Raw genomic sequence first — 144,179 nt, 5'->3', positions numbered from 1 at the left:
GTATTATTTAATGTTATTGATGCTTGTACGGTCTATTTGTAGGTGAACTGCACATGTACAGATTTACTTTCGTTAATTTTTATTTTCCAAGCTTGTGTCCAGTTATTTATATTGCCAATTTTCGTGTGGCTTTTTCACTATTATCTCCGACAGCTATAATCGCAGTATCATCAGCAAATGTAGCCATTGTAATATTCTCTATTTGTGGCATATCACAAATGTAGAGTAGATAAAACATTGGCCCCAGTACCCTTCCTTGTGGTACACCTGCTTTAGCTTATTTTATTGTAGAGTAAGCTTCTTCTTGTTCAACTCTACATTCTGGCTGTAACGTACGATTTTAGTAGTTTGGTATGTTGTTTTGGTAATATTTTATATAGTTTATGAACAAGGCCTTCACGCCATACATTATCGAAGGTTTGTGCTATATCTAAGAATATAGCTAAGCATACTTTTTTACTTTCGTAGTATTTTTCAATCACATTTGTTATTCTGTAGACCTGATCAATTGTTGAATACTTCTTAATAAACCCAAACTGGTGTGTTGGTATTAAGTTCTTTCTAAGTTAAGTTAGTCTCTTTAATTAAGTTAGTGAGTTTTGTAAGTCCCTTTCTTGGTAGTTTTTGCAGTAATTCTACTGTTATTAAATCATAGCCTGGTGATTTCCTGGGATTCATATCAGTTTCAATAACTTTAGTTAACTCTTTCGACGTGACTAATCCAATAATCGAATTTCCAGCTTCTATGTCCGGCAAATTATTTTCAATATAATATTAGTATATATCAATATACATAATAATAATAGTTTCGTTTAATTTGAAAGTTTTTTCTAGATATTCAGCAAATGCTCCTGCTTTTTATCAACTAACCACATAGGTCTCCTATAATCAGAAAACTGAGTAATCCTTATCATCTGTAAAATTTCTCAGATAGTCATTTATGGATTTGTTTTTAATTTCCAGTATTTCCCTTTTCAGTCTTTGGGTCATATTGTAACTAGTTTTATTTTCATTTGTTCTGTTTTTTTGCCATCTTTGTCGTAATATTCGTATTTCCGCTAGCATTTCCTTCACTTCTTTTGGATAATTAATTCCTTTAACTGTACTCTTAATTTTTGGAGTATAATTCCTAGCAGCTTGTTGAGTATCTACTACAAATATTTCTGCTTCAAAATTTAATTGTTCAGTTGTATTGAGGTGTACATTTAGTTGAATTCGTTTATTCAATTCTTCAGCAAATCCTTCCCAGTCTGTTCTCTTGTTGGTTAGCGTTGGGTTTCTTTCTTTCCTTATTATATTTTCGCTCAACGTCAGAATCACTGGCGTATGATTTGAACTGAGCTCAAAATTTTCTTCGACTTTCATATAGTGTTTCTTAGTATGAAGAAATCTAACAATTCTGAGGTTTTCTCTTGATCAGTCGGCCAATAAGTTGGTTTTCCAGTTGACATGTACATCTTAGTTCAGCAACTGCTTTATGCAGTTCATTACCTTTAAAATTAATAATAAATGCTAAAAATTATTTTTCAGCCACATTCGCTGAAGCCTTTGATAAATTTATAATAGCTTATATTAATTAAAGTTGAAAAAATTAAACTACATATATATTCAGGTGTTCCATAGGGCAGTATCCTTGGCTTATTATTATATTTACATATTTTCTACATACCGCTCACATATCGATGATTCAGCCCTATCATCTCCAACTTGTCATCGAAATTGAGTAAAATTACGGTTAAAGCATATTAAATCGAAAGTGACAAAATCTACTCTAATCTACATTACATTATATACTCCAACAACAAATTTAAACGTACTGTCAGAAACAGAAAATGAAGTGGAAGACATATTTTCACAAAACATGAACAACTTTCGTTTAAAGAAAACGAAATATATATCGAGCGTAATTCGAAGTTCTCATTAAATAACAATATAGTACTGCATGGAGCTATTTTTAGTTCAAAATTATTAAACCAAAATGGTTAAGCCAGTTGCTGCAATAGATTATTATTAATGATATCCGTAAAAAATTATAAAATATTGATAAAATATTAATTTAATTAAACATTAAAACTGATAATATATTATAAAATAATATATTTCAAAATAAAAGTTTAAAATTATTTAATAATTAAATAATGGTAAGCATCAGCATAAAAATAAAACAAAACATAATCTAATGAAGTCGTTATTTTAACATTTAAATATCATTAGTAATAAGAAGAAAATATCATTAGCCCTAACATGCTATACCAATTATAAAATTATTAAATATAATTATATAATGTTTCCTTTAGACTTACATATTTTATTTAAATCATAAGTCTTTTTAGCTGGTTTTGTTAAAGTTAGTATCCCTATCTGAATAGAAATAATTATTATATCAATTGTATTTTATATGATGTTATGCTCATAACTTCTATATAACCACCAGCTACTTTAACTACCTACAGCTACTTTTACTTTAACTAAAGAAAAACCAGACAGTCCAACATTGGTAGCAATCGCAAAAATTTGAAAATGGAAAATTCATTTATATTTGCAATCACTTTTACTCCCATTGAATATACCATCATTGTTATAATAAAAAAATTATTCCTTATTTTTATTATTTAGATATCAGCAAATTTATTGGATATTGAGTATTATATATAAGTAAATAAGTTATATTTTATGCATGCACAGGTTAATTGAAAAGTTCTCGGCCTGACACATAATTTTTTTTTACTCTTTGTGATTCCACAATCTGCCCTATAGGCAATAAATATTTTTTATGTCTATATTACATTTATATAGCATGTAGAAAATCCGTTAATTAAGTGATCTTCTGTATAAAATATTATCATAAGTCTTATTCCAAAGCTTATTCTAAAGTTTATATATGTCCAGTAATCAGATCAGGTGGTGTTAAACGTTTTAGTCTACGCATTTCACTATCACGTCGCATATTTAGCTGATTAGCAAGTACATTGGGATGCACTCACACTTTTGAAGTACTTCACAGAAACAGGTTGAATTGCACTCGTTATAGGTTCTAAAGGAATATCGTGTTGTATCACTTCATTTGAAATATAGTATGGAGCATCAACCAAGGCCCGCAACACTTTATTTTGGAACCGTTGAATGATGACACATAAATGGCGTTACTAAAATTAAATCCAAATGTTTTTAGTTTTATATAACAGATGTATAAATTTGACAGCTGTTGGATCATTAATTTGTGAATTATAGCGTTTTGAGTGAAGCAACTTTTGTTATTTTGAAAAAAATTGATAAAAAAGAATTTTGCGTGTTGATAAAACTTTTTTTTTGAATGGAAAAAATACAGTTGAAGCAAAAATTTGGCTTGATACTGAGTTTCCAGAAACTGTCCTAAGAAAATCAATCATCCAAGGATTGGTATGCTAAGTTTAGACGTGGTGAAATGAGCACCGAAGACGGACGCAGTTGACGCCCAAAAGAGGTTGTTACCGACGAAAAAATTTAAAAAATTAACAAAACGATTTTGAATGACCGTTAATTGGAATTGAGTGGAATACACTCTAAAGATATCAATTCAACGTGTACGTCATATAATTCACGAATATTTGGGTATGAGAAAGCTCTGTGCAAAGTGGGTACCGTACGAAGCTCACTTTTGACCAAAAACAACGACGAGTTGTTGATGATTCGAAGCAGTGTTTGAAGATGATCAAGCATAATAAACCCGAGTTCTTTCGTCGATATGTGACCATGGATAAAACATGGTTCCATCATTTCACTCCGAAGTCCAATCGACTGTCATCTGAGTGGACTGCACACCATGAACCCGTTCCAAAGCATGGGAAATGTAACAGTCGGCTGGCAAGGTTATGGAGTCTGTATTTTGGAATGCGCATGGAATAATTTTCATTGACTAACTTGAAAAAGGAAGGACAATCAACTACGTCTATTACTTAGCGTTATCGAACCGTTTGGAAGACGAAATAGCCGAAAAACGGCAGCATTTGAAGGAAAAGAAAGTGTTGTTTCACCAAGACAATGCACCATGTCACAAGTCAGTGAAAACATGGCAAAAATACATGAATTGGGTTTCTAATTGCTTCCTCATTCCACCGTATTCTCCAGATCTCGCCACCAGAGACTATTTCCTACTCTCAGGTCTCAAAAGTATACTTGCTGGGAAGAAATTTTCGTCGAATGAAGAGGTGATCGCCGAAACTGAGGCCTATTTTGAAGAAAAGGACAAATCGTACTACAAAAATGGTATCGAAAAGTTGGAGGGTCGCCATAATCAGTGTATCGCCGTTGAAGGGAATTATATTGAATAAAACAAACTAATATTGCCAAAAAATTGTGTTTTACTATGGTAGGCTGGGGACTTTTCAATTGACCTGTTATTCTTAAACCTTCCAGATCTGATTCCTTAAATAGTTATACTTGCCGTAAATTGTTTAACATAATGCAATAACAGGTCATAATATAACAATCCATAACAGATATGCAAAATTGATTATACGATATTTAACTGTCTATATATATAAAATATCATTAAATTCTAGGACCATTAGAGAACATCACATTAATTTGTAATCTAAGTATTATACCATAGATTGGGCTCCTACCTTATTATATTTTACTCAAAACTTCCCATTCTTCATTGAGCTACAGCCAGTCCAGGACTATTTTCAAATTGCTACAAAAAAAGGTATATATAAATTGCTACTTTATATTTTGTAGTTTATGTTCTATTGCTTTATATATTTCAAAAATATTATATATATATATATATATATATATATATATATATATATATATATATAATTTTTTATAATTAATTTACTGCTAATAATTGCATACAATGTAATGTGTACAATCCACACATTACAGTTTAGCCAGTGCCAATCTATAGTTTCTTTCTCACACCTTACACGTGTTTACTCACGTAGTATGGCATAAGCTCCCAGGGTTTAGTCTTCTTCAGTTTGTGAACAGACATTTCTCTATATACATATGGTATTATAGCACCATTCAATTTTAGGACTGTTAGGTTGTTTAGCTTCATGTTGGTAAAATTAATAGAAATAGACTTTAGCTCACTTAGTTTTATTTTATAATGTTTGGTCCAGTCTATTAGTTTATTGCTAGCTGCTTGTGGTCTCTTTATGGGCACTTCTTGGCTTTTGTGGTATCGTAATTTCCTAGAATTTTTCTGTGTCACTGATATAGAGCAGATAGAAAATGGGACTAGTGGTTGTATTCATTTTAGTTCAGAATATTCTTCTTATATGATAATATCCCTACATTTTGCTTTGGCAGCATTTTATTTAATTTATATATCAAGTCTTGGTGCCAAACTTTATCGAAAGCGTGTGATATACCTAGGAAAACCGCACAACCTAGTTGTTTTCATCCCAAAGAACGCTCATTAACATCTGTTATGATATGGACCTGGCCGATTGTTATACTCGTCCTAAAGGACATTGGAATTACATAGTTCTTCTCAGAATATTTTATAGCTTTGCGTTTTAAATTGTTTCTATTATTCATTTTTGGTAGATCCTTGTCGATGACAGGTCACCTGTAATATTCTAATAATAATTCAATTATTGATACAAAACGCCCAATTTGAACAAACAAGTCTGTCCTGTACGGAATTCTACACACGTATTTTTATTAGTATTTTTATATATAAATTTAAGAACAATATGGTTAAATCATTTATACATCAAGTTTATATAATCCTTTGAACAAATTTGGGGAACTTATTATATAGTTCTCTATCTCTACCTTATTATATTCTTAAACACATAAACGCTATCTAAACAAGTTTTAGACTATATTCAGGAATATGAGAATTAATACACTTTTCTAACACAATGTTTGTGATATTTTTTGACATAACATCCCTGAAGGTTCCTTGAATTGAGTGAATGAAGCGATTAAATCTATTTTCAAAGTACTTTTTGTAACGTGGGTGTACATCAAATTTCTAACAAATTATTTTGGCTAATTCACCACATCAAATTTTGTTGAAAATATTAATTAAAAAAGGAGCATGCTATTTGTCTATATTACTGGTTTCTCAATCATCTCCATACAGCATACTCCATTCCTCAATTAAAGACCTAAAATTTGGATACTTCTTTTTCCATAAGAATATGATGAAATTAAATTTAATTGTATCCAACAAGCTGTAAACACAATTGACATCCTATTCGTTAATGATGAAACAAGAACTCATACAAGTGCCTCATTCAGCTGTTATAAAAGTACGTTATCTGCTTCAATAGCTCAAAACCATTGCTAAAATTAGCTATTTAAAGTATGATTTATGTCTTTTCTCATCTACCAAGGTTCTAAAATACAAAATACTTTCCAGCTCTTCTAAAAAAAATATTACAGTGCTGAAGATAATTTTATACAACAACCCTTAAACAACCTAAGATATACAGTTGTAATTCTAAAAAAGGTTTTTATTTTGTAGTAATGTATTTTCCAAATTTAATAATAACATAACTGTTTCAGCTTTACATATGAAAAAATCAATGCTTCTATATATAATGCTAATAGACAAATATTTTCGTGAAATACTGTCCAAAGAAAAACTAATAGAAGGAGTATATTTAGTTGATTTATTAAAAATTATAATTGATAGTATACTGTTAATAAATTTCAGTTACAAGAAAATTATAACACTATTACCAACCTTGTGTATGGAATATGGGGTAAGTGTGATTTAAAGATATGACTTAACATAATAAAAAAAACAATTGTTTTTTCCCACTTACTTTATCTAATATATTTTGAATATTATAATGATTACTTTAATTCATGTATTATACCTACTCGAAATTAGCTACTATACAAAATCTATGGTAAGAGCATTGTATTACCACAGTATTACTTTAAACCCAGACATAGCCGCACAGCGCCATGCCTCGATCTCGCTGGTCCCCCTAGTACGATAGCTCATCCGGCTACACCCCATTTACTCCTGAGGGACTATCTCAAGCTCTCCGTCGCCAGTGTCCATATCCTCTTTCCATCTTTAGCCCCATCGTTCCACTCTATTCTCATCCCTATCTGGGAGAAAGGTAAGTATCGCTCTTTCTGTGCCAGTTTTAGATCTATTTCGCTTACTGACCATATGTCGAAAATATTTGAGAGAATCATCCTTGCCGATTCTCCTGGCCTATGGAGAACAATTGTTAAATCTCCCTCCACCACTGTAGCTTTAATCCTGGTCGATCAATCCTCAACTACCTCACAGCTCACAGCCATATCAGTCAACCTATCAACAATATGCTTTCAACCGGATGAGTAGAGGGTTGATTATTGCTAAACTAAAATCCATGGGATATATAGGAACCATTCCATTCTTTTTTTGACAAATCCCTTACTCAGTTGAGTCACTTAGGGTTCCGTTTTGAGCCCTACTCTTTTTATAATAGCTATGGACTCCATCATCGAATATTTAGATCCCCAGCTAATCTACCGGCTATTTTCGGACGATATACTAATTCATGGTGTAGTCGAATCCATTAATTTAGGGGAAAGACTCCTACAAGGATCTTTACAGACACACTCAACATGGTCTTCCTCCACAGGATTCCGCATTTCGATTTCCATTTTTAGGAGTCACGCTGGATTGTTACCTCACTTAGAAATACCATATTGATGACACAAAATCCCAATGTACACGTTACCCCTTCATTCTGCAATGGCTGTCTCAGTGGCACTTTTGAACTAATTAGGAGACTATCTTAAAGATATCCCATTTAATTGTACGGTTACATCCTATACAGCGCTGCCGCTAGAACTTAACAAAAACCCCATAAAGTTATTCCTCCGCACTTCGCATGTCCCTAGAAGCCTTTCCCTCGCAATCATTTTATACAGCCTTACTACCACCATTTCCCTAACTTACCACCGGAAAGCCTCTGTTTCAGATTTGCGTTAGGTCAATCGCTCTAACTCAACCAATCTAACCTCCGCCTGGTCCCAACGGTCCACCACTGACCATCCCCCCTATCTGGGGTCTCCTACATAATTTCGGGCCTACTCTCTGAGACAAATTCCAATTCTCTCCATATCTTCCCGATCTAATTACCCAGATTTCTACCTTGGTATTTTATGACCACCTTAACTGACAAATCCTTACGCTTTTTTTTTTCAAAAAAAAAAGAACACCCTCCCCTCTTTTCTAATGCCAAATACTATGAACTCGTCACTTAGTGTCAGAGCGAGAGACTGATGGGGTTTCTTGGGGATATCGGTGGGTTAGTGGCATTTCATATAAGATGATTATTATTTTTAATATAGCCTTCGCAATAATAATTCGCATTCTAAGTTATCTTTCTTATTTTTAGATTTTATCATTTTTAATCGCCGCAATAATTATCCTACCAAGGTGCATAAAAGCTATAAATATTTCTAATTTTATAAGAACTAATTATAATTATGACCATGAAAAAATTATTATGGGTATTAAGTTTAACAAATTATTATCATTTGTTAGTGTGTTGATGTGGCTTGTGGTAATAATGGCTTGGATCGCAACTGCAATTTACCATGCTAATAGTAAGTTCTTGTACAATCAATAATTTTGAACATGTTATTTCAATCAAATGTTTCGTTATCATCATTATCATCAATACCAGTGCCACATGACTTCAAATATTCAAATTTCACCATAGTTAGCACTCTGTATTAGATCTAGGTTAATCCCCCATTTTTTCAATTATTAAATATGTAACTGACAATAAATAAAATATTATTTGCACGACCCCCTAAACTAACTAGTCTAAATTCTGCTTGTTTCTCTGGTCTTGCACCTTCGCGAGCTCTTTAAACTCACATTTGTGTGATTTTCATAAATAATTTTCTTATCATTCCATGCACGCATACATGCTTACTGCCTCCCTATGTTTCCCCACCAGCTTTTATTACTTCTATCGTCTCTTAATCGACTCCAGCAATCTTACAATACTTTAATGATTTTTATACCGATTATAATTTCTTTTGTACTTCTGTACCGATATAATGTTTCTGGAATGCCAATTACCGGACAAGCTATGGAGAGACCCTGTGGTTTATCATAACTCCGGTACTAAATGTGGAACCCGCTCCATTATGTAAACGGCTCACCGTGTGATTTTACGAAGGTTCCATCCCCTTTTCTACTGCTATCTGAAGCAGTTCAATCTACTAAGTATATGGTATAAACTCCGATATTCATGTTTCTGTTTCATTTCGAGAGTATATTGGCTTCTAAATCGGCCATCACATGAAACGCTAGTAGCTTTTTGGCATTCTAGCTTTAACTTTTGCCTAAAATAACTATTTAGTTTACAGTACTTCTCGAGCTCGTTGAGTTTTGGTCGGATATCCAGGGATGAATTTGATATCAAGTTAGTATATGGGGTTCAATGTCAAACTGTTTTGATTCGCAAGTATCTTCAGTTGAGATTTTTTGCATGCAACTTCTTACTTAGCCCGTTGGAATCATAATTTTTCCATTGCCTGAAAAATATAGTGGTTACATGTTGGCATCGCTTTTACATCGTTGAATGTCCAACAAAATTGGAAGTTAATCAGGACATCAAATCTAAAACTGCTGACTTAGTGCCTCAGTGATTTTTTCATAATAGCTAATGATGCACAGAGTATTCGAATACATTGTTATCCGCCACAAACTTATTTAATAAGGATAAATGATAATTGACTACTGTCATTAATTTTTCTACAGCATTTATCTCTCTTTTTGTAAACACCTCAATGCCGTGTAATTGGTAGCATGCCTAGTTTCTTTCTTATTAGTTTTTGAAAATACATTGACAAAACTTAGCAGATAAACGGTTAAATGCAAAATATATATAAAAGTCTAACGTTAAAAGTATTAAATATAGTATCACAAAAAAAAACAATAGAGGAAACAAATATTCCAGACAAAAGAACAAGGAAAATTGTAATGTGATTCTATATTTTTTTTATACTTAAAATATTAAGTTACTGTGTCCAATATATATTGAATTTAAAAATGCCAATTAAAATGTTTATTTTTTAGATGGAAAAAGAGCAACTAGCACTATAGAGTTTCTCCGCATCCATATTCCATCAACATATCTATATGCATTGATAATACAAATGTTGCAAACTCAAATTACAATCGGTATATTAATGAACTCATTAAGGATTATTATGGAGAGTGCTCTTCAATTTATTATGGTGGTAACTATTACACGACTAAAATTATTAAATTATACAAAAACATTATACTGCAACTGGCTGTAAAATGTAATATCTCACATTTGCCTACAAAGAATGCAATTTTTAAAAGATTTTCACAGAACATTGTTCAAATCGTTTTAGCACTGGGAAGCTTGGCATAAAAAATATTGACGATTCCTTTAAGCGGCTTTTTAAAATTATCAGTTCCCAAACTATTTTGACAGGATATATAATTTTTAGTTCATATAACAAAGTAGCTCTTAGTTTATAACATAATCCATCAACAAATCAACAAAACAAACGCAAAAGTGGTCTGTGGTATCAGGTGCATCTATTTTGGTCAGCGATAGCTATTACTGATGCGAAATATTAACTTGAATTATTAACTAATTTGGTCTCAACGATTTTAAAATGGTTATTTTAATGGTATATTAAAGTGATATTATATAAATTGTTAATTATTTTTGGTGTTTTATTTTATTGATATGAAATGAATGGATTATTGGACAATTAATTGCAAAAATCCAGCCAAACTCCCAAAGAACTCTCACATGGCTAGTAGTTGGTGAATCAAGTATTTACAGGCATTACTATGGGAAAATAGCTATCTCACTTTTAGCAGTTTTAGCATCGCAGTTTCTTTACTCACCAAGCAAAAAAGAAACGTTTGATGTGGCACATTGTGAATGAAAAATATACTGCGACAATTCCAAGCACAAAAAGCAGTCAGGGGGAGTATCTACATCGACACCCAAGTGATATATTCAAAGTCATAAATAATTGCTGTAAATATGGTGAGATCAGCGAATTATTTTACTTTTCTTCAAATCGATGCGGCAGTGCTTGATTAACATACGGTTTCAAAATACTGAAGATCTTTGACGGTAGGTAGTGACGATATATAGAAGACGTGGTAAAACATCATTGGCGAACAGGAATAACGGGTGAAACTCTAAATTATCTCACAAAGACTGATGAAGTTTTAAAAATATTGTAGCTAGACAACACAAAATTACCGGCGGCAAAAGTAACAGCAGAACTCAACAGTCAGCGTTTCGACAAAAACACTACTGCCAAACATCCATAAAGCTAACATTCATTGGGCTCCGATTGTGAAACTAAGCTGAGAAACAATTGGTACAACGCCCATACAACATGAACACTTCATGATTAGAATAATGTGGTATGGTCCGAGGAATCATCGCTCATATTGTTTCCTATAAGCGGCCAGATGTATTTATGGAAGACACAAAAATAAGTCTATGATCAAGACTGCCTGCATCGTCGTGGTATTCAGCTGATCCTCTCAATCACATCATTGGCTGAATGAATATCTCAACATGCTTAATTTTTACGTTCTTATTATAGCATATTAGTGCCATATTCAAGATGATGATGGCCCATTAACACAGGCAATAAATTCGAGTATTGATACTGGGAACATCAGAGTATCATTAAACATATTCCCTGGTCAGCGCAATCGCCGGGCTTCAATATAATTAAACCGTAATAAGGAGTTTTAGACCCAAGAGAGAGGGGTGGATTTCCAAAATATCCAACATTATTGAAGCAATTGGTGGATATTTTGGTAATGAGACAACACTCCGTTGGAAACTATTCAAATACTCGTTCCATTCCGTGAAGAACTGCAGCTATTTTAAAAGCAAATAGTTACTCAATTTGGAATTCATGTTATTTATTCGATCACCTGAATGTAGTAAGGGGCGAATCATACTTTTTTATTGATTTGCCTCCAAATTGCAGCATAAAAGACAGACTTGTTTACAGTAATTTTATTTTACTAAATAGATACACCTAATAAGTACCTGTGACCTACAGACCTACTTTGTTCGTCTTAAAATTGTTCTTACTGGGCAATTTGGTCCCTTTTCATTTTGTGCCATTCCAACTTCTATCTCTCTCTCTCTCAAGCTACATAATATAATACCACAGATGACTTAATAATATGCCACTGATAACAGGTCAATTGAAAAGTCCACACCCACCATGGTAAATCACATTTTTTGTCAAAATTAGCTTTTTTATTCAACATAATTCCCTTCAAGGGTGACACACAGATTATAGTGACTCTCCAACTTTTCGATATCATTTTTGTAGTACGATTTGTCTTTTGCTTCAAAATAGGCTTCAGTTTCGGCGATGACCTCTTCATTCGACGAACATTTCTTTCCAGCGAGTATTCTTATGAGATCTGAGACCAGGAAATAGTCACTAGCGGTCAGATCTGGAGAATACGTTGAACGAGGAAGCAATTAGAAGCCCAATTCATTGATTTTTGCCATCGTTTTCACTGACTTGTGACACAGTGCATTGCTTTGATAAAGCAGCACAACGCTATGTAATAGCACCTTTTGATGGTCCTTCCTTTTCCAAGGTAGTAAATGAGAATTTTCAAAATACAGACGCCACAAACTTGCCAGCCGACTGTTGTGTTTTCCCACGCTTTGTAGCGGGTTTATCGTATGCAATCCACTCGGATGACTGTCGATTGGATTTCGGAGTAAAATGAAGAAGCCATGTTTCATCCATTGTCACCTATCGACGCAAAAACTTGGGTTTGTTACGCTTGATCACCTTTAAACACTGCTCCGAATCATCAACTCGTCGTTGTTTTTGGTCAAAGGTGAGCTAGCGCGGCACCCTCTTTGCACAGAGCTTTCTCATACCCAAATATTCGTTAATGATATGTCCTACATGTTCAGTTGATATCTTTACAGCGTCTGCTATTTCATTCAATTTAAATTTACGGTCATTCAAAATCATTTTGTGAATTTTTTAAATGTTTTTGTCGGTAACAACCTCTTTTGGGCATCCACTGCGTTCACCGTCTTCGGTGCTCATTTCACCTCGTCTACACTTAGAATGCTAATCGTTGCTGGTTGATTTTCCTAGGACAGTGTCCGGAAACTCGGCATCAAACCAAGTTTTTACTTCAACCGTATTTCTTCCCTTCAAAAAGCAATATTTTAAAAACACGCGAAATTCCTTTTTATCCATTTTTCTCTACAATAACAAAAGTCACTTCACTCAAAATGTTATAATTCACAAGCTAATGATCCGACAGCTCTCAAATTTATCCACCCACCTTTTGAGGGTTAGGGCTAACTAAAAAACCTATGGATTTAATTCTAGCAGCGCTATCTATGTGTCAGGCCGGGGACTTTTCAATTGACCTGTTATAAGTCTAACAGTTTTGCATCTGAATTTCGCCATTCCGCCAATTTCTGATATAATTTTCTATTATATTGCATAAATTGTGCTCAATTAATGCATTTTTAAAAATGAAAATGATTAGAACACACGCAAACTACTAACGCATAAATATCCGTTAAATTTCCTGTTTTTGCCTTCTAAAAATACCTGTTTTGTCAATAGTATAAATGTATATCCTAAATGATTCAGCTGTCAAGGAATTGAAAGTTAAAACTTGTATTTGATATTATTATTGAATAAGATTATATTGATATATATATTATATATTGAAAAGATATAAGAAGATTCAGCTGCGAATTCAACTACACCAAATATTTTGTGTTATTTGAATCCAAATAATTCAATGAATTGAAAAGAAAACAGCCATTTATCTCATCGGAATTCTACGGCTTGCATCACATAAAATGTGAAAGGGCTTAAAATAAAAAAAAACTATTTTACTTTATGGAAAGAATAGGACTTATCGAATGGCAACGTCAGAATCTCCTCTTAGATGTTAGAGTTATGTTATTTAAAAATATTTCTTATGCAAACATTTATATAACAAAAATAATTTTAATATTACAGCTGGAAGAATTTAGAAACAACATTGAAAACAACGAAACACTTAATCCAAAAGAAAATTCAAATATTACTAAGAAAAGATATTATCAAAAAGACGTACAGAAACAATTAAGATGGCTATACATGTACCATCTTAAAACGTTAATGTAAATTATATAAAATGGAATAATAAACTAAATAAAAAACACTTATTTTAAATTGTTACAGCATTACTGAATTGTATACCAAAGAAAAATTAACAGAGATAAGTGGATTATTATTACAAATAGCTGGAATTGCATTAGCCCCTTTTGCTTTAACATTTGTATATGATACTAGTCATGTAAGTATATAATGTATTTTCAGTTTATGCAACAGATTTACTTTGGTGACATAATATTTCTCATAGACATGGGGAATTTGTACAGGGATTGTAATTATATGCGTTTATATATATTTTATTTCCACTTATTCTTTTATAGGGCAAGCACTTGAAGACCAGGTATATACAACCCAAATTTGGTATCGCCTTATCTTATTCAAATTTGTTTTAGTATATTTACCAATATTTTACTTTAACAAATCTACCCTGGTATATCTGGAACATGAGAAATCGAAAAGCATATTATTTGATGCTAATCAGATTTCAACATATTGATGGCCTTTACAGTGGTTTTCACATCAGAGTAAATAATAATTTCCTTTTACAAGTAAGGATATATCATGTAATTGGAAAGTTTCATTTTATGTAATTAATGCTTACTATTTTCTTCTTTCAGTACGTAAAATTTACTTACTTACTAATCACATTTCTCTACCAAACAAATGCCATGTCAAATATATAATAATGTGTGTAATTATAAGAAATAATTTAAAATCTCGAATAATGAAACTACGAAGCAATATAATTAAAACCCCTCTAATCATATTTTAAGGAATCATATCATAGGAATTAAAAACAAAAGCGAAATAGATAATGCCCGATAGATATTTAATATCAGATATTTAAAAGCATTTAAGATAATCTATCTATTATCAAATCCTGATTAAAATATATAATGGATTGAACATCGAAGATCATTTCTTGGCACTGTTAAACACTTTACTACATTATATATTTCATAAAAATATTAGATAGGTTATTGTTAGTTATTATTATATTATTAGAAAAATAATAGAGTAGTATATGTAATATTCAAATACATACTATATAATATTATGTGCTAACGGTAACTTCGAATGGTATTTTAATTACCATTGAACAAACATTTTCCAAGAATAGAGTTGATATATGTGGTAACTCCATGGTAAAGTGCCAGACATATATTTCGCAATTGATGTTTAGTCACACATTTAGTGCCTAAGAACTTTCTTTACCTTTATTATCAACAATTCCATGGAAAAGACTATTTAACTTAATCTCATATGCTAACCACACTGATGACCAGCGAATGATAGACCCAGAAATGATGACAGTTATATGCATCACAAATGTGTTCGAGAGGCACTTGAAATAATTAACTAAAACTGGAAACTAGAACTAGCGAGCACTACACAATGAAGCTGAGCGATTCAGCAGGCGCAGTTCTCCTGTGACCCACGAACCAGCAACATTCCACTAACAATTACATTTCATTGATATCAACGGTTTTGAAGCCGATATAACACATTCACTCAACCAAACATGATTTCTATAATTTTGAGCAATATTTGGGAACACTATGTCTATGAGTTCGATTTTAGATTCAGTAAAGCGACAAAAATTGGCAGGAAACGTAATGTATCCCAGCGATATGTTTTTTAGGAACTTTTCCATTGCCAATGTAGAGCAGTTATACGGAAAAAGCATTTCCAGATCGGTCATTATGCAATTCTACTGTATATTGGTTTATGGTTTTGAAGTATATCTAACAAAAAAACCCGACTTCAAACATGTATTAAGTTCGTCAGATAAGACTGATTGTAGAATCACTGACAGTATTTGTCGAAAATCACCTGGCGATGGAATCGCACCACCAAACGGATTACAGCTGTTTCATAAACATTGCGTCGTGCGGCATAACGCCTCCAAACATTTTTTATATTTTTATACACAATATTCATCGCAACCTATCAATTTCCTTTGCTGACCATCCCAGAATTTCTCAAATGGTTGGAGGTTCATTAGTTTGAATGTTCAAAAATCGATATTATATTAAACTTTTAATACGTGATCTGCGATGAACTAACATTTCTCAAACAATTCACTAATTAAACTCATAAATGAATAATATCGCGAATCGAATGGACTGTGCACTAAGAATTTAATAAATTAATTTTCTGATGGATAGATACCGACCGATGTCAAATATGGACGGAATCGGTGAAAATGTAATATACCAATATAAAAAACTGTTAAGTAACCTAACCTAACTATTAAATTCAGTCGTATCGACATTTCTCTATAAAAAAAACAAGTTTTCAATTTATCGAACTGTTGGCTGTATACTGATGTATACTTCGATATTCATTACTTGTAACTAAATGTCCATCAAACACTTTTGGAGACTAATTGTAATGCTACTCCATCATATCTCAATTTTCGACTTCGAAAACAATCAGTGCATATGATTAACTATGTCAATTGAATAAATTGAATGACGTAGGAAGAGTAGAAATAAGTAAAATCGCAAAGGCATCCATAAAAACGCTCGGCCACACTTTGTGAATGTTTTGAGGCTATGCTGCAAAAAAACTACACTCATGTCAGCAACAAACATTATTCTTTCTACACAGCATCACCGTATTTCCAAAAAAACAAAATGGTAATAATTTGTAGTAGTGTTAAATCGCTTCTAATATTGAGAGATTATATTACATATCATCTTGCAAAATGTAACCGAATCACTTTGTGATATAATAAAAAACCGACCAACTTTAGTAGTAAGACAATTTTTAAATTTATACTAAATTCAACGGAAGTTGTTTTTGCTGGTGCTAATTCATAGCATGCTTATAATGTTGCAATTTGTCATACATTAAGTAAAAAGTAAATAATTTTGCTTAAAAAGAAGTTACTGGACGTCACGTATATTAGCTATTTCGCTGACCAACCCTCTTACATCACAATATATCGCATATATATATATATATATATATATATATATATATATATATATATATATATATATATATATATATATATACATATATATATATAATTAGAACATAGCATAGCATAATATTAAGACTAATAAATATATTGTGTTAAAAACAAATCATATCGTTTTTTAAATTTTCCCAACGCTTCTTGTATATCTAACAAATATACTGCATTTGAATTACTATATTTTGCATAAACTATATCATTCTGAGAGCTTACATAAAGACACTAATGCAAAATATTAAGTTCACACTAATTTTTACTTGCATAAAACTGGAATTGCTTCAGTGATTTAACTTGAATGTATTCAAATGTGTTAAACATCACAGTTATTTAATAATCCCTTTTTATGTATATTACATTATATGTCGACAACCTTTGTTGATATACTTATTATTTATTAAATTCTTAATTATATATTTACAAAAAAACATTGCATAGCGTCCTTCGGTATCATAATGGTATTGATTCAATTTTGCTTACTCTGCCGAATAATTATTTTGGATGACAAAACATGCTCTATTTACATAAATTCGTCATTGTTGGCCATTACATGACCAAGAGAAAAAAATTACTATTTTCAAAAATAGATCAAATGATAACGACATACTTAAAAAGACGTCCAAGATGATGCAAGTGCTGTTGAACCTTTAATTTATAAAACAACTGAAACAATACAGTTGGATGTTACACTTTTGAAAGTCATTGTGATAATCAAACCCAAGACCAACCAATCATGTACCATCGTGATCAAAGAGATATTTGAATTATAAAAATATAAGTGAATGTTTATCCACATTGGCGTCCAGCTCTGATGTATAACTTGCAATAAAAAGTTAAATATCACTTTATATAAAGTAAAACTAAATATTGATTGGTTAAGAGGCAGTATAATCTAGAAAATTGAAAAAGAAATCATATTTTCAAAGCTCTTTTTTCACCCTTTAAGAAAAATTAAGAGGAATTTTCAAAATTTAAATTATTTTCAAAGATTGATTATAGATGCAGACTAAACTGGCTCGGCCAGAACAGATGGAACATTAGACGATATGGATACTTCGTTATATATATATATATATATATATATATATATATATATATATATATATATATATATATATATATATATATATATATATATTATAATATATATATTATAATAATATATTATAATTATTATATTATAATAATTATAGTTATAATTATATTATAGTTATTATATATTATAATAATGAATCTCTGAATTCATTGATATGGACTTTTGCACCTAAAGATATACGTGCTGGAACACTCAATTGAAATTGCAACTGCTATAGCAAGCTTTAACGTTCGAAAAAATCGCTTGTTTGAAAAAAATAAGTTCGGAAAATGGTTTTTTTTAGGTCCATTGTATGGAGCCGGAAAAGGTAATTATAAAGTACCACTACTTAGAATGCGCGTAACTTTATCCGAAACTTTAAATGCGTTTTTCTTGAAACTACTTGACATGACATGCCTTCTCTCTACATTTTTCTATCTATAATTTATTATCTATAAAAATATTTTTTACATTTACTTAAATAGTTACTTTAAGAAATTCGGAAATATAGAAAAAAATAAAAATATCTTCTTAATCAGCCGTAATTTGACGACAAAAAATTTTTGACTTTTACAATGCACTTATATAGGTTAAGAATGATCTCTAATTTAGTCACCAGCCATTCAGTAGACTTTGTTACTGTTACTTATTCAGTAAACTTTTAAATCTATAGTTGCTCTTGCATAATATGGTTTATATTATTGTCTATATCTCAAAACTGTTATAACTACATAATCGAGAAAATCCAGAATGAAATCCAAAAATGAAAAGTTGCGCAGAAAATTACTTAACATTTAATGTGATACTTATAATTTGCAATTAATATGTTAATTTTATTTCAATCTTCTTTATATTTTCCATTATAAAAAGGCATATATTGCAAAACAGCTTTCCACTCGCAAAAATAACAAATGGTCAAAAAGGATGTTACCATATAAAGGGCAGCGCTGGCTTTATACTGACTTAAGGCTTCATATTTCCGAGGTCCTAAACTTCTAAACGATCTCGGACGTTCGCCTAAAATATAATTGTAGCTTTACTGGCTATTACTTATTAGACTTTGGCAGTATATTTATACCAAATATATCACTGAATAATCCGCTTTTTTGTGGTTTACATTTCTTTTTGTCACTTGAGTCCTTCATATGTTTAAAACCAATACGATCACGTAAGTTTAACTTTGATTTTGAAGTATGTTGATTCTTCCCAGGCATATTTTATTCTCCCCTGAAGTATATTCAACAAATATATAATTCTAGTAGTTTTCTAAAATTTAATTAGTTTGACATGACTTTTGACGTTTTGTCAACAACTGATAAAATTCTATCATAAACGCAAAATATAGAGGCATAGAATGGACAATTCAATGAAAAACTCGTAAACATGTTCATTACGCGTCTGACTTAATAGAGGACCGGAGTTACAAAAGCATAAACAACGAACTTCTCTGACTAACTTATTGCATCATACTATAGCATATGATTACTAGACACAAAATAGTTAATAGAATAACATAGAATAAAACATAGAACTAAAGGTTTACTCTTTATAATTAAATTAAGTATAACACTAGTTTACAAGTTTGTCCAGGACATCACTTATTGGAGCGATCTTCCACATGTCATTGTATAATATAACATAAATCCCATCATATATTGATTATGGAATACTATGAGAATAATAATAATAAATTATAGCATCCAAATAACTAATAAACTTGTTTAAATATGAAGAATAAATGGGTCGTTCTATTGAAGATTCAGAGTGAATAATTTTCCAAATAATTCTGCTCTAACTCAATTTTCTAAAGTAAAGAGTTAAAAACTTAAGAAATTCCCTTATGAGTTCCTACATCAAGCTTCCGCATAGAAATATTTGTTCATGTCATTTCAGACCAGAGGACTATACAGATAAATATTTAAAAACATTGCTTCAAGACTATTCTAGTCTAGAAAAAAATCATTTTTTTATAGTTCGCTATATATTTATAAAGAGAAGTTTATACAGAGAAGTTTTGCACCAAATATAAAGTAAATTGGTTCGGTACGACTTAAGATATGTCAACCGTTTTGAAAAAGATGTAAGAAAAGGGCGCTTTTAGATGCCGCGGACCTAAAACTGATATAATATCCGAGAATAATTTGAATTTTGAAAAATTTAGGTTACATTCTTAAAGGTTTACGCTTCGAAAATATTAAAAAATCAGATTTATTAAATTTCTATACTAGAAAACCCCCTCAATAGATATTCAGATTTTAATTTAATTCCTGACTAATGAACTCGATACACAAGATTTGCACATTCAACACGTAATTATGACTGAAGTATTATTTAATAACGAATACATATTAGCTGCTTGGAGAAGATATATATTATAAAAAAAACCTTATATTATATAAAAATAAAATAGAATGAAAACTTACTCATGCTTTTACACATATAACATTAGGAAATACCTAAAAGACTCTAAATTTAAGAAGTTATATAAACTCAAAAATGTTCAAATATGTACATACATATTTCAATTAAACATACATTAATCTTCCTCTCATTTATAATTAATGATTAGCATTTCAATAGTGTGATGCCAAATAATGTTAGGGTATATCTAGCACAAAATTCAATAAATAATATATTAGAAACACCTAAAAGGAATATCATATTATAAACAGTAAGTAAATACATCAAATATTAGATTTAAATAATGCTATTTGGCGTTTAAAGGTCAAATACTAATAATACATAATTGTATTTCATGCTATTAACTCAAATTATAATATCATAAAAAATCACAATTAAATTATCAATCAATTCAGATTTTACATTAATAAAAACCATCAAAAATCAAACAAAAAATGTAAGCTCAAGTTAAACTAATCACTGCTTCTGTTTTCCGAAAATATTAGACGATACTAAAATCAATTCAAGTTATTCATTTTCGTGTTAAAAACATTAATATTTATAGAGACGTTCGAAAAGTCCCCGGCCGGACACATAGATGGCGATACTAGAATGAAATCCATATGTTTTTTAGTTAGCGCTAACTAAAAGATGCGTGGCTCCCAGAGACTATTTCCTCTTCTCAGATCTCAAAAGAATGCTCGCTGGGAAGAAATTTTCGTCGAATGAAGAGATGATCCCCGAAGTTAAGGGCTATTTTGAAGCAAAGGACAAATCGTACTATAAAAATGGTATCGAAAAGTTGAAGGGTCGCTATAATCAGTGTATTACCCTTGAAGGGAATTATGTTTACTAAAATCTAATTTTGCCAAAAAAAATTGTTTTGCTATGGTAGGCCAGAGACTTTTCAATTAACGTGTTATCAACATGAGTTCTGCAACTAACATGATTACCGGCATAATATGGATAATTCTCGTTGGATTTTACTTTCTTGCTTTATGAACAACACAATCAAGAACATAAGTATATAACCATTCCCCATCAGAATTCGAACTCCCAACTATCACAATAGTAGGAGGGTCATCCTGTCGACTTGACGACTACCAAGCCGCCAACATTTATGTGGTACTTTATGCAATTACTTAGGAAACCTGAAATAAACCTGAAATTATTCACAACATAATTTACAAAAATTCTTAAAAATCTTTACTAGTACATCAAATAAAATTGCCTACTGTGGCTCGACAATCATTTCAATTATCATTAATACAACAACATTACTCTCAGAACACGTTCTCTGCCAATCAGAATTGGCCTCATGGCACCAGTAGCATGTTTTTTAAATTGGAAGCAGTGAATGTGTTAAACAAGAAAAATTTATTATCTATATTTATTTCTGGGTTTGTCAAATTTCAAATTCATCAGAAATATTAATCAAAAAAAAAGAAATATTAAATTTTTTTGCTCAAACTTCAATAGTTGAGAAGTGTTCCTTTTGTGGGTAGAGGGAGGTGATAACTCTCCTTGGTTTCAAATTTCGTTAATATATTTCAGGAAAAAAATCGCTTATGCCATTATTAACTTATTTAAAAGTGTTTTAACTGTCACAATACATTTTAATTTATTGAGTTACTAAGGGTAATAATAATTAAAATGCATTATATGTTAATGATGAGGCAATTAGTGATTAAATGATAACACATTAAAGAAGAAATCGAGTAATTAAATTGTTCTATTATGTCTGTAGTACATCAGATATAGTTTAGCATAGACCATATAAGTCAAGAATAATACAACTAGTCAAATATAACAGGTCAAATTAAAAGTCCCCAGCCTACCATAGTAAAACAATTGTTTCTGGCAAAATTAGTTTTTTTTATTCAACATAATTCCCTTCAAGGGTGATACACTGATTATTGGGACCCTCCAACTTTTCGATACCTTTTTTGTAGTACGATTTTTCCTTTCCTTCAAAATAGGTCTCGAAACTTTCTTCGCAGCAAGCATACTTTTGAGATCTGAGAATAGGATATAGTCGCTGTGGGCCAGATCTGGAGAATACGGTGGATGAGGAAGCATTTCCAAGCCCAATTCATGGACTTTTGCAATCTTTTTCACTGACTTGAGACACGCTGCATCGTCTTGGTGAAGCAGCACTTTCTTTTTCTTCAAATGCGGCCGTTTTTCGGCGATTTCGTTCTTCAAACGGTCCAATAACGCTATGTAATATTCGCTGTTGATGGTCCTTTTGCAAGATAGTCGATGATAATTATTCCATACGCATCCAAAAATACAGACGCCATAACCTTGCCAGCCAACAAAAACTCGGGTTTATTACGCCTGATCATCTTCAGACACTGCTCCGAATCAACAACTCATTGTTGTTTTTGGCCAAAAGTGAGCTCGCGCGGCATCCATTTTGCACAGAACTTTCTCATACCAGAATATTCGTGAATGATTCAATTCAATTCAATTCATTCAATTTCAATTTACGGTCATTCAAAATCATTTTGTGGTTTTTTTAAATGTTTTTATCGGTAAGAACCTCTTTTGGACGTCCACTACGTTCCCCATCTTCGGTACTCATTTCACCATGTCTAAACTTAGCATACCAATCCTTAATGGTTGATTTTCCTGGGGCAGTGTCCGGAAACTCGGCACCAACCCAAGTTTTTACTTCACTGTATATTTTCCCTTCAAATAACTATATTTTATCAACACACGAAATTCCTTTTTATCCGTTCTTTTTTCACAATAACAAAAATTGCTTCACTCAAAATACTATAATTCACAAACTAATGGTCCGACAGCTCCGACAAATTTATACACGCACATTTTGGGGGTTATGACTAACTAAAAAACATATGGATTTAATTCTAATAGCGTCATCTATGTGTCAGGCTTTTCACTTGGCCTGTTTTATTTCCCAATAGTAATAAATCAGGTAAACATAATTTTCCAAATATATTTTAATGTATAAGCCCCACCTGTGTACTACTTCAAATAAATAAAATTGCATAATATATATATATATATATATATATATATATATATATATATATATATATATATATATATATGCAACATGCAAGGCTTTCATGGTAGAAAACATACAATATTGATATTTTTATTTATGATCCTTAGGAATATATATTGGGGGAAAGGTTAAAGGGTGAACGAAAGGAAATCAATTTTCTATAATTGAATCTCGTTTATCGATGGATATAGGTGAATTTCATATTTGGACCAAATTTCTGGGATCTGTTGTAAAAGTTTGTTTAACATAAGGGATTCTAACACAATCAGAAATCTTTTTTTTTTTAACAATATTTTTTTATATTTCTTAAGTATCATTTATATGTAACTATCGAAGCTTAAATATATATAAGTTTTAAATATTCTAGTAGTTTTGTGGAATTTTACCAGGAACATCCTCTATCTAAAACTACTTGTAGACATTTTCTTTGACGCCTCAAAGAAAGCAATGTAGTACTCCGTATCTGATGTTATCAGAAAGATGTGCTATTAAATGTTGGAACTTAACGAACTGTATTTAACTTGAAAGAATAATAAATTAGTCTTATATGTTTCCAAGCCGAAAATATGAGGCAAAACTCTAAAAAATAAATTAAAGGATCAGAAAAAGTTAGAGCTACAGTTATGCTCATTTAAAAATATAAATATATTCAGAGCCAAAGAAACAAATACAATATTTTTAAGAAAATCTATCTGCGTCACCATTTATAATTTGTCATATAGTTTGAATAAAGTAATACAATAATATATACGCTATAATTCACCTAGTTTATATATAGTTTCGAAATATTTCTTAATATTTTACTGAACTCACCAACTACATTTTTACTGTAAAATTTAGTTTCAATGTTCAATTTTTTTACCCAAAATACTAAACCAGGGAGAAATAAACCTGCAACTGCATTAATTTCAAAACCGTATGTTGATAGGCATTGCAGGAGGTGGCAATAAAAATCTTAAACACTGTCTTTAATCGCATAAACAAATATCATGTATTGATTAATATGAATTGATTGATAGTCAAATATTTGCTTAATACTACTTTAGTAAAAATATGGCCAAGCAGAACTTTCTTTTCCTTCAATATTCATAGTCGATGTTGATGATCCTTCCTTTTCAAGGTAGTGAATGAAAATTATCCCATGCACATCCCATTGTTTTCACAATAACAAAAGTTTCTTCACTCAAAATGCTATAATTTACAAACTAATGATCCGACAGCTGTCAAATTTATACACATCTTTTGAGGGTTAGGTCTAACTAAAAAATATATGGATTTAATTCTAGTAGCGCCATCTATGCATCAAACCGGGAACTTTTCAATTCACCTGTTACCTTTATATCTAGAATGTTCTATGGGCCATAATTTTTGAATAAGCTTTAGCCTCTTGATATAAGCATCACTAGGTATACGCAACTTTTTAAAACATCTATTAGGAAAAACCCAAATTTATTTCAATATTTTTTAATAACGTTATATATTATAAAATCCAAAACTAAATTTATGAATTTAGTTTAAGAATTAGAAGGGCCGAGGGCCTGACAGGGCGTTCTAAAACTTGCACATATTAACATGTATAGAAATTCATATAGAAAAACATAATTATTTAATAGCCAAAGATCTAAATTAAATAAACATTATGAATTTTATTAAATATAAATGTATTTTTTGTTCTATTAAGAAGTATTTTAATTATTCGACCCGTTCTAATTATTTTCAGTTGGTCCATAAATAAGTACGTCTATATTATTACCGACGTAAATTGTGGACGTAAATCGGTCGGGATAATTACAGAAAAGGGACAAGACATTTATCAATCCCGACTACGGTATCGCTACACATGAATACGGCTAGTTGCAAGGTTATTAGATGGGTGGTTTGTGGCTGGATTCGGACATTTGATCTATGCTTAACCATCAGGACTAAAATCCCCATACGAGACAGGCGATTAATTCTAATGAAGCTTATATGGCACAATTGTGTTGATAATTAAAGGAATCTCATTGACCTTTTTAATGCTTAAAATTACAATGTTTAACATTTAAAAATAGAAAATTATTGCAACATTTCTATAAAACAATTTTTGTATAATTTATTTAACAGATTATTTACAGGCACAGGTCTGAAAACCTGTATGATATTGAATTCTTAAATTATATTATTTAATTTACAATACAAGAAAATTGTATGAATTATATGATAATCACTGTATAATTTCAATTTGAGCAATATTTTTACTGAACTTATTGTTTCTTGCAGTTTAAACTAACAAATTTACTTTTACAAACCATATTATTATTAAACTATAACAAGATAAATTCGTAATAAAAGATTTGGTTTATATTATTATAAAATTATTTCTAAAAGACAAGATTTATAACAATTTGGAGACAACGTACGATCTTAAACAACTCAAAAAATCACCGTCAAAATCAAATTAAAATACAAGTAGTTTCCTCACTTTTAGAGAACCCCTGAAATCCGTAAATTAAAAAATTATTAGTACACACAACTGTATATGTAATGGTTTAATATTCCATATGTTTTGTGGTTTACAATTACTCCTTAGAAATGAAATTTGTCTGGAAAAAAAAGGTGGTCTTTTAAATACCTGATACGCAGGTAGTTTGCAGCTAATATTTCAGATACTTATGACCTAAAATATATTTGAACATAGATACATTTGACGATCTTATTAATGGTATTGTGCTGGAAATAGCGCTCGATAACTTCGTAAGCAAAATGCCGACCGCTAAGTATGTCAATCTTTAAAGTTGGCAACACTGTACCTGTACTGTACACAGCAAATTAGAGGCAAATAATTCAAAATCTTACAATTCAGGTTTTAGAGGCAAATTACAAGAAAATATAAAAACATGACTGGAAGTAACAGGAGTAGGAGTACTAGTAAGGACGATGAATTATTTCATTATTTTTAGTTTAGTTTAAACGTAAAGGAAGCGTTCAACTTCCTAAACGATAGAAGCAAAAAGCTTATTATACCTGAACGCTATCCAAATATAAAAAATATGTTCATACAATATAATACATTTTTGTGCTCGGCAGAAAATGTAGAAATATTGTTTTCTTTAGCAAGTTTTATCAAGTCAGTCCCTAACAACAGGCTGTTTATCTGATAGTACATATAAAAACCTAGTGTTCATGAAAGGACATAGGCTAGCACTGAATTAGTTCTATTTCATGTACATATTCCAATATCTGATATTCTAATTAAAGCAAGGGATCTATGGTGCTCTGTAAAATCAGAAAAAATACTAAAAAATCTACAATAAAACATAATTGTTATTAAATTTCACTACTCAAGAAAAAGTAACTCAAGTGTATATTATTCTTAAATAAACTTAAAAGCAGTGTATTAAAACAACATTTGTATTATTAGTTGCCTGACTGACTAATAATGTAATTTAGGACAACATTAAATTATTAGAAAATTTGATTGTAGTCCTTTAATTTTACTGTATAGATCATTAATTTATAGTTATTTTCAAATAATTATTTTATGCCGTGTAAATTCTCCCATAAAAATTCCTTTTTCTTTATGATCCATTTGAACATGGTAGTTCAAACTAAACTCAAAATACAAGAGCTAGTTTTAACAGTCTAACAAGTCAACCTTCTCAATTAAGATAACCTGAAAAAAACCATTAGAGTTAGAGTTAAAGCAGTTTCCAGAACTATAAGTTCAAATAACTTAAATATTAAATAAATTTATGGTAAGAGGTTCTGTATATGATTAATTAAAAATTATAGTTATAATGTTTACTACTGTAATAAATATGTTTGGCATTTTTACGACACTATTACAATCTTGTGTTAATATATTTTCTAAAAAATATTTTAGTGTATTGAGAGTTGCATAAGGAATCCTGAAATATTACAAAAAAATTAAATAAATATATTCAATAATTTTATTTTTATTCAATATTTAATCTTCTTAATAATGAGATTGATTTACAATGTTTTAATACTGTTTACACCATTGATAAGTTGATATAATAATTATTATATAAGATAGAGTAATTGTTGATATAAATTAGTTATAGCAATATGAATGTCAAAAGTATATGTGTAAGATGTATAAATAAGATTTAAGAATTTCTGGCGATCTTCTAATTATATTCGTATTAAAGCGCCATAATTTCTGTAAAATCAGTACGTGTCATTTCGTTAAAATGTAAACATAATTTTATTGCACGCCTAAAATATCAACATCAAAACATCACCTAACAAGGCAACAAAAGACTATGTGCTGAAAACCCTTTCTTGCTTTGCTTTCTTGTTTTAATAAGAAGAAAACTAGTGCTAATTATGTGAAACTTTTTAACAGTTTTGCGACCCTCATTTTTCTACCTGAAGACCTAAATATATCTATTAATAGGCCATTATACCGATGTAATATGGTATACGGGCGCGCATAGCAGACGCACAACATATCAGCAGCAAAATCATCATCTGTGAGCAAGCAAATTGAAGGTAGCTTCAGCCTGTGAATCGGTGGTGCTAACAATACAAACATAAAAAAGCTCCAAGTCAGTTTACTACGGGAGCTATCGCAAAATTCTCCAATACCGACAAAAGAACAATTTTATTAACACTAATGCACATCAAGCATGAAGCACATTAAGAATGAAATCATATGAGTTGTTCCAAAGCACAGAATTTAAAATCGATGACTTTGGCATCACTATATCTGGCGAAATAATCTTAGATTAATCTACTGTGAGCAACACTAGCCTAACAACGTCACACTATGATATGTTTACAATAAAAACTGATACAATTGAACCAATCAAAACAATCAACACGATGACATTTGGCTCCAAATTTCAAAAAAAAAACATCAAGGAAACGCTGAGAGCGTTTCAAAGGGATGGCCTACCCTGCTTGTCGTTTCAGCATTCTCACTACCTTTCTTTCTAACCACCACCTTTGTTCCATGGCCCGACCGAGTAACACTTTAGTTCTTAGAACGGATAGTTAGACTGTATTAAAAAAATCAGGGATTTTTAATATATACACGGCCACACAGCTTATTCGAAATTTATTTGTATATGCGTCATCAAGATGTTTAATGTATTGTCTGCCGTAATTTGTACATTCGTTTTTAAATCAGAAAATATATTCCTTCTCAATTTATTCGAGTTAAAAAGAGACACAATGCTGTCTGTTTAGTTCGAACAAATAAATTAATGAGCCTGTCAAAATCGTCCAGTTGTCAGACGTATGCAAAAATTTTGAAAACAACAGTGATAAGAGGTTATAACTCTAACCTGTAAACTATTGTGGCTGTATAATTAACTATAGTTTTTAGATGTACTATAATATTATAATAAATTATATTCGATAACATATTTGTTCTATTATTTTATTTATATTAGAATGTTGTCGTACGTTTTGACGTCACAAATTTCGACAACGCATATACAAATTAACTTTGAATAGACTATACACAGACACACAATATTATATTTTCTGAATAAAGCTCTAAAGTTAGAAAAAAGCTCGAAACTATCTTCTGTACGTTGTAGCAAATGTATATCTGTAATATATGCACAAACTGAATATTTAAATTTATTCAAAGTACTAATATTTTGTTGATTTTATAAGTTTCCTTTATTGTATTTCTGGTTGCATATGGACTTTTTGTATATTTGAGATATGATCTTCATATAGTATTAATATATTTGCCATGTCTTTTATATGGTTCGTAATAAACCATTTACTTTAACATGAAATATTCAATAAATTTTATAAATGGTGAACGTTATATTAATGTAGATATCGAATAAATGGCATTAAAAAAAACCCTAGTAAAAATAATAAAAAAATACGCGGATTATGTAGATCGCGTGACCGATTAAAGATCACTTATGTTAATAATCTTTATGTTTATGCAAATATGAATAAAAAATACATCGTGTTTATGTTCTCCGAGAGCGCCCTTGCGTTAAACGACCCACCTACAGAATCTCGCGATCTCCTTTCTATCGGTCCGTTTGCTATCCCGCAATTCGTCGCTTACTTCGATTGCTGCCCACAAAATTGCGGTGCACATCGACTCGTGTATGCAATTTGTTAAAATCAAAGTGATAAAACTGTCATTCCACACGAACGGTTCGCGATGGGAACGGGGAATCTGCCAGATTGGATGATGTCGACGAGACCGCCTTGACATTTCTTCCTCGAAATTAATAAACTAGATTCTTAGGAATGTCATGCGGTATGATATAATTTTTTTTTCGTATCGTTCACCATTTCGATAGGATGGGCCGAATTACACTGTGTTCTTGTTATTTAACCAAAGTTTTACCTTGGATTGCGATTCATCTAATTAATTCCACCCATAAAAAAACTGTTTTCATGAGGAAATATACGAGGTTTATTCTAAACCATGAAATCTGAAATAAACTTCCATATACAGGTAATAATATTATGTACCAAATATAATAATATATTAATAAAAATACATAAAAAAGATAATAAAATATTTACTATTTGTTGCAAGAACTATCTCTACTACTATAATTATTATGTTATTCCCCCAAGTATTTCAGACATTGTAAGTATTTTTTACACTGATAAATTAGGAATTTGCATGTATTTTGATTAGCAATAGTTTTCCGTCATTATTTACTTTTTTTACAGTAAGTATGTATTATTTACTTATTGGGCTAACCAATATATACATCGCTAATTATGGAAAGCTCTAAATTATATTTTCGACATACATTACTTTTAACGTTTAATTTAAGAAAATATGTTTGCAAAAGCCATAACACTTTTAGAAATTTATAGTGATCCTATACCGTTATATCCCAAAGTATGGCCTGAAGGACTAAAAGTATCCGAAGACGATGAATTTCATAACTTACTGGACGAAAAGCAGTTCTAATTCTCAAATAAATTTCAAATAGCCTAGCATATGATGAATCAACTGTTTTCAGACATTTACATGTAATGAGAAAGGTCCAAAATGAGAGAAAATGCAATTTTTAACCATTTCAATATCGCCGCATCATTGCTTGCTAGGCAAAAAAAGTGCAGTTTCTGTGACATTTTGTGAATGAAAATGGCCTAATGGCCATTACTACATTTATTTTGTTATTTATTTTGTTGACTTTTGTTAAAATTACAATTTTAATTAACAATCACCACTATATATATATTAAACTTTTAATATTGTTTTAATGAAATTAGTGTTTAATATTAATTCCATATTAAATAATTGTTTTCGTAATGCTAGTGACTGAGGAAACGGTGTCAAAATGTTTCCTGAAATATGAAAAAGTTTCATATGAAAAGGGCAGTCTTCTTATATCTTTATTTGATTTCTCATATAATTCGGGTACAGAACATTGGTAGTTCTACTTTGAATATCATATATTTAAAGTTTCTCTATATGGAAAGCTATAAGAACTATAAGGATTCAAATGCCCTTGTATCAAAATATTCTCCATAAAATGATTTGGAACTATTTGGCTAAAATATTATTTCTGTTAAATCATTTAAAACTGTATTAGTTAACAACTATTTTGATTGAAGTAAACTCAATATTTTGCTAAATTAATTTTACTGTTTGATATAGCAAAGATAAATGTTTCGAATTATTCGTAACTATTATTTGTAAATAATATAACATAAAAGAATAATTTTTATAATAGGTAAGACATATATTAGTACATGTAAAAGGGTGTAAAATATTTTTCTAGGTAAAAACCCCTTTTAACTTATATTTACCTTTATTATTTTATTAAGTAAAGAAAGATGTTAAATGTTCATTAAAGAGCTCTTGTTTGTCCAATTTCTACATTTTAACTCGAATTTGGCATTAACTATCCTATTTAAACTTAAGTGTATTCAGCTTGTTTAAATAATCTTTCTATCATACCTAAAAACTGCTTAAATGCGATAAAGCATTTAAAAGACACGTGTCAAAATTTCATGATAATCTGGCGATTAGTTTAAAAAGTACATTTGTTTTAGTGATGCAACTTTTGTTATCTTAAATGACATTGACCATACAGAACGCTCCAAACTGTTTTAGCGAAATTAATTGTTTTTTTTTTACTACATATTTGAATAGACAAGATCGTCAGCTGAGAGGACAGTAGCCATGAAATCATCCAAAGCAACCAAAAACTCAAACTTCAACTAGCAAGGTAGTCTATATAGAAAAAAGCAAAGTTATAAATAGCGAATGTTAAGTATAACGCTTTTAATTAACTGAATGAAAATTTAAAATCTTAATTAATTAAAGAATAAAAATAATTTTAAAACGCAAAAAAGCAAAAAAATGGTATTTCACAAAGAGTAAGCGCCGTGTCACAAGTCGATTAAAACAACGGTTAAATTGAAAAAATTGCCTTGAAGTCTAGATTCTCCAAAGTAAAAAAGAAAACATGTTCTGCAAGCAAAGATTAATAGTTCTTCAAAAAATGTGTCAAATAATATTAAGGGAGCGCTGGAATACATGGAATAAACTTACACTGATTCACACAAAGTTGAATTTTACCAAGAACGTGTTCTGTGTTGTTCAATCATCAATCATCCAGTTTCGGAGTTAAATTCCATATATTAGTTCAGTTATAATTATAACTATAATTATTACTATAATTAGGTATAATCATGCTAGTTCATGATTCTATCATCATATTTTACATAATATATTTATAATATATAATATATAATATATACATAATATAAATATAACATAATTCTGAGTCCGGGAACTACAGAAATATATTTTATATTACATGTTGAATTCGTGTATGGTACTTCAGAGAGTGCATCTGGATGAGAAACTTAATATCATCATAATATACTCGTATACAACAGAAATATATAATAGACGATAAATCAAATAAGCCCACAAGTGTACATGTAACAATATACAAGTGGAGAACTTAACATATAAAAAATCTAAGAAACAATTCATCATAATTAACTTTTTCAAATATGTGTATCAAATTATACCATATATATCATATATATCAAATATATTTATCATTAAATGCTTAAGAAATTAAATAATTAAGGAAAGGATAACTAATGCAAAATTGTTTGATCTCATTTAAATCAGACAGGTCAATTAATATAACATGCAAATGCTATCGATTTTTTATAACTATGGCATTTTTTTTCTAATAGAGCTGTCACCGTATATCTATTTCCTTAATTTGTAAAAAACCTGCAAATAGAACATATCGAGTATTTTTAAAAGAACATGGAGAGTAAATTAAAAAAAATATAGAGGACAAAAATATATGAATACTAAATAATATATACCAAACTAAATCAACATGGCATAGTTTATCAAATAGAGTTTATGGACTACCGCATAACGTGGTCTCCAAACCATGAACCTTGACATTAAGCCTACCGATTGGCGAGTGCCCAACATAGAAATCATCCCAGAAGACACTCAGTCTTATCCAGCCTGGCTACTGAAACAACAAATAAACAAATAAATACAAACCACATTAGAATTCGAAAACGCGACTATCGCTACAGCAGACGAACCGTCCTGTCGCCTTGGCCACTGCGCCCACCAAACCGAGTTATAATAGAAGGAAAATACAGATTGAAGTGATTTTACTGCATGATGACGTTTGGTCATATCTCTCAACATCGGTGAAAATCTATTGGTGGACTGTCTTCAAATAAAGCTTTAAAACTACACACACAAAAACATAAAAAGCTATTTGTATACCTTATATCTTTGAATAGATTACTAATTATGTCATATTCGTTTAGATGCAATATTAAACAAGCACATCTTACAAATAGTATTTACTAAACATATGCTATTTTATATATCGTCAATTTTATTAAATAAACTAGAAAGTCTTATGCAGTATTTTTATTTCGTCTTTATATAATCAATAAATCTTTAGATAATAACATAACTTGCAACTGCATATAGTACCAACAGCAAACACAAAACTAAAAACTGAGTCTGTAGAATAACCAGAAATAATTTGTTATATCATCTTTTATTTTAACTTTATGAGTTACTATACTGAATAAAATTTAATAAACACACAAACTATTCGATGACATAATGAATCATTTATTAATAAATATCTAGTTAAATCATGCGATAAAGATTATATTAGCAATAATTAGGATATTCTCGTACCACAAAATATCTATTTTGAAATAGTATTTTAACTAATTTATTAAAATTGATCACATGAAGATTTTATTCTAGGTAAAATAAAATTTTAAGAAATTTCACTGAAAATAAGTCATCAGAGACGGATGTTGATGTGGATGATACATAGGTTTTCGGTTATGATCATTTCTCTGGCATTTCCTGATTCTGTCAAATAAAATAATATATTATTCAATAAGTAAATTCAATAATTATCGGGATCGTTTGAATTCATCTATATCAATCTAAAATTGAAGCTAGGTGGTTACAACGAGGTACATATAGTATTATTTGCAGCCTTTAATACAGTATATGATAAAAAATTATATAATTAATAAAATAACACAAATATAGAAGTAAGTTTGATAATTAACAATTTGTGTATTAATTATCCAAATATAAAACATAATATATGCAAAACTTTATATTTTGAGTAGAAATATATTTCTTTGGAGAAACTTCATAAAAATTGACAAATAAAAAAATACCAGGCCATCCCATTTCTTGGAACTTCCGTTTTAAGCAATTTTATTTAGGTTTACGTGGATTCTGTAAGATGTTGCAGGATGTTGTCATATTGCACCATGTGGAATTTATAATCTTATTTCATATGTCTTACATATTTTTTTTTAATGTTCGATGCAGGCGCATTAACTGTAGAATTACCTACCGTAGATAAATTTAGGTATATATTTTTAGACAAATAGAATAAAACTTCAGACAAATAGTGTTATCTTGATTCGTAAATTTGATATTCATATTTCAATAAAGTGCACATACTTCTAAGCTATTTAATAATTTTGCAGAAATGAAACAATTTCTTGAACCAAAAATGAAAAAAAAAAATATTTTCACTAAAATTTCCCTCAATCTGTGTAGACGTATTTCAGAGTTAAGTGTGCCGTGTGAGGTACATTATTTTTCCACCATTACTTTTTCAGTGAATAAAATTACTGCCCTGGATATGCTTTCTTAATGAGCAGAGCTAGATATCAGAAGGAGTTATATATACCACATAAGCCGTTGAAACGATTCATGTATTAATTTTTTGAACTATCGTGCCTTATCATTATGGAAAATCATCCTTTTTTCAGTAAACCATATTTTTTTAACCAGTTCTTGAATCCTAAAAGTTATAATAATTATATGAGTTTATTGCTTTTCCAGATTGGAAGAGTATACATTTTACATTGAAAATAACTCATGTAACACCTACTTGGCTTATTTCTAAACATTAACCCACTTCAATGCAAGAAATAACGGTTATAGAAAATTTCATACACAGCTCTTAAAAACTTACAACGCAACTTATAATATTCGTTGCTGTGTCTAATAAAATACACAAAACTATTAAATACCCTTTATAATTTATTAGACTCTATTTTTGTGACGATTTGTGGTGTTGATGTAGTTTTTAAACCTTTCTTGTGATTCCAAAGCTGGTACGATAATTTTTGAATAAATATAATTTCTGTATGAATTACCAAAGCCCTTACATTTTTTTGTAAACAGCGACGTCAATGAAAAATTCCCCGATAAGTCAACTGTAACTAACTTGTGGGGAAAGAATATGATTTGACAAGTCAGAATGTAATTTTCATTATTTTCTTATGAATAATGTACGATGTGCTTAGCAATCTGATTATTAGCAAATCCTAGTGACAGAAATTTGAAATGAAAGTAGTAAAGGGATCGTTGAACATGATACAAAATAAGTTATACTGCATTTTTATTAATTATCAAAATTAATTAATAATAATTAATAAATAAATTAATTCACTAAACTGAACTGAATTCATTTTAGTCAAAGAATAGCTAGCCAGTCCTATGTCTATTCATCATTTATATCATCAACCAGAAAATATTTAGAAATATTTATGTACTCGCTTAATCTCAAGAGAATTTTAAATGATCCTTAACTTATCCAGAATGTAAAAATGTACTATAATATCGACTTTTTCTTATTCAAAGTTATTCTTCGGTTATTAAACTTAGAAACCATTCATCTTCATATCGCAATTATAAAATATTACTCGTCTCAATGAGTTAATCAAGTATCATTGATGTACCAATAGCATACATAACCAAAAACTGGACTCTATTTTAATATATTATTTGAAATAAAAATATAACAAAAATTTACACAATGGGAGCAACAGAAATATATTTTTAGTTTCATTACAGTTATCTTAAAAAACAGCCCGGTAAAGAGGAATGTGTAAAATTTTTATAAACATTTACTTTCAAATAAATAACTTATATAAAAAATTTATGCTCCCATAAAAATGTGAATAAAAACTGTATAAAGCCAAATGAAAACAACAATTTTATTAGTAGCGATATGGTCTTAATTCCATAGCGAGGATGATGTCAGTTTATTGCAGTCATATGATGACCTTCCATATCAAATGTCATCGTCGTTCTTTATTACTCTTCTCGTCCTTGATATACACACATCCATTCACACAATGCAAGTTCAAACAGGTGAATGTCATATGAGTCAAAGCAAGAATTGGAGCAAGTACGCAAACTTATAAAGCCCATAGAAAACCGAACTTTTCAGCCTTGGACAATCATCGGTATTGATTCAGTTTTATTCCCTAAATATTTTTGAAGGCAATCATTAGCCTAATATTGGAGTATAAATTGGCTCTTGCAAACATTTCTTGTTAATATTGTGATTGTTAAGTTTAGTCACACTGCTTTTAAACATATTTAAATAATTTTAATATAAAGGAAAAATGATATTTTTTTATGATATTAAACAAATTTACCTCAAATTATAAGCAAAATGAACAATCATTAACTGGTATGAAGAACTTAAAAAAATATGGAACACTAAAAGCACAGGTAAAATGTAAACAAAACACAAGGAAAAGTCCATATTTATGTAGTGACCGGCCAAAATAAGCTTTTTGGGTTTTCATCCACGTGGCATTGTCAGAAAAACTGTTAATTACTCATTTCCATATTATTAGTTTTATTATCCAGACATCAATCACAAATCACTAAATAATGAGCAACAGATTAAACGAACGCTGCCAAACCAACATGGCTGTCGCAGGTTATCAACATCAACCCACCCTTATCAAAAACCTTATATTATCGACTAAAAGTCTTCATATAAAGCTCAAATGGCTTGAAACAGCAAAAATGATATTAATTAGTATAAATTAATATAATAAAGTAATAAAAAGGACTAAATTAATATAAAATATTGATAATTCTCATTTAGATAATGATTTTCCGTTAAATATTTCGAAAATATGTAAAACAAGAGAACTAATTACAATAAATAATATTTATTAAATAATTATAACAGATATTTTATTATTATGGAGTAACCTTGTTTTTTATATATTAAAAAATATTTAAATTATATTATGCAAATTTTCATATTGCGTTAGGTAAGCAATCTGAACAGTTTCAACCTCATTTGGAAGGCTATATTTTAGAATACATTAGAACAAATTTTATTGAAAATATATAAGCATCTCAAAAAATCAATATTCAGCCTCGCACTCTAGGGAGCAATATCATAAACTGCCAAATAAGACTAGAGTACTAGCAACCGAAATATTTATCACTGAAAAATCTGTAATTTATCATGGAAAATCCACATATGTTATAATTGTTTCAGATATCATAAATCCCCTCAATTTTCTGAATCATTTCTGTTTGTTACCCTTTGAGATTTTAGATTTATTTGCTCAACATTCCTGGAACTATTTAACCTTTATGTAAGTCTGCTCATATGTTGATGTTAGCAGACTGACAACTGATGGAGAAACCTATGATTGCATCAATTAAAAATCAACAAATTATTTTTTGAATAGAGAGTAAAAATGCTAAAATGTATTAAAGAAATTTTTTATCAACATCTAAATCAGTGTAGCAGAACTTAAATTAAAAAAAAAATATATTTCATAATAGTTTATTTATTCAAAGACCTAGGTATATGCACCTGATATAGCTCCAACAAACTGGTTTCTCTTTTCAAAATTCAAATTATCACTTATCCTTTTCAGTTAATAGAAGATCTGAAAAAGAACTGCTGTCTGCTATGCAACATGAACTGCTGTCAATTCAGAAAAATGCCTTTAAAAATGGTTATAAAATTGAATTATTTATTGGCATTAGTGTACTATTTGGGAACGGCCCATTTTCAAGCGGTACAATAAATCTTAATAAATAATAAATATTGTCTATTCAAAGTTTTTTTGGTAATGCGTCATGGATATTTGTGACATCCAAACATTGCAATGTTGCCGCATCAATTCTGAGTTTCAGTTCAGTTTGGCTTTGACATACAAGAAAATTCTAATCTAAATAAAATAATTGAACAAAAATGTTATCAAATATAATTTATTTTAACATTATAGAATATATGAAAACTACAGTAAATTATACAGCCACAATAATTTATAGGTAAGAGTTAAAACCTCTTAACACTATTGAATTAAAGAGTTTTGCATACGCCTGACAAACGGACGGTTGCCGGTTGTCAGACGTACGCAAAATTATTCAAAATATTAGTTATTATTACTACAGATTAAAAACCGACAAACGTTAATTTAGCACTTTGATTATTTTGATAAATTTTAAATCGCTCCGTAATAAATGATATTATTTCGTTTGAAAATACCGAAAACAATAGATAGTCAGAGTTACAAATTGATTGCGGCTTTAGTAAAATATTTCCAAAAGGAACGAGATAATGGAGGTTTTCCCTTTAATTTCCGTTAGAGAGGTAATTATTGATGATAGCAAGTTATATAAGTCCCACACAAAAGTGGGTGACGAATCTTGATCATCTTGATATTGGCTCTATTCGAGACCAAATATGTATAAGAACAGAAGTACACAAACTATTTTATCGATATAAACATAATTTAATAAAATTATTTTAGAAAAAATTGGCTGTCCGGAAATTATACATAAAAGAATTATACATGCAGCTTTTGAGGGATGCAAAACATCTTTTCATATACTTTACAGGGTATAGGGTTTAAATGATGTAAAGAGAGGAGGAAACCTCGGAGAGGTTTAATGGAACTTTCAGACATTGTCTTAAAAAGAGTTCAATTTTTAAAGGCATAAAATAAGACCAAGGAAGATAAACTATTTGAATTTGTGTATCTTGATGAAACTTGAATATTTTAAAATGGTTCATTGTGGCACTCTTGACAAGATAGTAACAAAAACTGTGTAAAGACAATAAATATTGATGAAAAAGGGTAAAAGTTGCAATGGCACTCGATTAGGTTTTGTTGGTCATTAAATTTATTAATAATTAATTGCAGATATACCGCTGGTCGGGAAGGATATTCCATCAAAAACTGTTTGGATATCTGAAAGAAGCATTGGATCTGAAGATTTTGGATCTGAAAGAAGCATTGTCAACCATAACACTTTCGGTTCGGATAAACTGTATAAGACATACAGAGAAAGTAATTGATAAATGGTGGAATCGTGAATATGTTTAGACAGATTAGAAATTAACAGTTTAGTGATTGAATTGGACGGTAAGCCAGAAAATGAAAGTGACTGAAGGAAACTTTAAGGATATGTGATAATGCTGTGCAATGCTTGAAATTCCTGAGACAGTGTGATGAGAGTGGAAACAACTAAAGGTATGCACATAATTGATTGAATATAACTGTAGAAAATGGTATTGTAGAATGTGAAAGATTTATGTGAACAGATATGTCTGTAATTGTTCAAAATTAAACATGAGCATTACGTTAGAACGTATGAAGAGAGAATGAATACTAACTGTTTTGTAGATACGGTAAATGCACTAGACAATTCAACGACTAATTTTATGAAGAATGGTGTAAGTAAATACACCATCGAAGGAAACAAGAACTAAACTTAAAAAGGTAAATATGCTCTCGAATGAAAGTAAAATATATTTCTCAGATATACAATTGTTAATTAGGTGGATTCGGCCTCCAGGAGGATACTACTACATAAAAAAAAACGCACCCAGAAACTCTACCTCATGGGTGGTGTGGAAAAGAGTTCAATGTTAACAAAACAAATCTAACCTACAAGCTATTATAGGTGTGTTCTTAATTATACTTTTAAGTCCTTCGATAATATATGTATTGGATGTACTACAATGTTAAAATAAAGCATATTTGATAAGATTTTTATTCAATTAGTTTAGTTAGATTAGAATGTTCTTGTATGTCAAAGCCAAACTGAACAATTCAGAGTTGATGCGGCAACATTGCAATGTTTCGATGTCACAAATATCCATGACGCATTACTAAAAAAACTTTGAATAGACTATATATTTTGTTTCTTTAACCAACTCCTGCAATTATTTTGACAAAAATATTAACCAGATACATATTATAGATATACATCATATATACAACGTCTATTCAAAATAACAGTGAACTCATTTCATCACGATATCGAATATATTGTCTATCGCAATTTGTAAATTCGTTTGAAAATCAGACAATATTTTTCATTTTCCTTCCCATTTTATTCAAGTTAAAAAGATATACAATGTTTTCTGACAACGTTCAAACATGTAACCGAATCAGCCTACAAAATTCACCTGGTTGCCAAACGACTGCAAAATTCTTCAAAACCTTAATAATAATAAGTACAGGTTAACAACCGGCAAACGTTGTTTTGGCGCTTTGCCTGTTTGATAAATTGTATATCGCTAGTTATTATTATTCTAATTGAAAATGTCGGAGTCATTGGACAATCAGAGTTAGAAACAGATCTACATGTACATGAAATGTATAGTACATTGTTAAAATAAACTATATTTCAAAAATATTGTTTTTGTTCCAATATTTTACTTAGATTTAGATCTTTTGCTATGGAAAAGTCATACTGAACTAAAACTGAAAGATGATGCGGCCACATTTATGACGTTTTGACGTCCGTTTAAATTTGAAAAATTAAAACCTATTGTGTCGTTTGTCGTTTTACACAAAGCACAAAGAGTCAAAAAACTACAATATATTGAACTAAGCAGGGATTCATTAATTGTAACATCAAATAATTTTTTCTCCTCTGAATTCTATAGGCAACCTGAGATATTATATGAAAATACTTAAAACAATACCGTGTATAAACATCTACATTTAAATTCTTGTTAATAATTATTAAATTTACCATTTATAGGACAGTCCGGATGGCCTATATCATATATATCAAATTATTATATAAACTATCTGAATAGTACCTGTATTACCCTTGAAGAAGAATTCGTGTTTTGAAACAATTGTTTGGACCAGGAAATCATGATCTAACATTTTTTAGTCGCGATTGTATAAGAATTCGTCTTAATTTTTTGTTCTTAATCTCTCGCTTTCTGAGGAGCGTGTCCAGAATATCGAAAGGTCACTTTCTCATACTCGACATTTTTTAGAAGTCTCCACATTAGAAAATTACATAAAACTGGCGGTATTCCGGATTAAAATCGAACACATTGTGTATTCTTGATTCGGGATTTTCGTCATCGTTAACCTTTTGACACTGTCTTGTTGAATATGTAGCCCAATGAGCTGTAAACAGGAACACAAACACAGAAACGCATTCATTATATTTATTATTGCTTAATTATATAAGAAATTCTTAAATAAAAAGTTGTGTATACAGCCCTGTAACAAACAGCTATATAGTTATTTATTTTAATAAGAAAGAACAACTCGCAATTACTTAAGAAAAAATAATAATTGCACAGAAAAAATACAATTATTATTACATTAAAAATAATACTCATTCAGGATCTGCGTTAGTTAAAAAAATTCAAGTCAGAAAGCAATTTAAAGAATTTTGTGTTATGTAATATTGCCAAAAAATGAATTTAGAATAAATTAGTAATGATTCATTATAACATCATTAATATATGAGGAATATATTATCAAAATATGCACGGCATTCAAGTGGTTAGATTTGTTCACTCTTCCGCTAATAGAGATTATTTTGTTGCCATTGAGCTCAATAGTTTATTCATTGTGAGATATGTAATTGATATATCTGGATGTTGTTCTTTCACTTTCAGAACTTTCATTGTGAAGAATACCATGCTCTGTAATTATTTGCTGAACTCATTTAATCGCTAATGTTCAAGTGGAACGAAATAAACTGTGAATTTTTATTTCAATTACCCATGTAGTCAAGAAGTTACCTAAGACCTAAAACCGTTACCTCCAGAATTTATATTGCGCCATATATTGTCATCCCGTTGGAACTATGTCAAAACCAACAGATGTATTCTGTGTCTATGGTGATTCTCTTATGACAGTGAAAGTATGATGATGGAAACTTTTTGTGAACATTTTGCACCCTGGGGAGATTTACATAGGCTGGCCTCGTTCCATATGAAGTATTGTTGCTTAGCCATTCATCCAAAAATGGATCTAGTTGTTAAATATGTTATTTTGGTTAAAATAGCTCTAACAAACATCTGTTTTGATAATAGAATTCAATCAATTGACCTGCCTTTAATCATCGACTGAATTATAGATACAGGTTAAACAGGTACGACTACAACAACATACCCGCCACCAAATTGTCATCACCATCACTATTGATTTCTTAGCTAGTCTTCGTTCATAGTATAGAGTTTCATTGATTATGACATAATAAAAGAAAGAAAATTTTTACAATATGCTAAAATTGTCTAATAAAGATTTTAATCTTTCAATGTCCTATCATTATTGGTTATTGACTATGATGTCGGTTGTCTTGAGGAATATTGATCCTGAAAAACGTAATATATTAGTAATACGTTGTTGCTATACCAATCGAATATTATTAATTTTCTGTAATATTAATTTAACCATTTCCCAAATCAGGCCCAAATCAAGGCAACATTGTGCTGTTATTGTTAAATATGTTTTAATAAATAAATCAAACGATATTGTAGTATTTTAACTATTATATACTGTATAATTATTTTTTACCATGTCTTTAGTTTTTTGAAGCCTGTACAAATATAGTTAAGATCAAATCAGGTTATACTATGCCTAAATTTTTAATATATAACATAACATAATGAGATTAACTCCATTGACACCTACATTCTCCCGTCTGAGCAGCTTATAGTTGTAGTAAAATTATTAGTGAGTATCGCCCGTACCTTCGTTCTCCAGTTAGCTTTTAATGGCCTTTGGAATAGCACTGATTTTACTCTAAATTTCATACTTATTTCATGCAGGTATCTCCTGTATGGAAAGGTTTCCTACGTTTTGGTAACTCTAAGTTCCAACAATCTACCGGTTTAGTGACCGTACGTCGTGAACTGTAAGCTTTTGTCCAAATTTAAGTGATCATGTTAGTTCACAGCAACTTCAACTGATGAGTTCTACTGTTCTACTATGTTACACCTTCAACCGTAGGGGTAACTGCGAAAGGATTGAAAATTCAACTTTAACCTGCCTTCTTTTCTTGATACGCAAATTGATGTCGTTTGCAAAAGTTTATTTTATTATTCTTCCCAATAGAGTTTGCACTGCAGAGCCACTTGGCTTGATAACTAATGAACTAAACTGAACTGAATTGACTGAACTAAAAAAAAAACGAAAGTATTGGCAACTGACCAATCACTTACGATTGTAAATCTCAAAGTGCAAGAGTTTAGGTACTTAGAATCAATACTACAGGGTAAGAGGCATCTACTACTGAAGGAATAAGCCGAATCGGCTAAGCGGCAGGAGTTTTTTCCTGTCAAATAATATCTAAGGGAAGAGCATCCATAAAGGAAGAAGCCCAATTCATGGAGGTTTGCCATCGTTTTCACTGACTTGTGACACGGTGCATTGTGTTGGTGAAGCAGCACTTTCTTTTTCTTCAATTGGCGGCCGCCTCAAATAGCCCAATAACGCTATGTAGTAATCGCTGTTGAAGGTAATTCCTTTTTCAAGGTAGTCAATGGAAATTACTCTATGCGCATCCCAAAATACAGACGCCATAACATTGTGTGCAGTCCACTCGGATAACTGTCCATTGGACTTCGGAGTGAAATGATGGAGCCATGTTTCGTTCATTGTCATATATCAACGCAAAAACTCGTGTTTATTATGCTTAATCATCTCCAAACACTGCTCCGAATAATCAACTCGTCGTTGTTTTGGTCAAAAGTGAGCTCGCGCGGCACCCAATTTGCACAGAGCTTTCTCATACCCAAATATTCGTGAATAATATGATGCACAGGTTCAGTCGACATCTTTAGAGTGTCTGCTATTTCATTCAATTTCAATTTACGGTCATTCAAAATCATTTTGGAAATTTTAAATGTTTTCGTCGGTAACAACCTCTTTTGAGCGTTCACTGCGTTCACCGTCTTCGGTGCTAATTTCGCCACGTCTAAACTTAGCATACCAATCCTTGACAGTTGATTTTCTTGGGGCAGTGTCCGGAAACTCGGTATCATGCCAATTTTTTGCTTCAACTGTATTTTTTCCCTTCAAAAAGCAATATTTTATCAACACGCGAAATTCCTTTTTATCCATTTTTTCACAATAACAAAGGTTGCTTCACTCAAAATGCTATAATTTACAAACTAATGATCCGACAGCTGTCAAATTTATATACGCATCTTTTGAGGGCTAACTAAAAAAATGAAGATTATTAAAAATATGTTGAAAAGTTATTATCGCCCAAATTACCCATCACAAAGTTATGAAATATTACATAATATTTCTACAAATATTTCACTTATATTAATTTAATATAATTCAATTAAAAAACTAATAGTAAACAGGTCATGTTTGAATAAAACTCAGACTGAAGAAAAAATCTGATATTTCTTCAATTATACGTCAAAGCAAACAACTGATAAATCATTGAGTGGCTTGTCAAATCCTACGCGAATTATACCAAAGGCCAGTTTAAGAAAAGTCAAAGGATTAAAATGACATTATTTTTAAAACAAAATAGCCCGACTAACATTTTATCTAATAGCTGATATTTCTTCAATGGCATCGATTATAGCATATTTGCATATAAGATAATAAGCCATTTGTCATAATAATATTTCTATGATGTTTGTGCCAAATAATTTATTTTTCACAAATACTATATTATAAAAAAATTAACTAGACGATAAGCGTTTTAATTTTTTTTTTCACATTAATTAAATAAAAATTAACACATCCTTTCTAGTTTTTGTTTTCTATATGTTTTGAAATTTAGTTATAAAATTATTAGTGATCATATGACGAATATACCGGATATAGTAAATTCGAAAAAATAAATGCAGAAAATAAAGATTGAAGAATAATGTTCAATATGTCAATCATTCATTAATATATCTCCTTTCACTGCCTCGATGTTAACTATATAATATTAACTATATTGATAAAGTTCAGCGCATAACTCGTCATGTTTTAAATGATATATTATTAATACTGCATTCAAATCATTGCATCACTAACTATTAGTATATCGGTCAGTATATTCTGAAGATTACATGACGGTCATTTAAGAAATTAGCAAATATTATATCTTATTTATGATTCAAATTTATCACTTTTTATAAATGTTCTATTTAAACATTTTAAAAATGAATAACCATCTTTTAATTATAAATTAGGATCATATTGAAAAATTGTTATTTTCATTAAAATTTAGTATAAGCCTACTTAGTTGGAGCAGTGGATTCGAATCCTGCTGTGGCATGGTCGTAAATTTATGTTTGTTATTATTTAACATTTGTGATTGTCCCTAGGCAAGAGTGTAAAATCCGACAAGGAAAATGATCCCAGACACGCCAGGAACCAAGACTAAGACCGGATGCCTTCTGCGATTATTTCTAAGTTGGTCACTCGCCAGTCGGTAGGTTTAATGCTGAGGACCGTTCAGAGCCCAGATAAACCCTCGTTGGTAAAAAGGATAGTTTAAAAAATATGAAAATAATTAGTTTATACTAATTAAACTACTAATATAACTAACTACTAAATTAAAGTATCGATTACATTAGAATACATTAAAAAAAATTATATAGTTCATAATAACAAATTATTTATTGACTGATTAATTTGTTCCTTTCACCAACTGGAGGTTAATTAAGTCAATTATGTTGATTAAGATTATTATAAAAAAACTTTAATACGTCATTAAAATTATTTTTTGTGAGCAGATTAAATTTTATTGATGTATTTTTTTCAACAGTGAATAGCCTGCAAGTTCTAAAACAATCTCTTTTGTTTTTAAATTTTTTGAACAGATATTAAAGTGGTTGCAATCACATTTATATAAAGTCCCGTTAGTTCATATCAAACAAAGCCTAAAGGGGACCCTTTTTATATAGTTACTGTCCACTCTAACATACATTCCGAAAATATTTGATAATGTTACTGAAATTAAAACACTCCATCAATAAGAACAACATATCTCGTTAGTATTAATAACCCTATTTTTTCAACATAGTTTATAACATTTGACGTGACTAGCCATGCTATATTCTTATTAATTTCATTTATTATATATTTTCCTAGGAATAAACTAATGTTTATCGATTTGTTTGACATTTTCATTGATACTTTTAGGTCCAATTTGCACTCCATGAGAATATGTAGATATATTTAATTCACTCTCAATTTCTGTTTTTACAGCCAGTCCCTGTACAACAATTCCTTTTATTTTTATTTTCGTCCCTGATTTTATCCTTATATATGTCTTATTTTCCCGAATCCCTATTTTCTCTTTTTGTCTCAACACTTACTGTAAAAAATCATCTTTAAATGATTCAATACTGACAATGTGTATATCCAATTATTTTTCTATAGTTTCGGAATAATATATATGTTATATATTGTTAAGCGCAATATATAATTATAATTAATATCGTTAATCAATAATATATGCGTCTTCATTACATATTAACATAAAATAAGATCATTACAATACGGCATGAACATTCTTTTCTCATGTTTATTACAGCCATTTTTATCATTATTAGATAACACTTTCATTTCTTTTATAAATTCCAATGCATATTTGTACGCTTTTGTCTGTTGATGTTTATACTACAAAAAAAATATTGAAAGTAGACGCCATCGTGAGTATAAATCCGAATATGTCAGAGTACAATAAATGAGCAATCCATCTAAACAGTCTTCTTCCTATGTATTTTATAATTGGATTACATCCGATGAAAGGGAAAAAATGAAAGCAAAAACATTTAGTATCGTCAAATATTTAGCAATTATGCAACACAAACATTTACAGAAAAAGTAGAACGTATACATATCCGCTTACTATATGCCTATTCAGATCGTCCTTATATAAATTTCGATTAGGATCTGTTTCATTTTTATATCTCGCGAGGCTTTCCCATATTTAATAGAACATAATAAAAGGAGAACATAATTCCTATTCGGATTATATAAGAGCAATTTTACGTCCTTTATTGTAACTGCAATTTATTTTAGTGTTGTTGCAATTACGTTGAACTCATCTTTAATTAAATACTAATTTTATACAAGGTCTTCTTGTAATTAGTAGCAGTAGTTATGGCAATTAGTGACTTAAAACTAATGTTTGTATTGTTAGCATAAGAAATATTTGACATTAAAGTAGAAAATGAGACAAAAAACAAAATATATTATTACAGACCTTTAAATCGGGAAATGTTTGTTTATGTAGAAATAATTACTAGAAAATTTTTGACAAATTAGGAATTTTGTTTGAATCTGTTGCTGCTTACTATGTTGCTCAATAATTTTATGGAGAGGTTTATTCGTCAAGAGTGGAACAAAAAAATTCGACACCATTTAATGTTTGAATTTCATCTTAAATCTTAAGAAAATAATCATAATTTCTTGACTATATCTATTTAAATTTTAATTGGCGCTACTAGGTCTACCGCTATGATCCTGAATTAAAATAAAAGCTAATATAGTGGTGTCCCCAGGCTTGAAATAACCTTGTAGAATTTTCACTCACTTCAAACTAATCCTGGTCCAGCCTTTGTAAAATTGCGGAATAATAACTTTGGGCCAGGCCTGGTTTGCCACAACTGGCCCAGGCTTAGCAGCAAAGTCTAGCCAAAGCTAATGAGTCTAAGAGGAACTGGTTGCTGAGATTGAAATAAAATAAAAATGAATAAACTAGCAGGCCCAATAGTTCGGAAATTTCATTGGCGAAAAAAAAACTTTTCATTTTTATTGCTAATCAACTTTTAACAGAGTTAATGTTCAAAGAGCTAAAACGTACGTTAATATGGTGGTAATGCTGTAATCAGAATGTAATAAGTGTAGTCAATTATTATGTTATTAACAAATTTGTATTAGCAAATTTACTTGTTTTAGAAATTTGATATTCTGACAATTATTTTTTAACTCAGAAAGTCAACTACCGTGTCCTGAAAACCTTGAATTTCTTTGAAACTTTTCTTTTCCGTCCCTCTGTTTCTTTTACCATATATATTGGATTTTGACTGAATTCTGTTGGGCGTCATCTATTTCATAATTCGCTTATTACCCCAGCTTATGACCAATTAAAAAGATCTTTATGCAAATTATAATCATACGAGAAATGTGCTGGACAACTTTGGAAACAATTGGCAAAAAGTTTCTGAAATAAATTCATATTCCACCCATTTTACGTTTCTATAGCATCATTTTGACGATAATAAAAACACCAAGTTTCAGCTTCCGCCAACCACACGAATTATACTCATTCTTTTTTTCAATTTCGTTCGCTTCGTTAAACTCAACAATGGCGACAAAATTTCCATTTTCATGCACTTTTTACTAAGAACATTATATTTAAGAAATAATTTTAAAAAAACCATTAACCAAAAATTTTTGAAATATCGTAGACTATTTTTCCTATAATGATATCCAATTGGTATCCTATATTATATCCGATGGTATATATAATTGAATTTCCAGGTATAATATATAGAAAAACTGCAACGGTAACAAAAATAAAATAAGTTAACATAGCATCATGTCCCATCTAAATAATTATTAATAAAAAATATGTATGTAACTAAATATTATTTCCAATTACCGAAGTTGGGCTGAATTTGGATAGTCAATGAATGGCACAAGCTGTGTATCCTATCTTAGCCCTAGCTTGGATAACCATAGGTATAGTTAAGGCTGGATTAAATTTGAGCTAATATTGGTACTATATCAGGCCCCTACTTGCCCAAACCTAACCAAATACCTACTTCCAAACGCGTTACTGTTCGAAAATGAGTCAATGAGATGTCGAGATCAGTTTTTTAGGATGAAAAAAATTTTGTTGGTAGATTACCTCCAGCTTTGTACTACTATTGTTACTTGGTATTATGTTTGTTGCTATCGTAACCATTTTGATCAATTACGTGAAAAAAATCGTAAAAAACAGGTTATCTAACTCATTCGCTCTACTCGCACCTCAAAAACTCAATAAGTAAAGAGGTAAAAGGTACTGCATGTGTTTCTTTTCAAATCTTCCTGAAATCCAGAGCAGTGATTAAATGAACATTAAAATTAATCTATTGAAGTTATGTGAAATGTCACCGCAAAATAAATTGAGCTGATTGAGTTGATTTCCACAACCACAAATGAATTTGTTTTTATTTCCGTTTCCATCTTACAACTCAAGCGATCAAACATGAATGATTCTGAAAAAAGGATATTGAAAAGCTAGATCGTCATTGAAAAGAAATTTCGAAGCTAATGTTTTTAGAATGGAGACTTATTGAGTGATATGTCCATGCTGCACTTTTATATGTGATACAACACTATATTATGATTAATTATATTACTAGTCGACAAATTAATTTAAATCACTACTTTTGTAATATTAATTATTTTAACAATATTGGATATTTTTATTGGATATAACTCATAGCATTATATTTGAAACCCTAAACTGTCCCTAAGTCCCTAAGTCTATAAGATTCCAATCGCTGCATTGCATTCTGTAAGAAGAGATAGATGTACGATTTCTTGAATCAACTAACTTATTAAGAAAAGAAACAGATTATGAAGAAGATTAGAAACAAGACAAGTTAAAGTTGGATTGGCAATCGCTACGCAATAACTCGAAGGTCTCCTTCATAGAGCCAAGTGGAGTTCGGACAAAATATCGCAGTTGAATTTGTAAGGCTACAAGGTGGCTTGGAGGTGCACAAAGACCCCTAACCATAAACTATAATAATAAGTAAACACCTATGATTTGAAAAACACTCCTAACTCATAAATCCCTGGCACAAGCATCATACTGAAGAGTGTAAGTAACTTAGGTCTACTAGAATTTGGATAGTCCCGGATATACGGCCATTAAAGACGGATTGCAGTAACTCAGTTAGCCACCAGTAGATTACTGAAATTTAAAATCACCAAAACTTGGAAAAGTAACTATACTATACAAAAAACAAAACAAAAAATTTGAAACGTAATTCAGTAGATATCTGAAGGCAAGCGGGAGGCACAAATAATTTTACTATAAACTGACCAAATGGAACAACGACATCCATTTGGTCGCTTCTTTGCGAGAAAGATATTATATTGGGCGACTGATTCGCCCCCAGATGTTCAAGAGGAAAGGTATGTATGTCACACAATATATAAAACAAGGTGTGAAGTGTCTAGATATAGAATTTCCTTTACATTCGAATAGTAATGAGCCGGCAGTATAGTTTGTGTTGAGGGCCCAATAATTCACTACATACCTCATAAATTAAGCTTCCTAATTTTTAGTGAAATAAAAGTTTTTGTTTCTAAATCCTACACATTACATAACTTCGTAATATCACATTATAAATATATCTATAATACATCAATATTCCTTGTCTGAAGTATAAACAACTGAAGTGATATTTTTAGCTCAAGATGGGTAATACCAAATGCTAAAAAAATTATATTATATCGTTTTATCTAGCGGTAGAAGAGTAGTCGATATTTAAAAAACGAAAGACCACGAACAATACCTTCAAAATAGCAGGGTATACAACAACAAAATTGTATATGTTATAACGGTAAAAGACCCATCTGTTGAAATAAATATTTTTGCTAATTTTTAAAGAGCGTTTCCTTTCTAGAAATAATGGCCAAAATCCCAGAATAAATTAGCATATATAAAACGAGTAATTGGGAAATCGATTTCTATATCAAGGCAGTTAGGTTTGCTATTCAAGTCACCTATAAAGAATGTTCATTTTTCGAGCGACGACCATAAATTATGACGAACAAAGATGTAGATGCACATGGGGAATGTGTATGTAACCTTATTATATGTAAATTATAGCCGTGTGACTTAAATATATATATATATATATATATATATATATATATATATATATATCGTCCATTTTGTTGACTCGTCATCAGGAAATGAAGTTTCTTTCATTCTTACGTGGTATGTCAAGAACCAATTGTTTACACATAATAACTACTCTGAATCATACATTTTGATTCAATTTATAAGTAAATTTAGTGTTGCAATTTAGTGATGCAATTGCTGAAAAAACTTTCGGAAAATTCAGCCCGGAAGGGCAGTTTAGACCGAATAGAGATTGTCGACGATTGTTTCATGCAAATTCTATATTTTCTCTCTAAGATCCTATACGATGAAGTCATTCGATTTTCTAGTACAGTCAGAATAAACCCAGACACGCATATTGCAATGTTTTAGATATTTCTTTCGAATAAAAATTGCCCAAGACCGGGTGATCAAAAATATTTGAAGTCCTAATACCCCAACAACAGCGTATATATTTCTCAATAAATAGAGGCATTTTCTCCCTCCACTGAACGTCGACTATGGACTGATAATGAAAATTATTTCAACACAAACACAAAAACAAAACCAATACCGTAGATAATTAGCTAAATTATCTCATGAAGCTATTATAAACCATCGTTGTAAATTACAATCCATAGTGCACTTCAAACTCCAAACACTTCAAAATAATTTTCACTATATTCACAATCTTTAAGGAATCAATAAAATATAGAAAAAGTTGATACATTTGAGGAAACATGCAAGAACCAATTCAATTTTTAGTTTCTTCGTAAAAAATAAAGTGCCAGTGCCAGGCCTTCAAGCTTTCATAGCGAACTTTTACAACATGTAAATGTCACGTGTTAAAAAAATATTTCAGCAGATTATGGTCCCTTGCTCAGTTCTGTTGCCCTATCATCAATTACCATGGCAAACTGGCGTTTGATTTATTTTGACAAATTAAAAGTCCGTTTAGTGGGGCTTTCCCAAAGTTTCAGTTAACTCCTCTTGAGTTTTGTATAAATGTTAGTCCAATAGCATCTTCTATCGCCACATTAAAATGTCAAAACTATATAAAATGTAGTCATATATCAAAAGATGCTCATAAGTTAAACTTTTCTGCCAATTAAAACAACTAACAGCGTTTCCAGCAAATTATGCTTAGTTGGCACAAAGACACAAAGAAAATATACTACCTAAACTTCAGAGAATTGACACATTTCCATGTGGATGTAATAATTACCATACCATTATAATTACAGTTATAATACATTATACCATACATTATAATTACTATTATAATAAATACCATAGTTTTAAAGGAAAATCCTTACCATTAACACGAATATAATTACAAGATACGTGATCCACAATAATTTTAGATGACTTACTCCATCTTATAAACCCTTCAAAACGTATTGCTATGCCTTATAAAAGCATAGTAAAACAAATAAACATGTATCGTCAAATACTATATACTATTTTATGAAATGTATAACAAAGCACAATAAGATCAACAATTAAAGAATAAAATAAGACAACAAAGCACACTATTCAATATAGAGTTAAATGTAGATCTTACGACTTTGTTATATGCATGGGGATTACCACGGAATTTGCCCGTCGCATATACGATATAACATTTTCATTGCATTGCCGCTCATACAAACAAAATATATACATTGCTTTCCTTTAAGCTTAATTAAAATAATATGGCAAACTCTATGTTCAAATAACAAAAGTTTTTTTATATTCTATATATAGTACATTTGTTCCACGGTCAATATACCGGATTTTCCAACTAATATAATCTTGTTATAGGCACGAATTAACAATATATTGCAAGCTATTGTTTACACTTTACCAAGCTAAGTTATTTAATATAATGGTATTAAATATAACATAGTGTTATAATAGCATATGTAATGTCTTAAACATACGTTAAATAATTCATCCGAAAAATTTTGTAAAATCATTAATGAAGGAATGGATGCGATCAACATAGTATAAAAAATGAGTATTAACTTGGGTGTAAACATGAGTAACAAAAATGGCGTACTACTTAAAAGATTACTTAAATAACAAATACTTTATAAAGAAAATGAGTATTTCATATCATCTGACCGAGCAGCAATTTTGATTATGATATCCAAAAACTTTAAAAACGAACGAAAACACGTATTTAACCTTCGCGCGTTTGACAGTTCGTTGACATTATCAAATGTTGTTTAACAGCTGCATCGGTGGATTCAAGTGTGGCCTGCATAAAGTTTTAATGGATTAACAAGTGGTAGATGGTCATACAAAAATAATAAGGGAGTCATTTTTTTATTTTCATTTGAATTTTATTTTATAGAATACCACCAATTAGACGTACCAAATTAGGTCGCAGAAATTGTGATGTTGCAAGTCAGTGATATATACCAATAAGTCCACTGACGACTAACGCGAAGCCCTAAATGAAGTTATATGGAATTGAGGAAATCGATATCAACAACATAGAAATGTTGCCTTTAATCCCCGCCTGGCTGCATTCAAATATAACGTGGCAATCGATTAGAATAACGGTTTGATAGTGGGCTTGATTCTATTGGCAGGTGATTTTTGCCAAACTTTGTCAGTGATTGCATGATCAACGAGCTTAATGCATGTTTGAAGTCGTCCATTTTATGGAAATGCACCAATACAAAACACTAAAATTAAATATACAGTGGAGAAGTTTTTTTCCAAACAACTTCTCGATATTGGTAATGACAAAATTCCTATTGATCCACCGTCTGAATAAATAATTCCATTCTGTCTCAATTTTTTTCACTCTACTCAATCAAAGACCCAACTTATCGAAATAGTATTGCTCAAAACTACAAAAATCATAAATAGTTATATTGACTCTAAAAAATATTGTTAATAAATGAGACTTCAGATTCAAAATAAGGCAGCTGAGGAATTGATGACATACAAATCGGACCCAGTGTCGTTAAGTGTTGCATCAATCTTGTAATTTCATGATTTCCATATGGCCAATTTATATGTCGTCTGTTTCTGTATCGCAAAACAACCAACATTATGTATTTATGCTCCAGAAAACAAAACAATATTATTTATTTATTTATTTTTATTTAAACCCGCCAGCCTCTTGGGCTATTTACGGTAATATTATTTATTCTTTATAATATAATCCAATTCCGATTGAAGATGCATAGCTCAAACAGTACGAGGTCAATAAATCACTCAATCAATGTGTTTAACAGATAAGTAATAGCTAACAATAAACAATAGCATATTTAAAAAACAGTAATCAATTTCCACAATAAGCCTTCAAATTTAAAAAAAACCATCACCTGAACTCCTATACATTTATTTAAATACAATTTTTTAAATTATATATGGTTTCTTTGAGCTATTTTAAACCTTTTAAATATTTTGCTTTTGTGCGAAATTATTTATACGTCGTGTCTTCTACTATGTACTGATCTGTAATACTATTCGACCTCTACTTTTATGTGATAAGAATAAATAATAAGATTATTAAAGTATTTATTATGACTAATTCATCTTGGGTTTATGCTGAACGCTGCGTTATTTTCTAAGTGGAATTACCCAAGTAGTCACAGCTTTTGTAGCACTTCCTGTATGTATATTATTTTTGTTATTAAATATACAGCGATATCTATTAGTGAAAATTCTAAATAGAAATATAAGCAACTGTAAATTCGGTAGTTTTTACATTTCTCTAACTTTCAATAGCATTTTTCCACTTAGTATTATTCAGTATATACAAACACTAATTATTGTACGCTCAAAACTGCATTTTCAACCTTGAATCGTTTTTTGCTTTGAAGAAATCTGCCACCAAAATACATAACACAATTTTAAAAAAGCACTTTCATAGAGCTTAATAATTGATGACCTAACTGTTTTCAGAAGTTTGCATGGGAAAGGTCCAAACAGAGGGAATATAGCTACCACACTAGATTTCTGTGGCGTCTTTTGACTGATGATTAAAACAGATTTAGTACAAGCGGAAAGATCAAGATCAAGATCTAATACATTACAAGCTGCTACAACTGAATGAAACTATTAATTCAGATGCTCACGAAGGCTAATTGAACACATTAAACGGCCTATTGTTTTAAAATAGATCAATAAAATAGGCCTATTGAATTAAAACATCAAATAACAGACCCACTGTCATACTCTCTCTCACGGTCTTTGACAACTCCTGATCACACGTTGCAAGAGTTATGAAAGATAGACGCAACGTGCTCACAAGATATGACACCTTCTGGTTTCCACAAACTGTTGCTTTTCCACAAAGTGTTTAAACACAAAAATTATTAATTTACTTGAAAAACTGTTTTATATAAGGAAAGAAGAGGCGACTTATTGAACGGCGATACAAAATTACCTTGACAATTTAAATATATTGGAATATAAACCAAACTTGTCAATCTATTGAGTCTCACCCATCACCACCATTCAATTACATAGGCATCCCGCCTAGACTTACGATAATCATAGTCAGGCCCGGTAACACTCATATGATATAACATATACTCTAGATCACCCGGTAAACCTCGTATCATATACATATATCTTGTACACTTTCTCAGACAATAACAATAGCCAATTGTTGTATAGCCGCACAGGTGTCATGTTGTCACATTTGATGACGATATTGTGGCTGTCAGATGGCATCGGATCCAATGTTATTTTGAACACTTTTACTAAATCGTTGTTCTGATGAAGATGCGTTTGTACTACTTGGACAATAGTTTGCTTCACTGTTGGATTGCGATCACAGTATCATGATAAAATAAATTTATAATAATTGATGATCTGGTAGATACTTGCAATTAAAGATTTTGCTTCTTTCTTTTTGATATTATGTCTGATACAAATTTATATATGGGTAGGACCAATTGTGTCAATTTTACTTTTCTTCACATACAATATAATCAAATTGATTCAGCTTTACAATATTGATAAACGATTGCCATTTCCCGATTAATTTGTAATTGATTTATTGCCACCGCAATCTATTCGGATGATAATGGACTGCTGCTTTTATCTGGACTATACGTACACTGTGACTGTACACTCAATTTCGTTGTGTCGTACTAGCTGTTGTTCTGTTTGATATACACGAACTAATATTCTAAGCCTATCCACTTCATTTCCAGTCACACTCAAAGACAATTATTACATACCAATACGATTGTTATCATATTCATTCTATCGCTAGTCATCAATACGCTAAGCATGTGAGGTAGCACATTATGCATTTAATTAACTTCGATGTCCTAAAACCTGATTTTTCCCTAATATTGTTAATAATAAAAGTAAAAAAAGATATCGCGTACTAAATTTGTGACTAAATAATAATAAATGTGTAAATAAATTACCGAATTGTATCAAAAACTGTAAAGATGTACCTATCAAAAATACCTATAAATGTGATAAACTGTAAATATCGAAAAATTATCTTCTACGTTTAATACATTATATATTCTATTCGCCATTTAGTAATTTTCAGTCCGGTAGTTTTCAACATTTTTAGTCACAAAATAAATTTCCGAAAGCACCCACATATATTTGGCAACCAACAAGAATTTCAATCCTTATCAGTCCCCTATCACAATGCACTTTGTGCGGGAAAACAAAATCGTACTTATTCCATTTTTTCTCATCATATAAACTTTTTTTTAGGAAGGCTAAGGTTTTAGGTTTTAGGTTTATATTTTTGTTATGTGATGGTTTAGACTTTAGGAAGACTAACCAACAACAATACATTTATATAGATGGATTTTAGATCTTTCCTCCAGAACGCAGTGGAGTCCGTAGCCAGGTACTGTACTAGTCCTATAATATAACACCTCCCTCCTAAAGGAAAGGCCACAAGGTTGGATGTCATCATTGTTCCGCCTGGACAACTTATAGTTTACTCTTTACAAAATGTTTGAGTATAGCCTGTGCCTTAGTCCACCAGTTTGCCTTTGAAGATCTCTGAAATGGCACTGGTTCTGCCCAAATTTCAATGGTATCCTTTTATGGAATGCTTTTTAAACTTCGGTGACTCCAGGTTCCAATAGTCTATGGCTAAGAAACAGAGCTATCCGCCTTTAGTGGCCATGAACCAACAGAGAAACAGAGATTTAACTCGCTTTATCGCTATGCAAAGAGCCGTGACGTGACCTGATTAGTTCACTTCGTTTCTATGGTACGTTTATTGTTTATTTAATTTGAGCGCCATTTTCAGTATGGCTGACGTAAATAATAGGGCATTTAGAGATTAAATTATTAGTTCATTAGTATATATAAGTCGGTAGTACTATATAAGTAAAGTGAATTCTCCATCTAGGAAGTGTTATGTACTCGGATGCACAGATAGTAAAAATAGATAGAATCGTTTTCGTAAGTACTTGGCTATCATTAAAAAATAGTTGATAATGTTAGAAATCCCAAACCGATTGAATTAAGTAGCAAATAAATTTATGGTCGTTACAGTATGTTTTGTTGTTGTAAATTGGGGTTAGTTTATTCATATACATATATATATATATATATATATATATATATATATATATATATATATATATATATATATATATATATATAAATATCAAGACTTTATAATTCTAGAAATTAATCCCCTTCCGAAAGAAGCTATGCAAACGGCAATATAATTTTCTTCTTAGATCGATAGTTGCTACTCGGATAAAATAATAGCTCCTGAATTCAAATCTATTAAGAGAAGATTAACCGATATTCAATACACGAGGAATTTTGGTGTAAAATTTATTGCCCAAGTAAGAACAAATTTGTTAAAATATCATCAATGTATTAACTACCTTGAGGGGTTAACTTAATTAACGAAAAAATGTTTAATGATCCGAATAAATATATTGCCTTAAGACTACTTAACCAAGATAGTTTGAATTTTTTGGATCTATTAGAGCTCCTGGATTCAGAAAAATATATCTTTCTGCTAGTATGTTTAAGAAATAATTGGAAACGCTCAATACAAGTTAATTTTTTTTAATTCATCCGCCTAGGAAATTGTAAAGAGAATCAACATGAGGACTCTTTAGATAATTTACACTCTAGTCCAACGGGCGATGACTCTATAACTTCAATTCCAGATGTTCTCATACGAACAAACAAGGCAAGGTAATAATCATGCCCCAGAAAATTGTTTTAGTATACTGTGAGTAAGGCTTTGAGCTATCTCTTATAATTTATCCCACGATATTGCCATGTCAATAATGTAACATATTTTTGTGAAATATCTTTAAAAAAGGTAAATTTAAAACCTTTTAATTGTACACTACATCATGATTTTCCAGATAGAATATTAAAAATAATAATTTGCGTTATATATTTTTGAATAAAATAAATAAACAGAATTTTTGAGAGGGGAAGACTTAAAAGTTTGCTTTCACTATAAGAAAACAAAAAGACAGAACTCTAATAGATCTCATCTAATTAAATTGATGGTACTAAACAAATATGAAAAAGGAAAAAGGGAGTGAAGAAATAATTTTGATTTGTTCAAGTTCTTTGTGCATGATTATATATATATATATATATATATATATATATATATATATATATATATATATATATATATATATATATATTTATTTATTTATGGTTAGAGGTTATTAAGCACCTTCAATCCACCTCTGCGACTTTACAGTTTCAGCTGCGATACTCTTGCCCGACCTCCACTTAACTACACCAAGAAACGCTTCGAGTAATTGCGGATCAATTACCAATCCAACATCATCTTCCAACGTCTTCTTTTGTTGATAATTAATTTGATTACAGTTAATTAAAGAGAACAGCCAAAATGTGAAAAGGTTTATAAAAAAACCGTTTCACTCTTAGCAACGCTTTTTGTCGCCATTCACCAAATGGCCTTTTCTTTCCATAAAATAAAACGGTTTTTCAAGTAAATTAAAGATTTTGTGATTAAAACCCATTCCCATTTTATCAATTTTATATATATATATATATATATATATATATATATATATATATATATATATAATTCAGTATATTTATTTATACTATATATAATTAGTTAGAACGAAATTCTTAGTAGAAATTTAAGAGAAAAAAAAAGAGTGTTTAATATGCTGACTATAACCGATAGTGTAGGTCCGATCCGAAAATAAATGTCTGTTACGCAACATCACCTAAAGCAAACAATACCGTATCATGTGATCATTAAACACACATCGCACGCTCACGCGGAGAGACCCAGAAGCGCAATATCCCCAAAGATGGACAATCGGCGACCTTTTGCGGTATCGAGGCGCCGAACCGAGTCCCCCACGTCCCGGCCGGGTTTCGGTGATCCGCTGACCCACTGGAATTCGTCGTCGACGGATGATGCACGTCGTCGTCCTTTTCGCGGATCGCATCTTACCCATCAGTTAACGTCCGAGTCTACTCCGAGCCGATCGAGTGGCGTTCGTGGCGATATCTTGGCGCACTATTGAACATTGTCAGCGGAAGATGTTGGGGGCGGTTGGACAGGTGGTGATCGTTGGATTTCTGGTCGGCCTAGCGGCAACGGAAATTGATGCAGAAAAGGTAATGTCCAAATTGGAATAATAGATGACGAAAAATTTATGTAAAAATATATATGTTTAGTATTTGTTATAATTAATTTTGCTTGACACAACTCGTCAATATTAAGAGCTTTCCTATCAATATCATCGACAAATATTTTCTTGAAAATATAACACAAACAATGCCTTCAGTAAAATATTAGTTTTTTAATTGCAATTATTTAATGTCACCGATTCAATTATATTTAATTTACTATCTAACAGAGTTAACACTTCAAATATAATTAATTACAATTGTGACTATTTTTTAAAATTTTCCTTGGAAAATTTTAAAAATCTATCAATTTAAGTAGCTGTGTTAAAACGATAATTTTTAGGACTTTATTCAATTTATAGTCAGTAGTTTTATTTTATATTTTTAACATAAATAAGGTAGAAACTACTGTTTTGACTGACTAGTGACTAGTGACTACTGACTAGCTTTGTTTATGCTCATAATATTTTATGAATTTTATGAAAAGAAGAAGAAATATATATATATATATATATATATATATATATATATATATATATATATTGATCACATTAATAAAAATAGTACTTAATCTGATCAATGTCACATGATCTGAGAGTACAGCAATATTTCTTCTGCAATCCCAAAGCATTTGGAGTTTTATATAGCATTAAAAAATTCTTTTTTGCGACGATACTACACGACGAAATATAATGCAATAACAATAAACCGCAGCCTGTAATATTCTATACATTTATTCTTAATACAATTTTTTATATTATTATATTTAACTTAACACATTTGAGTGCACTGATACGCTTTCGAGTACTTACTATTAACATGTTGATTATTACTTATTATGGAGTCTAGAGGAATATTACGCTGTATCAATTCGGTAATTCAGTATCAAATTTTATAATCTCATAACCTTTCGTTCGATATTTTTACATTTAGCTTATTGACAATATATAATTGCTTAATCATATAACAATATTAATATTATTACAATAAGGCTTAATATTAACACATTGGTTATGGGGTCTAAGGAGATATCTGGAACATTTACTAAACCAAAATGAAATTTATCCTCTTTACTACACTAAATAAAAATAATATATAATATAAAAGTACTTCATGGCATATACTTGTCTTTTTTGTTATTTAGTAACCCTAAGGACTCATAATTAATAACAATTTTGTACATAAATTATCACTTGAATATGTAGATTCTAAATAATTTTAATTTAAAAATAAATGAGTCACAATAAAGCTTATATAAAAAGTGCATAACACAACTAAATATCATTCTAGTTATGGCGTCGAAATGTATAAATGTGGCAAATTAATAGAATCATTGCGGTCTACAATACCAACTTGCTACAACCATAATAAACGTGACCAGTATATCTAGAGAAAAACACAAATAAATATTTGTAAAATGTAACTACCATTGTTACTGCTTCCAAACCATATAAAAATCGTAGAGAGCAGCCTTTTTATTATTCTAATTTAATGTAAATTAAATTGTTATTGCCGAAATTGCGGAATTGTTTATAGAATTACTGCTCCACTAACATAATGATCTCTCCTAATTAATATTAAACATAAGATCTTCGTGTGTTACTACGGGTTAGTGTTCTATTCGCGCGTTCATGTCTCCTAATAAATGTTAGAATAAGATTAAATAAAGCTTAACGTTCTACAATCCTATTAATATATCCCAATTAATATTAGAATTATTTTTTCTGATATAACTGATAGCTGCTGCTTTGTCAGCATAATATAGAAAATTTGTTTTTGAGGTTAATTTAAATAATTTGAATACTATGTTTTTGTAATTTTATAGTTATTACAGAGTTTCATAATATAAAAGTTAGTAAATTTTACTGTAAAACTATCAACTATTTTATAATATGTATAACATATTTAATACAGTAAATATTTACTAGAAGCATTGACCACGATGAAGTGGTCATTAATTATATTAAAATAATCTTTCATTCTAATTAAAAAATCGTTTTAGAATGTTTCAATAAGTTTTACGCTAACGTTTAAGATGTTTGTAGAATCGATGATGTTGATGTATTATATGAAACATTATACAACTTTATTAATTTTAATTGATTATGTGTAATGGTATTGCCAAATGTTAAAATGTAAACTCTTTATAGTATAAATATCATCAATCACTAAATTGATTATTTGATGTACTTTTTGGAAATTCATAAAGAAAATTTTTGAATGATATTTCTGAAACGGCCATTAAACTACAAGAGTTATTGCCTCTGCTTTTGATCAATGTTATATAATTATATTTCATAATGAACAATATCACAATATTTACGCCTATATTTTGGCCACAACACTATAAGATCATAAAATTAAGGATACGTTATTACGAGGTATTGGTTACTTATTTATAAATGACTAACATCAATTGCCACAAAATATAATGTCAATTAACTCAGGAATCCTGCGACGTTGATATGTGGTATTTCTACGAATAATGATTCCCCATTTCCAGAATGCATAAACATTTTTGGTTCCTATAAGGAATCTAATTTCTTAGAAAATACCTTTTACTAATATGTCTATAAATAATTTATATCTAGTATGACTTTCTGCAGATACCAACATCAACATCACTTGGTATAAACAATTACTGATCTTAATTCTAAGAAAATAAATTAACACAATAAGTTTAAGTTAGCATAATTAAATATTTTCAATTGTTTTAAGTTTCATCTATTAATTATAATTGTCACCATATTTCATATTTAACATTTAACATTTCTTTTGTAAAAGTTGATCTGACGTTGTCTCGAAACTACTGCGCATAAATGATTGTTATAATGCAAATTTAGCACAGCATTTTTGTCCATTTTATACAACTATTATAATTCATTAACAAGAAACATTAATAACAAAAATCTGCAATAACTATTGACCATTGAGAAAGAACACTAATAGGGGGATGGTTATATAACCATTACATATTATATTGGATAACATAAGGTTGTATATGTATGGTACATGGGTAAATACTCATTAAAGATATTTAATGTTAAAGGCAGCATCTCCTACAATTTCAATATATAGATGTATGTTTCGTCAAAAACTTCAAAAAATGATTCAAGCTTTTAATCTTTCATTACAATATTATTATCACAATGCACAAAAATTAATCATAAATAAATATATTTTGAATAGCATCATTTCGACTAATAGTTTAAAAGCTGCTTCGTTTTTAATGAAATTCATTTTAAAATCAATAAAGCTAAAATGTTGTGTGTGGTTTAAAAAGTATTTTTGATGAAGAAGCAGTCGTTTTATAAGTATTACGCAAAATCGACAGTTTTCTGTTCTTATTAAGTTCCGAAAAAATACAAAAAATAACTATGCGTGTTTTTGAGATAATATGAAATAGCTGAGATCTTTAAACTAATATATTAACTTTTGATAACTTAAATCTTCACTTAAAAATTAACTACAATATAAAGAATACAGGAATTAATACCTCATATATGGATTAATATTTTTAGAAGTGCTTAACTAATATTTATATCGAATACTAATTAAGTGATTTTTAATATGGTAAACATGCAGTTATACATCATGATTTCAAAGTAGAGATCCAGCAGATTATAAATAGATAAACTAAATCGATGACAATACAATAAAAGCAATAGTAGTCGGTAGTAAGCAAATAAAACCTGCACTAAATTGAATGTAAAAAAAATTAGACAAAAAATTATTTTGAAAAAATATAATTCCACCTACTACAAGTTTTTTTCCTCAAAATTACCAATGCTAATGTCGCCATCACAACAATTATTTTATCATTAGCGATAATTTACATGTAAAAAAGTGTAAATTAAATACACTGTGTTTAACACAGGAGATATGGCAGCCTGTTGTTTTATTTATGACAAATGTTGAAGACTATTGTTGGCAATAATGATTTAATATTTCAATAAATTTATGTTATGGTAAAGATGTATGTTACGATTATTTTTTTAGTTGGCTTGGAAGATTTTAAATAAAATTGCTATTTTAAGAAATGTGTTAATAATTAAAGTCTAAATATATGTTTAGCTTTGTTATATCGATTAAAATGATTCATTCACAAGTCAGCAGTCAGCATACAGGCAAACATGAAGAAATATGTACATCATTGATGAAACGGAATACTTCAGGTACTAGCAGTAATCACGCATTAATACAAATATACAAATATCTGGTATAACAAGTTGCAACATTTAACAATTTACAATAAGTTTAAATTGTAGTTGTATGACATCTTATAAGAAAAAAACAAAATAAATCTAAGGAAAGCATTACTTTTTGAATTCTTCAATTTATTTTATTATAAGTTTGAGTTTTAATACTACACGATATATTTTTTTTTCTACCTTAATTTCTATTTAAAGGAATAGTAAAACTTACTATAGAAAAATTGGATAAAAAGTATTTTAATAATTCAACCTTATTTCCTAGTATGTAATAAAGGGATATTTGTGCAAGAGTCATTTACAGACTATAATGATATGACAATCAATTATTTACGTCTTACAAAAGCTACATTATATTTACGAGTAATTATTGAGAGGTATGACAGGAATCTTTATTAATCAAATTATGGCCAGAATATTTTGCTATTTCAGTCTGATTTGCATTTGCCAAAACTATATAAATATACCGGATAGATATATTTAAAATATTTAGCTGCAGTTTGACTAATTATTATTTATATATACATTGTAAGGATCGATCTTTGATCTGCCTAATAGTCGCTTAAATGTGAGCATTTAGATTTTTTAGAAGGCTATAAATTAATTGATGGGACTATTATTAGAATCTCACCTATTGACTAACGTCGGTGTCTGCACGTGTGTTAGTTGTTTTTCAACAGACCGATTGTGTTGTAAACCACACTTTTCTCGTTTTTAATCTTGTGGTACGTCAAATAACCTTCCGGGTGTCGTCGATGAAATTTACTAATTAACATATTAGTATTTTATTTATTTTCTCTTATTTTAGCATACTTGTATCTGCCGAACAAAATAGTTTTTAACCGACTTTAAAAAACAAGGAGATTCTATGTTCGACTGTATATTTTTTTATCTATGTCCAAAGATTTATCCGTCAACTGTGAACCGATTTTCAAAATTCTTTTTTTATTATTTGAAATTGTGCTCTTCCGAGCTGGTTCCATTGGAATCAAGTCAAGATATAATATTATCACCTACAATATGTTCACATATTGGTTATCTAAAATAATCAAATATTTGTGTATAATATTATTGCTGAATTGATGTAATGGAAGACCGGAAGTCGTTCAGTGCAAAAGCCGTACAGTTTGCTTTTTAAGCACTAACCGTATCATATGAAAAGCCGGAGAAATATTGCAGCCAACTGCTTCTTTGGTGTAGTGGTTTGAGCGTTTATTCATATTTTTCAAAGGCGCTGCAACTTCACTTGGCCTACCCATTGTAATACTTTACAAAATTAAAATATAATTTTGTGTCATACAAATTTAAATTACGAACAAATCTAATTTGTTGCTTGTACCAACTTCAAAAACATGAGTTGGTAGTCGTTAAAATAACATTGTAAATAGATAAATAAGTTTGAGTAGATATTAAGCTAAATTGTGTGTATAGTAGAATATAAAATGCGTATAGTAGGTAGGTTAAATAAGGCTGTTGTTTATTTTTATTTAGTTATTACAACGATTATCACGTACATGTACGTTACGTTCATTTTTTTTGTGTTAAAAATCTGAATTTAATTATTTTTTACTTTTTAGTAAATTACTAATTTATTTCTTAAAATCGGTTCAATTTATTTTAAAATATTTTATTACAAAGAATCATTTAAATATGCGTTTGCTGGGAACATATATCTAGCAAATGTTCTTAATATAATATTCGTATCCCTAGTGGGAATTTTTTACGTTTAAGGTAGGTATCATGCTATTTTTCACTGTGGCAATCTATTCCAAGTATGGCTTTTAACAACAGCTTTTATTAAGCGTCTATTTGAGTACATTTGATATAGTTGTTTGGACATTTGCCGAGCGTTGCTATTTAAATTTCTGACCTAACAAGGAAAAACAAAAACAAACATTGATGATCGAAAATTAATTTACTGTTTTCAGTATATTATTAGTGATCACTGTAGTATTCCAGGCGTTGAAACCAATATTCGTAAAACTTTGCCCACTCTAATTGAAGTAGCATTTTGAACGCATAAACTGATTCTTCACAAATCAAAATAGTTAACTATACGTATTCTAAAAAAAATCCATAGGGATCATTCTATATTTTGACTGATGAAAAATTTTATTGTTTGACTCGAATTGTAAACACCTGCATTGTGAAATTGGTTGAATTCGCATGTTCTTCGACTTTTGCCGAATTTCTCCATTGCTCCAACGCCATTGTCGTTACGTGAGCGATAATACCGAAGAACCAAAAACAGGCAACTATTTACTTCGAAGTGTTCCTTCTGCGAACAGCTATTGTTGAGTTTAACCCGTATTGGAAAACCCATAAAGTCAATGTATGTTTTTAACACAGACACAGACATATATCAATGATTCGTCACCTGCGTAAATGTTATGTTCAGCTTTTGATCCATCTTCAACATATTTTTAAGGTTTTCTTGCACCAATCGACACAAGTCATTTATTTAACCTGACATATTATACTGATCAAGTGCAAACAAATCTTTTGTATGCGTAAATAATCATACAATATCTCATTGATGCTTATCATACTAATACCAAAGCATGTTGCATTCTCACGGTTATATTTTCCACTATATTTCTCTTAATACAACCAATATCATACTTCATACCTGGTGCTTATGTTATGCTTATGTGAAAAAGTGATAATTTAATTAATTTGCAAAACAAAGAAGAATAATTGTTCAGTAATTCAGTAATAATTGTTCGATGTAGAATCGTGTGGACTAGGCAAACGTCTGAAAACCTTGGTAATGGTAAATTAGAAACACAACTAATTAGACGATTTTTGATTTGTGATATACCACATAATAGCAAAACACGAAGATATTTTTCTATTAGAATGTCCCTGGTGATAAATTTTTAAATTTTTAAATAAATTTCTTGGATAGCAACTTTTTTATTTACGTTGATATTTTTAATATAACTCACATAGCTCATAATAATTAATTTAATACGAATCAGGATGTCTTAATAAATGTTAAATGAAAATTCTGAATTATAGTATTATACATGGCGTCTATAATGAAATTTATGAAAAATAGTAATTTTACAAAAACAAAGGATTTGATTAATATTATTTCATGTTGCATGTACAAATTTGTTTCTGCTCGATATTTTTGCTTCGGTCAGGAAAAGGCTTCCTAGATTAGCCCTCCAGTTTTTCTCTTTTCTGTCCTTGCTTTGCAAACTCTCTTAACCTGCCTTGTTTCTTCAATATTCTGTGTAACTCTACCAAATGGATTAAAGGTTCTATGCTAGAGGTACTTTCTTGTTTGCCGTCCATCCTTGTTACTCTTATAACCCTTTAAAAATATTCTTTCATGTTTCTTTTTAAGAATGAATTCATTGTGATTTGTAAACTCATAGTGTTTTCTGTTCTAACATAAATTTTCTTTTCCTGGCCTACATTAATTTTCTAAATTTCGTTCGCTGTTATTGAATATCCTTCGGTGTTTACTTAGTAACGTGTTTCATCCGCTTAGACTACCATATTGTCTTTGCCTGTTTGAGTTCTAAACTTCTTTTTTTCTTATTGTTAGTAATGATATTGTTTCAGTACAACCCATAATATTTCTTTTCTAACAAAAAAATATATGAATGTTATGAATGTTAGGTATATCTGGTATATCTAGGTATACTTTCTGTATTATATCTCGTACGCTGAATATATGGTCTTGTATAAGTCTTCCTTTTAACATTAATTTCTAGGATTCTGTTAATGTCTCATCTATTGCTGACTTTACTTTCTAATATTGTCTTTTCATATATCGGAACAATGAGTGCGATTTGCCAGTCTTCTTTATGGTTAATTTTTCTTCTCATACTCGGTTGCAAATTTCCAATAATATCTCTGGTGCCTTCTGTGCTTTTACTTTCTTCAGCTTTTTCTATAAAAAGATTAAACAGAAGGTAATTCTACAATTGTTTTCTTTTTTATGATGTCATTTTCCTTTCTCAGCTAAGCAATTCCTGAAAGTAATTCTTCCACCTCTATTATTTTCTCATTGTCACATATTATATCTCTAGTCTTATCTTTTATATATCTATAATTTTATGACTTTCTGTTCTGCATGATTTTAAAATATGTATAAAAAATGTTCTTCTTTTTATCGTTTGTCAGTTCAGTCTCAGTTCAATCTCAGTCTTCAAATTGTATCCATAATCTCTTCTTTGCCTCTTATACCATATGTTTTACCCTTGCTTTCTTGTATAATAATTTTCTGTTGTATTTTCATAGGTAGCCTCTTCTTTTGTTTTATTTAAATTTCTATTTCTTGAGGCCACCATGCTGTTTGTTTAAATATAACAAAATGAACAATATAATAAAAATATCATGACAATTTTGAGTATCATAATTAACAATTACATATGAAAGTATAACATTCATATGATAATTAAATATATATAAACTTTTTTGGTTAATGAACTAGTTTAATGGTATTATATTTAATATTTATGGATGGTTTTTTAGTAGGCGTGTTTTTTGATTTGACTTTTTCGCGCATATAAATGTTAAATCCCCAAGAATGTTATATAAGCATTAATTCGCCTGCAGAAAGTGTGCGGAATGACAAATTAGAATATGTCGGCATGGTGTAAAGCCAAAATCCGAAACGGTTTAGCATACAATATCCCGTCAGCTATTAACAATAGCCATTCTAGCTTTTTTTATTTATTTTTTCTATCACGAACTAACCCACATACGCTCGAAGAAGTGTTGCTACATAACAACGGCAATGGTAGTAAATACCGGTATTGTACTTCTTTATTTCTTTTTATTTAACAATATCAATAAAGGAATAACACTTGTTGAAAATTATTAAATTAATTCTTATTAATCATTATATATATTATATAATGATTATTTATATATATATATTACATTATATATATATATATATATATATATATATATATATATATATATATATATATATGTAATGGAGTACACTGTTGATATGAGGTATTATAAAGCCTTATTACAATAGATATTCAGGTCGAGGAGGATATTCAAACCAGAACTGTCTGGATCATTGTCTAAAATAACACCTTCTGTTTGTATGAGCTCGATCAGACACATTGTATCATTGATTCTTCGGTAGTAAATGCATTTGATGTACTATAATGTCAATATAAATTATATTTAATAGAATATTTGTTCAATTATTTTATTTATATTAAATTTATATTAAAATTTTGTAAAATGTCAGAGCCTAAAACTGTACTAAAACTGTATGTGTACTAAAACTTAGAGTAGCTGCGGCAACATTGCGACGTTTCCCGTGTCACTGCTATTTTAAATTGACTATATATATGTAAGTATATATGTACACATAATCCCGGTCTAACATTCTCTTTTTTTTTCAATACAAATCATAAAATTAGTGATATTTCCTGTTTGTAACGAAAAGATATTTCCGTCGAGCTAATCAAGTGTCTAATTGAAATGTTACCGAAATATGGTGAAAGTATAATTTGTAAGTATATTGAGTAATAAAATTAACTCTATATCTGAAATAAATATCTAATTAATGATGTAAAAATTAAAAAAACAAAAATATTATTATCAAATCTCGTGAGATATATCTAGTGTCGCCTGAATTTACGTCCCATTTTGTCATATTACAAGAACTTAGTTATCATATAATTACCTAGCCTTGGATGGATATAGCACTAAAATATTGATATCTTAACACTTTATGTTTCACAAACTACTTCCAAAACATCACGACAATGCGTTATTTAGTTCTTAAATGGCATGTGGTTTAATGAAACAATTTTTGTGATTTTACAAGTATAACAACAAAAAATCATATATTTTGGGAAATTAAAATAATTAGATAAAAACAGAGAATAGAAAGAATTGGATTATTGAATGTAAGTGTGGCTGTACCAGTATATTTCATTAAAATAATTCAGATCAGAAAAATTATTGAAAGTATAAAGGTTATATATTATATGTTATATATTAAGGTTTAAAAATACATATGATTGCTGAAACTGTGAGCATATTAACTATATCGATGTAGAATATTTAGTAGTTCTGTCTTAGTAAAATGTTATTGTAGCAGAGTACCATTTATTCGAGTATCATTAATTACAATATTTAGCGATGTTAATGATCGAAATAATTTTTGGCGTCAGTTGATTTCCGTAAATGAAAAATAATTTCAGTACAGCAACCCTAAATCCTACCATATTTTAAAAGTGACAAAACACCAAAAATGTAAAAACTACTTGAAAAATGACTTTGTAGAAGAATTAATTCCCAGCCATATATTTAAATTATTTCTATGAAAGAAAAACCTTTCCACTTAGAAAATAAAAAATAGTTGCATTAAAAATTCACATCGCCAAATAAATATTCCATAAGAGAGGATACCATTTGGTTTCTCATTTATTATTGCCACTTTTATTCCGAATTTACCAATATGAAGGAATGACTAATCGGTAAAATATTTTCATTGTCAATGTCATCGTTGAAACAAACTTAATATGAAGTAACTAGTTAAGCTTCATACAGAAATTCCAAAAAAAATTAACAATGGAAATAAACAAAATAAAAAATAAACAATGTTAATTAATGTTTTCACTACTAATTCATGTAGCATCCATTTATCGACATTTTGGTAGCATACTTATATATATATAGCGGATATTTAATTTCGTGAGAGCAAATACGTCAGTCTGCAGTTTCGGAAGTAAAAATAGCAAAATACGACGAAAATCACCTACCGAAACCTTCATTTTCAAAGCACAATAATCTGTGAAAGATTTTTGATACAGTTACCTTTTCCTCGGCCTTAATAACATAACTTTAAAACTAGTTACATATTTCATTTAGTATTTATATAAAAAAAGGTGTGTTTAAGTATGTATTACAGGACAAATTACCCTGAAACTTAAATATTTCTGAGGAATCCAGATACTAAGCAGAATATCACTTTCAGAAAATATCCTGGATGCTGTATTTATGGAAGCTTATTTGAATTTATGAATAAATTTAATTCAGTGCAAAATTTGCTATATAATTCAACGGATTAACTGGTAACAACAATAAGTTGAATAATTAAAATGACAATTCCTCTAATGTGATTTACACAATTTCTGTGACTCGTATTATTTATTGATCTGATCATTTGGCATTAAAAATCTGTAACAATATATTGGATTTAAAATACACTAGCAATAAAAGAATACCTAACAGAGAAATTATTAAGTTCATAATGTTTATAGTCTATATAATTTATTGCCCAATAATAACAAGTGAATAAAAGATTTTTTCTATCTAACCTTCAACTTCTGGTCAGTATATGATTGTTCATATTTAAATATTGAAAGTGGATTTTCATGCCGATGGTAACCTTTCGATTTTTCTCCCATAAATTTTCATGGTGAATTAGCATTCGCGCAGGTTAATAAATTCCTCCTATTGGTGGATCAAATTCCTATAACTTGAATCTATGTATGGAGTTATACGCTTATTTTATTATACGATGTATTGTTATTAAAATATTAATATTCAATGAAAATTATTAAATATAATAATCTCTATTCAAAAATTTAAGATATAATATTTATTATATAATGGGCATATGTATGAGTTGAAAACCAAATTATTACACAACAGTCAAACTACAAATAATTTTGTTGAGAAAAAAAGTATTTCTTCAATTGCTTCGTTATTATTACACACAATTTCAACCCTTTATTCCTATTAATATAATTTAAATTTAACTATAAATATTAGCATTTCCTTTTATATCCCTGCACAAAACAAACACCAATGACTGATTGCAAAATGAATTTACTTCATGTTTAGTATTTTAAAACTAGCATTTTTAGGTTTCTTTTGTGGCCTTTTCATCTCATGTGATATTTATTTAATAATAGATAACTTAATGATTACTATAAAATCTGCTAAAATGGAGATACAACTTTTATATTATTTGTTTTATTATTATTATACCATACATTTTAGATTCGACACATCTCTATTAATATAAATTAAATATAGCTATAAAATATACCAGAAATTATTTTTGGAATTGTTTGCTAATAATTTCAATATAAGGATGTTGGAATATTTTATAACTTAATATTAAAATTAATAGAAATTTTCTTCTATATATACAATACAATCACCACTTAAAAATAATGAATATTGTGTAACGTTCAGTCTGACAACTGAATATATTAAATGTTGAAAAAGCGCTTATTGAAAAATTAAAATATATATCAAAGCGATAAGATAGTTAAGACATTTATATTAAGACATTTATGTTAAGACATAATACACAAACGAATGCATATTACAACATAACATAAACATATACATATTATAAGAACAGTATTGATAAGACATTTTTAGATTTATTGTTGAGATAGTAGTGGAGATGGATGTATTTTAGGGCTAATTTAAAACTCAATCATCAGTCATTTTAGTTTCTTTAATAGAATTTAATTTATATCTATAAGAACAGCTTTGTAGTTATAGGAATTAATATCTATATAAAAAATAATGTAGAAGAAATAGGAAAGACCTTTACTTCATCTCTATCTCTATTGATCTATGAGATTAAAACGAAACTAACAATAATTAAATAAGACATATAAACATATAAAAATAAGTGTATGTCATCAATGCGGCCCTGAACCATTGATCATGAAAATAGGAATTTGCAGAAAGTTATTTGACATCTGTTATATATTTTTTTAAATATTTTAAAGTCTAATTTCTACACAAATCGGTCTTACCCAGCGTGGTTACTGGCGAGATTGCGGTGATTATTCCTTGTCAGATTTTCCACTGTTGTCTATACTGACATTTAAAACTACAATCACAGACATAAAGTACATCCATGCCCCAGCAGGAGTCGAACCCACAACTATCACAACATTTGTCATATTTGACTGAACTTTATCTAATATTTAAAAATTTTGTATTTATCCTCAATGCATTCCTAAACGATTGAACGGATTGTGATAAAACTTTGATGACTGGTTCTATCCAGGAGCGCAATAGTTCCTATCCGAAAAATATATATAAAAGATTTTTGAAATTCTATTTTGACTATGAAAATAAAAACAATTAAAAAGTAATTGGACATTTGCCATATTTGAAGAGAATTCAATGTCAAATAATATTAAATACATTTAATAGTACGAAACTGTCACAATGCCACATAAAGTAAAAAAGTGTTTAGTTAAATAATCTCTTAATTGAAATATTTTAGGATGCACATGGGTCATTCGGTTTCCCAACGTGTGAGCAACATATGTATTAGGAGGTTAGGTATGTGTGGAGTTGTGGACGAGAAACCAAGCACCGTTTCTATTCTACGTAAAATGCAATTGTTGGTAAATGGAATGCAATATAAAATGATGCAATAATAAAATGGTGTAAAGATACAATTTTTGGTTGACTTTGAGAACGCCAACATCGAACTGAAAAAAGTAATAGTAAATTCAAAAATTATAAAGAAAAATTTTCTTCAAGTAATTTTGTTAATAAAACAATCGAAGATCCAATAAATAGATTATAAAAAGATGAAAATGTCATTCATTACAATGCCATCACTTGCAATCATTACTCTTACATCAACACAAAAATAAATTGACTTTGGAAAGAAATATACGTGTATAAACAAAATGGAAATGGGCAAATTTGCACAATATAACACTGCTAATAAACCCTGACGAAATGATTTACTAAATTTTACAAAATGTCATTCAGAACCACAAAGATCACAAGTGGCTCAGTGAACGTGCCATACTATGGTAACAGATAAAAATATCGATGTCAAAATCACAGCATTCAAAATATAATACCAGACGAGACGCAAATCCATAAGTTAATAATTGCTGTAATGAATCCAAATAAAATTGCAAACTATTACATCCCGTTACACGTTTTGTAATTAAAAATTAGTGTTAAGCATTATTTTCCAAAATATTAATTCAACATGGTTTTATAACGGCTTCAGACTGGTTAAAAGGAATGATATGTTGATGAAGATCTACTGTTGACTACTGTAAGCTCAGTTTCGTCAAATATGAATTCCGACAAGTTCAAGTTCATATACTTTCAGTCTCCTAAGCGATTCGCATTTGCACTGACCATCAACAAGATGGAGAAATATACCGTATATAGATTAAATTTAATAAATACATACGTCTCGCATAAACAACTGTAGATTACTTTAACAACGCACGTTGTGAAATTGTGAATTATTTGTGTACGGACAATATCAAAATTAGATAGATAAATAAAAAAACTATACTATATAGAAACAGTAATATAATAATAAACACAGTGGGATTTTTCTTTAGTTCAATAATATTTTTTAGTAATTCTTAACATCTAAATCAAAGAAAAAATAGAACAAATAAAATGTTCAATGCAATTTTAAGGTCCCGTGTCAATTTGCGTTATTAAACCTGTTTGCGTAAAGTTTCCAAAATATTTTTCAAAATAGTCTTTGTATCGAATTTTAACATCCTGATTTTGATACCACATATTATTATATAATTGAGAACAAATCGTGGGTTGATTGCAACAGTTCGTAGCACGTTGAAATGAAACCTTTCAAATATCATTATATTTAATGTCGTTTACTGATGCAGCCGTTTTTAGACACTGCTCTACTTTAAAGAGTTAATTTTGACTCCCAAATGTAATACTAAATATGACTACTATAAATCACGCCCGCTCTCTTAGATTCAATAATTCGCAATCCTAGTATATATGATTATATATTCGATATAACTATAATTTTAAATTCATTGTTGCTATCGATTTTTTCTCCAAAACAACTTTTTACAATTAACGCTGTTTAGCATTATACCGACTTGTTTGTTTTTTTGTTTTGTAATATGAATTTCACTAGACCGATTTCTAGTCGAATTCAAAAAAGCGCCTCACAGAAGACGACATTCTCGGACAATTTTAATTTGGATGTATTTTTTCGAAAGTGTTCTGTCACTTTCACCGATTGTATAATAATATTTGCATCAAAGGTCGATTCACAAGGCGCTCACATACCGACGAATGTTTTAAATAGTTAGACGTACTAAGATTACTATGCGCATTGTGAAATTATTTAATAAACATAAAATTGATATTGTTATTGATTATCCTACTAGTATTATATATAAAGTGATTTGTTTAAAGTAACTACTATATTTTAACGTTCATCAAATAGGTAGTCCTATTATTTAACATTTATTCTTAACCGTGTATTTCAGATATCAATTTTCCTTAATTAATAGACCAAACTAGAAGGCATCAATAGTTTTTAGAGATTATTGAAATAAATATTTAACCGACTTCAACAAAAAAGGAGGAGGTTCTATGTTCGACTGTAAATATATATATATATATATATATATATATATATATATATATATATATATATATATATATATATATATATATATATAATGTACGTTCGCCAATTTCTCCGTCAATTATGGACTGATTTTCAAAATTCTTTTTTTATTCAAAAGAGTGCACTTTCCAGGTAGTCCCATTGAAACCTAGTTAGGACCTGTTGGGGGGAAGGGAGAAGGGTGACTTCAAAGTGATCAGTTAGTGGTAGTTTACATAATATTGTAAATAGATAAATAGGTTTAGATAGGTATTAAGCTAAATTGTATATATACAATAGAATATCAAATACGTGTAGTAGATAGGTTAAATAAGTTTTCTGTTTATTTTTATTTAGTTATTACAATGATTATTATGTACATATTTTATTTTAAAACCTCTTCTTTTGTGTTAGAAATCTAGGTTTAATTATTTTTTACTTTTTAGTGAGTTTCTTATTTATTTTTTGAAATCGGTGCAATTTTTTTCTTAAAAGTATTTTTATTATCATTTATTTACTACAATAATACAGTAATGTATTCTATAAGGCTCTTCATATTCAAGTAACCTTACGTTATTTGTATTATTGATTATCCGTTATTTAGAAATTAACTTGATAAAATACACATTATCTTAGACTTAAGACTAGGCTGATATTTGAAGTTCTGGCTTCCATTTTGAAAGGGTGACTCAGTAGTTATTACTGGCGTCTCACAGTCGCGATAATTTAGACCTTTAGGTCAGAACCTCTGCCACAGGCTACCTAATAAAATATACAATAAAAATTGGAAGGAATGATAAGAGCAATGATCAAGAAGCATTTACCGTGTTTGCGGGACAGATCAGTTCGACATGGGATTATTCAGTAAACACTGGTCAAAATACGTAACCCAATGACTCTAGCTACCCGATAAGGGCATTTTAAAATAACACCATAATATTAACAAATTACGAAAATAATCTCAATGAAAACAGTGAGTATAAAACAAAACGTGTTTAACCATCCTTCAAGGTTTTTAACTGACCAGCAGACTATGATTCATGATCTCATTATTTTCTGTAGTTGTCTGTATTATATTCTACATTATATATTCAGATAGTTATCCAGAGTCTTTTTGAACATAACACTGCATTTTAACGAATAATTTACTACAGAAGTATACGTATGCTAGCAAAAAAAGTGTGAATGGCTTCATCGTTTTTATAACACATATTTTCATCTGTGTTCTCATTTATATCATAATATAAAAATATGTTTCTCTCTCTTGTTGCATGCCACGTATATACATTGGGCCCATTCTTTCTTGCTTTTGATCCTGAATATTATTCGTGGTACCCTCGTCCGAGCTTTGCTTAAGTCGTTCTGTAGTCGTTTTCCTTTCTATCCTTGTTTCCTTTCCATCCTTGTTACACTACTATCCTATTTTGTTTTTTCCATTCCAATTAAGTTGTTTCTTTTCTTTGTTCTCTTCTAACAGTTCTATGTTAAGGTTTCTTCTAATTTCTGAGTTTCTCATCCTCTCCATTTCTTTTACATGTACTGTTTCATATTCCTTCCCCTTGCATCCATTCAACATTCAATTTCCAATTCCCGATATTAAATTAATTTCCTTGTTCTATGTTTACTTTTTAATATGAGTTTTTTTCCTGTTCAGTTGTATTCTATATTCCCTTAGTATCCCAATCCATCTAGTTAGGATGTTCTGTAAATAGTTTTGGCTATCAATTGTTATCACTACATCATCAGAAAGTCCCTGCCATTTCATATTTCCTAAATTTTTCTATTTTAAAATTTAATTGCTGTTTCATTTTTTATACTCCTATATCCCATATATAGAATAAAATAAAGTATTAGATATAACAATACATTATTTTCCATTATTTTTTTTAAAGAGAGTAAATGAAATGCTACAAAAAGTGGTATTGTTATCTAAAAATAATACTAAAACATCAAATATTCATTTTAATGGAGATAACTGTAGATAACATTGCTACATATGAAAATCGAAAGTGCTTTTTTTGTTACCTTAATATCAATATTAATATGCTCAAACAAAACTTTCTTAAAATATAATAATAATAATATTTATGATAATCAGCATAAACATACGCACGATTAAATAGCATAACTCGTCGTTAAGTAACACATCTAGTAAATATTGTCTATATTGGACCACTTTGAATCTGACTCTTGATGTATCAGAAAATGAAGAATTGCGTATTAAAAAACATAAACCGTGAGTCCATTTACATTAATATGAAATTTTCTATCACAATTAGATATGTTTTTTCAATATCTAATCCTAAATAAATTAATTCAAAGAATTAGAATTCAAAACAAAACAATTTGAAAACAAATAATTTTAATATATTATGCATGTTAATTCTAATATACACGTTATTATGATATTGAAAACACTAACGTACTGACAGATATCAAGTTATCTTCACCAAAAAAAAATTAAAGAAGTTACAGATGTGAAGTTTAGGAAGTAAAAGAGGTGCGTTTTGTTATTTGACATTTTTCATAATTAATTAATAACCAAAATATAATAACAATAATGAGCGAAGTAATTTTGTGAAAAATATTTTATAATAAACATCTTACTGACTTATTCACAGTGAGTAGATGGCTCAAATTCTTAAGTATAACAAGAAAGGCAGTTGATTACTTTATGAATTGATAAAGATTTATGATTGACCATTGTGGGGCCTTATTTTATTTACTATCGGCGACAGAATTGAATGGATCCCTATGTATTTTTTAGTTACAGAAAGATCTGTTGTACTATGAACAGAAAATATATTTCATACAAGCTTTATTTAATCTTAAATAAACGATTTCGGCAATAAAAGAAAAAGAGAAGCATTTGCTGAACATCTATTTAAAAAAACCCTCAAATCAGACTAAACTGGTATTAAGTGTAATTTGCCGGACATAGAAAGTGAAAATTCGATAATTCGATTAGTTAGGCCGAAAGAAGTAAACGAACAAATTATTAAAGTTGACATTAATCCAAAGAACTCAACTTTAACTTAATAATAGGACAATTGCTGAAAAGACTCACCGTCCTAATAAATGCAGCATTTCGACTAAAACATGTCCAAAACCTGGATCATCACTACACGATATAAAAACCTATAGACTTATCTCACTACTACCAGTATTATGTAACGTATTTGAAAGACTCCTGTTGAAAATTATAAAAGCAATTATGGAGACAAAATACCTACAAATCAGTTTGAGTTTATTAACAAACATTTGAGAATTGGCCAGCTGGATAGAATAACAGAAATAATTGAAAAAGCCTATGAAGGTAAAAAGTAGTATATTAGTATATTCTTAGATGTAGCACAAGCCTTCGATAAGGTATGACATGACGACTTTTTTCATAAGCTGCGGGAAATGTTGTCGAAAAAACACACTGAATTATTGAAATCTTACATTACAGCCAGAATGTTTAGAGTCAACTAAGACAAAGACTACTCTACAATAAAAGAAGCTAAATCAGTTGTACCACACGGAAGTGTATTGAGGCCAATTATTTCCGAAGGCCTACTCTACAGATGTAATATGCCGCAAATACAAAATATTACGATGACTACATTTGTTGATGACTGCGATTCTTGCTCTAGAAGATATCGAAAACTCAACAGACAAGTGACAATATAAATAATTAGACCCAAACCAAATAAAAATTAACGATAGTAAACATGTGCATGTGCACTCCACGTATAATAAGACCGCATTAGCCGCAACAACGCCAAGTATCTGGAAATGAATCTTTGCAAAACTTCGCTGGAAAGAGCATGTAAACAAGAAAAGATCTGGTGTTAATATAGGAAAATGTATTGATTAATTGGCAGAAAATCATAATTATCAGTACATAATAAAGTGCTATTACACAAGTGATGATAAAAGTATTGAAACCTATGTGAATATACTGAATTCAATTATGAGGATGTCCCGCGAAAAATAATAAAAATAGAAGTTTTCCAGCACAAAGAATCAAACCATTTGGTCTTGTGTATGTTACTATAGTGTAGTGAGGTGTATTTAAGAAAACCTGCAGTATTAATACATAAACATTATTACACCGGACACTAAGATACGGCCGATAGGTCCTCATAGACATATCCTTAGATTTAAGTCAGTGTAAAGATATATTGTAGGCTAGTCGGCAACTACTAGTAACAATTTAATATATCAATAAAAAAACTATTTAACGAAATACAAAACTCAAATACTTAATATAATAAGTATAATACATATGTAAATATATGCATATATAGATAACATACAAATGATTATTTGGTACCTTCCGCTGGCTATATCCCTGACCTTTACCTAAACATATTATGCCTGCGTTTCTTCTCCTTTCATATACACCTTGCGTAGTAATGTTGCAATGCTACGGGGAACCAATTCATATTTTTTGATATTCAAAGAAGATCCAGTTTTTTGGCCTTAATATGTTACTTTCTGATTTATCGTGGACTATTATTAAAAATCCTCGATCCAATATCATTCACATGGTGGGATTTTAATTGGTTTTTGATTGTACCGTCTCGCCGAGATAGTTTATGGAACGTTTAAATCGGTTGGGTAATATTTGAACAAGGTGTTGTAATACGTTTTAAGTTCATCACTATCGTGCATACAAATAAAATTAAACGTTTCTTAATTTTCTGTCTGAGAAGAGCAATTCAACAAGTTATTTTTAGTACTTTCTTTCTTAATAATTTACCGCTGCGTTTTGATCCAAATCATTAATATAGGATCAGTGTGATTCTTATATTTGATATAAAATATCTATTATATTTGCCCCTTAACGTATTTTGACTAATTTAGCTTACTTATAAGTTTATAAATAAATCAATAATTAATTTAAAAATTAATAAAAACTTTTAATTTTATGCTTGTCTATATTATCCCATGTATGTATAGTCTACAACGTATATTATGTACTAACATTGCTAATGGTTGGGGTAAAATAGTACACTAACGTGAGTCTATTTCTGCCTATTAGATTTTATATTCATATTTAATATTAATTATTTTTACAATCTCTCCCTATAGGCGAACTTTTCTAGGTTAATACAAAATGTCGATTAATTCAATAGCAAATTTTGAAATTACTTAATTAATAAACTAAATAGTAAATACACTTAATATATTAACTTAATATTAAATTTACTTAAGTTAATAATAAATATTAAAAAACCATTTTGGAACAAATGATTGATGATAATTTTAAGACTTACTGCCGATTAAGTGATCTAATACAATAAAATATGGAATCTCCCTTAAGCAGCTTTAAGAAATACATCAAAGAATGTATAATGAGATGAGAGAATGCTCAATTATATAATCGCGTAATAGTGAAACATGTAATTTAAAGTCACATTTTTTTTGGAACTTATATTCCTAAAATTGTATTCTAATTCAAGATTAATTGAGCACCATATGGAGCATTTGGCACCACTTGAATATTTAAAGAAAAATAATAAAACAAATATGTTCTTTGAGCACAAAATTATTGCATTGTTTTGCATACAATGAAATAAACAATATCATTATACATAGTATACAAAAACATAAAAATAAATTAAATTTTACCTTACAAAACCGAAATTACTCTCAGACCATTCCATCACCTTTTAAGAACTATTTTAATATGTAAGCGAAACGTCCTTAATAAATTGACATATTCAGAAATCAAAGTAATTGTAATTTTGAGCGGTTTCCATGTAATTGGTCCCATGTTCTGTTTATAGCAATCCAAAAGATTCAATTCTATTTATTTTTCCAATCACAAGATAAACCGGTATCCTGATATAGCATCAGTTTTATTTAACAGATCATAAAAAATCAGAGCACTATAAGAAAATAAGATTTCTATTGATCTCTTTATTGAAAAAATAATTAAAATGTATCAAAAAAATACGATATTAAACCTTAAAAAATATCACTTAAATTTATTAAAATAAACAAATCATACCGGATATAACACAAGGTTTCAAACTTGCAAAACTAAAATTAACTCAATTACACTTAAATTCTTGAAATAAACGTTATTCCAATGAGGAGATCAAAGTAATATCAATTATTAAACTACAATGCCAAAACGACTGAAATGAAATTATGTAATTATTGTCAGAAACTGCGACTTAACGCGACTTGACTAATTTTTTGTATGATCTTGTATAATGTCTAATAAATGTATCTTCAATACATAATCCAAAATTCAATCATTGTCGCTCAAATATTGAAAAAGAAAGTCGAAAGTAGCATCAGACGTGCACAAATTAGTATCGGAACGGCAATGTGCTACTATGGATAATCTAACTGGGGCAACATTAATAGATTCAAACATGAATTCCTCGAATATAACAGGTTCAAGTTTATTTCGGCTTTCGTCCAAAACGACTTTTAATATGTTATTAGCCATTTGCTAAATCCCGAAAATTAATGGTTTTACTAAAAAATATGTATTCCAAATCTCAATTATCATCATCATTAGCATTGATAATCCCGAAAATCCCGAATTTCATTTGCCTTTCCATAGTTCAATGATCGGCTGAAACGTAACACCGAAGAAATTACAGGTATGCAATCTATTAAATAACTCTTAATTAAACAATCACGAACAATTTGTCACCATAAACTTATACTATAATTTTCAGTGCTAACTATTTCAAACTCTTACATCAGCTGATTTGCAAATATCATGTTAAATCGAAAAACGAATATCCCTTATTCATTTTCGAAAAGAATAGATACCAAAATAAGCTAATAATCTCGATCTCCAAAATAAGCTAGCAATTAAGACAAGTAACATAATATTAAGTTCTAAAATTAGTTAGTATTTTGAGCACCGATATCTATTGGTGAAAATGCGGCGTATAAATGTAAACTGTAAATTTTGTGTTAATTATTTTCATATTTCTCCAATCCTTTCACTAATCCCTAATCATCTAATCATAATCACGCTGAAAATTGCATTTTCAACAGCCTATTAACTTATGGTGATCTTCATCATATATACTTCCATCGGTTTTGGTGTCAACAATTTAAAAATGATGACAATAACGGTCCGAAGAACCAATAAGTTCGAAACCAATGAACTGCAAGACTCACTGGATAAAAATCTATCTCAAACTTTGAAGCAACTTTCGAACAGCTTAGCAATTTATGAATCAACTGTTTCTTAATGCTTACCAACCAAAAAGGAAGAGTTTCCTGTAACGTATTCTCACTAGCGATGAAATATAGATTTACGATAATAATCCCAAGCGCATGAGATCAATAGGTTAATCCGGAAGAGTCATTCACATCGACGCTGAAGCAAAATACTCATTGCCATAAAGTCTTGCGGTATATATGACGAGACCAACAAGGTATAATATACTATGAGCTGCTAAAATCGAAATAAACTAATACTGCAGATGACTACCAACAAATTAAACGGAATATTGTTGCCAAAAATGAGTAGTAACAACAGCAAAGAACAACTGCAATAGAGATAGCTAGTAACAGACGCAGTAATCCTCTTACATGATAACACTCCCTCACACATTACAAAAGCTATGAAATATAGATATACATAGTGCCTTCAGATTATGATTTGTTCAGATCGATGCCACATGGCTTGACCTGACCACGATTTCTAAATGCTGAAAAGTGCGACAATGCTCCCGAACATTGTTGTTTTGATTGGTATCGACATGCTGCCAAAAGGATAGGAAAAAGTCGTAGAAAATATTGGACAATATTTTGATTAATATGCATTATAACAATTTTTATCCATAAATACTCTCTTAAAGTGAAAAATCATTAGAATACACGCAAGCATCACTATATGGTATGGTTCACATCACTATACAGAGTTGTTTGATATTTGTCATTATTTATTATACAGTCAATATTCTTATTATTAACTGTTTCTTTTTTCTGTTCTACTACAAAAACTACCTTAATGTTATATTAACACACACTCATAACATTAATATTCATGTATAATGAAAATTTAGCATAAATTCCTCGACTTGCGAATAATTTATCCAAGTAGTCACTTTTCTATTAAGAAATACACGCGTAGGAAATTTATATGACAGTAACATTTAAACAAATCCCCTAAACATGATTTAGATATCAATTAGTAAAATCAGCAAACCACTAATGGTTTATTTACATTATTCCTATCGACTTTCTAAAGTTCGAGTCATATCGGACACAAAGGCTTAGATATCATAACGATAAAATCAATATTTGGTTAGTTATACAATCTGAACATTTCATAATCATCATCAGCATCCGTTTTCGTATTGTTATAAATGATCCATTGATTTCTATTTTCAATAATCATTTTGCGGCGACAATAACAAGTATATTCATTTGTTAATTTCAAAGTTGTACTATAGTGGCAATTGTTGAAATTATTTATTCAACGAAATAGGAAATAATGGATATAAAGGAATTCATTTATTTTTATATCTAGGTCGAAATTGATAGCTTGATAACTTCGACATCTATCAGAGGGACATTCGTCAGTATAAAAAAGGTTATTGAACTGAAAAATATATCGATTTGTTAAAAAAATCATTTTCCACGGATTCTCTACATTCAGAAACAAAAATATTTTGTTGATTATATGGTTAGATTTTCCACGGATTCTCTACATTCAGAAAAAAATTTTTGTCGATTATATGGTTAGATACGTTTCTTAGCAACCCTAGGATTCAAATATCATTTTGTTATGTAACTTCGTCAACTTCGGGGTTTTTTGATCATTTTATTTGTACCAATATAGAATCACCCACCACTTACACACTTTATAATTCATAATTAATACGAAAAATAAATGATTTTCACGCTTTTGTACCTAAGTTCATTTGTTACTTCAGTATACAGTTTACTGAAGTCATATGATACCGGCGAGGGCTTTGATGATTAAAATTATTATTAATATACTAATATGATTTTTATGATTAAAAGACCTAATATTATATTTTTAATGTACAGATAAAGTATTTTTATAAATAGTTAATATACTAATATACTATTACTGGATCACTAATTTTGATTATAAAACCAATGAACCAAAATTCAAAATTTTAGAATCACTTCTTGAATATCACGATGATCTTTTTTGTTCTTCGGATGTTTAATTATTTTGATATATAATTAAATACATGACCGCTAATACAGATAACCTTTCAGTTGAACTTTTAAATGAATAAATGGTCCGGTAAAATGCCTTATTATTACAGAAAGGTATGAAATATGTACACGAATAATGATGTACCGTATTGAAACGTTGGTATCAAACTGTACAAAAACAAACTAAAAACAGGGAAGATATAATAAAACGATACTGGTTCCCTTTCCCTAATATACATTTATATACAAATAGTATGCTGCACAATACCGGTGTATTTTGTTATAAATAAACTTTTGTAAAAACGCTAAATATTGTTACACGCCATCTGTTTTATTGGAAACTTGACATTATAGAGCATACCTTCTTCAGAACATTTGCCTACAGCAACTTGTAATTCACAATTTTCAACATTTTTTTACGACTATTTTTAATAACTTTTGATGAGGATTATCAAGAAAATAGTGCATCGATGAACCTAATATATTATGTGACTAGCGACCCGCCCCGGCATCGCACGGGTGCAATGCTGATACTAAATTAAATACACTACAGAAAAAATATGAACGTTGTATATAAAAACATAGCGGCCCGCTCCGACTTTGCACGGGCATAAAATATATATGCCTATGTCACTCAATGAAAACATGATTAAAATCGATCCAGTATTTTTGGTTCATTCATTACTGTCCTTGGCCTGCACGCATTAAATTTGGAGTAAAACAATTCCTCTTCCCCTATACTTACTATGAAGATTTCCTGCTATCTTTGGAATATCTAAATTCATTCAATTTTTATTACATTACACATTTTTAAACGCAAATTTTAAATTTGTAATATCTCCGAAAATATTTGCTTAATTTACATGCTGTAAGGAACCATACTGATCTATATGAATTGCATACTGTATTTAAGGTACTTAATTCGATAAGGATTAATGCCGTATTGCTTAAAATAGCTTCGTAAATAAGCCATTTTCTCACGTAAAAAGTAAACAATAAAAATGGTTAATGTGGGTTATCCCTAAAAGATAAACATATACCATCACGGACTTTTTTGTACACCTTTTTATGGTGTACAATACTGTAGTACATTAATTTGATCTAACTCGTAGGGTTAGGCAGCGTTTTTGCTAATTGCTAAATAAGCCTAAAAAAATAGGTTAATTTACGACATCACGTTAGAAACCTCTAAAATTAGCAATGTTGCCTTAGTATATTATGCATGTATTATACATATAAACCTTCCTCTTGAATCACTCTATCTATTGAAAAAAACCGCATCAAAATCCGTTGCGTAGTTTTAAAGATTTAAGCGCACATAGGGATATAGGGACAGAAAAGGCGACTTTGTTTTATACTATGTATAGATGATACGGCTGTTGTGGTAGAAAACATCGAACCAAGACCACTATGCTACATACCGTGAAATTGAGATATTAATATGACAAACATTAGTAAGATATTGTATGATTATTTGGTCATGTCTGATCTGCCACATCTCCTGCTATTTCCTAAACGTTACATCCCAGTCAAAATATATGTATCTCTCTCGGTAGCTGAGATACATTCTGATCTATGGACATCTAAGCACATCACTTAAGATAATTCTTTTAACAACTTGCACAATCTCAGTTGATATTTAGTTTGTCCACTATATTATTTATATAATTTTACATATTATATATTACTTGCGCTGATTTATGTCGATGAGGATTTACACATGTATCTACCACAATGGACTAAATTCGCCATACCAAATTACAACAAACCACATTTTGCTACAAATATTTTTAACGCAACCAACCAAAAAAAAACTCTGCAGCACTAATAACAAATAGCATTTATCCTATCCTATTTTAATATGCAGACATACACAAAAAAATGTGTATGTAATTACACAAGACACAATTTCTTGTACTTAGCTCTGGCTTTTTCATCTTGTAATCAGCAGCCTAGTAACACTTTTTGACGATAATGACTACCACTTACTACATATTTTGGAATCCCATAATATATCACCTCGCAGTTTTCTACGTATGTCTTATAGAATGTAATGGATATATAATTCTCAGGCCTTGTAATTATAAATCCAAATTTGTCGCATATTATCACGAAACTTAGTTGTTAAGAGCAACGGATATTGCCGTAATTATCTTTATTAGCTCCTAGCGAGCATCGTAACATGTTGCCTAATGTCGTAAAGTATGCGTTCAATGTTTTTCTCACCAATTAAAGGACAAATGGCAAATTTGGCAACATTACTTTTCTTAGTAAAGAGCAGTACATTCAGGCGCAAAAACAATGCAGGAGATAATACGGCGAGATTGTACGCGACTTGATTCGGACATTTAAGGAAAGAGGTAGTTTTTACAGATTCTTTGAAATTAAAAAATTCTATTGCAATGGCATGTGTGCCGATGTTGCTCGACCAAGGCTACAATCACCAACTGGTCTCATCGGCATTTAAGGGAATTCTGACTAACGAGTCTACGTTCTATGAAAACAAAAACCAGAAGTAGGTTAGAGCAATAATGAACTGTATAACCATAGTTTTATATACAGTGACCTTCAAAAAATAGGAATCAATTTGATAATAATTCTTGCGAATTAACATGTAACTAGTTTTGAATTAGTTCGAATTAACACATAAAGAACTTATTTTCATTCTATAACATATTTAAAAAAAATTATATTTCACATCAAAGATTAGACATAGAAATGTATTTCAACAAATATGCAACAAACATAATATACAGCAAACATAATTTAAACACAATTGTAAGTTCTTTCAGTGAAAAAAATACAAGCACAGAAGCACTTTTAGCACTAGTGAAATGAGGCATGCAAGCACGAATTTTGATACCCATAGCTTAAATTTTTATAATATTTATGGATAAATCGAAATAATTGCCTGAATCTAAATACGTTTGCAGTTGATATTCTTTTTAGCATTTTTAGAAATTGTTTTATATGCCGTAACTTTATGTGTAAACTATTGAGTATTTCATTAATTTTTACTTTTCCTAATTTAACCGTTTCCGGTAATCGTTTTTTTAATATTTAATATGAGAAAAAAAGTTAAATACGACTCATCATTTCTTCAAATGTCCTTATTTTTCCTTAATCAAAAATAGTAAGATGACTTATCATGAATCCTTTCTGTCTGTTAAGCTCAAAACAATATTCAACACTTAATATTAAATATTTAACAATATTTTTTATTCATTTCAATGTGAGATGTATTATCAATACAAAAATATGATACAAAACCAAGTGTTAATAACAACCACTTCATAACAACTTGATTGAAAAATAATTAAATCTGTCAGTAACTAATAAGATTCAAACATACGATTGGGAAATATAATAAACACCATCATTGACCAATCCAAATATTACTTTTCAGTGTGGCAAGGTCAAACCACCTACGTATTTCATTACCCCTCTAGCAGAAACATAAAACATATGGTTAAAACGTTCTGAACTTCTTTCATTTAACTAAGATGCTGTGTACCTCTTTTATTTAGGTCAAAAGGTTCTTCTATGGTTAAAATAAACAACAAGAGCAGCTTTTTAAGAACATCATTCCTATGCTTACAAAGAAAGGTAAATCGTTAGAAATATTGTAACAGTTAAATACGTTCTTCTGCAATATATTTATATGTAAAATGTCCAGATTCATTATCATTCGAATAGAGATCGGCGACTATTCTAACCAATAAGTCTTTGAGTGAAATTTTTTAGTAGCACAGCCAGAAAGGATGAGGTTGCAACCCTGGCATATCTGGCATAACTGCCATAAATTTGTATCCACAAGTAACAATATTTCACGAGATAACAAATAAAAATGTTTTCTTTTAAAAGAAAAGAAAATTGGCTAGGAAGAAAGTAATGTTTTTAAGAACGAACTTATGCATATACATTTCACACACATTTAACATACATAACAGTAATAACACGTAACACATTTAACAGTAATCAGTAATATACGTGCGATTTTGGTCGATTATCTTTTGTGAAATTGCTTGTAAATCATGATCGAATCTGGGCGAAAATCTAAATCAAATTTGCAGAGACCGAAATAAATGGTACATGGACAGGGCAAGGTCTACATTCCAGAGTTACAATTAGAGAGATTCAGTGTGTTCATCAAAGTTTTGCAGGGAATCTCTCTTAATTTTTGCCTAATCACTAAATATGTGCGTGATGTAACATTGTATGATAGCAGACGACTTTTCAATTGCTCAATTCTGATCATTCTTTTTTAATATCCTGCTCCATCCATATCCGCATTTGTTATTGGTAGTAATGAGTCAAATTAGTTTCCAGTAGTTCTTGATGGATATTTCCTTTCCAATGCCATCAAAATTTTGCCATCATCGTTTTTTAACGTCAAAACGAGCTTTACAATCATTGTCCAGACTTCAACCACGATATATTTAATACATTATTTTCAGTTTTTGAATTCGGCAATAATTCGTTTCAAAAATAAGTCACATCTCATATCTCGACATCTCCTTCAGAATAGAACTAGAGAAACGCCAATAGGTTAAACAAAGACAGAAGTAAATAAGCATGGTACTCCATGTGGTTTTGGTGTTTAAACACTTCCAATTTCTTGACGGCACTCTAACTATATATGTTTGTTTGTATGCTTTATATGTAATATTACCAGAAATTAACAAATAGCGCAGTTAAAGTCTAGCAAATTGTTTTTAGATATTACTGCGATATGTTTGCCGTGCTTTATCCTTTGTCTCGAATCTCTATAAATTTCATAAACCATTTTTTATTACATATTGCATTCAATCGAAATATTTAGCACATAATTATAATTTAGAGCATACAAAGGTTTTTCTCTTCTACTCAAAGCAAATCGTGCTAATTTCTGAAGATAAATGATGATTATTAAAATTTATTTCTCAATTTCGCCCTTCAAAGTATACTACATTTATGACAATAATATTCCAGTCTTGAAAATAGTTAATCTATTTAATTTCTGAACTAACTTTTATTGTTCTTCAGTTCGATTCGATTTTAGTCGAGTTTTAGAATTTTAGGAAATTTGATTTTGTTTATTTTTGATGATGAAGAACCAATAATGTGTGAGAAGATACTCTTGATATCAATAGATGTAGCTTCACGCAAAAGACATTTAACACTTAAAAAATATTCCTTTCATAGATATTACAGCAGAAGAAATTAATAATAAACTTTTTAAAAAATTTAAACTATTCCTTAAACGAGATAAATATGATTATTAGAAAGAGAGTAAAACCGTTTTTCAATAATTAGGTTGCAATTGTATGAAATAACATCAGAATGAATGCATCGACATGACCCTATTAAAACATAGGACTGAAATATATTATGAGTTCATCAAAAAGTATTACGTAGGATTTATTTGTTGTTATTGAAATGGGTGACTTTGACTTAAAGCATAATTTAAAAGCTGATTAATAGACGCCAACATAATACAATAGTGAATAAATTTATTTATTAGGTATCAGAATTATCTCTTACTAATATCCCATTATATTTTGAAACTTTTCTATAAATAAATTATATTGCAAAATTATGCATTAGCATTTTTTATATTTAACCCATTTTTGACAATCATAAATAAAAACCATCTGGTTTTTTTTCATATCCTTCAGCTTTTCCATGTATACAATATGGATCTTAGTCTGCTTTGACATCTTCAGTGAAAATGATATGACACTTACACAAAGAGTTAAGTTATACAATTCCTCATCACAGTTTCGTATTTTAGTCCTGAAGTATTACAATATTACATTTGAAAAATATTACAGCATATTTATTACATATTTAGTTGTTTTTATATAACATATATGTTTATATATGAGATTGGAGGTGTCGACTTGGTAAATTGAACTGTATTCATATTCAATTTTAACCCTTCCCTCTTAACCCTTTTAACCCCCTACCACTATTTTAAAACGAATCTCTTTTATCTCGTCTTACTCATCAAGGCTTGTCTTTGCCATATCCTCTATATTATTTTGTTATCGTCAAAGGTTTTCACTGTTTTTATACACTCAGATATTTGAACAACATTCCCAGAGCTGATTAACTAGATATAAAAGAGTAATTACGCCTTGGGAATAAAAATTCCTAAAAGTAATTTTCGAAAACAATCGTTGCAAAAGGCACTCTCAAATGATTGATAAATTATCAATACTACTTTTAGATAATATTCTATCGAATGGAATTATGCATTGCGCTTTAATATTTTAGCAACTCCTTTAGTTTACTTAAAATTATCCGTAATATCTGCCCTTTGTTTCTCCTGCTATCCTATCATTTATTTAGCTTTCGTCTCTTTCTCTATTACTTTCACCAAAATCGTTCTTTTCGTTCTACCTAGCTCCACTAAGAAATATAGAAGCCTCATACCAGATAAGACATATATATTTCAGGGCATTTTTTAGAAGAAACACTCAACCTAAAAATATTGTCAACTTAAATAGATGTATAAAAGTATCAATGTTAATAAGAACTTGCTATTAATATATATATTATAAACATTTTTCAATTATATCAGCAGTTACATGCACCTACATAATAACATTATAATAACGTTGCTGATGGAAAGACTAGATTTGTATGTAGACCATTTAAAATTACAAATACGTTAGCCATATTTGCAGATAGAATACCCATTACTCGCAACCAGTTTTTTAATTCCATTCGTACAGTTAACTAGATTGCTTCACAACTTAAACTTACAATCAAATAATCTAAATATTATAAATATCAATAACACAGAACACTATATTTACCTTATAAATTACTGTAATTTATAAAAAATTAATAAATTATCATATTTTAAATGCCTTTAGTAATTAATCAAGAAGCCAATAAATTGCCGATGCGTAATATATAATTAATAATATATAATATTAACAAATAAATTAAAAGAACCGTTCCAAACTACTTGATGACCACCGAAGTTGAAGAGTACACCTTTCACTGACATTTTGTCAAAATTTAATGATCAATGGATGATTAGGAGACGAGTTGTGTTAAGTGACAGTGAGACTTTTCTATTCTATTTATTTCTATTCGCTTATCTAAACGCATAATATAAAAAAGCATATATTGTATGAATTCTTATCTCTTAATAAAGTCCTTGAATAGTATGTGTTTAATATATTTGGACTTATAAAAATCCATTCACACTTTATCCCACCAAATTAAATGGTAACCAAAAATTGCACAAAACTCATTTTCACAGCATTTAAGAGACGTCATCAAGTAGTCAATCAAGACAAGGTAACGTTTGCTTATCACAAGCAATGCATATTGAAAAAAGGAAACTGCTATATATAATTGAAATTGCTGTTAACTAATTTTAAATTTTATAAGCGTTTGGGGATAAAGTTATTTAGATTTTTCACATTTTTCAAAGCATATTAATGCAAATTAATTTCAAACACTAATCAAGGATCAAATAACCGCTTACCCCTATTTTGGAAAAACTATAATTCTGTCACTGATTTCCGAAACTTAAGTACTAATAATGATACCCATAACTTTTTAATCCAGATTTACACTATTAAAAGAGTTTTTGATTGACCGGAAGCCGGAACAAAATAGCCTTATAGTCGTGTATGATAATAAAGATATGTTTGATCGTCTATTTCCATTCTTCAAGACAACGCCTGTCCTATTAATACATTCTGGCCGTTTTTTTTAATCACATGCTTTAATCGCGTTAGTTGTTGATGGCAAAGTAACATAATGTATTGAAATCCAAATTGAAGCAACTAACGGTGAAAATTTCCTTTCCAATCGTATCAAATACTTAGCGTCAACTTCTTTGGCGTTAAACAGAGCTTTACAATGATCGACGTGTAGTTCCATGGTGATGTCGCGAGATATAATATATTGGTCTAGTTCGATAGTATTCTGCGCTATAGTATGACTTTATTGAATAAGTATTAAGTAAGTATTGATAGAGACAAGGGGCTTAAAGCTAAGAGATATACCTCATGTAATAACAGTTATATTATAAGATTATTTTAAATAAATAATTAATCTAAAATTGTAGTCGCGAAAAGGCATACAACTTATCGTAAACTTTTGTCTATCAAGCATTGTTTCTAAATTAAACGGATCTATATAACAAAATTCATTAAAGAAGCTGAATATTATGGAAAGAACTGTATATGATAATTAAATTCTTACATTACATTAAACAATAATAATCAAATATGTTAATAATCCATAACATTTCTATTTTCAACCCATGAGTTACAATGATTTAAGTGTCACTACTCCATTTTCAATCAAAAACAATAGTTTTAATATATTTATAAAAATACACAGCCTATAAAATCAATAGCAATATATTATTTAAACATGATAGTATGTGAGCTTAAATAATTCATTTCGCTTTTAATTAAGTTGGAAACATCTGCGTGTTCGACGCCACTTTTATTTTCATCTAAACAATTTATTCAAAATACGACTAATTAAAAAATTAGTAATTCTTCCTGAGTAAGTGTTTTACTATTCTACAGGTCATTGACTATTCTAAAATGAACCAACCGAATGGAAAAGTAGTTTATTTCCGTTTAACATTTGAAAGTCGAATCTCACGATTTTTGCGCAAGCCGCGTCAAGATCATTGTCTTTTAGGCGTCAGCATAATGAAGGATTTTCTTTTCTGCAACTTGAAATTGTGCAATAAATAACATAATCGTCTATAATCGTATGTATTATACTAATTTCCTAGTTTTATTGTGTGGAATGGGTTATTCATGAGGATGTTTCAATTATAAATAAAATTTAGAGTGGTCTGATTATAGACTATTTGGATTTAAAATGCACCACTCCCTTTTATATAGAATAACATTTCCTTTTAATATGTATGATGCGGTTTTGGCTTAAATTAAATGTTTAATGCAGATGAGATTTCACTAATTCTGCGATTTATCTGAAAAGTTGAACAACATATAATTTAAATAGTTATTAATAATTTATACCTAGGTTTCCACTAATTCTGTAGCGGTTTACCAGAGGATTATGTTAAACATAGTCTGGAAAAAAATATGTTCTATCTATTTTATATATTTATTAAATGATTAGATAGTATTAGACAAAATAAAACAAGAGAAAAAGATCTGGATATTTAGAAATAGACAAGAAATACAAAGCAAAGAGTAGCGAGGATTACAAAACAAAACATGGATTGAATTTGAAGACAGAATTAGAAGAAAAACTATCAAAGGGCATTTTATTAAAAAAAAATGAAAAAGGAAAAAATATTATTATTGACATACACAAATAAACTAGGGGGCATAATAACTGACGATGAGAAAATAATAGAGAGATGGAAGAAATGCCTTCAGAACTTGTTTTGTACACAGGAGTTCAGATAGGAAAAATATTCTGACCCCTAAAACAAAAAAAAAAACACAGGAGAGGCAAAAACTGATTAATTATAGAGAGTGTTTAAGAGAACTGGATCAAACTAAAACAGTACCCGAAAAAAAAATCGAACAGAAGGCAAGTGAGAAATGCCTGAAAATTTACAATAGAATATGGGAAGAAAAAAACACGCAAGATTGGCAAATAGCATTCATTGTTCCGATGCATAAAAAGGAAGACAAAAAAGACTTATATAACATAGGAATACTCTGCTCTGTACAGCTACAAAGACCTGTGAATAAATAATTGAAACCCGTCTAAAATGTCACAGTGTCAAACAACCATATATTTGCCTAAGACAAACAGTAGATAAAATGCCACATAAAAATAAAACAGATATACCTAATATTCATAAATTTGTAGAAGGTATTTGATGCAGAAAACCCTAAGCATATTAAACACAGTACTAAGGAAAAGTGGAATGATACTGAATAAAATCAAAATGAAAGTTGTGGTGATGGGGAGCCAGAAAGAATAAATATCTAAATTGATTGTTTTTAAATAGAACAACTAAATTTATTTAAATATCTGGATATAGAAATTCAAGAAGTAAATTAATGCCAAATCTAAAAGAAAAATGAATTTATACTTTGCCATGTATAGTAAATTTCTTAACCAAAAAGAGATATCAAATAAAACAAAAATAGAACTCCACAAAACGATATACAAACCAATAACATTTCAATGTGAGAAGTAGGTGTTATGCATCAGAAATCTTAGAAGACTGAGTAATAAAAATGGAAAAAATGAGAAATACAAAAATGAGATGAGATGAATCAAGTCAGATGAAGATGTCAACGTAAAACCATTAAAAAGAGTCTCGTCAAAATTAGACCAGCAGCCTAGAGTTAGCTGGATAAAGTAAATAAATATGTAATAACAAGGGTGTAAAATCCGCCAAGTAACATCAAATGTAATCTAAAATGATCTCTAAGTTGGTAATTTAAAAACGATACATTTAATACCAAGTACCGTTGTTCAGTTCCCTCGTTAAGCAGTAAACATATTCCAAATATGCCCTAATTGATAAAAATAAGATATATATCACCATTTACTTACAATACATTTAATCAAGCTTTTTTTTTCTCTAGATATGTCCTAATTTTAACATATTATTTAATAGATGAATAATCAGACAGTCGCCACAATTATTTTCACTATCATTACACAATTTTGAGCTGTTTTATTATTTGTTAGTCGCAAAAACCGGTTAGTTATAGCAGCTATATAAAATTAATATTTTTATGTATTTTCAAGTGTTTAACTACAGACCACCTGATTCTATTCTATGCAATCAATATGTTTGAGTTATAACATATGTATTCACTTTGGATATACGTATTAATATTATAGGATTCAAAATATGTTAACCTATTTCTTCTATATAATTCAGAATTATGCCCAATTCATCGTTTTTCAACGTGGGATTTAATTAGTTTTTTGCTTTTATTCACTATTGTGTGTGTATGTGCCATATTGATGTTAATAGCCTTATTTTACTATAATATTTTCACTGTTAACTAATATCATTGGTAAACTGAACTAAAAAAATTTAGAATCCTTTTTAAGAGTGTGCATTTGTGGTTTTGCCTCCTTTTTAGCATAAATTACAGAAAATTCAACTTAAAAAACCCAACATCTACTTCATAGATATATATTCTGCATAAACCTAATAAATTGTCCAAATTCATCCTATTATCAAAATTCAGTAATTCAAAATCGTTTTGGTATTATTTTTACACACATCAACAGTTTACAGTTCTTGAAATTATATTTTCTTAAACATTTTTATTTTATTATCTTATTATTCTTGTTTATATAAGTTTATATATTATTTTATTTAAATCTATATTTTCTGAAATACAATTTCTCGTAATATGACTTTAATATAGACCATAATTAGATAATTTAATAAAGCCAACAACAACTACACCTTGTTTAAGATATTAACATAGCTTTTAAGTTAATCAAATTTAGATGATTTTGCGACAAATTCTGCTTTAAATTATTTTCATAAAATATATAATTTACTATTTTGTCTTTTATGTAATCCTTACCGAAATTATTACCAACACAATACACTGAAAAATAACATTTAAAAGTAAATCATTAACGGCAACTTTCTATTTTTTTTTTAAACCGAACAGGAAACCCTCAAGATACGTGATGGATTATTAAAATCCATCTTAAGGTCCCAAATGGAGATATTACTTAAATATTGCTTCATTCGTAACAAAAATTAGGCCACATTTAGAGGAAAATTCATTTAAATACCACGTTTTTCTCACAACCAAACTGATATCCTTACGCACCGACTTAATTTTGCCATTACGTAGTCGTTGCGTCATTGTAACGGCCATTGTTCTTCTCAACAATTTACATTCTGTTTGATTTTATCGTCGTTAGTATGTAAACATTTGTCGCATTTGGTTCCTAATATAGTGATGAACGATTATTATTCGATGCCATCAAATTTTGCTTTGTTTTAATATCTTGTTATTTGTCTGTCTATATGCAAAATAAATATAAAAAATAATTGAACAATATTAAATGTGAGTTTTTACAAATTTAACATAACGATTTTGTAGAATACACTTCATAATGACTATTTGGTTAATTATACTAATATATAACATAAAAAACTGACTGAAGTCAAAAAACATAAAATGAAACTGAAAGAAAAGTAGTTGTAGAATCAAAGCGGGAATTCTAAATCACGGCGCATAGCTATATCCACAAAAACGTCACACTTAAAACAACTTATTCCCTGGATGTTATTATTTATGAAAATTGCCCAAAAGAAAAAGGAAATTAATAACCAGCAACAAACAATACCTTGAAACATAAATCTATAACCAAGTTTTTACCAAAAAGCTTCCCATTTCAAAGAAAATACTACAAAAACAAAAATATCTACCTTTTTAACAAGTACGTCTATGCATAAAATGATTTTGCATATTACAACAGGCGTGTATTTAAACGATGTAATGAATAGAACATGAATTGATCAACTAATTACGTTTCAAACGTTACCTTGGTGCAAGAAGAATATCAAACGGAAGCAGATACCATCGACTCATTTTTTAGATGTATTACTACTCGAAGAATATTAATTACATCGAAATGGTAATCTCCGGATTCGCAATGAAACGATCATTAACGAAACAAAAAGAAATTATCGAAATATTAAGCTAAACAGCTATATGTTGTGTTTAATCTGTTTATTTCTCTATTGTATTAAACTAGTTGGAGTTGGACTACTAACACTGGAGTATTGATTTTCAATAAAGTTACTGAAACTAAATCTAATAGTGTGCTCCTTTAATTACATTCTAATGAAATGTCCAATAGTTTTCAATGAGGAATCTTATTTATATCAAGCTATATGTATTTTCGCAAGTTAAAACAATTTTACTTTCTCCAATCTGTCTTTAGACTAAAATCATCAAAGTCACTAATTAACATGTTATAATTTAAAAAATACTTCAGAATGGCTTATTAATTAATTAAAATTAAATAGGACAACTAAAAAGTACTACTAAAAAAGAAGAATATGACAGGTAGGATAGAGCTTTCGAACGTTTTCAGTTTTTTCAAATTCGTAATATGTGTATGAGCATTACAAAACCAAAGATAATTTTGTGGTAACTTGCACGATTCAAATACACCAATCAAATCTATATTAACCCAACCCCCTTTCGGTTTTCTTTAGAGTTAAAAGCTTATGGTACATCTACGTTTCTGATCTTACAACAAAAGCAAACTGTATTTGTATCTAAAATTGATTAAATATTTAAGACACAAGGTTTATTTTAAAGATTAGATCATTAATGACGTGCTTGAAGTCAGTCTTCAACTCTCCGTTAATTAACTTTGTAGGCTATCTGCGCTGTTCCAATCCTTACATACAACAATCACTGCTTTTAAAACACAAAAACATCGTTTTTGGTGACCGCTAAAATACGCTGACTTTTGGCAACAGTTCTTTTCAGTCCACTATTATTCCAAAATTGTCCAAATAAAATATAGTAAAATGGAACTTAAAATCAGCTTCTTTTACTAGAAGTAAATTATCGAAGAGAAAAGAATTATGAATTATATAGGTCATCCTTCCCAAAACGATAATAATTGATTATATTCCTTCATTTCCTTATTGCTATCTATTTATAATTTTATTAATATTTGTCTCTTAAACAATATACATGTAAAACAATAATTTGGTAGAATTGTTTAATAACATAGATATGAAAAAAATACGTAAAAAATGTGTCCTTGTTCAATGTAAACAAATTTCCGCGTATGAAAAAATCGAAGAAAAAAATTCTCCACATTCGCCCGTCATAATAATTAATAGGTAAGATAACATTATTAAAAAAACGTTATTTTACAAAATATTACTATATTATGTAAAAGTATTAATTTAGTTTAATTAGTTAAATTTTGTACAGTAAACTCATATAGTTTAGAGGTAATGCTTTGGAATATGTTAAACACATTAATATAAGCGACAATTAAGTCACTAAAACAAGGTTTATACAATCCTAAAGCCAAATTTTTATTAATCGAGTCATCAGTCAACGTATTTTCCCAATCTATTCTTTACTGAATCTATTACATAAATGTCTTCTTATCTAAATGTGTGCATCCATAAAGAATTGTTCAAACTATAAAAAATAAAATGTTTATACGCATATAAAAAATTTCGTATTATCAAAAGATACCTTTATAAACAGTCTTTTCAAAAATATAAGAAATGCTTTACTAAAAAAATCTCGTCTGATTTACGAAAATATAAACCCTACTATACATTAGTTCAACAACCAAAAGCTACGTGTTGGATAATGAATCGAAATCAAAACTTCAAAATATATTCAAACCGACCAGTCAAATATTTTCTTAAATTTCAGTTGATAGTTTTAGTTGATAGTTCTGTTCGTTGTTTTTTGGACCTGAAAGAATCAGCAATCAATAGTATTATTTATTAATAAATGGCTAAGCTTCACCGAAAAATCGTTTTGGTGCGTAACAAAAAAAAATTAAAACTGTCGCCGATTTATATGTGAATACTTGACCTAATATATGCAAATTATGATTAATTATTATTGGATTATTAGTTAATCATAATGAGTGCTCACGATATCGAAATAGAAACACATCACGATCCAACTTCTAAAATAATTATAACAATGGGGCGTCCTGTAACCACTACTGCCGCAATGAATCAAAGTCTGGAATTTGATTATCGAGAGAGAATTTAAGATTTTTTGCAAATTGTTTCCAGCTAATAAAATAACAAACTGATTCTCCTATCCTTTCATCTCAAAAAGCCTAAAAGTTCCGGATTCTTATTTCAAGGCTAGAATCTATGAATTATAAAGATCAGTGGAGCAAATTCAGAGATGTTATATTGAATAATAAAATATATTATAAATCAAAAAACCGTATTCATCTTATCTAACGGCAAACCTTAGCATCTTTAATACAAATAGATAAAAATCAAAGACCGTAAAACCTCCCATTATATAAACCCAGACTCATCAAATATATATCAAAATGAATATTGATGTCAATGTTGAAGGTACCATCTAGGAATCTCAATGTCGTGACGAACCCACTTCGAGAACGTAAAAAATTAAAACAATTATCATCCTAGGCGCGATTCGATATTTAACACGTTTTTTTTCTACGCCATACAAAAATTAAAACTGAATAAACTAGATCTTTAAATATACATTGTTACATTATCAAGGTTGGATATGATTCTCAACGGCAAATGTGGCTAACGAACCGTATAAAGAACATTGTGAAGCTGCGTATTTCAAGATTACATAAATATACACTTGTAAATTAACTGTTAAAGTAGTCAGTAAATAATAATTCCTATGAATGTTTTTACTCGAGGTTATCAATACTTATTAAAACTTATCAATCAGAAGAATTTCGTAAATGTGATGAAACTATCTAATATAATTTATTCTTTGAAGACTTAAAGTTTTACTTATATAATACGATTATTCATTTACTGAAAATAAGGCAGTCCGCATTCATTAACACAAATGCTAAATATTTATCATCAATTAATATCACAATAATTATATATCAATAAAATAAAAAAATACAATTACAAAATACAATCAGTGCATTTTTTTGGAATAACTTTTTATAATGAGATATCAAGATGAAAAATAATGCACCTCGAGTTGCAATTTACTCGTTAACAATAACAATATAAATATTAATATTAATAAAATCACCCAGCTTATTTTGAAAGGTTGAGCAAAAATTAAAAAAAAAATAAAAAAAAACAATAAAACTGATATTTGAAGTTACATTTTTAAAATACTTAGAAACAATAGAAAGTAGTAAACAATAGAAGTCTAGAGATAAACTTCACTAATACTTCAATAATATAAATGTTTCAAAAAATGTTTATATATATATATATATATATATATATATATATATATATAGTCAGTTCAAAATAGCAGTTACACGAGTGTCAATATATGTCTGTCTAAAGTTGTAAATTCTGTCATTTTACTATATTTTAAAAGAGATAGGATGCTGTTAGAGAAGTTCGAACATGTAACGGAATGAACCAACAAAAGTTGTCCGTTTGCCAAACTTCTGAAAATTCTTTAAAATATTATAATTACGAGTTATAAACCGGTAAACGTTGTTTTAACGCTTTGTTTTAATAAATTTGAAATCGCCGCGGTTTTTATTGAAAATATTTTGTTGCGCCTTGCAGCTGCACTTTATATTAGTACAGACACGGTCACTAAAATCTCTCAAAAAATAAAAAATAATATAACCTTAAATTCGCCGTAAAGAAACCGTGTATATGCGAAACAGGTGACGAATCAAGATCAATCTTGGTGTTTCAGAGATCGAATATACGAAATGTATAAAACTTAACTTAATTTAATACAATTATTTTAGAGAAAATTGTTAGTCTGGAAACTATCCACAAAGATCCAAAAGATATACAGCTATTTGAGAGACGTAGAACATCCGTTCATACATTGTTGGATAATTGGAAAATCCTAACAAGTTCGACAACAAAGGCTGCAATTAAGGAATGGCTTAAAGTACATAAAATAAGTTCGAGGAAATCATGTTAAAGAATGAACTATTTCAAATTAGTACTCGGTAAATATAAATGAAATATTTAATTGCATTTTATGTAATTTACTTTTTAGAAATAAGCCTGAGAAAAGATACATAGTACATCAGATTACTGAATGTTATGGCCACAGAATATTACATCTTCCTCCCTATCACTGCATTTTTAATCCAATTGAGTTTATACGGAGTATTGCAAACAATCTTTACAATAAATATTCAGGTCGAGGAGGATATTGAAACCAGAACTGTCTGGATTTATTGAAACAGGCATTGTTGAAAAGAGTCCCTTCGATTTGTGTGAGGTCGATCAGACACATTGAAGAAGAAATTGACACTGGTAGAATCTTGAACAAGTTTTTGATATATTGGAAATAAACAGCTTAGTTATTCACTTGATTAGTATTTCTGAAAGTGACAGTGATTGAATAAAACTTTATGAATGTTGGTTCATGATTCAATGCTGACGATTACCAAGACAGGGTGATGAAAGAGGAAACCACTAAAGGTCAGTATACAATTAATATACTTTAGTTGTAGGGAATTGTATTATAGAGTGTGAAAGCTTTATGAACATGTGTGTTATTGTTCAGAATGTACATGAACGCTTGGTTAACAGGTATGAGAAATAACACTAACTGTTTTGCAGATATGGCAAATCCATTAAAAAGAATGTGATTAAATATAGTTTATCAAGAAAGATGTATACAGATAGTAACAGAACTAAAAGAATATAGTAATATCATAATGACTTTACAAGGATACATTGCATGGAAAGAAACAAGACCTAAGCATAAAACATAAATATGCTCTCTAATGAAAGTAAAATACATTACTCAGATATACAATTGTTAAATATGTGGATTAGGCCTTCAAGGGATACCACTACATAAAAAAACGTGTGTATACTAGTGTGGAAAAAAGTTTAATATATATACATTAAACAAACTCTAACCCTAAATTATTGTGGTTGTATAATTAATTGTAATTTTAAGTTCTTAAATAATATATGTATTAGATTGTTTATAATGTTAAAATAAATTATATTTAATAGCATATTTGTTCAATTATTATATTAAAATTGTGTTATATGTCAGAGCTAAAATGTAAAAACTCAAAGTAGCTGCGGCAACATTGCGACGTTTCCCATGTCATTGCTATTTTGAACTGACTATATACATATATATATATATATATATATATATATATATATATATATATATATAATATTATATTATATATATATATATATATATATATATATATATATATATATAATATTATATTATCTATATATATATATATATATATATATATATATATATATATATATATATATATATATATATATATATGTATATATATAATATTATATATATATATATATATATATATATATATAATATTATACAAATACATGACCTAGTATGGATAACCAATTGCATTCGAGGTAATTATTGTTTATTTTGTAAAGTTATCTTAGTACTAATGCATAATCAAAATAAGTTAAAAGATACGGTAGTAGTGTAAAACTTGTTCCTGTCTTAAAATAACTTTATATTTTGATTATGTTAAAGAAAATAATTCACCAAAAAGTAAGCGTCTTTAACCAAAGATTAATATTTTAAATAACCAAATGCACACTCAATTATTACTGTTCTAAATCATCCATGGGCAAAAATTATTAGGCGAGACTAAATTCTATATAAACTATGAGATAAACTTTGTATCAAATCCCAATAATCACGAATATATCAATAAGTTTAAAACACAATATCAATGAAAATTATAACGTAAATATAAGTAAATAACTATAATAAGAATTGATGCCAAAAGAATAAAACCTAATATTACTACATATTTTACTGCATTAAATAATAAATACTTTAAAACTTACCTAATTTTAAAAGAATTATCAAATTATTTACTTGATTGGTCATATCCCTTCTCTAATTTTTCTCCATTAATTAATCTATACAACATACTAAAGAATCTTCATCCTTCGGTCTATTATATTGTCCACCTAAAATATACAAATAAAATCAATCAATATATCAGTCTTTTTTGACTTACTCTAGCATTTTTAAGGTACAGAATACAATTGCTCTATATTATATTTTTTCAAATTGTTACCTATAATTTTTTTGTTTACGTATTCATTCTTCAAGTTGTTACTATTAATATTTATTTATAGTTAATGACCTTCTTTTCAACAACATTCATTCTAAGTCTTGGTGCACAAAACCGCATAAATCTATTGACTACCTGCAACATTTTGTTTGTGTTTTATTGTTTACTTGAAACACCTGAGATGAATTTAAATTTAATCTCAACAAAATGTTTACAGAAACATCTTAATAACAATTGCTTCTAACATAATGATACACTGATCGCTATCATTTCTTAAGCAAGATAACATGATTGATGATTTTTCTCTGCTGCCTGTTTTCAATTCATATTGAAATATTATTTAAAATTACATAAATTAGTTCCTTACATTTTTAGAAACTTTGACTATACCACATCTTATACCTCGTCAAGGAATATTTTTTTAAAAGCGCGCAAAACATTGGTTTAGTGTGTTAGCATTTGAACTAAGGATAATCAGAATTGTATTTTGTCCACTAATTCTAATAAATTGTATATTGTTTCAGGCTGACACATTTTCCTGCAATGGAAGAAACGCTGGTTATTACGCAGATGTTTCTACTGGATGTCAGGTAACTTTAAAAATAATTGAGAATATATAAAGCGATATTATTATATAATTATTATGTTAGGTTTACCACATGTGTGACGGACTAGGGCGTCAGTTTAGCTACAAATGTCCCAGTAAAACGCTGTTCCAGCAGAGAATGTTAATCTGTGATCATTGGTATATGGTAAATTGCAGTAAAGCCGAACAAGACTATGGGTACGTCCGATGACATTATTTATAAAAAATAAAATTAGTTCCACATTTTTACACAATTAGTATACAGTCCCATAAAACCAGCATAACAAAAAATGGCTTTAAATTGAATAATATAATGGACTGATATTGATTAATTGAAAATCAAGACAATTCAAATTAATCTTCAAATATACAAGAAGAAAAACTCAACAGCAATAGTTAAAACGAATTAAGAAGTTATTAAATGATAGTAATATGATATCATAAACAAAACAATTAAGAGTCTGACAATAGTTTTTATGTCTTTTCCTTCTCGATCTTTCGAAATATACTTATATATAATATTTCTGTGGCAAAATTGATATATGAAGTAAATTTTATTGCTTTTACAATATATTATTTGACGTCTTTGTTATAACCCTAAATGTGAGTAAAATTGCTACATATAATAAAAAGTACATACGTTATTTAATACCATTTCACTTAATGAATGCGAAAAATCAATGAATTCAAAAATTTATGTAATTTCTTTATAGAAATTTAACACTATTTATATTTATAGAATGAATTGTATTTCGATGTAAAATCTAACATTCAAAATAATTCTTCAAATTGAATCAAAATTTCCTAATTCATGTTATTTTATGATACATTACATCATCAATTAATTTTACTTCTTCCCGGATAGCGTACCTTAAACTAACAACTTAGGACTACTAAAAACCTTATCAACATACTCAAAACCTTCTAGAAACAAAATTTTGAATTTATTTAACCCCTTATTTATAATAGAGCTGATTTAAAATATGTTATAAATCAACTAATTAACATTCAACCTCTCTAGCATTTTAAAATATTAAAAATAACCCAATATAACTAATTAAATTCATATCGAATCCACTATGCAAGACGTAATAAAGGTACATTAATACGATAATATTTCTTTATCTAGAGCTAACTTACTGATTGGTCAGCAAGGAAAAGCGTTTGTAGAAGATCTAGAATACAACAGAACGCCAAGGCCCGATTTAGTTGATCCAAACAATTCAGATTTTAGCACATACCGCGTCGGAGGAAAAGAAATTATCAAGCCATACAGTGGTACGTAAATGAATTAATAATAATACCTTTATCAAACTAATTATTTAACAGTTTCAGGTGAAGACCTTAGCGGTAATACAAATTTCAATGAGGACAAATCCTTCACAGCTCACAATCAAGTCACCGAGTCATATTCGACCGCTACACCAGTTCATTACAAACGGCAAGAAACTGGTACTGGTATTCAAGGGTTCAACAAACAGATATTCTACAGGACAAGTTACAATAGTAAAAACAGGAATGTTGCTGATACATATTCCAAAGAAACCCAAGATAACGTATACAGACAAGGTAATTATGACAATTATATTTAAAAAAATATAAGTTAAGTAAAAAACCTTTTTAAAGCTAACCTAATCATTTGTGACTCTAATCTTTTAACACTTCATCACAAAGTAGAGTTATTTAGATTACAAATATAGTCTATTCCAACTGTTTTGTACATACTCTCGCAATTTGTAAATTCAGTTCAGAAGCAGACAGTATTTTCCTTCTCATTTTATTCTAGTTAAAAAGAGACACAATGCTATCTGATTAGTTCGAACACGTAAACGAATATGCCTAAGTCGTTCAGTTTCCAGACGTATGCAAAATTCTTAAAATTAATAGTGATAAGAGATTATAAACTCTAACCTATGAACTTTTGGAGCTGTATAATTAACTGTAGTTTTTACCTCATTCTGGTACATTTTTGTTCAGTTATTTTATTTAGATTAGAATTTTATTGTATATCAAATCCCAACTGAACTAAAACTCAGAGTTGATACGACAACAATGCGACGTTTTGACGTTACAAATTTAGATGACGTATGAAGAAAATAACTTTGAATATAATATATATAAGATTATTCGATTTTAATTCAACATAAATGTTATTACAACTTAAAAATATATAGAAGAGCTTTTTGAAAATATTTTAAAAATAACCATATTCATCCCCTTCTTTGCCACCGCTTTTGTGTATTATATCAGGCCAAAAGTAAATCATAATCGCCAGAACAAATATTTTACATAGTAAGTTTTTAATAGTTTATAAATTCACGAAGATGAAACAGAAATGTTCAAAAATAGAAATCATAACAAGAATATATAAATGTAATTTTTTATAAATAGTTTTCTGGAAGTTACCCTATAATATCTATTATATCTGATTTTGAATTTCCAATTTTTAGAGAGAGCTAAATATGGCAAATAAGCCAGATATTGAAACAATGTACTTTAACTAATTCGGTTTGGGTGAAATATTTTATAATATTCATCTTTTTACTTTTTGTCTCCAATTCTTGCTTGTCGTTTATATATCTGGAGAAAATTCAGTGACAAAAATACCTTTTGTTTACCAACAAACTGATACTTTCTAGATCAAAAACAAGATTATTTTAGAGCCTAAATGGTCGGTTCACACCGCGTTTGGTGACATTTATAAATGTTAAGCTTTCTTTTTCACACTTGTTTAGCTGTTGTCTAGGCCTTCACAATGATCATAATAAGACCATTTTTATATTATGCCGCAATTTAATGAATATATTGATTAATTCTTTTTTTTTTAATAATTCCTCCTATTGTCCAAGCATTATAAAATTAAGTAAGATTTGTTATGGACATTTGAATAGATGGAGAAAAAATACATATATGTTTATAATATAAGCAACAATACCTAATTAAACAATTCAGATAATTATTATCTGTGAACAAATTGACTTAAATCGTTTAATATAAGTCATATAAATTCTTCAAATTCTACTGTAATAAAAATAACAATATAGTCTTTTTGGAAATAAAACTACCCCTTATTTATATTGGAAGGAAAAACACAACATTTAATGCACTGAATTTGCGCTTCTTTCACCAAGATATTTTTACCATTTATGTCAAGAAACTGTTTATTTTCTATGCATTTTGTCTATTTAAATAGCATCAGCAAGGTTATAGAGCAATATACGCTTGAACGTGCTCATGTTGATATATTACGTAATATAAAGTAGCTAGTGCTCGTCTTTTAAATACCACTTGACCTTTTAAGGAGAAACCTAACAAGGAACGTCAAAATTAATGTTTACTTATTGGCATATTTTCAATTAAGCCAAGAAAGTATAACGATATGAAAAAATAATCAGTGTACTCCTATTTTAGAGGTTCACTGATTATTTTACTACCAAAAAAAGGTATGTGGCAACAAAATGTAATATTTATTTTAATAAGATAGACTTAAAAAGTTTGCTATTATATTTACTTTAATAAACCTTTTCAAAATAATCAAAAATATGTAACAGAGTAAAGAATGTATAACATGTCCAAGAAAACAGCCAATATATGGATAGAGACAGTTCAAAGAAGAACAGAAAAAATCGCGGGGTTGTTCATCACGAATTCCTACTACCATGCTTAATTGTGAACAAGGATTATTATTTCAATATTGTGCACCGTTTGCGTAAAGCTATTCGTGTCTACAGGTGGGGCAGAATAACTCGGACTACATTAATTATTCACATTTCTATTTTCATACAAAATTTAACTTACATAATTTAGGCAAACGTCTTATTCGCCCGATTTGTTTCCATCAGTGTTCTGGTAATTCATGATTAATAGATTTCAAGGACATTCTTTTGAATCGAGTGATATGATTAAAACCAAATCGAAGAAGTCTTTAAGCACTAATCCAGACATCGAATTCAGGAACTGTTTCAAAGGCTGATAAATTGTTGAAGTAAATGCGTTGCAACAAAGGGGATAATTTAAGATAGTCAAAATGTATTTGAAAAAATTGTGCGTTGAGGAAAAAGTAATTTCTCGTTTAGTCATATTTCTGTTTATCAATTCAATCAATGATATTTTGCCAATTTGTCTGGTAAAACCTAGTGATTCCGTATCTATAAAACCTCTGAACTACATAATTAAGACATTTTTCCGGAGACCGGAACAAATGATAGCTGAGCGGTGTAAAATCCGGCCCATACGGTGGATGCCTCAAAACTTCCTAGCAAATCTCACTCAATGTTTACCTAGTTACTACATATTTCCCACTGATCATTTATTTTCCTCTTTTTAATCATAACAGGTCAATTGAATAGTCCTCGGCCTGACACATAAACGGCGCTACTAAAATTAAATCCATATATTTTTTAGTTAGCCCTAACCCTCAAAATAGGCGTGTATAAATTTGACAGCTGTCGGATCATTAGTTTGTGAATTATAGCATTTTGAGTGAAGCAGCTTTGTTATTGCGAAAAAAATGGATAAAAAGGAATTTCGCGTGTTGATAAAATATTACTTTTTGAAGGGAAAAAATACATTTGAAACAAAAACTTGACTTGATGCCAAGTTTCCGGATAATGCCCCAGGAAAATCAACAATCAAGGATTGGTATGTTAAGTTTAGACGTGGTGAAATGAGCACCGAAGACGATGAACGCAGTGGATGCCCAAAAAAGGTTCTTACCGGCGAAAACATTTAAAAAATCCACAAAATGATTTTGAATGATCGTAAATTGAAATTGAATGAAATAGCAGACACTCTAAAGATATCAACTGAACGTGTACGTCATATTACTCACGAATATTTGAGAATGAGAAATCTCTGTGCAAAGTGGGTGCCGCGCGGGCTCACTTTTGACCAAAAACAACGACGAGTTGATGATTCGGAGCAGTGTTTGAAGATGATCAAGCGTAATAAACCTGAGTTTTTGCGTCGATATGTGACAATGGGTGAAACATGGCTCCATCATTTCACTCCGAAGTCCAATCGACGGCCATCCAAGTGGACTATTCACGATAAACCCGCTCCAAAGCGTGGGAAAACGCAACAGTCGGCTGGCAAGATTATGGCGTCTGTATTTTAGGATGCGCATGGAATTTTCATTGACAACCTTGAAAAAGGAAGGACCAACAACAGCGACTATTACATAGCGTTATTGGACCGTTTGAAGGACGAAATCACAGAAAAACGGCCACAGTTGAAGAAAAAGAAAGTGCTGCTTCACCAAGATAATGCACCGTGTCACAAATCATTGAAAACGACGGCAAAAATCCATCCATCCTCCGTATTCTCCAGACCTGGCCCCCAGCGACTATTTCCTGTTCTTAGATCTCAAAATAATGCTCACTGGGAAGAAATATTGATCGAATGAAGAGGTGAAACTGAGCCCTATTTTGAAGCAAAGGACAAATCGTACTACAAAAATGGTATCGAAAAATTGCAGGGTCGCTATAATTAGTGTATCACCCTTGAAGGGAATTATGTTGAATAATTAAAAACTAATTTTGCCAAAAAAATGTGTTTTACAATGGTAGACCGGAGACTTTTCAATCGACCTGTTATATTATGGTTGCATTCAAGCATTACTATTAAATTATATGGAACATCAGAGCCACCTAATAGGAAAAATCGAAATTATTTTTAATGAATAACTGACTTATTTTCTAAAATTCATTGTTTTTTTTTTCAGATAACAACTTTAACTTTAATTCCAGTCCAAAACCATTCTCAGTCGATTTTGAGAATAGCCAATCAAACAATCAAAACCCTGGTTCACCCAGTGTGGTAAATTTCCCCTCAAATTTCAAGGCTACGACACCAGTTTATCCAAAATATGTTGATATAGATCAATCGAAATTTACGGATTTTGGTGATCCTTTACGTGAGTTGGGTAAAAATGATGCTACGGTTAATTTTCCTTCGAACTTCAAAGGTAAGACCAATCAGAATAAATAATTCAGCAGTTCTAGAGTGTTCTAATTAAGTGTACTCAACTTGATATGAAATGGATATATTATTTCAATAATTATAGACGATAAAATGACCAGAACTTTTTTTAACAGCAACTACGCCGGTATATCCACAACATGTCTCTTTTGATCCATCTAAATTATCCGAATTTGACATACCTGCATATGACATACAAAGGGATTTGCCTTCGATAAATTTTCCGTCTAAATTCAAAGGTTTGTTGTTTTTGGCATCCGAATTCACCAGCACCATTTAGAACACAAAAAATGCATCGATCTTTATTCAGTCTGATTGTTTACACCTTTACACATTTTCACATAAGCCAACAAGAAAAGTAGAATCATTTATAGCTGATAGAAAGTATGTGCCTATTTGATTTTTGAATTATTATAAAAATATAATAACGTTATCATTACACAACGTTGCATGAATCAATATTACATAGGACCTCCATTGTTTTCTATTCATGTACAGATCGTTATTAATCATTGAACCCCAAACACTACACCCGAACTTTACTATCAAATGAAAACTATTATTGTTGCCGAATAAAAGATGTTTTCTTAGTGAATTCTAAGTACCCTGTATTTCAGGGCGTTTAAATATTTGTCTATTTCAAGTTTTTAATCATTAAAGAATAAACATCACCACTTTCCGCCATCACATTTTTTCTCAAGATCCAAGTTGACCAGTTAATCTTGTGGATTCTGACTGATATGGTCTAAAATAATTTAAGGAAAATTGGGACCATATTGGATCTAAAGGTATCATTTGAATTAAGTACCAAAATATAGGGCAATAAACTCACTTCAACTGTACAAGTAAAGATTTAATCAAAGTGACATCAACAAGAAACAGTAGTCGAATGATGTAAAGTAGGAGTTTTCATTTAAATATTTCGAAATATTTTGCCAGACTTTAAGGCATGTAGACGAAATCTGCACGGATAAAAAATAATATCAACCGGTCTTGGATTGTAGTAGTTTAGTCATTTTATTTGAATTTTTTAATAGAGTACTCAATTGCATAGTTAGTAGTTGACATTTGGTTTTAATGGTTTTGTTGTTTGTAGTTATTAATAGTTCTTAATAGTTTTAATAGTTTTGTAAATCACCTTCAACTTCCTCAAGTACATACAGTACAAGGTTAAACCCATGGGATATTTTGATTGGAACTGAGTAATAGTTCGGAATTATTGAAAATGTTTTAATGGATGCTTGGCATTGTTATGACAGATCCATGTTTTATTACCACCGATAATTCAATGCAAAATTATCTTCCTTTTTATAGTTAATACCTAAACTTCTTAAAATGCTTGATATAAAAACACAAGTCCTCATGGAGTAATTTCTAATTGTTCTCTGAATAGTGTCGAATGTCCAATCCTTTTTCTCTTTTATAAATCAATATTTATATTAATAAGAATGATAATTATCATTCCTTTCAAGATCGCACAAACCTCTTTCTATGCGTTTTCTCAAGGTTTCACCTGATTCAGGATTTTTTATATACTTCCACTAAAATAAAATAGATGAATGTATTATAGAATACCACTTAATTTTTTTTTGCCCGCCATTTTTTGTAAAACGTTACCCCAAAAAAACTTTATTTCGAATATTGAATTATAATAGTTGTCCTTTTTAATAAATCATATATATATATATATATATATATATATATATATATATATATATATATATATATATATATATATAATATATATTCAAATAAAAAATACTTCCCAAACTTCAACAAGAAAAACCCTTTATATCTAATATAAGACTCTCAATAGACAATATCGCTATAAATTATTTTCCCCTAATTTCGTAATAACAGTAAGAATAATAATCATATCTTTTCAAAGTTATATACTGAATACTTTCAATAATATTAAATGATATTTATTGCTACCATGTATACAGTATAAAGGAAAATAGTAGTCTAATAATAAATTGTTTAATACATATTGTATAGATTTTCAGACACCTACACCTCTGATAATAATGCTCTTATGTGACCAACATAAATATATAAACTCTATCCGATTGTCTATTAATCTAGACGCTCCTATCTATAGATGCCATTTATATTGATTGTACTATTCTATCAATCAATACAATGTTATATGAAAGATTATGATTTACGACAGCCCACAAATAAGTCTAAGCCTAGTTACCTAACATATTTTAATATTTCGTTAAATTAAACAACAATCTAAACTTTTTGACTTTTAGTAACTTACATAAATTTTTCAATAATGTTTTACCTTACTTGAAACTATAATATAAGGGATAGAGTTGCAGGCCTAAATTGCAACTAAAATATATGATAAAACTATTAGATTGTTACATGTATTTTAATCGACGATATCTATTAGTGAAAATGCAAAGTATTAATATAAGCAACTGTTAAACAAACTAGCTGTTGAATTCGATGGTTTCGATGTGTCTCCCTCCACATAAAATAACACTTTTCCGTTTAATATTATTGAGTTATTCAGTGTATATAGATGTTAATCATGGAACGCCCAAAATTGTTTTTCGGCATTCATTACTTTTGTTGCTCAGTTCGAAGAAATCTGCCGAAGCCCATGAAACAATGTTATAAACCTATGATGACGCTGCTCTGTTATACCCTAATTGTTAACTTTGGTTTCAACATTTTCGAAGTTGTGATTTTGATATTAATGGTAAAGAACGCCAGAAAGACCAAAATCGGAGACAATGAATTACAAGACTTTTTAAGTGAAAACTGATATATACTGAATTTACATGCCAAAAGTGGTGTGAACAATTAACAAACCAATAGATTATTTAGTGGTCTTGTTTAGTACGAAATGGTATTTTTGAAATTTTTGCAATAGTTTACTAAACTAAATCAAGCATATAAGCAAAAAGTCCAAAACATATTTTTAAAAAACAATATGATATTTTCATTCAATTTCAAATTTCAAAAACATTCTTTTGAGATTTTCTTCAACAATGCTGTCACCTTGGAATTAATAAGGAAAATGACAGACTACTTTTGTTATAATGAAATTGATTATACACTATATTTTAAAATATAATTAAAAACATTTAAAATTAAATAACATCTCAAGTATTGTCTATGTAGAAAATCTTTCTGTTCTTTCTGATCTATATTTACATACGTATCCCAATCCTTGTTATTTTTTTACTTATATTTTAGATTCTACTTATATTTTATTTAATTTGGGCACTTAAATAACTGACTGACTGACCAATCACGATATTTAGATGGATATAACAATCAACTTAACACTACCACACAGACACAAAATCATGCAATATCATCTCTCATCCAAGGATATGTTTCAAAAAAGAATTAAAACATTTTCTCTACAGCTACGACGCCAAATTATCCTCAACGCGTTGATTTAGACCCGTCTAGGTTATCAGAATTCGATATACCTGCCGAAGAAGACTATGGTTTGATTAAAATTAATTTCGAATCAAAATTTAAAGGTTTGTTCAAAAGTTTAAAAGCCAAACCAACTAACATTATGATTTTCTGTAACAATTATTGCATGAACAGGGACATACACAGGTACTTTACGTTAAATTTGTTGTTTAGACAGCATGTGACTTGTTAACTAACATCACTATTAATTTTAAACACTGACTATGTATTGTACACTTTTATTCTAGATAGTTGTTTTATTTGTGTAACGGATACTTTCCGATTTGTTGTCAAAATATGTTTAGTCAATATATAATTTTCAGCAACAACACCAGTTTATCCCAAACACGTTGATGTCGATCTAAAGAAATTTACAGATTTCGCAGAGGAGCCTCCACAAAACCCAACAGATGTTATAGTGAATTTTGCATCTAATTTCAAAGGTACAGTATACAAAACATATCATTTGTCAAAGAAAAGCATCTACGTAAATAAAATTATGAATTTGAGAAAAAGTAATATCCATTTTTATCGAGTCTTTCTAAACACGAATTATAAATATACATTTCAAACCCTCATTCAATTTTATCATTCATTTTGATCGATCTCCTTTTGTCACTTTTCTGGTAAAATCATAATTTTGTTAACATAGCGGCACTTTAGGCCCGTAATCATTTGTTTAAAATGGCTCGATATGGTTGATTCAAATGAAATTCAAGTATCGTGCTTCTTTTGATAGCCAGCATTATGTAAATCCCAAAATGCCAGTTTATGAATATGTTTAGTTCTGTCTCAATATGTTTAAGTATATCAAAGTGAGTTTTTTCAAAAATTGCCCAGCGATTGAAATCGAAATTTCCTGGATTAAAACGAGTTCATCAGTTCAGACACTGGCGTTCTCTTAATGACTCATCACCATAAATACCACACAGTTTTCAATGAGCCTGCGCTAGGTTTTCGCTTTTCGATATCGAACAACAAAATCAATAAATACCAAAAGTTTTTTCAACAACCCCGAAATGTACATATCTCCTTACTTGCATTCCTGTCACTTTTCATTCGGTATAAAATATCTAATGTTTATAGTTCCAGCTTACGATGGCATCTTCTCTTCATTAGGAGCTTGCATGTATTTTGATCAGCAATATCTTGGTAATGAGAAGTGTGAATGCGAGGTATCAGTGTAAACAATTTTTCTTTTAATTAAATAACAGTTCTCCATTGATTATTATTATTATTGAGTTATTCATTGTATACAGGCTCTAATCATTGAATTATGAAACTTTTTTAGAAACACACAAAATAATTTTAAAAATATTTTGAATCTTAGCATTTGATGATTCAACTGTTTCCAGACATTTACATGCGATCTGTAAGGAGAGGAAACGATTGTTATCACACGAAATAACTGAAAATGTTATTTCAAACCCCTTTGAACATCACAGTTTTATTGTTTGCGAGGCAAAAAAACAAGTAAATTTTATGACAATAAAGTCTAGCTGTGTATATGATGGATTTTTTTGGAAGTTTCATAATAGCACTTTGATGATGACTATGAATAAAGATATAAAAGGAATGTTCGTTTGAAACTGCAAGAGTTTCTTGAAATCCAAAATAAACAACATAGCATGTTCTTCGAAACAGCAATTGACATAATGCCAATCTAATATATACATTTTTATAGATTTTATATAAAAAATAGGCAAGAACGAACTACATCTTGGATATATTGTCTATTGCTTCCCTGTGTCATCTCTCAGGTAACATGCAAATAAATCGTGGCGAAAAAAACAGACCATTTACACACATCGACAAAATCAAATCAGATATACTAAGTCTAAGTCACACCCTAAGTCAGATAAAGTTTAAGAGAATATCCTGAATCACGCCATCAACATAAGACGGTGCGCTATCATTCAGCCCGATTCTTGCACAATAAATCTACATTTCTGATAAATAAAATACTTCGCTCAGTTTCCTCAATTGTTCCTAATAAAGCACCTGTATATCTTAGCAAACACACTGAAGAACCTACTTCTAGTCAAAAATATATGTTTCTTCAACCGTCAAAATTCACTACAAAAAGTCCACATATTGGCTAAATTATGTTTTTACATATTCAATACATTTTCCAAAATTTTGGAATATTTCCAGTTTAGTGTGAATTTTTTTGCTTCTATTGCCTTTTCGTTGATTATATAACCGACTATGAATTTCAAAACTTCAAATCGTGTTTCACGAACATTTTCGGTATTATATTCATCAAAAGTAATAGGTTTGTAATTTAATTTTAAAGGATTTACAACAGATTGTTACTGCGAATCATATCCTAACTTAATATTCTTAATGTGGCTTCACTTTTTATTTTAATTTGAACAATAAAAGCCCCTGAAGGTCATGGAATGCTATGTGAAGCCCCATCCACCATGCCCTATCTATTTCAATATGTGAATACTAGCTTCGATGTTTTAAAAGTTGACCGCATGTTCTAAAAAACCGGTAAAACATATTTTGAAACACACGAGTGCTATCCCACCCGTCGTATTCTCCAAACCTTTCTCTGATTACTACTTATATATGAGTCGTGACCTATCTGGACTGTGCTTCACTCTTTATAAAGATATCAAAAAATGGGTAGATTCGTGGGAAATCTAAAAAAATAGATAGTCCTGTCTGATAAATTGCCTGGAAAAAGTAACGGCTATCGATGGATAATACTTTGAATAAAATACACTGTACAATCTTCAAATTAAAAAATCTTTTAAAATAAACAAAAATTTTCAGGATGAATTATCAAAATTTTATGTACGTATTATTTTTAGGTACTACACCAGTTTATCCCAAACATGTAGATGTCGATTTAACAAAGTTTACGGAGTTCGCAGATGAATCACCAGATCCACCTACCTCTGTTAACTTTGCTTCAAGTTTTAAAGGTAAAAATGTATATCTGAATGTTAATATTTTTTCTTCAATAACATTTTAAATTATACCAGGTACTACACCAGTATATCCCAGAGAAGTTAATATAGATCTGTCGAAATTCTCCGAACCTATAGAATTGCCGAAAGAGGATAAGGATAGCGAATTTTGTAAGAATACTAATGTATGTATTTTATTTTTACTTTATGCGCTACACTACATTTAGCAGCACCGCCTTCATCTCTTGCTATCGATCTTCTGCCGCCGCTGTCAAACAAGAATTTGCAACCAAGCATATACCAAAAACAAAACAAAAGCAGTTCGACTAACTTTGCATCAGATTTTCAAGCGACCACTCCTAATTATCCTAACAGTGTTGAACCAACCAGTCCAGATCCAAATGAAGTAGGATTACTACCACCACATGACTATGGTAATAGTTATTAACTTTAACAAATATTAAAAGGTTTTTTTTCTAATACTAATAAATAAAAAAAAGGCTAATAATAACGTTCTAAAAATTAGTATTCGTTATAAAATTTAATATTCAAAATATGCTGATACTTTTACTATTTTACCACTACCGCAACTTTTTTACGAGCACTTATGAAGTTAACTTCATTAACTCAATTCTTAACTACATATATGTATATACACAACACATGGGCTTGAAAAGTTCCAGACCTAACACATAGATGATGCTACTACTACTAATACTAACCTTCAAAAGAAAGCTGTTAAAATTTCATGATATTCTACCCATGAGTTTTGGAGTTTTTGTACTAAAAGTGACACTAGTTTTGTTATTTTCAAAACAATGCATCAAAAACAATTTCGTGTTTTAATTTTACACTACTTCTTGATGGGAATAAAACCGCTCGAGCGAAGCAGTAGCTTGAAAAGTGTTATAAAGACTCCGCTACGTCAGAAACAACAATGAAACGTTGGTTTGCTAACTTCAAGAGTTCTTTATGATCCTTAAGAGAAGTCCATATGCAAGAAGAAGAGACCTTAAGAGAAGTTCCAAGCGATGATTTTGATGGCAATGGCAAATAACGCCCTGGAGGACCAAAAAAGTTCTAAGACGATGAATTTCAAGACTTAATCCAACTAATCACCAGCAATAAAATCCGTCTGAAAGCCAACCAAACTTTCATATGAATTTATCAAAAATACTATTTCCAATTGTTTTAACATCAAGATATTTGCAATCAATCACTTTTTTGTAAAATTTTCAAAAGTATATTGAGAATGTTTAAGATTTGTAGACTTGAAAATAATTCATGCAATACGCCTATGACTACGATGATCACTATTTATATTTCGAGAATTGGCAACAGTGTTGTCATGTGAGTCCACCTGATGGTTCCATCGTAAAGTTTAACATTTTTGACGATATACGCACTCATTTTGTCAACATTTTGTCGCACGGACGCTATTTGTTTATTTTAAATTTTGTTAAAAGTTTCGTCTCGACAAAAAATGGAACTGAATTGTGAACATTTTCATGCGATGATTTTTTACGATTTTCGACGTGGATTATCACAACAAGAGCATCAATCAACTTAATTTGACTTTTGACGATGAAGCTCCATCAAAAACCACCGAGTTTCGCTGGTTTAGTGAATTTAGTGAGTTATGTCACCTATTGTGAGATTGAGGCATCCCTAAGCATTAATTCCACCAGCATATATGCGATTTTACATGGACACTTAGCTGTGCGAAAGTTATGTTCGCGTTGGATCCCACACAATTTAACAATCGCTCAAAAAAAGGCTCGATTTCAAAATGCTTTGAAAATTGGTTTAAGCGTATGCATTGTCTAAATGGAAAACAATACTGTTGAAGCAACAAGAAATGAAAGTTGAAGCAGCGTAATAAGCGTTATGGAGACTCTGCAGTAAGGAAATCAACTCATCAAAATGATACGCTGAATAAATGTGGTAGTGCAAGTTGATGATGGTGATGGTGCTGAAAGCTCTGTATACCCATAATCTCTATTAATTCCAACAAAAAAATAAAAAGTCTATAAAACAATACGGAAAAATGCATCTACTACACATCTACATTAAAAAGACTTAACTAAGTGGACAACATGTGAAAACAGTGCCTCTTAAGAATTTACTGATCTTAAGAATAAATCGAACAGTTGAAACAATGTGTTAATCTTGGAATAGAATATTGATAAATACATTCGAATATTTAAATATATTTTTTTATTTAGGCCACAAACTTACTCGGTTAATGGTGACCAAAAGTCACTAACAATTAGTAGAACTCTCGACATATTTTTTACTATCAAATCTAGTAAGTATTAAATCTAACACCTGTTCTTTCTCAGAGCAACGGAGTTCTCGAAACGACTACGAAGTAGACCTCTTCAGTAAAACTTTCAGCAAAAGAATAGACGATGAAGATCCCTTAGTACTCGGAAACACATTCAACAGCAAACAGCTAACAGAGTTCATGTTAACGATGAAGCCTGAACAACTGAAGACTTTAAAAAATATGTGGCACATTCCAGACTATGATTTTCCCTTAGAAAACATAGCATCACCCAACTATGATAGTGAACTCAGTTCATTTCAAGCTAAAACCTCAAAAAAGAGGTAAAGACAATTGAATAGTTTATTTATTTAGGACTATTTATCTTGTGACTTTATTTGAGCAAACTGGGAATTCTTTATAGCTCAGGTTGGTCTATTTGTATATAGTAATTTTAGAAGAAAACAGCGGAGACTCAGAATTAATTATTTTAAATTAAGTTCCTTACTCTGTTACTTTAAATTCAATGAATGCTACAGAAAACCATTGTCACATCTTAAAACAATATCATCTACCTCTTGTAAATAATATTTTCTTCTGAATTACAACTTAAGTAAATTATTTCATATTAAAAGATATATTTTGTTTAGTTAAAAATAAGAAAAATGCGAATTTATTTTTAAAACAGCTATAAGTTCTCGGATGATTATGTAGATGATTCTATGAATCGGATACTTAAATCCACAAAATGATCACGAGGAACTTGATATTGCTTGGATGCCAAATTAGTTAATTATTTGCCCATTAAAACACCTAACAAAATCGCTTACATGTAAATACTTAATGACTGTTATATTAAAATAAAAAAAAACGGGTTAATAACGTAATCTTTGTTTTCTTTTCCTTTATGCATTTACAATTAACTTATAAATTATGTTATTTATAAATAATATTTATTTAAATGATTGACTTGGTCGATAAAATGGTTCACTTAACTCAACCAGAATGTTTAATATTCAAAACAAGATTGACTGTGTCACGTCTAATTGTAGCCACCAAAAGTTAGCTTATATCTATATAGCACTACTTTTAGTAACGTTTACCACTTACCTTGTTGAAAAAACAATCGACCAATAATGAAAGTGAAACAATAACTGAACAATTGGATACGGAAACAGAATAATTTGTGGTAAATTTTAAAAAATAGAACCAACCAAAAAAATAACCAATAGAAATTAGAAAGCTCGTAGCAAGAAAGCGTGATGCAGGAAAACATTGCAACAAAACTAACTGATAAACTATGCTAAATAAACTGAGCCAGCAACTCAAACACAAAATTCATATTCTGAATTTACTAGGAGTCAGCAGATGATAGGCGTTTAGAAAATCGAATTATTTCCTGAGTAGAAATAATTTCCAACCTTACCCTGCTGACGGATGTGATAAATTACCTAATCCAAACAGAAATTAAGATAAAGTTATAAACCTAATTGAAATTGTCTCCATTTAATAAGTGGCCAAGAACTTAAACAGGTGCCAGGGAACGCATAATGAAACTTCTACGCCTATTCAACGCTATACTGCGACTGCAATATGTATTAGAAAATTGCGGAAATTACGATGATCCCTAAACCAGGTAAATCACCCAACGATAAAAATAACTCATATCGACCAATATCACGGCTACCAATCATATCCAGATTGTTAGAGAAGTTGTTCTTAAACATCCGAACTCGCCAATTTGTATTTAGAAATAGCATCAATCGTATTACGGACGTAATTGTGAAAGCTTTTGAAAAAAAGAAAATTTGTTCAGCTAACAAATCACGTAGTCAGATGAGCCAGATTCGCAAATCCTACATTTCTAATCGCCACTTCAGAATAAAGTGGTTTAAAATACGTCGACAAATGTTTAGATTCAAAACCCATCCCTGAGCAAATATTGTTTTTACTTTATAACAATTTTATCTCTAAATGTGAAGCAGTGACAATGGCCACATTTGCTAATGTTATAATCTTAATCGCTACAAGTAACAATATTTAAACAACTGAAAATAGATTACAAACAACTGCAAATAAAATTACTCAGTGCACTAAGAAATGGCGAATAAAATTAAATGCCACAAGGTTTAAACATGTGGATTTCACATACAAAAATAGATTATCTTCCAGTGATTGGTTCCAGTTCCCTATACGAACACAACAAAATATTTGGGCATGACAATAGATGTCAAGGTCAATTGGAAAGGGTATGCTAAAAAGAAACTAGCAGAAACGGAAACTATTTGTATGAGGTTACTTGAACGATAGATAATTTATAAATAACAAAGAGATAATTTGGAGCTCTTTACAACAAATTATTATTACATACAAATTTTGAACAAAATATAATAAGTTGAGTCAATCTACTTTGACCTCAAACTTATAACAAATGAACCATAAAGAAATACTTTTATAAAAATATAAAGATATTGTAATTAGAGGGCAGAACAACACTCAACCCTAAACAAAATGTATTCAGTTACGCACATAACGCTGAAATATATTAACATGAAACTTGCAAAATTAAATACATCATTAATGTTTTTACTATAAAATGAATGTGGTTTTAAATATTAACAACTTGAATCAGAATATAGATAGTTTAAGTTATCAATATAAGTAATATAATAATTGATATCACTTACTTCAATATCACAGCAAACTAACCGGTGACGAAGAAATGCACTTAAAACTCTTGATTGAAATCCATGCATTCTGGTAAAACTAGAAAACTGCTCTAAAAATGTCCTTAAAGAAAAAATAGTTGCTTTATTTCACAAATTACATACAGATAGTCTTATATATTTACCTATCAATATAAAGTTAACCATTACAATACATTACTATTAATGATTTTGTTAGTTCGCCTGCATGGTTATATTATCAATGCCATTTTTCACTATAAGTTATAATAAAAACTAAAATTGAAAAGTATTTATCTTCCTATAAAAGCTTGAGATTATAATGAAAGGAATTGAACAGCCTTTTCTTCACTATGTATTATAATAAGCAGGTGTTGTTTATGTTATATTCTTCTTAGATTAGTAAATCTTACATTAATTACAGTCTAAGAGATTAATTTTCATTTTTAAATGATTTTAATTTTTAATCTAAAATATGTCTTAGTCAAAGAAATTGCAACAAAAAGAATCCCAACATATAGAACATATAAATGAAATATCATATATAAATATGAATTTCCCAAAAAAAAATCATACCAATTATTGAAAACAAAACCATATACCTGTATAAATAAAATAGTATATATATTTTCATTCCTGTCAAAAATAAAAAATCACTAGTAAGGCTCTAAATTATAATGAGGAATTCTACACATACTATCAATTAAACCACTTTTTCTTCACTATATAATATAGTACCTAGCGCATGTTATATGACATCCTTCAGAGATTAATTTTCATCTTTAAATGATTTTCATATCTGATCTAAAATATGTCTTAATCAAGGGATTTGCAAAAAAATATTCACAACATATGATAAACATAAATGAAATATCATATGGATTTACTCCAACGACAAAATCATACCAATTATCTCATATATATTACAAAATGAAATCATATACCTGTATAAAAAATAGAATATATATATATATATATATATAGATTTATAAAACCAATTATCTAAAAAAAAATCTGATATCATATACCTGTATAAAAAATAAAAAGATTCACAATTCACAACATATAAATGAAATATTATATGAACTTCCCAAAAAATAAAATCATACCAATTATCGAAAACGAAACCATATACCTGTATAAATAAAATAGTATATATATTTTCATTCCTGTCAAAAAATAAAAAATCACTAGTAAAGGCTTTAAATTATAACGAGGAATACTATCAATTAAACCACTTTTTCTTCATTATATAATACAGTACCAAGCGCATGTTATATGACATCCTTCAGAGATTAATTTTCATCTTTAAATGATTTTCATAGCTGATCTAAAATATGTCCAAGGGATTTGCAAAAAAATATTCACAACATATGATAAACATAAATGAAATATCATATGGATTTACTCCAACGATAAAATCATACCAATTATCTCATATATATTACAAAATGAAATCATATACCTGTATAAAAAATAGAATATATATATATATATATATATATATATATATATATATATATATATATATATATATAGATTTATAAAACAAATTATCTAAAAAAAAATCTGAAATCATATAGCTGTATAAAAAATAAAAAGATTCACAATTCACAACATATAAATGAAATATTATATGAACTTCCCAAAAAATAAAATCATACCAATTATCGAAAACAAAACCATATACCTGTATAAATAAAATAGTATATATATTTTCATTCCTGTCAAACAATAAAAAATCACTAGTAAAGGCTTTAAATTATAACGAGGAATACTATCAATTAAACAACTTTTCCTTCACTATATATTACAGTATCAAGAGCATGTTATGTGACATCCTTCTTAGATTAGTAAATCTTACATTAATTACAACCCAAGAGATTAATTTTCATGTTTAAATTATTTTCATATCTAATCTAAAATATGTCTTAATCAAGGGATTTGTAAAAAAAGATTCACAACATATGATACACATAAATGAAATATCATAAGGATTTCCTCCAACGACAAAATCATACCAATTATCTAAAATAAAAATAGAATAGAATATATATATATATATATATATATATATATATATATATATATATATATATATATATATATATATATATAGACATATTGTTATTCCTATCAAAAAATAATAAATCACATTCGAATAAGAAAGAAGGATGCGTTAAAAATTTGACTTATTTAATTAAAACATTCAAATAATATTATGATATGCAAGGAACTGTATCAATAAAACAAGTGTTATGTAAAACATAAATACGAAAAATATTAATAAAAATCCATAGTTACATAACCTAAAATGCATTACGGTAATCGCCACTAAAATGTTTTAGATAACTGAAAAATGCAAAAAAAAACTAATAAAAAATAGTAAATTAATTTTAGGAGTAAATCATATATTGTAGTATTAAAGGTGCTATATCAACAAGGTTAAAATAGAGCTAGAAATTATATTTGTCACAGAAATTATCAATAATTAATTAAAAACATTTAAATTATGTTAATCTTTAAATTTAAAATATACCTAATCTAATAAAAACTATTAAAATAAATATAAATAGGAGTACAAAGTAAAGTGTTGAAAAAAAATTTTTTAAAATGATAACAAGTCGGATCAGTATATAGATAATACAAATTATCAATTTAAAAAATATAATAAATTGGTAACACTTACTTTCATCTCACAGCAAATGACCAAGGGGGGACCAAATATACTTAAAACTGTTAATTGAAAACCTGGTAACATTCTGGTATAACTGGAAAACTTCTTCAAAACTATCTTTAAAAAGAAGAATTAGTTCAAATCGAAATAAAAATTAAGCATTACAACAAATTACAAATAATTAATAATAAAAGCTTGAGAATTAGAACAAAAGGAACTCTACACTCGAACATATTGAATCTGTAACATCTACCAATACTTAAATAGTAATAAACTGAACAATTTAATAGTTTTGGGAGGAGCAATTAAATTATTATGGTATACTTATGGTTGGTATATGTATTATACCAAGATACCAGCAAAATATTTTATAATTTGACTTCTTTTGAAGACTTAACTTACATGATCATATTTTTCAGATCGACTCCTAAATATTAAGAGATATAATGTAAAATATTTAGTTTACACTAAATTGACTTGTTTTCTGTTGTACTTGAATTGTTGAATTTTATATAATGTTCCTTTCATTTACTATTTTCTCTTCCGCGGTCGACCATTTTGAACATCATATTAATCCCGTTTAACATCCATTTATATTTATATGAGAAAAAAAAAGTATTACATTAGATTATTAAGTTGTTAGAAGATACTATTAAAAAAATTATATTTTAATAATTCTGCCTATTGTGATCAAGCAATATTAACTTCCATTATTCAGATGAAATTAGATGAAAACTGTCTGATAAGATTTTCTATCTGATAAACCCCATCATGGATAGTATTTTTATTATAAAAGAACAAAATATACCTAAAGGTAACTTGAAGTGGACTACAATCCTAATGTGGTTTCCAAGTAGTCCATTCTAGGCCAGCAGTACTGATGCATTTACGTCGCCCTAACTCTATGAAACAAATGTCCTATAGAAAGCGTTCCGGAATGTTAACAGTAACAGAATATTGCAATATTTATTTATTACCAATCGCCATTACGCACCTAAATCAAAGATATATTAAACGATAACGTAAAATATAGCAGCGAACGGAAATTCATCTGAAATGTTATGTACTATTGTCATATATATTTTAGTCTTACCTCAATATCACAGGGAACTACAAATGAACGTCAGATGCTCAATAGTTTTGATAATTCGAACGACCCTATGAAATAATGAAATATCAGATTCAAGGAGAGTCTATTACTTACGGAGGTTGGACTATACCAGTAGTCTTTTGGGATAACTATAATATCGGCTAAATGTAATCAAATAAAATATGGGAAATAGTTTTTGCTTACCCGTTATGGAGCACAACTCATAAAAAAAATATAGATATAATATTCCAAAATTAAATGTCGGTTAAATTTTTAAAAATGTCTATAGCGACAGCGTTACTCTACACGAAATAACACCGCTCTTAAACTGTAATAAACAAATGAAGTGCTATAAAATTTGCATACCGAAATGCAATGTTGTCAATAAATCAGGAAATATGCACATTTTTTATATTCAACTTAACAAATTATATAGTACAATAACAATATAAACTTTAATGATATGCCCGATTATATATATATTAATATCAAATTACAACTATTCTAATATAAGGAAACTTATTTAATGGAAATTTCTGCCAAGTTTATTCAAAATAGATATGCCGGACTGTCGAAATAAAATAAGCGGCAACAAATTGGCCACATCATAGGGTTGAAAAAATCAAAATACCTTCGTCTCTATGGCAACCGATTAATAAAATTTTTTACAGACTGCCGAAAAGTATACTTCATTTTAGATATAGTATTTTATACAAATTTAAAATTTTTATTCAAAGACGTACAACTAGACTAGACGTTTTGTATTAAACAAATAAATATATAATGAACTTACTGTGTCATTTTTACTGACTCTGCTTACTTTTTATATAATAAATATCAAGTTTTTCAAAAATTAAAAAGAGTTAATAAGTTTCACATATGAGGACTTACTTGATCTTGTATTTCTTTTTGAAGCTTTTGTACATATACTGTGCTTTTACAGAATATATACTTCCCTAGAATATTTTCTCTTTGATGGCTTGTCTTTTATATCCATAAAATTACATTTTTTATATGTAACCAGAAGAAAAACATTTTTCAAATTTGACAAGTATATTAAAAAGGTGGCGTTCATGTCTATAAAGTAGATCTTAATAAAGAGTTTATAATATGAAAAATATGCTTTATTATGCTAAGTTACATAGAAAAATTAATCTTTAAATTTAAAACAACTTATCAGATATAGTAATTATTAGATAATTCTTCAATACACTTTGAAAGTAATAAAATATAAATATATATAAAAATAATCTTGCATAGCAGATTGTAAATCCACACCATTCCCAAAAAAGTGACTTTATACGGAGAATCATTGACTGATTCGCTATCTTAAATACTGAATTTTTTTCGTCGTCTGAGGCGTACTCAGATGTTTTACCACTTTGGGCATCAATTGCATTTTCTCCATTATCGATTTAGGAATGCTGTCGGTGTCTAAATAGTTGACCATACGACCGTCAGGATACTGATATCGAACATGGTGTTTGCCGTCTACCCACAGTTGAGATCCATCATTGTATTTTACTTTAACTTCACCATTCGCCAATTGGACAGCTGTCCCAACACCAGGTACTGATACCCGTTTCTCTTTGCTTAAGCTGGAACCAAAGGAAGTGCCAGGAGTAGTACTGTTCATTGACAGGGTAAAAGGGACCTATAAAAAAATTACCACTGTAGCAGTGAAGATTTTTTATGGAGTAAATTACCATTGAAGATTTGGATACATTCTCCTTGCAAAAACCATTACCAGCAGATACTGGTCTCCTACCGACAATAATAGGAAAATTAGTTCCTTGTAATTTGGAAAGGGTGTTCTCCAATAGTAGAGAATGTTCAAAACATTCTTGTGCATGTGTCCACATTAATTCCAAAGTTCCATTTAAATTTCTGCACTCATTTTCAGTTCTGTAATTAAACTTATTTCCAGTGGTATCCAAAAATGTTATACCTTCAGTAGTAGATCTAGTTACTTTTCCACCTAAAAAATATAATGTATGCCAGAAAGACAATAAAAATAATGGAATTTGTTTGTAATGATGAATCACAAATCCGTTCATTAATGCCTGTATTATGTAGTTTAAAAGTGTTTACATTGTAAAAAAATTAGATTGGTATTATTTTATACTCAATTAAATAAGTGGCTACTTCTTTCTATTAAAATAAATTTACTTTTAAGTATGTAAAAAAATGTGTTTTTAAATCATTTACCTACCTTCATAAAAGCACATTTCAAAATCTAACAAATTCTCCATAAGGAGACATTTTGCTTTATCACTATATAGAGTTATTTTTGGAGTCTTTGCTCTAACTAACTCCACAAACTTGAAAGCATACATGTACTTTTTCCAATGTTTTTCTGGCAAATTCTCAATACTGTATATTTGATCAGCTCCCTGAACTGGAAGAGGAGGTGGCTCATCTGCTGGAGGAACCCCTCTCCCACCCTCTGGTTCATACAATACTATCCTACATATTAAACTAATTAAGACTGTTAACATAACAAGAATAACCACAACATACCTCAATCCATCTGGTGATATTCTCATAACTTCACATGTGACATCTCTTTTGGTGGAACCCTTTTTCTTGATAAATTCTATCACCACCTCTCCATCATTCAAAATACTCAAAATAGCGTTTTTTGTTTGATGTCTTGTAGGAAGTAACCTCTGGGAACATAACTGAACTAAATTTTGAGACTTAAATGGTTTCTCTAAAGGTTCGCCATTCTGCATTCGAAGAACATTGGATGGAGCTTCATTATTCATATGGAGATTATCCAAACCAAATACTGAGTTAGTATAAGATGGATTCTTATAATTCTGGCTTGTGCATTCTGAGAGAAGAGGTGGTGACTTACTTGATATTCCATTCAAAATTTGATGACCTACAATAATAATATAATTAATAGATTAAAAAATAAATAAATAAACTGTGGTAAAAAATTATAAATACATCAAATAATAAATTCACCTCCTCCAGGATCATTTGGATGATAATAATGGTTACTACATTGACTAATACTTCCATAATTATTTTGGTTGCAAGTAGAACCATAATTAGGTAATACAGGATCCTTTACACCATAGCTACAGCCACTATAACCAAGATTTTGTTGAAGGGAATTACTATTTGGGTACTGACTCAAATATTCCATACTCTGAGTTAAACGGCCTGTAGCATATGGTGTTTCCATGGGATAACAATCACTGCTAGCTTTGCGAAGCTGTCCTAAATTAGAAACACAAAAATTATGATTCAGCACACCATCACTAAATGCACTATCTCTTCGGCTTGACATAGTATGAATGCCACTGTCTTGAGTTAAATTTGAAATCATTATCTAAAATAAGAAAACTAATAGTTTCACAGTTTTACTTTAAAATGTTCATAAAAAACAAAAATAAGAAAACATACATACCTGATTTCTTTTGATAAAAGGATGTTCTAATATTTGATCCAAACTAATTCTATCTTTTGGATTTTTTTGTAACAAAGAATTAATCAAATCTTTTGCTTCTGGTGTTAAATGACTAGGTAAATTATAACTGGCCATTACAACTCTAGTCAAAGTACTTTTTACACCTACAAATTAAATTACATGCTTACTATAATTAAATCAAATATTTCTATTTTACCTTGAGTGTCAAATGGAGGAGAACCAACTAAAAGAGTATAAAGGAGGCATCCTAAGCTCCATACATCAACTTCTAATCCATGTGAACCCCTAGTAGCTACTTCAGGAGAAATAAAGTTTGGTGTACCACACATTGTCATGTGCTTTTCATCAGGCCTTGTTAGTTGTGTTGCTAAACCAAAATCTGCTATTTTCTATAAAATTATAAAGTAACATTTGAATTTACTTCTGAGTTGTAATAAACACAAATCTTACCACTTGCATATCTTTAGTAAGTAATAGGTTTGATAATGATATATCTCTATGCAAAATGTTATGAAAGTGAAGATATTTTATCCCTTCCACAACTTGCTTCATAATACTACTTGCCTCATCTTCATTAAGCATCTACAAATCGTGGAAAATGATACAAATGTAATTAAGAGAAATAAATTTATACTCATACCTTCTTTTTTATATAATGCTGAAGCTCTCCATTATGACACAGTTCCAAAATCAAATATACATAATTGGCATCCTCAAAAAAGGTATAAAGTTCCAAAATAGATGGGTGCTTCAAACGGGAATGTATAGATACTTCTTGCTGCACTCTCCCTACCATACCTTCGGCTTGCATCAGCTTTTTGTCTATCTACAACCACGAAATTTCACAACATATCATTAAATGTAACATATAAACAAACCATTTTAATAGCAACATCAGTACCGGTTTTACGACACCTGGCTCGATAAACAGAAGCAAAGCCCCCCTTTCCAAGTAAATTATGCACCTCATAATCCTAGAATGCATTTATTAAATAAAAATTAAAACTATATACTGTAAACATTAAAATTAACCTCAATTCTATCACTAAGAGAATTTCGTCCGTTCATATTCAAGCTTATTACCGTAAAGCTTAGAAACACTACTCGAAAAATAAATCAAATTGCACTGAACATTTTTCGTAATGAAAATTATAAAATACTATAGAATAAATCAATGATTTTTGAATATTTGTTGAAAAAAATTTAACAAGCCAATTCTTTTGTGACATAATTACAGTTTGTTTTGTATCTCGCGTTAGGTCATAAGTTAGACAAGGATAACAGATTTTTAAAATGTGTTTCTGCGGTTGCCAGTGTATTGACATTTTTAACTTTTAAAAATAGTTCTTGGGTGGAATAAAATTTGGATTTAGAAGGGTTTATTTATTTTATTGAAAAAATCACAGTTTTTATATTAAATAGATATAATTAAATAGTTTATTAGATTAGTACGATAAAAATTGATTATTGCAGTCTTGGCTATCGAGTTCTAGGACATGCTCTGTTGGCAACAATTCTAACGTCTGAAAGATTAAGAAAATTTTATGTAACATATAGATATGTATATAGAGTTATTTACTTCTTCCACATTTGACGGCGCATCGATATTTCTCTATATTAAAATAAGTAATATTGTTGTCACCACAGACTGGATTATATTGTGGTGTGGTCAAACAACGTGATTCGCAAGCAGATACCGTTGTACCCATACCTGGTATGGCAACTGTAGTTGATTCTGAAAATCATCAAATGTTTAGCAATCTAAATAAAATTCAATCAGTCTAAAAAACATTACATAAAATAACATAAAGGCAACAAGGTATATTAAGAATTATCAAATAACGTGCAAACAAAACAAAAGGTGTAACTCCAGTTTATGTTAGTTGATTAAACGTGCCAAAGGGTGTAAGTGTAACACATATTAATAACACGCATATTAACGACAAGAGCTTAGATTTTAAATACCTGGCAGACTAGGAGTCGTTCGCAATCTCATGTTATTTTGAAATAAATTGTTTTGCCAGTTTGGTAGCAGGAAATCATTAAATTGATAATCATTATCAAAGAATATTCTGTCATCTAAAAATTCCATAATAGTCCACGCATTACTATGTCATTGGCTTTACTCAGTCTGAAATGAGAAATGAGAGAAATGTACTCACCGTTTTGTTGAAAAGGTCCAAACTGTCTCTTGACTCTTTCTAAAGGACCAGTATTGTCAGTATTGATGTGATCAATTGGAAAACTTCGACACATAATGAAATTTGTATTTAATAATATTATTAGGCATCCTGAAATGTATAATAAAGGATATTAAATATAAAGGGATATTTATTAAATGGGGCACATTATTAACAATATAATTAACATATAAGGTGAATTCATATCGGTTACTATTGTAGGCAACCGAAGATACAGAACAGATTTTTTAATATACTTTTATGTAAACAAAATAATACATTTGAATATTAATATTTATTATATTATATATTCTTGTGAAATACATGGAAAAAATTCGTGGCTACTCTCACGTAAACCCTAGGTCACGTTAGAAATATCAATAAAATGAGTTAATATTTAATTGTTTTCATCCTTATAACTATTAAACGTATCCAATAACAAGTACGAGGTAGTTTGATGCCTAGTTAAAGTGACACTTATAGGTAATTGCAATACACTACACGTTCTTTAGCATTCTTGGATTTTCCTTGTTGTAAACTTCATTAATAATTCATATTTATAAAAGGATCATTTCATTGCTTGCAGTCTTTTTCATAGTAATATATATTAAATTAAATGATAAAAAAATAAAACATAACAACTCTAGGTTATTTTTAAGTTCTTCTGAATAAATTAATTTAAAAATAACCCCTAGTGTGATTCTTAAAGATAAATCGAATAATTTTAGATTATATTCTTAACTACATATATGATTATAATAAATTATCATTAGTGTTGTAGGAGCAGCAAGTAAAAAAAAGGGGGAAATACAACTTATAGTAATCGACACAGGTGTCTGACATAATTATGAGTCGGGATGTTAAATAATATACTGCGGTTTTTCTTTCATTGAGGATACTAGTAAAGTGGTAATATTAACGAATTTAACCGGCTTCAGAGTATACTATGGTTCTCATTGACTTCTCTCTATGACCTTGTATTTCTGGTATTTTCAGTGGCAACCCGTTATCTACTTTTTTCTGTATTTTAGCTACAAATATCACTAATGTTGTCATTATGTAAATGTTCCCGGTTGTACTTTTGAAAAAATAAGATTGCAAGTTATTTTGAGCATTTATTTTTTAGCAATGTACCTCTGACCACTGAGATGTTTCTTTCAAATAGTTGTTTATGTTTTAATCAATTTTTATAACTTGTTATTCAGATATTACGATTAAAATTTATTATTTAAATTTATTGTTATGGAATTACAAATTAGCAAATATATAATACATTTACATTTCATATTTTGTTTAGTTTAGGCTGTTTTTATTTCAAGTGTCTTTTACAAGTATTTACAAATTATCGTAAAATTGACAAGAAAAACTATTGGGAAATAAAGCAAATTTATAGAGAGTATTCACTAATTTTCAGAAAATGCTTAGTATTGCCACCATTGACCCTAATTTATTTAAAAATGAAACTGAATATTAAAGGTAATTATGAGATATACTGAAAATTATTTTAAAATAAAAATATTGTAATAGTATTTTTGAAATAAAAATAAATTTAAAGTTTTATCGTAATTAAAGCTGCATTATAAAAACAACTAACTCTTCTGATCTGCATATCTATTAATTGTGTATACTATTACAAAGAATTAATTTAGATTTTAAAAACTGTTAATAAAGAAACTGATATGAAATGAAAACAAACACTGAAATGATAAATGATTAAATGCTAATAGAGTGTAATATGTTAAACATTAGTTAATAAATAATACAAAATTGTTTACGTTCTTACCGAATATGAACGACTGCATTTTGTCTTGTCTTGTGTTTACGTCGACCGTTTCTTTCTTGTACCCGTTTCGTGCGATGGCAACTAAACAAATAAAAGCATAATACAAGCGTGGTGTTTATAATCTGACCAGACCTGATTTGCTGTGAAAACCAGTGAGTTTGCAGGACGCACTCTTTAAGCGTTAACCAGTTATGCGATTTTTTCTTGTGGTTTCTTACTTCTTAAATTTAAAATTAAATGTCTGCAAAATAATTATGCTAATAGGTTTATTTAAATAGTTTCTCTCAAGATGGATATAATTTTGTTACATTTCTTCAGAATTTTTTTGAATGCTTTTTCACACTTAACGAGCCTTTTATTTTGCTTATTATATATTTTGTGAACCAAAAATTGATTATTTTTTTAACAGTAACTCAAACTTATCATTAACTCAGATTCATGTTCTCAGATCTCAAAAGAATGCTCGCCGGGAAGAAATTTTCGTCGAATGAAGAGGTGGTCGCCGAAACTGGGGCCTATTTTGAAGCAAAGGACAAATCGTACTACAAAAATGGTATCGAAAAGTTGGAGGGTCGCTATAATCAGTGTATCACCCTTGAAGGGAATTATGTTGAATAAAAAAAACTAATTTAAAAAAAATATGTTTTACTATGATAGATCGGGGACTTTTCAATTGACCTGTTACATTTTTCCATTTTCTTGAAAATTATGTAGGCTTTTCTGAAAGAAGAAAACTGATTCCGGCACACCTGGTATACTGCTTGGGACCTGTTTCACGCATCGAGGTCCAACTGTAATCGCTCCTCATGCCTTCGTCCCAAAATTCTTGATATCGCCGTTCAATTTTCGCTATATCCAGGCGTAGTAGTAAGTTTTTATGGAAAAGAAGATGTGAATGTGGTAACAATGTGTGCATGCTGAAAATATATTTTGAGAGACATTCGAGCTCCAATAGGGGTAATTTTGCAACAAATTGTCTATTACGTGCTGCAATCCGGTTATTTTTGTTTACCGAGAGAGTTATGAACAACATTTTGAAACGAAGGCCATGCTGCTGCTTTATCAGACTTTAAACATTTGGTTAACTTTGCGATAACCATTACTTTTCGAACATCAGTTCCGACAAGTATTCTATGCTTCGTCGCTCGCCGGTGATGAAGACGAAGATCTTAAGACATTTTGCATTTTAACTATAATCTGTTCAAGTTATTTTGTACATACGTCATTTAAATTTGTGACATCAAAACGTCCCAATGTTACGGCATCAGCTCCCAGTTTTAGTTCAGTTTGGCTTTGACATGCAACAAAATCCTGATCTAAATAAAATAATTTAACAAAAATGTTATCAAATATATTTTATTTTAACATCATAATACATCTAAAAACTACAGTTATTTATACAGCCACAATAGTTTATAGGTTAGAGTTATAACCTCTTATCACTATTGCTTTCAATAATTAAGTTTGAATAGACTATAGATAAATTAGCACTGTCCGTACGTGGAACTATCTTCGACACTCATTATACATCAGAATATTTATATTGTGTTCTTTTTTACATATATACTAACGACATTCATGGAGCATAAGTAGCAATCATTTACTTGATTTTTCTGTTCTTTCATAACGTTGGCACAGAAAATGAAAAGTATACATTTTCACGAAGTGATCAGTTATATACCTTATAATGTGTGTATACATGTTACAATATCCATGGTTTGTCAGTGTTTACTACAGCAAACTACTTTTAGTGTATTTTTCGACGTTTATCGAGCATATGGCATTCACAAACATAACAAAACCACTTTCAATCGACTTTGCAACGTTGTCCCTGCATTTTCACACTTTTGCATGTGCAAATAATGTTTAATGCAATGTCGTCAGATGATTATAAGATGCCCTTATAAGAGGACAGTGGTGCCAACCTTGACACACGGATTACAGATCTGAGTTCAGGGCATCAAATAATGTTTAGAATCAGTCATAACTGCTCGGCTCCAAAAGTTGACCCAAATTTGTAAATTTATATTCCTTGATGTTTGATAAAAAATTAATGTTTTTGATTTAAAAATTCAAGCTTTTGATCGGGTTTGGCATTTCGGATTAATCTGTAAGATGAGCAAATTGTTACCGCGTAGCTATTGTCAATTTCTGGAGTCATATTTATTCGGAAGAAAATTATGAGTATCGCACGAAATGGCGCTCTCGTAATTCATTTAAAAATATCTCGGCTGGAGTTCCACAAGGTAGCGTCTTAGGACCTCTCCTGTATCTGCTCTACACTGCTGACATTCCAACAACAAAAGAAACACTTCTTGGAATCTTTGCTGATGACACAGTTATTATGGCAAAAGATATATCTCTGCCTAGGGCAATAGAAAAAGTGCAAGTGGCAGTCAACAAAATCTACAAATGGACAAAAGATTGGAAAATTCAACTTATTAGCTCCAAATCTGTCCACGTTAATTTTGCATTAAGGCGAAATAATAAAAACTTAATTATTTCACTCAATGGATGCCCGATTCCTCAAGCAGAATCAGCAAAATACCTTGGAATCCATCTTGACGGTAGATTAAATTGGAAGCATCACGTTAGACAAAAAGCAAAACACATTAGAACCAAAATAAAACAACTATTACAAACAACTGGTTAGTCGGAAGATACTTTCAACTTGATCTAAAATCAAAGAGGTTGATCTATAATACAATTATAAAGCCAATTTGGACCTATGGGGTGCAAATATGGGGTTGCACTAAAAATTCAAATCAGTTAGTCATACAGCGCTGTCAAAATAAGATTCTTCGATTGATTTACCAATGCCTATCGCTATGTAACCAATGAAGAACTGCACGATGACCTGGAAATCAAATGGATTTGCGAAGTTGTGCAGGATTTCGCCTTGAAACACGAAAGAAGATTACTAAATCATTCTAACGTGGAAGCAATACAACTGCTGGACAGCGCACAGGATGTCAGGAGATTGAAACGAACAAAACCATACGAACTTGTGTGAACATTTAGTGTGTATTATTAGTGTAAACTATAGCTATAAGTTAATAATTAATAAATAATTGTAATTTTATAATTGAGGAATACATACTGATGTATTTTCTCGCACTCGTCTTGCTTGCTAATGAATCCAAGCACATAGGAAAAGTAGTAATAAATTAATTGTAATAATAATAATAATTAAGATTGTACTAAGCGTATCTAATAAAGATGTTATAAAAAAAAATTAAAAATTCGCTTGGCGAGGATAAGTGGAATTAGTCAAATATAAGCTATATATATTACCTCTGACAACTAAAAGCTGTATGATTCCGATACGTGTACACAGTTTCGATAATTTTACATGTCACTTTGAACTTGGATTAAAAATAAAGCTATTAAATTAATATATGATATTATTAATATTATTGCACAATCGAGAAACAAATCTAGAGACACAGATTGCAATGGTTTGAATATATTTATCGAATTGTGGACAAAATCTACCTTCTAATGGAAAACGCAACGAGCACACCCAAAAAATGCACTGATAAGAGGAGCATAGAGAGCTATATGAAAATCCAAGACTAAAATGAAAGGCGAGGTTTGGTAAAGAATATTTTATCGTTTTTCTGTGGAATCAACAGTATCATCATTATTAGTCTAGTTTTTTGTATCATGCTTGAAATCATAGTTAAGTCTTAAGTCCTAAAAAGGGTATGTATTTTAAAGGCGCCTAAAACTTATTGGGTAATAATTTGCCATTAATTGTTAGATTATTATTTGATAATTAGTGTGGGGCAAAAGTCCCGCTACCATTTTCTCTCAGTTTCACTTTAACCGTTGTGTTGCGTAGACGTCCAAATTTTATTACGGATAAATATACGCCGCAAGAACGAGAAGAAATAGTGACAATATTTATTGAAATTAATTCTTCCATTATTGCCACTTAGCGAAAATTGCGTTAAAAATATCCTATTTGTCCAGTGCCTCACAAAACCACAATTTATCGTTTAAATGCAAATTTTCGACAGTACGATACGACAGCAGACAGGCCTCGTTCTGGAAGACAACGGACGTCTCGTAACGCTGAAAATGTGGCTCTGGTGCGCGATAGTATTGCAGAGTCTCCATAAACATCAATTCGGAGACGTGGTTCCCAGTTAAACATTTCTGCACGGAGTTTAAGGTGAATTTTGAAAACTAATTTGAAAATGTTCCTGTACAAAATCAATTAGTCCAAAAATTGCTACCGAGAGATACTGATCAACGACTTGAGTACAGTAATGTAATTCTAAGGCTGTCTGGTGAAATTTAAGATTTTTTGTCTAAATTGATAACGAGCAATGAAGCCAATATTCTTCTCAGTGGTCATGTCAATAAACAGAACAGTCGGTTTTGGGGAACACAGAATTCTCAATTAATACATGAAACATCATTGTATCCACTAAAACCAACCGTATGGTGTGGTATTCATGCTGAAAACATCATTGGTCCCTTTTTTTTTGAAAATAACCAAGGTGTTGCAGTTAGTGGTACTTTTGAACGATACCAAGACATCATTCGAAATTTTCTTCTGTCTGAAATGGCAGAGTAAGGACACACAGCTCGACAATTCAATGATTTAATGACGTTTTTCCGCGAAGTGGCGATTTAGCATGACCAACCAAATCTCCAGATTTAACAGCACCAGACTTTTTCTTATGAGGTTTTTTAAAACCAAAAGTTTATGTGAGTAAGTCTCAAACAATTCAACATCTTAAAGACAATATTCGTTAGGAAATTGAAGAATTTCAGCTTCAGATATTGCAGGATGTCATGAAAAATGCTTTAAAAGATCCAAAAGTTGCATAGCGAATCGCGGTCACCTTCTAGCCGATATAATTTTTCAATCATAACGAAAAAAAATATAAAGACCAAATAAACTTTTTATGAAAACTAAGCTTACTTATCTTTTGTTTGAGCAAAGATATAGGCAATCAAAATGGTAACGGTACTTTTGCCCCACGTTGCAATTAGAAGTTATAAACTGATGTTGGTGCTTGTTTTGATAAATTTCTGATAAATTACTGCTTAATATTTGTTATTATCCTGATTGAAAATGCTAGAGCCATTAAACAGTAATAGTCAGAAACTGATTGTGCCTTCGAACAATATTGAGGAACGAGATAATGAGGGTAAGTATTGATTATTAAATATTAAGTTACTTCTGTTTCAAATTGCAAATACATTTAGCTGCTTTAATATTAATATCGGTTGTTAAAATGTATCATAAAGTAAAAAGACAATATAATGTATCCAACGATATTCGAGAACAAATTTATGAAATATATAAAAAGAATGAGTAGCTTTTTCAACGTAAACTTAATTTAACACAATTATTTCAGAGAAAACTGTTAGTCCGGGTAATATTCACAGATAACTTAGTGATATTCAACTCTTTGAAAGATGTAATTAACCCTTTCACACAAAATTAGGAAATATAGTATTTAAATAATGTAAAAACAATCCATAAATATATATGACTTCCTGTTGAAGAGAAGATTATCATGTGTACGTCATACCCAACATTTGTTTGTATTAAAGAATTAGTTTGTCAGGTATCTACTTGTATAATGGTATTCTTTTCTATACTTGTTTTATATGCATCAATTAAAACTGCTTATACTTTTAACAAATTACACCTAATTTAGTTAAATGCAGAATAGAAACATCAAACCACGTGTCATTTTCTGTCATAGCACCAACTGCTGGAATACCAACACTTCATGTATCTTCAATCATCTCCATAATCACGTGAAAAAATGATAAATTTTGTTATTTTTTTATATATTTTAAAGCCTCCTTTTTAACAACGAGTGTTTCTCTGGACTGGACCTACAGTTTAACTTGCGCTCCAAACCACGGTCTTCGGCATTAAGCCTACGTATTGGCGAGTGACCAACTTAGAAACCATCCCAGAAGGTATCCGGTCTTACCTAGCCTGCTAGTAACCAGTGACAGGGATCATTTTCCTTGTCGGATTTTGCACATTTGCCTAGGGCAATGACAAATTTCAAACAATCACAAACGTAAATTTACGACCGTGTCACAGCAGGATTCAAACCCGCGACTATCGCAACAGTAGCTGGACCGTCCTGTCGCCTTTACGACAGCGCCAACCGAACCGGCGACAAATTTTATTAGACCTTTTAAAAATAACAGAGATGGAAAATCTCTAGATCTTATATTTACTTTTCGAACACGAACAGAAATAGTTCTTTTATCATAAAATATTATTTAACATTACAAAATATTATTTGTGATAATTCACATAATATTTAAATTTTTTTGTTGTATCTTTATTTTAGGAACTTATGGATGTTATTTATATATGTGTATACCCAAGGATTAGTTAAACGTTAAACAGAATGCCTATATAATCTATTAAAGTACTAATAGTTTAGTTACGGTTTATTACTAAATAATTATTAATATTTCACATATTCTTTATAGATGCTCGCATTTTTAAGTTAAGTCATCACCCTAATAATAAATATGACTAGTAGTATAGTAATACATTATCAAACATCTTTTTAGACTATGTAAAACAAAAATAAATTTACATTGATCTATATATTATACATGGTTATATACTACATTGAATTTAACTTAATTAAGTCATGTTTAGTTTAACACATTTATATAGTAAATTTTTTTTATATATATTTTAAAGTCTCCTTTTACCAACTATGGGTTTATCTGGACTGGGCCTAAAGTTTAACGTGGACTCCGAATCACAGTCCTCGGCGTTAAGACTACCGACTAGCGAGAGACCAACTTTAGAAATCATCCCAGAAGACATCCGGCCTTACCCAGCCCGGTTACTGGCGTGACTGGGATCATTTTCCTTGTCGGATTTTACGCCTTTGTCTAGAACATTCACAAATATTAAACAGTCACAAACATATATTTACGACCATGTTCTAGCAGGATTCGAACCCGCAGCTATCGCAACGGTAGGAGGACCATCCCATTGCCTTTACCACTACGCCACCAAGCCGGCTATATAGTAAATTAATATATTCTGTCCGGTTATATACAATAGTACTATAGGGACTATAGGTCTTGTCCCTATAGTAGACTATATTCAAATGTTAATGCGAATAGTGTAGAAGAAACATTTGGTAAATATTCATTGTTAGGCCAACTGTGTTTTGTTACTTTTCTACAATGCAGTCATTGGAAGCAGTAGAGGCAGAGGCTGTAGACTATAGCACAGATTGAAAAGGACAGATATTTGATTTGTCTTAACCTTTTTTTATAACAAAGACCCGTTTTAATAAGCGACTGAAGTTAACTCAAATTATTCTAAAATTTAATTAAAATTAATTAAAATTAAAACGTTTCCTCATATGAAATAAAGTCTCAGACCCTTGTTCTTATATTTTAGAATTTTTACATTTTTTTTAGATTTATATATATATCATAGTATATACGTATTATTTCGTTAATTTTACTTTGCAGGTAAAAAAAACAGTTGAAAGTTAAAAAGCGACACGCAATATTAGAACAGATGATATAGTTAATGGTTTAGAAGAAATATTGAAAGATCAGTCATGTATGGAGCTGCCTATAGTATCTTCTGACAACTATTTTCACATAGACTGGTTTAACGTCTTAAAATTATAGAATTACTGGCACAATATTTAAAACTTCGATTCCATTCGAACACAATATCAATTGCATACTGTATGTATGCATATTAACTATAATTATAGGTTTTGTATATAAACTTTTTATTAGGTGATCAATCCATCTAGAATGCATAAAAACATGCATCATTTCTTAGGATTGTTCTTTTGTCTACTTTCATTAGGGGCTTACATGTATTTTGATTAGCACTATCTATTGGTGAAAATGCGAAATTGCTATGTGAATAACTGTTAATTAACCTAACCTATTAAATTATTCGATTGCTTCGATGGTTTTGATATTTCTCAACATAAAACAAGTTTTCCATATAATACCATTGAACTATTCGGTGTATATAGACGATAATTACATTCAAAATTACATTTTCGAATTTGATTATTTTTGTTATTTGCTGTGGCAACCAATTACATAACAGGTCAATTGAAAAGTCGCCGGTCTACCCTAGTAAAATACATTTTTTTGGCAAAATTAGTTTTTTTATTCAACATAATTCCCTTCAAGGGTGATACACTGATTATAGGGACCCTCCAACTTTTCGATACCATTTTTGTAATGCGATTTGAAAGCTTCAAAATAGGCCTCAGTTTCGTCGATCATTCGACGAAAATTTCTTCCCACTGAGCACTCTTTTGAGATCTGAGAACAGGAAATAGTCGCTGGGGCCTAGACCTGGAGAATACGGTGGATGAGGAAGCAATTCGAAGTCCAATTCATTGATTTTTGCCATCGTTTTCACTGACTTGTGATACGGTGCATTATCTTGGTGAAGCAGCAATTTCTTTTTCTTCAAATGCGGCCGTTTCTGGTTGCGCTGTTGATGGTCCTTCCTTTTTCAACGTAGTCAATGAAAATTATTCTACGCGCATCCCAAAATACAAACGCCATAACCTTGCCAGCCGACTGTTGCATTTTCCCACGCTTTGGAGCGGGTTAATCGTATGCAGTTCACTCGGATGACTGTCGAATGGACTTCGAAGTGAAATAATTCATTGTCACATATTCATTGCAAAAATTCTGGTTTATTACGCTCTCATCTTCAAACACTGATCCTAATCATCAACTCGTCGTTGTTTTTGGTCAAAAGTGAGCTCGCGCGGCACCCACTTTGCACAGAGCACAGCGCAGATATTCCTGAATGATATGATGTACACATTCAGTTGATATCTTTAGAGTGTCTGCTATTTCATTCAGATTCAATTTACGGTGATTCAAAATCATTTTGTCGATTTTTTAAATGTTTTCGTCTGTAACAATCTCTTTTGGGCGTCCACTGCGTTCACCGTCTTCGGTGCTCATTTCACCACGTCTATACTTAGCATACCAATCCTTGATGGTTGGTTTCCTGAGGCAGTATCCGGAAACCGGGCATCAAGCTAAGTTTTTGCTTCAACTGTATTTTTTTCCTTCAAAAAGCAATATTTCATCAACACGCGAAATTTCATCCATTTTTTTCACAATAACAAAAGTTACTTCCCTCAAAATGCTATAATTCACAAACTAATGATTCGACAGATGTCAAATTTATACACGCATCTTTTGATTGTTAGGGCTAGCTAAAAATGTATGGATTTAATTCTAGTAACGCCATCTATGTGTCAGGCCGGGGACTTTTTAATTGGCCTGTTACATATAGACACTTATATTAATGCTACTTTGTTATATTATAATTGTTGGTTTACATTTTAATGATTTAAACGTGCTGATTGTTATGCCAATGAAAAAGAACGGCATGGATGACCAAAAAAGTTCGGAGACAAACAGAAACGAATACCCATCTCAAACTATCAAAGAATTTTACAACTTAGCAGTATTAACGATCGAAGAGAAGGATCAATGACCACTACACGAATTTACTGAACATATTACTTTGAACCGTTTCAACATCGCGGTTTTATTGCTTGTCAGACAAGAACGAAGAGGTTTCTGTGGGGTATTGTGACTATAAGTGCGATTTAAAGTAGATCTAGTACGATAATTTTAAACTTCAAAAGTTGAGGATTACTTCAGAAGAAGCATCCACATCAACAAAGAAGCTGAATATTCATTGCAATAAGTCTTATTGTGTATATGGTGCGATCAGCAAGCTATAGTATATTAAACCAGAATGTTACTTTTTTAGAAGATTTTTACATATTGATATATTGATGTGAGTCATATTATTATAGAAAATGACTAGCAATAGCGAATAACAGATACAAAGTTGTCCTTTTATATAATAATACTCAGCCCATATTGTAAGGGTAGTTGCAGTTACGGCTTGAAAGTACTCACTCAGCGTACTCATCAGACACAGCGCCTTCAGATTACTATTTATTTAGTTGTTCAGATTTCAATATAAAATATGCTAAATAAGATAAATGGTGCTCTGCATATACATATTTGGGATTTTTTTGGCGCAATAGTGATTTTATTACTTTGGCAGAATTTTTTTGTCTCGTTTTTTTTCAATTACGGCTTCTAGCATATAATTCTTGTTCTCACAAGCATCTTTTTAATAATCGTATGAAGGTTATAAAGTTTTTAGTTCACAACAGATGACAATTGATTTTTAATGAATTAAATTAACATTAAATTTAGTTCCATATATATCAATTGATATAGTATTTTTATTATTTTATTTATATAGTATTTTTTATCGAACCAAGAGCTTTTGATTATTAAACCTTGATGACAAATCTTATGACAATCTTAAGCAAGCATCGGTATTTCGCCAAATTCGTAAAGAATATATTAAAAGCTTTTAACGAAGAACTAACATCTATCGCAAAACCTATAAAGCGGTCATTAATAATTTGAACGATCGTTGGAACAAGAGAAATTTTGAATAAAATGCATAGCAAAATAAAGCCATTTTTATAACTATATATTAATTGTTTTAATAACTATATATTAATGAGGTCATCTCTATTTCAATTTAAGGAACATTTTAAATAAATTAATATGTAAAATAATGAATTTGTAATAAATTTGTTATTTGTAAGTCATCAGTAGCGAATATTTAATTTAATTATGACAAAATCTTTAATTGAAATGAATCATTTCGGGTAGGATCTGCGGTGTACGTGGGTATTTCATTTCAGGAAGTAGCTGAAAAGGATTTATTTATGTTTAACGTATTAGATTTAAATAATTTACTAAATATAATTTTTGAACCTTGATTGAGTACTTGAAAATGTTTGTGTTAGGTGAATGTCTGTTGCATGTGACTTGTTTTTATCTATGGTAGTGAGCATTTTAAGAAAGCGGAAAGGTTATTTCGCAATATTGATTTATTTATTGACAACTTATTAAATCCGTTATTATTAATATATTAGATTCATACATTAGTTTTAAAATAAAATCGGTACAATGTATTTCATTTAAAATATTTTCCACTGATAGTAGCTACCTGTTTTAGGCAATTTACGGATTCCATCTCAAAAGAACGAGTTATCTTTTGGCTATCAACGAATTGACTTATTCTTTTAGTATCTTCCTAAGACGAGGGAAGCATTGCTCGGATATGCTACGACTTATATGTCGGAAGAAGCAGCAATCAGAAAGGAAGTTCTGGAGAATAGAGTGGGTGGTGGGTAATACTTCTCATTTTAATCTTTCCAAGTGTGTTTTAACCAGTTTTAACCATAAAAAATCCACAAAATGATTTTGAATGACGTAAATTAAAAATGAATGAAATAGCAGACACTCTAAAGATATCAACTGAACCTGTACATCATATCATTCACGAATATATATATATATATATATAAAGAGAAGAGAAGAATATAATATATGAGAAAGCCCTGTCCAAAGTAAGTGCCGCGCGAGCTCACTTTTGACCAAATTTTGACCAGAGTTGATGATAGCGTTATTGGACCATTTGAAGGAATAATACATTAGTTGGACTTCGAATTGCTTCCTCATCCACCGTATTCTCAGATTTGGCCTCCTGAGACTATTTTCTGTTCACAGATCTTAAAAGAATGCTCTATGGGAAGATATTTTTGTTGAATGAAGAGGTGATCGCCGAAACTGAGGCCTATTTTGAAGCAAAAGACAACTCGTATTACAAAAATAGTATCGAAAAGTTGGAGGGTGTCTATAATCAGTGCGTCACCCTTGAAGGTTATTATGTTGAATAAAAGGAACTAATTTTGTCAAAAAATGTGTTTTACTCTGGTAGACTTTTCAACTGATCTATTAAAGTTGTGCATACACTTATACAGTAAATAAGTTCGTGGTGGTTTGGTTCTTCTGACTTTCTGTGTGTTGTCCATTAGCTGTATTGCTTCCACGTTGCTCTGATTTAGCAACGTTATTTCATGTTTTAAAGCGAAATCTTGGATCACTTCTTAAA

General features: G+C 29.7%; 4 protein-coding genes and 4 long non-coding RNA genes across 14 annotated transcripts; 3 read left to right on the top strand and 5 right to left on the bottom strand.

Moving 5' to 3' along the window:
* Positions 1 to 18,989: 18,989 nt before the first annotated feature.
* Positions 18,990 to 19,502, bottom strand: LOC143191792 (uncharacterized). Its single transcript, XM_076397176.1, has 2 exons — positions 19,288 to 19,502; positions 18,990 to 19,226 (listed from the first exon to the last, which is right to left on the bottom strand). Exons 1-2 carry the CDS (start codon positions 19,421 to 19,423, stop codon positions 19,048 to 19,050), a joined length of 315 nt encoding a protein of 104 aa, XP_076253291.1. The 5' UTR covers positions 19,424 to 19,502; the 3' UTR covers positions 18,990 to 19,047.
* Positions 19,503 to 59,289: 39,787 nt separating this feature from the next.
* Positions 59,290 to 119,191, top strand: js (jiangshi). Of its 7 annotated transcripts, none has more exons than XM_076394658.1 (13): positions 59,290 to 59,623; positions 103,633 to 103,698; positions 103,759 to 103,892; positions 104,824 to 104,972; positions 105,024 to 105,263; positions 109,417 to 109,659; positions 109,790 to 109,912; positions 113,063 to 113,182; positions 113,441 to 113,560; positions 115,940 to 116,053; positions 116,114 to 116,209; positions 116,269 to 116,472; positions 118,381 to 119,191. In XM_076394658.1, exons 1-13 carry the CDS (start codon positions 59,546 to 59,548, stop codon positions 118,650 to 118,652), a joined length of 1,959 nt encoding a protein of 652 aa, XP_076250773.1. In that variant the 5' UTR covers positions 59,290 to 59,545; the 3' UTR covers positions 118,653 to 119,191. The 7 variants fall into 7 exon arrangements, with proteins under 7 accessions (XP_076250773.1, XP_076250772.1, XP_076250775.1 ...); XM_076394657.1 differs by having other exon boundaries at positions 116,266 to 116,472; XM_076394660.1 differs by lacking the exon at positions 109,790 to 109,912 and having other exon boundaries at positions 116,266 to 116,472.
* Positions 100,464 to 101,913, top strand: LOC143191791 (uncharacterized). The gene is made up of 3 exons (XR_013004619.1): positions 100,464 to 100,758; positions 100,796 to 101,005; positions 101,056 to 101,913. It is a non-coding gene; the product is annotated as an uncharacterized LOC143191791 (long non-coding RNA).
* Positions 102,898 to 121,247, bottom strand: LOC143190405 (uncharacterized). The gene is made up of 3 exons (XR_013004232.1): positions 121,156 to 121,247; positions 120,992 to 121,094; positions 102,898 to 103,001 (listed from the first exon to the last, which is right to left on the bottom strand). It is a non-coding gene; the product is annotated as an uncharacterized LOC143190405 (long non-coding RNA).
* A 2,444-nt stretch (positions 121,248 to 123,691) lies between these two features.
* Positions 123,692 to 125,066, bottom strand: LOC143190388 (uncharacterized). Its single transcript, XR_013004227.1, has 4 exons — positions 124,960 to 125,066; positions 124,759 to 124,823; positions 124,474 to 124,567; positions 123,692 to 123,782 (listed from the first exon to the last, which is right to left on the bottom strand). It is a non-coding gene; the product is annotated as an uncharacterized LOC143190388 (long non-coding RNA).
* Positions 125,067 to 125,857: 791 nt separating this feature from the next.
* SAK (polo like kinase SAK) lies at positions 125,858 to 129,454 on the bottom strand. The gene is made up of 11 exons (XM_076394627.1): positions 129,230 to 129,454; positions 129,076 to 129,171; positions 128,838 to 129,023; positions 128,648 to 128,779; positions 128,394 to 128,586; positions 128,177 to 128,340; positions 127,729 to 128,098; positions 127,276 to 127,642; positions 126,968 to 127,221; positions 126,462 to 126,733; positions 125,858 to 126,409 (listed from the first exon to the last, which is right to left on the bottom strand). Exons 1-11 carry the CDS (start codon positions 129,263 to 129,265, stop codon positions 126,080 to 126,082), a joined length of 2,400 nt encoding a protein of 799 aa, XP_076250742.1. The 5' UTR covers positions 129,266 to 129,454; the 3' UTR covers positions 125,858 to 126,079.
* A 111-nt stretch (positions 129,455 to 129,565) lies between these two features.
* LOC143190401 (uncharacterized) lies at positions 129,566 to 132,319 on the bottom strand. Its single transcript, XM_076394656.1, has 5 exons — positions 132,161 to 132,319; positions 130,360 to 130,488; positions 130,163 to 130,276; positions 129,777 to 129,932; positions 129,566 to 129,720 (listed from the first exon to the last, which is right to left on the bottom strand). Exons 1-5 carry the CDS (start codon positions 132,177 to 132,179, stop codon positions 129,677 to 129,679), a joined length of 462 nt encoding a protein of 153 aa, XP_076250771.1. The 5' UTR covers positions 132,180 to 132,319; the 3' UTR covers positions 129,566 to 129,676.
* Positions 130,810 to 132,799, top strand: LOC143190402 (uncharacterized). The gene is made up of 2 exons (XR_013004230.1): positions 130,810 to 130,860; positions 132,609 to 132,799. It is a non-coding gene; the product is annotated as an uncharacterized LOC143190402 (long non-coding RNA).
* Positions 132,800 to 144,179: the final 11,380 nt, after the last annotated feature.

Source organism: Rhynchophorus ferrugineus, unplaced genomic scaffold (assembly GCF_030347505.1).
Source record: "Rhynchophorus ferrugineus isolate W39M unplaced genomic scaffold, kcgeb_rfMv2 rfM2, whole genome shotgun sequence".
Taxonomy (NCBI): Eukaryota; Metazoa; Arthropoda; class Insecta; order Coleoptera; family Curculionidae; genus Rhynchophorus; species Rhynchophorus ferrugineus.
Note: the sequence above shows the minus strand (reverse complement) of the source record. Positions and strands in the feature narration are given on the sequence as shown.

Bases quoted from the DNA above. Each gene is read 5' to 3' on its own strand.
- LOC143191792 (XM_076397176.1), bottom strand. From the start codon at position 19,423: ATGCCTGGGAAGAATCAACATACTTCAAAATCAAAGTTAAACTTACGT. The intron at 19,227-19,287 runs GTATAAATATAC...ATTATATTTTAG, and splicing joins ATTATTCAGTGATATATTTG to GCGAACGTCCGAGATCGTTT.
- js (XM_076394657.1), top strand. From the start codon at position 59,546: ATGTTGGGGGCGGTTGGACAGGTGGTGATCGTTGGATTTCTGGTCGGC. The intron at 105,264-109,416 runs GTAATTATGACA...TTTTTTTTTCAG, and splicing joins AGATAACGTATACAGACAAG to ATAACAACTTTAACTTTAAT. The intron at 116,210-116,265 runs GTAAGAATACTA...CACTACATTTAG, and splicing joins GGATAAGGATAGCGAATTTT to CAGCACCGCCTTCATCTCTT.
- SAK (XM_076394627.1), bottom strand. From the start codon at position 129,265: ATGAACGGACGAAATTCTCTTAGTGATAGAATTGAG. The intron at 127,643-127,728 runs GTGAATTTATTA...TTATTATTGTAG, and splicing joins TCCAAATGATCCTGGAGGAG to GTCATCAAATTTTGAATGGA. The intron at 127,222-127,275 runs GTATGTTGTGGT...TTTAATATGTAG, and splicing joins ATATCACCAGATGGATTGAG to GATAGTATTGTATGAACCAG.
- LOC143190401 (XM_076394656.1), bottom strand. The intron at 130,277-130,359 runs GTGAGTACATTT...TGGAATTTTTAG, and splicing joins TGGACCTTTTCAACAAAACG to ATGACAGAATATTCTTTGAT. The intron at 129,933-130,162 runs GTATTTAAAATC...GATGATTTTCAG, and splicing joins AACGACTCCTAGTCTGCCAG to AATCAACTACAGTTGCCATA.